The sequence below is a fragment of the Manacus vitellinus genome, unplaced genomic scaffold (assembly GCF_001715985.3).
Source record: "Manacus vitellinus isolate BGI_N305 unplaced genomic scaffold, ASM171598v3 scaffold_50_pilon, whole genome shotgun sequence".
In the NCBI taxonomy this organism is placed as follows: domain Eukaryota; kingdom Metazoa; phylum Chordata; class Aves; order Passeriformes; family Pipridae; genus Manacus; species Manacus vitellinus.
In genome coordinates this window covers 2,061,945-2,206,123 of record NW_021940612.1, presented here as the reverse complement: position 1 = coordinate 2,206,123, position 144,179 = coordinate 2,061,945, and the positions used below count along the sequence as shown (strand labels likewise).

The 144,179-nt window shown below is 39.4% G+C and overlaps 1 protein-coding gene across 1 annotated transcript; it reads left to right on the top strand.

Moving 5' to 3' along the window:
* The first annotated feature begins 40,290 nt into the window (after positions 1 to 40,290).
* Positions 40,291 to 139,554, top strand: PIP5K1B (phosphatidylinositol-4-phosphate 5-kinase type 1 beta). The gene is made up of 16 exons (XM_018081011.2): positions 40,291 to 40,351; positions 68,637 to 68,714; positions 69,315 to 69,383; positions 80,166 to 80,296; positions 95,235 to 95,352; positions 99,537 to 99,689; positions 100,849 to 101,148; positions 116,082 to 116,293; positions 118,297 to 118,380; positions 118,482 to 118,530; positions 119,066 to 119,150; positions 119,657 to 119,722; positions 124,533 to 124,688; positions 125,632 to 125,776; positions 128,858 to 128,975; positions 138,816 to 139,554. The coding sequence occupies exons 3-16, from the start codon at positions 69,315 to 69,317 to the stop codon at positions 138,816 to 138,818; spliced, it is 1,689 nt and encodes a 562-aa protein (XP_017936500.2). The 5' UTR covers positions 40,291 to 40,351; positions 68,637 to 68,714; the 3' UTR covers positions 138,819 to 139,554.
* The last annotated feature ends 4,625 nt before the right edge of the window (positions 139,555 to 144,179 follow it).

The following is a 144,179-nucleotide window of genomic DNA, read 5'->3' as shown; positions in this document are numbered from 1 at the left end:
GTCAGGCAATACTAAATAAACTGGACTTACGTAAGCCACGTGCCATGATGTATAAGCACCCACAAGTGCTGAGGGAACTGGCAGATGTCATTGTAATGCCACTCCCAGTAATCTCTGGTCATGGCAACTAGAAGTGCCTGATGACTGCAAACTGAAATAGCTGGGACTGTTCAGCCTGGAGAAAAGAAAGCTGAAGGGGAATCTCATCAGTATATATAAACACCTGAAGGAAGGGTACAAAGAAGATAGAGTCAGGCTCTTTTCAGTGATGGTCAGTGACAGGCCAAGAGGTAATGACACAGATGAAACACAGAAGAGTCCCTCTGAATGTCAGAAAACACTTTTACACTATGAGTGGGACTAAGAACTGGCACAGATTGCTCAGGGAGAGTATGAAGCCTCCATCCTTGGAGATATTCAAAAGCCATCTGAACATGACCCAGAGCAACAGTCCCTAGGTGGCCCTGCTAGGGCAACCATGTTGGATCAGATGATCTCAAGAGATCCCTTCCAGTATCAACCAGTATATCTTTTCTGTGATTCTCTGATTCTGTGAAATGCAGTGCATAGGTTTGTATCTCCTCCTGCCCTAATTAAGTGGTTTTGCATACAAACCAAAATAGGACTCATTGTTCTCATAAGGCTGTGCTTCCCATCCAGCCTAGAAAGGTAGAAAAGACTTTTCTCAGGTTTTAATGATACTTCTGCTTCTCAGCTAAAACTAGAAAGTACAGTGAGTGATCTGATGGATAACAGAAAGTCAAAATTAAAACATAAAGAGAAACATTAGAACATCAATGCAGATCTAAATAATGCTAGGCTGGAAATTCATATGGATTTGTGCCTTAACCAAAGGAGCCCTTAATTCCTAGTCCTGAATTGCCATGAAGACACAGTGCTTCCCTGAGGAAAGTGATGAAGCAGGTGGCATCATGTGTAGATTTTTGAAGGTGCTATAAGGACTTCTGTGGTTTGCACTCTACGAAGTAAAATACATTTGTATATTACCAGGGGATTTGTAATTGAAAACTGCACACGGGAATAAACTATTAAATAAGAAACACTGTTGAACTAATGAGGGCTAATGACAGTATAATATCACATATTAGTTTCAAAGCAATTATAAACTTAAAGAACAGTCTGAACATTTTACAGGAGAAAGCCTGGCTACTTTACCACATGATCCTTATGAGTTCCTTCCAGCTCAGAATATTCTGTAATTCCTGTCTGCTGAGCTATTGTGTTTGTACAATATTAGCACTTAATGCTCTTACTAGCACAAATGCATTCATTAGCACAATGACAAATGCAATATGTTTAAAATAGTGCCAAACAAGGGAGAATTTAATCGACAAGCAGTAAATAGGATGACCACCTTTGCATTCACAGATTTGTTTAGGAAAAGGCAGCTAATTTCCTTACTCTATACCTACAGCTTTCATGAAGCAAAATTTATTTGGAACATATTACCAAATCTATTTCCTTATTTTCCCTTGGTTTACTTGTTCAGTAAAAATTCTTCCCTAGATATCACAGAAATCATTAACATCTTCTCTGGCTACATTAATATTCTAGTGTGAAGTGATGTCAATTATATTCCATTTTTATTTGGTCTGTGTGATTGGCTCTGAGAAAAGGACTGAGTAGGAAATGTAGAAAAACTTTATTTTCACCTTGGTGTACAATGTTTTACTCTTTGTTAACCACTCAGCACTGGTTGCTGTTTCTATAAAACTCATAGCAGCATTAATGTTATTTTAACATCTTGGATTTTGAAAAAAATGGCTGAGCTCTTCAGTCATATCTTCTTAAAATAGTTCACATTTGTGATGAACAACTGGCCCTTTGAAAAAGACAATGAAAAATCCTCCACAAACTAAACAGAATCATTCCACTTCTCCCATGTTTTCTCTGTGTCCTGCCCTCCCCAGATTTAAACTGCGTATAAAATACAGAAGCAGTATCACATTGAGGAGGGAATTGTTTTCCAGGGAACCCTTCTTTCCATAGGTAGTAAGCATACCTACAAAAGTAACATATTAGCAAAATGCTATATTTTAAACTATAAAGTACAGAGTTATCTTTTGTGACATTTTAGTAGATACTAGTGATATGTAGTGCTTGCTTCACACTACTGATATTTTAAATGCAACACCTAAGGAAAAAGAATAATAGAAATATTTATGACACTTCCTAAACCATGCATGCTGCTTTTTGCTTCAAGATCTCAAGCTGTGATGAAGCAGAAGGGCAATGCAGGCAGCAGATGGATTACTTCCTGAAATTGCCACAATGCCCAAAGAAAGAAGGGCATGGGCCATTCTTCCTAAACTACGCATGCCACGGGGACAGCCATCCTGCAGCCCTCATGAACAGGCAGACAGGCTACTGCTCCAGCTCATCTTCAGTGCTCCTTGGATACTTCTGCTCATCCAGCCCAGCTAAATGCTGCAATGGCTATGAACCTCCCACACTCCTTTTAACTTTCTGTGAGAAGTTATTTTCTCGTGTTGACTAACAAAAGATTCACTGTTTGTCTGACTAGAAGGACAAAAGGGGGAAGTAACAATCTTCTCTGATCCACTAGTGGTTAGAAGCATCCTGAAACTCAATCAGCCGTTGTTAGGAAAGGAGATCTACAGCAAGTTCAAACAAAGCTTCAGTTTTGTTTGCTCTAAAGCTAGTGAAACAGTTTGTTTTTCCCATCAATTTCAGAATTTGAGTGAATCTAGAAGAATGCTAAATAAACTGGCAGTGTAAGATCCAGAGCTATTGCTGAAGCTTAATCATATTCACATGTGAATTCACTGGAACCTGACGACTTACCATGACACATCTGCTTGTTTATTTTATTCATCTTTTTCCATATTCACAGCTTTGTAAAAGGTTTATAAAAGTTGTTCATTTCCTACTTTGCCTCTGTTCATAAAAATATTGTATATGCCAATTAAAAAGAAACTGTAAAAAAAGCTTATGCCAGTTTCCTTTCCTTCCTTGAGATGGTCTTGAAAATGTATCTGTTCTGGGACATACTCCATTTGTGAGCAGATGCCTCCCCGGCTTGTGCTTTATTTGCTTGTGTGCCTTAAACTGGAGTTCTTTTGGCAGCAGGTCTGCTAAGCACTTAGTATGCTGCCTTTGTTGGAGACGGCTGTGTTTACACTAATAGCACTACTAGTTCTGTATTGTTCTGTGTCAGAGAGAAGAAAGAAACATGCTGTTAAACTGTCAAACAGCTTGCTGAACCGTGCTTCGTGTAATATGACTTTGCAGCAATGATTCTCCTGAAACTACAAGTAGTGATGACAGCAGTCATGACACCAGTGATGATAATGAAAGTATCTGAGGTTATTTTTTTTTCTGTAACAGAAAGCAGTAGGAACTAATTCAGCAGTTTCTTACAGAGCAGTTTCTGTTTCAGTTATCTGCACAGTTTACTTAGGCAGGGTAATGGTGTAACTGCACTGCTTTGCTCAACACATGAGGCAGCTTAGTGATTAGAAAATAGGGACAAAAGTCACAAGGGACTAAGTCTTGTGCTTGTCAGAGTGAAAAAAAAACCAACATGGATTTTCAAGGAGAAGCATAAAGCCTGTGGAATGCAATCCAAAATTCTGAAACAAATTGATTAATAATAGACATTCAGCTGTTTCTTCTCAGACATCCCCTGCTTTTTCTATATGAGATTTATTATTATCAATGTGACAGGGGAAAATGTCAATACTTTTACTTTGATTGTGTTGGATTTTTTTTTACATCATTAGCACTTGTTACCATAATCTGTGTGATACTGCCATAGGTTGCTTATAGCTTTGATCATGGGATCATCTAATGAAACATTATACCTTATTTGACTGTTTCCTGTGACTGTGTTTCCTTTTCTGTAGGAAAATGAAAAGTCAACCTGAGATGGCAAAAGTGTCTTAACAGAGATAATATACAATATTTATTAAAATAAGTAATTAAATACAATATTTTAAACAGTAGAATGATTCTGTATCAAAGTGTGAAGCGGACTCGTGTGGGATATAGCCAAAGCATATCTTCTGTGCATGGCAATGGGTAAAGAACGTAGCTAGCTGTTTACAAGACAGATCAGAATCATTACTGCAGTGATCTAATCAAATCTCCCATTAGATATGCAAAACAATTTTACTCTGTGATAACTACATTAAATCCTTAATTACAGAATCAAAGTAGACAATCCAATGCAGTCACAAAACACCTTGCAGCAACAAGACCAATGTCTCTCGACATCAGCTAAGGAAGCTGTAATAGTCACTTACTCTTGCATAAGCTTAATAAGAATAGTATTGGATTTCCAACAAGTTATTTAACTTTTGGGTGATGACTACCTGCTTCAGACAAGAGAACATTTCCTTTGCAAGGGAAAAGGTTACTTGTACATCATGTTCTTGGAATGGGTTGTAAACTGAAGGGGCTGTAACTCCTTTACACATTGCAGATCAATTGGATTACCTTTTGATAAATCCTAACATGTTTTATATGTTTTCATCATGACACTGAGGCTCTTGGTGACCACACAGTTGCTGATAGTACAGTGGTACTCCACACTTTGCTACAACTCTACACATATCCTTCTGTATTAGTCAAGGCTTTCCTGTGAAAGTTAAAAGCTTATGCTCCTTGTGCTACTTGCAGACAAACTTTTTCTTCTTATCTTTTTAAACATGAAAGCCTCTTGTCTTCAGAGCAGTAACATTTTGGACTCAGGTCACATTGATCTGCCTCTGTTAAACTTTGCCTGAGTGTTGCCCACTAGAACTGGGGTTTGGGCTGCTGAGCAGCTTCTTTTGCAGCCTCTAGCCCAGGTTACTACTTGTGTTTCAAGTAGGTAGGTGCTTTTTTTAGAAATACTGGGTACATGTAATCACAGCTTCACATGCTTCCCCACCAGCCTTCTTTATCGCAGCAGGAACAATCCTTTGAGCACACACAAGTGAGACATCCTAATTTCTTCCTCATCTAATTTCTCCTGTGCACTTCTCTACTGTCACTCTGTACAGTGCCACATAAGACAGAAGTGCTGTGAGGATTTTGCATAGGCTGTGAATCCCAGGAGAACATCTGTTCTGCTTGTGGATCTCCAGTGCACACCACACATAATTTCCTGTACAGTTTATTCCTATAATTTATTGAACAAACCTCATTCTTACACATTCAGGAGCCCATGGGCAAAAAAAAGGAAAATCTCATTTCAGACACCCAAGCACTGCAAAATGAAATGAGTTACTGCTCTGAAAATTTCTGCCCTTCTCTCTCATAAACAGCTGCACAACCAACACGACTAGAAGATTCACTCCCAGTAACATGAGTCGTTTCCATGAGCTAAGGGGAGAGCTGCTCACAAGAGCAATGTCAAGGTAACTGGAAGTCTGACACCTCTTACAAAGACAGGAGGTGGGAGAGAAAGGGAGGCAACCATGATGGGATGCTGCAGAGGACCAGGAGCACCAGCAGCTCCTGGGAACATCTGTGCAGGGCCATGACACTTGCAGCCATGCATCTAATGGTCTCACTGTCCACTAATGACTCTGCATTAGACAAAACTAAAGAATCACTGTCTTCATAACCCAGCTGTTGTCTGGGGACTATGGTAATAATTGTGCTGTGTTTTGACCTTAAACCAGATTTTTAAGGAGTGCATTTAGAAATTCAGAAGTTCACATCTTACCACACAGAATTTAGCTCGATGGGCTCTTAAGAAGTCCCCCTGTGTTCAGGTAATCAGACTACATGGGTATTGTTATCATTTACTTTGGCTGAACGGCAGGTGTCCACAGAGCCTGCGCAGATCCCCTGCCCCGCCCCCGCAAAAAGGGGAGACGAAAGAAAAAAAAATGTGAAACACCTGGGCTTGCCAAGGAAGAAAGTTTATATTTACACAGAGAAAAAAAAAAAGAAGAGAATAATAATGCTACAAACACACAGGCAAAGGAAACTAACAGTAAAAAATTCTACCTCTTTCATGGAATGGCGTCTCAGATAGACGTAGCTGCCTACAGGGCCATACCAGAAGAAAGAAGCTGAGCTAATTCTCCCTTCCCTCTTATAGTCAGACTGATGTAATACAGTATGGAATATCCTGTTCCTCCTGGAAAGAGGAAATGTTATTTTACTACACAAACCCATTACAGTATTATTTCAGAAACGATCCCTCCAAATATATTAATATTTAAAAATTATTCAAAACTATGTCACTCTACCACTCTACACTTTACTGTCATAGCCTGTGGTGGTAAGTTGTACCTGAAGACTGGGATAATAGTATTTTAGCTGCTTTTCCAGAAGACATTACGTTATGCTTATACTGAGAGTAGAGGTGGATTTTTCCTCTGCTCATTTCCCAGATACACTTACTTTCTGTCTTAGGAAAATGATGTTCTCCTGTCTGCCTGAGCTTTGCTCTGCCGGTAAAGCTGCTACTCTCCTTTGTGACATTCAGTACTCAACTTATTAACATTTGACAATTGTGAGATTTACTGGAAAATGTGTTAAACAAGACATTTCAGGAACACTATGTACTCTATGCCAGTTAAACTTGCTGAACATTTGGGAAATGTAATAATACATTGGATACTTTGAATTTTTCATCTCAGACTGGGAGAGGAAAGAAATATGAACTCTGAATATCTCAAACCCTTTATTTTGGTAAACATTTTCTGTTTTCCCAAAACAGGTAGGTTTCTCTAGGTGTTCCTATGCACTTATGCAAAGAAGGGTTTAAAGGCCACCTCAGTTGAATATGTATTCTTCATAGTCTTCTTACATGGAGCTTATGACCCCACAAGAAGGAATGGAGAAGAAAAGAAGACACAAGTAACATGCCAGGGTTTTTTCCCTGGATATGAAAATACCCTGATTTATAAGGTGTATCATTAAAATCATGATAATTTTAGCTTCTTTTCACTGCTTTCACATGCTTCTCTGAATTATGAACCTGGGATTATGTGTTTATCTCAATGTGTAGCTGTGAAATACCATTATAATTAAAAGGAAATAAGTTTGAGATTAGTTCATTTTGTTTATACTGGTAAGCAGAAGGAAAAAAATGTTTTTGAGGTTCTGTCCTCTGATGTGACACACAACCTCCCTTTACTTTACTGGGAGTGCCATGAGTTTATCAAACCATAAAATCTGACCTTTGCCTTTCTGAAGAATCAATCTTGAAATCTCTTGTTATGCCTTATATACATGTTCTCCCCTGGAGAGTCTGTATGATACTGTAAAATGACAGTGTTTTACACATTTGCAAACAGGACTTAGGGCTGCACATGCAAATCACTATGAACACCTGCCTCCTGGTAACAACCCATTGTGTTTCCAGAAAAAAAAAGAAAAAAAAGATATGATACTATGGAGAAACATTTCCCACTTCCTTCAAACAGTTTAGCAAAAAAATAGTTTTTTAAACTTAGTTTGAACTTTTTTCATGTTTTAAAGAGAAAGCATCTCTTTGGGGTGGGACTCTGGGAGATCTCCCTTGCTTTCAAAAGTAGTTCAAATGAAAATATCTCTGTACTAGGTAGGACATAGCATCAGTAGTATTAGGATTCTGGCTAATTGCATAATCATACAGCTCTTACGTGCAGACAAGTCTTATATTGAGTCAAAGTACATGTTTACATGTACAAGATGAGTGGGTTCAAGACTTTAATCAGATAACTGGCAGCAATCAATCCAGCCTCTCTAGTTCCTTTTCAATTTTCTTAGTTCATTTGCATGTCTAGCTACTGTTTGTCCTACGTGCAGTCTAGGCACTCAGAAATAAAGGGGTTTTTCATTTGTCAAATTGTTAATTTGAATTTGATAATAGCTGCCAAGTGAGAGAGGTATAAAAAATTAGGCTTAAATCATCCCAGCTTCTCTGCAGCTGGGGAGTTGTGGGATAATTAGTTGCATTATGCTATGGATAGTAAGGACAAAAATACACTGCTTCAACTTTTATTTTTCCCTATCAAGACACCTACACTTCTTTCCCTTTCTGTCTCCCAATCTTTTCTTCTACTTCCCTTTTCACTTTTCCTACTGCTATTTTATCTCTTACTTGCCAAACCTTCCCTCTCAATTTCCCTTTCCTTTATAACACAGTTATGTCTAATATTTATGGCCAGTACTATAAAATGTGGGTTAATAACGCAACAGTATAAAACTGACACAAGACAGATGGCTACTTTAATTCTATTTTAAATAACTACTGGTGAAAAATGTCTTCAATTTTCTATAAAATAAAGCAGCAATAAAAGCAAAAAAATGTGTACAGAGTTTAAAAAATGCTAAAGGAGTTGCTTGTCAAAGATTTATCATATGTTGAGTGAGTTTTAAAGATGGTCCAAGGGCCAAATTTCACATATGACTAGTAGATAGGTGATGGGAGCATGCAACACAGAATCAGACTTCTTATGGAATAGAGGGATGGCCTGAGCTCACTTCTTCAGGTACTTTGAAGGGTTAGAAGACTTAAATGTCTGAAGTTAGACACTCAGTGAAGAGAGGATATAACCAATCTTTCTTCCAAAAAGATTATTTAGACAATTTATGCAGACAAGAACTTGGCAAAAATAAACTTGTTAGGAAGAAGACTGTTGAGAAGATTTGACTAAGAGGTTTTTTTGGTGGTTGTAATACTGTGTTTGACTTCACTGCAGCAGTGTTTTGTTCTTTACAATTTCCTTAAAAAAAGGATGGTGCATTTAGCCTGAACAGAGGCTGACATTCTGCAAGAACAGCTGTTGTAGCTAGTAAGTTCTTAACATGTTTCCTGCCTGCCATGTGTGCTTTATCACTTCTGCACTGATAAAGCAAGGATGGGGATGCTGCTGCTTCTGATCAGAAGTTCTGAACTGTTCTTCTGAAAGAACAGTTCCAAGCATTATTCTGCTCCTTCAGTTGTGCGACCTAAGACTTAATAGCTATTCTTTAATTAAAAAGAATTTTATCCAGGCTAAGGAGTATAGCACTGCTTGCATATAATCTCAATGCTAAATCCATATGCTTCATGTTTGTGTATATGGTTTTTCCTTAAACCTAAATTTAAAAAGACCATCTCCTCAACATACACAAATCCTTCCTCAGGTGAAATCCTCTTGACCTCTTCCCTCTTAACTCCAGATCAGAAATCTTGGGAATGAGGTCATGAGTTTAGCAATGGGATTTAATTTCTTTCTAGCTCAGTAGTTCAAAACCATTCCTAAATAAATAATAGCTTTTGATTAGTATGTGAATGGATGTTAATTGTGCCTATTCTGTTTCTTCCTATAATGATGCTGTATGACAAACTCCTAGTCCTCTGTTCAGTTCAAATGTTCAATTCAATACTCACAATAATTAAATTCTCCAGAATCATACCACTGTGGCAGAGGCATATGCAGTACTCTGACTATTTAATATATCATTTTTGCCTGAATAAATAAAAAATTCTACTTCTGACTGTGTAAAGCCAGTAGGTACGTTCAGTTCTAAACATCAAATAAAAACTATTTTAATTCAGCATTTTTTTCTGAAATTGTATCAAATGGAAACTTACCAAGTTATTCAATTGCAATCTTGTAAATTTAGCTGTCAGGTTTATTTGATGACTAATGTATCTCGCAGAAGAGGATTGTGGGATGGAAGAAAATGCACATATAGATTGTAGTAATCTGTGCCCTTTTTTCTGTATTCAAGACTTTCAGCTGTGACAAACTTTAACGAGGATATATGTTGGATTTTGCATTTAAGTCTCTGGTTTACCTTAAAGACAAAAAAAACCCAAACCCTCGGGCAAGATGCTCAACTACTAACAAAAAAAACCCCCAACTATATCAAAATTGCTGTAGCTTATGTTTGCTACATTTATTTTTATTTTTTTGGTATTTTCACAGAACTCCGTTTTCTCTTGGATTTGATCCTACCAAAATAATTGAGGATTTTGCTATCAATTTTAACAGCAGGAGAATCAAATCGTTAGTGGCCTGAAAAAGTCCACTGAGAGAATAATAAACTTTTCAATCCCCTCAAATGTTTAGGTTTTTTTAAGAATAAGTTATGTCTGTCTTGTCTTGCAATAAATGTTGTTGCACATAAGATTACTCCAGTCCTATTCCCTTAGATATTTGGTGTCTTCTGGAAGACACTGATTTTGTTGAGCCAGACTCTCAAAGAATTCGTCAGCATGCCAAATGAGAACTGTCACTAAAAACATTCCACCAACCAAATACCAAATTGCTGACTCAAAATGCGTCAGATTTCACTGTGGGTATGAGAAAAATGATGTTTTTATTTAACATGGTGATGCGATTCAAACACAGTTAAGAAGGGGGTTTTACAAATTATTATAGTAACACGCTGCTGGCTCATGGACAACATGTTGGCCACCAATAACTAATAACCAATAACAAGGTCAAAGAAACAATACAAAGCACTTAAGATGTTGATACTTCATCTATTGCTTTTGAAACACAAAATGCTCATAAAGGAAAAAGTTTACGCCAGTGTTCTGACCATGTGTATTTCTTTTAACCTTTTAACCAGTTGAGTGTTTACAGTAAGATTTCATTGACTTCTTGTGCTAAAGTGCTATCATTAAACTTAATAACACTAAGGAATGACTATATTTTATCAAATAAACTTCATAAACATGTTTGGCTGTTTGGTTTTTTGTTGGGATTTTTTTTGGGGGGAGGGTGATGCTAACAGATTTAGTATTTACTACCTAGATTCACAGTGGGGGAAACTGCATGGTAACAAATATGGTTTAGATAACTTATTTTTGACCTTTTCACTTGTCATGGGAATGAATATCAACTTATTGATTGCCAGACACGAAACCATCATAGCAAAGGGGGCATTGTTATCTCAAGAAACATAGATTAAAATGATAGTTTGGAATAGTGTGAAAACACTTTTTAAGAAATTGATACTCTGAAATACACTGCAGTAAATTTGTAGATGAAAAACAAGACTAAATTTCTGTTCTGTAGACCTTTGGCACTATAGAACTGAAGGTAAAATATATCATCCCTTCTCTGAAAGAAAACAAAAAACCACAAACAAACAAACAAACAAACAAAACCCCCAAAAACCAACCGGGCTTAGTATTTAAATGGTTAGTAACTTAAAGAGAAGTTAATTTGTAATTTCAGTCTATGGGAGCACTGACCTGAAAGAAGTAAACCAACTTACAGCTTCAGGAAAAAAACCCCCAAACCAAAACAAAACTCCATGTCCTGTTTTTTGTTGCCTGGCAAGCATCTTTCAACTAACACACTGATAATCATTTACAGATTTCACCCGGGACAGCTGGATATACAATTTATTGATTAGAACCCCACAATAGGAAAATACCTATTGTTAATTGTGTTAACTGCTCTGTCTAATGTTTTTCATTATGTCAAGGTTAAGCCATTCAAAATTTCTCCACAATTCTGGGGACATGATCAACAATGCCAAAGAACCTAATATAATATGAAATCCATCCCAAAAGCTTAAATGATCAGTTTGGATTCATTGTCTTGTTTGCATGAACACCAAATCAGAGGAAGATGATGACCTGTAACCCAAACACAAACAGATCTTTTTATACATATACATATATATTTATGTATTTGTATATATATATATATATATATAAAAAACCCTACAGATTTAGCAACCCAGTGTATGAAAAACTTAACAGTGTTGAGCTTTATGTCAGGATGTTTCACTGCAGGGTCTCTTTGCCTCTGGCAAAAACAGGCATGCTGTTTCATTGAAACTTGACTTTACAGCCGTCCAGGCAAGGAAGTTCCCTATTTGCATGAATTCAGATTTAACACAGTGCCTGGTATTTAGTCGCAGGATTTTTAAGACAAATTTTAGGTTTTAAGGTCTTAAGTGGAAGCCGGCAAACCCTTTTTAATAGTAAAAGTAATAAGCATTTGGGCTTCTGATTATTAATATCACTTTGAGTGAGCAAGTGAAATACTTACAGGAAGGGTTTCCAAGCACAACATTCAAAGAAGGGAGTCAGCATAAAAAATCCTTCTGTTTTGTTGTTGATCACTGTTCCACCCAGATATCCAACATGGTTTATGTAGACAAATAAACTTACATACATTTAACCTAACAGAGAATTGCATATTTCATAAAAGAAAACTGGAACTGGGTGTTGTGGAGTCTCCCTCACTGAAGGCATTCAAGAATCGTCTGGATTCAGTCCTGTGCCACGTGCTCTAGGATGACCCTGCTTGAACAGGGAGGTTGGACCAGACGACCTGCTGTGGTCCCTTTCAACCTGTCCCATTTTCTAACTCTGTGAAAAGGCAAGAGTTGCAAGAATCCACAACACTTTGAGAGACTGTATTTCTACAAATCAAAATAAAACCCGAAACATCTGTTAACTGTTTAGCGTTAAAAATAGCATGCAAGGGAATACTTTGGAGAATTCAGGAATCAGCTGAAAAAAATAATGAACGCTACTGATAGAAGAAAGAATTAAAATGTAAATAATTATAAAAACTGAAATATTGATGATCAATATGAAAAAAACTCCAGAGATGCAAGTTTTTTGAGGTTCAAGGTACATCTTTTGAAGTATATCTACTGATTATTAGTTCTTCAGTACTCTGTATGTGGTAATGGAAGGTGGGTTTGTTTTAAAGACTTGACTTCTGTTTGCAACAACTACAAAGATTAATCCATTTTCTATTTCTGGTTGCAATGAAGAATATACAGGCATATACAACTGTGCTGGTTTAAAAGTTAACCAGCAGGGGAAAATGAACTCAACTCAAAAGAGAGATTATAAGTCAGAATAACAATTTAATAAAATAATACAATAAGTACGATTATACAGACAAGCAATTTGGCTTTAACCCACAAAACCCAAATGTATAACCCAGCACCCTGGGGCATGAACAAAGTAGTGTTCCTTGGGCCCCCCCTTGAGTCCAAAGTAAAGGGAGAGGGGAAAAAAAACCTGCTGGTGGGAGAGCTGTTGCAGTCTGGTCAAAAGTGGTGATTGCAGTCCCATTGAGGGTGCTGAGCTGCAGTCTTCCTCTGGATCCCACGAGTGAGTTGGTAAGGTTCTGAAACTCCAAGTTTATATATTCTCAGAGCAGGGAATTCCATAAAAGGGTATGAGGACAGGAACATCTACAGGCCTCTACTGCTAACAATTTCTGGGAAATGACATGGAAGGCTATAGAATACAGTTTTGGGTTACACCCACCATGATGAACTGATCTCAGCTGTCCTAACTAGGACATTATCCACCCCTTATTCTATACCATCCATGTCATACCCAAATTAACCCCCTTTAAAAACTATATCCCTTTAAAACTATATACATCTATCTATCTATCTATCTATCTATATATATATATATACAATGAAACATTACAGACCATTCTCACTCAAAATTAGGTCCCCTTGTGGTACACAACGTGTCTCCCCATCTTTTTGCATTACCCACCAGGTGAAACCCGGCCCTTGGGCAAAAACAATCCCTCGGATGGGTTTGCCTTTGCTTGAGGTGGGACTAATCCAAACAGTCTTCCCTAACATACCTCTCATAAGCACTACCGGGACTTTATCTCCATCTACAGTATGCAAAGGTTCTGATTGGGCAGGGCCAGCTCGATTGATGGAACCTCGGGTGTTGACCAACCAGGTGGCCTTTGCTAAATGCAGCTCCCAGTGTTTGAGAGTCTCCCCACACAGTGCCTTCAGGGTGGTTTTCAGCAGTCCGTTGCACCGCTCAACTTTTCCAGCAGCTGGTGCATGGTAGGGGATATGATACACCCACTCAATGCCGTGCTCTTTGGCCCAGGTGTCTACGAGGCCATTCTTGAAATGGGTCCCATTATCAGACTCAATTCTCTCCGGGGTGCCGTGTCGCCACAGGACTTGTTTTTCAAGGCCCAGGATGGTATTCCGGGCAGTGGCATGAGGCACAGGGTATGTCTCCAGCCATCCAGTACTTCCTTCTACCATGGTCAGTACGTAGTGCTTGCCTTGGCGGGTTTTGAGGAGCTCCCCCAAGCTTTGCCAGGCTTCCCCATACCTATATTTTGACCATTGTCCACCATACCATAGAGGCTTCACCCGCTTGGCCTGCTTGATGGCAGCATGTGTCTCACAGCCCTAGAAGGCCCTGTTCTGACTCTAAACATGGTGTAGACAGTACAGAGCAGACAAAGCAACACTAACAATAACATTATGCTGTCCTTAACATCAAAAGGGAACTCAATATTTTCAAAAACTGTTCTAGCAGGTCTGAAGGGGAAGAAGGAGGTGAGAGGCTGGAAACAACCATTCCCTCCTGTTCCCCCAAAGGGATGGGTGCAACTTTTAATGAGGCCCCAGAGGTAGCAACCCAAACCAGGTGTCCTAGTTAGGACAGCTGAGATCAGTTCATCATGGTGGGTGTAACCCAAAACTGTATTCTATAGCCTTCCATGTCATTTCCCAGAAACTAGACTATTGTTGTCAATAGACTATTCGCACCCTCTGCCCATAGAGCCTGACTCCTCAGGCTATAAACTAGGTGTTAAGAGGCCTGTGAGATAGGAGGATGTTTCTGTCCTCACACCCTTTGTGAAACTCCCCGCCCTGAGGGGAGTACCAAGCATTCCTGCCTGAACTGGAGGATATATAATCTTGGAGTTTTGGAACATTTTGGAACCCACTCGTGGGATCCAGAGGACGGCTGCATCTCATCGCTCTCAATCAGACTTAGACCACCACTGGACTGCGATCACCAGTTCTGGCCAGACTGCAGCAGCTCTCCCACCAGCAGGTTCTTCCCCTCTCCCTTTACTTTGGACTCAAACGGGGCCCAAGGAACACCACTTTGTTCATGCCCCAGGGTGCTGGGTTATACATTTGGGTTTTTGTGGGTGAGACCAATTGTTTGTTTGTATTATTGTACTTACTGTATTATTTTAATAAATTGTTATTCTGACTTATAATCTCTCCTTTGAGTTGAGTTCATTCCCCCTGCTGGTTAACTTTTAAACCAGCACACCAGGACAGACAAACAAGACTGAATACACATTTACAATGAAACTCATTGCTTCTGATGTTATGATGACATAAACATAGTATACTAATAAAGCAATTTGGATCCCTCTCCCTGGTCTTAAAGAGAGCATCAAAACAGGCAAATAGTTCCCCATCTGTGGAAATATGAACAGGTTCAGATACAACATCCACGTGAATGCACCAAAGAACATGGTGATCAGGGAGTTTCTGTATCCAAATAGACAAATGCTTAAAATGAAATTGTGGTTCTGACTTCTCTCTCTGCCCCACACTGGGTGCCAAAAAATGTGCTGGTTTAAAGGTAAACCAGTAGGGGAAAATGAACTCAACTCAAAAGAGAGATTATAAATCAGAATAACAATTTAATAAAATAATACAATAAGTACGATTATACAGACCAACAATTGGTTTTAACCCACAAAACCCAAATGTATAACCCAGCACCCTGGGGCATGAACAGAGTGGTGTTCATTGGGCCCCCTGAGTCCAAAGTAAAGGGAAAGGGGGAAAACCTGTTGGTGAGAGTGCTGTTGCAGTCCAGTCGAGAGTGGTGGTCTGCAGTTTGGTTGAGAGCGGTGATCTGCAGTCTTCCTCTGGATCCCCCGAGTGGTTGAAAAGGTCCCAAGACTCTAAGATTATATATTCTCCAGTTCAGGTAGGAATGCTCAGTACCTCCCTCAGGGCGGGGGGTTCCTCAAAGGGCATGAGGACAAGAGCAACTCCTATCTCAGCAGGCCTCTTAGCACCTAGTTTATAGCCTGAGGAGTCAGGTTCTATGTGCAGATGGTGTAAATGGTTCATTGATAACAGTTTCTGGGAAATGGTATGGAAGGCTATAGAATACACAGTTTTGGGTTACACCCATCCAGTGATGAACTGGTCTCAGCTATCCTAACTAGGACAGTATGGTACAATGTAACTTCATGGCACAAGCTAATTGTAAGGTCCATTGTGCTTTTTAGAAAGTCAGCTTGAAATCTCCTATTATCAGAGCTGAGTTCTTCCTTGGTTTTGCTACACATTGCAAGATAGATACATCTACCCTTGAAACACAATGGTAGAGGTCATACATAGGGGTGAGAAAGATGATGATGGGAGGAAGATTACGTGGGCAGGGGTCGCTCGCCCCTTGCCCCACAAGTAGGGCGTGCACAGACTGTTGCCATTAGATAATGAACAGGCGGTGTTTGGCTGCCATTCACCTTACACTGCGTACTGGCTCTACGTGGTGTTATGTGAAGCTGATAAAAACGGGGTGTCGGGACTGCTGAGCTGGGCGATGCTCATCCTGCCACCCAGACTGTGCTGCTCCGCGGGGACGCCCGCTAAGCACGGGTACCAACCAGCTGCTGCAGATCCTGACATCCCTGGCCTGTCTGTGTGGGTAAGCACAGTTTATTGATAGGAGGCAACCGAGAAAACAAATTTTTTTTTTTAATATACTTTTAGTGTTCCTTTAATTCCCCTTTTATTAATGAATATTGTTACATAAATAAGTTGTTCACAGTATTTCCCTTTAATTTCCCTTTTTACTAACCAATATCGTGTTAATAGTTATCCATAATATTGTGTTAAGATCCCTTTTTTGGTATACCTTTAACGCCCTCTTCACTAGTTAATACTGTATTAAATGCTGTTCGTAGTACTTGCTTTAACGCAACCCAATAAGGTAGTTATTTTGTATCCTTTTTTAGTTTTTGATTCTCTTTGCTAAGATGATTATTAGTATTATTATTCTCACTGTAATAAAAGATATTTTGTGTGTTTGAATATTTCTGGCACTTGTCTTTATTCCAGACATGTATCCAAACGAACTGTTATAACACCTCAAACATACATACAGGTGAAAGAAACAGGTTTTTTGTTCCTTAGAGATCTTCTTAAAATTATTTGTCTCTTAGTGTCTTTGTTGCTGTTTTCTCCTGATGGTATAATTTCATCAACAATCAAGAGATCCAGGAATTGTTGAGGAAGAAGAGAACTGCTCACCAAGCACACCTTGCTCAGCCAGCTTGTCATGTAAGAAAAGCAGCCTTTTGTCTTGCATGTAGCAAGCTCCAACAGAAACTTCGTGATATCCAGAACAAGTAGTGGATCAATCTAGCAGAAAAAATTCAATTTTACCCAGATATGGGTGATTACAGACGATTCTATGAGGCCTTGAAATCAGTATACGGACCCACCAGGTCCAAAGCCCTCTACTCAGCACTGATGGGCAAATGCTTCTAACAGACAAAACCTCCATTCTGAATCGATGGTCTGAACACTTTCAGACTCTTTTCAGTACTAGCCATGTAGTCCAAGACTCAGCAATTCAATACGTTACACAACAACTGGTGAAAAATTAATTGGATATTGCCCCTACTATGGGAGAAACTCTTAAGGCCATAAAACTGGCAAGGCAGCTGGGGTTGATGGAATTCCACCTGAAGTCTGGAAGCATGTAGGCCAAGCATTCCATGCTAAATTTCACAAGTTCATGGTGCGCTGTTGGGAACTAGGTGAACTACCATCAGACCTCCGTGACGCAGTCATCATCACTTTGTATAAGAAGAAGGGAGATAAATCAGACTGCTCAAATTACCGTGGTACTACTCTCCTCTCCATTGCTGGAAAATCCTGACAAGAATACTTTTGAACAGACTAATACCCACTATAGCAGAAGGAATTCTACCTGAAAGCCACTGTGGTTTCAGAGCCAACAGGAGTACCACAGACATGGTATTTGTTCTCAGACAACTGCAAGAGAAGTGTAGGGAACAGAACAAAGGACTCTATGTAAGCTTTGTTGATCTCACCAAAGCTTTCGATACTGTGAGTAGAAAAGGTCTGTAGCAGATTTTGGAATATTTAGGATTTCCCCCCAAATTCCTTAAAATGATCATCTCACTCCATGAGGATCAGTGCAGCCAAGTCAAATATGGTGATGCACTTTCGGAGCCCTCTATAATAACCAATGGTGTGAAACAAGGTTGCGTTCTTGCTCCAACTCTATTCACAGTCTTTTTCAGCATGATGCTCCAAAGAGCCTCAATGAAGAAAATGGTATCTACCTCTGATATCGTACCAATAGAAGCCTATTCAACCTGAAGGCCCATACTAAGACCTTAAACCATCTTGTCCGGGAGCTGCTTTATGCTGACGCTGCCGCCCTTGTTGCCCACACAGAAGCAGCTCTGCAGCGTTTAACATCCTGCTTTGCAGACGCTGCTGAGCTTTTTGGGCTGGAAGTCACCTTTAAGAAGACAGAAGTTTCCTATCAACCTGCACCTCAGGAAGTCTTCCATCATCCCCATATCACCATTGGCCAATCAGAGTTTAAATCAGTCCAGCAGTTTAATTATCTGGGAAGCATCATCTCCTTGGACAGTAAGATTGATGAAGAGATAGACAACAGGTTAGCAAACGCACATAGAGCTTTCAGAAAACTCCATAAAAGAGTTTGGCGAAATAAACACTTGAAGAAAAGTACAAGGATCAGTGTTTACAGAGCCATTGTGCTGTCTACTCTTTTGTATGGGTCTGGATCATAGGTCATTTACCGCCACCTCCTATGACTCTTAGAACCCTTCCATCAGCACTGCCTCTTAACAATCCTAAACATCCACTGGTCAGATTATGTGACCAACACGTCTGTTCTAGAACAAGCAGCAGTCACAAGTATTGAGGCCATGTTACTGAGAACACAGCTGTGTTGGGCAGGGCACATCTCAAGGATGAAGGACCACCGCCTCCCTAAGATCTTGCTTTATGGTGAACTTGCCACTGGTTGCCGCAAGAGAGAAGCCCTGAAGAGAAGATACAAGGACTGCCTGAAACAACATCTCAGCCTTGGCCATATTGATCAACACCATTGGTCTACTCTGGCCTCCGACCAGGAGGTCTGGAGACACACTATCTACAATGCTGCTTCTTCTTTTGAGAAAGCACACAGGATCACTCTCGAGGAGAAAAGACAACGTAGAAAGAACCGTGTCTTGTCGATACCACCTAAGGAGTCTTTCTGCTGTGCCTTTTGCAACCAGACATGTCTATCTCTTATGGACCTCTTTAGGCACCAGCACGCTTGTAGCAAATATGGGTAGAGTCCTTCCCAAATCTTAGTTTGCAAAGCCTAGCCATGATGATGATGATAATTTCATCAAATTAATACAGCTTTGAAGTTTGGAAAGCAAGAGCACTAGCAAGAATTCAAGCCTAGCATATTTTTTCTTCCCCAGTTCTGGAATAAATGGAGCATATACTGGTTCCTTAATAGCCAGGTGTTTTTAGGTGAAGGCCATCCAGCTTTTACATGCAGCTTTTACAAATCAAATTTTTCTGGCCTCTTCAAATTCATCTTCAATTTTAGGCCCCAAACCGATGAATTGCAATGATGAATGTAATAAATACACACAAAAAGGAAAAAAAGCACCTATCAGTAAGATAAGAGGGCATGGTCTTAAGCTCTGCCAGGGGAGGTTTAGGTTAGATACTAGGAAGAAATTCTTTACAGAGAGGATAATCAGGCATTGGAACGGGCTACCCATGGAAGTGGTGTATTCTCCATCCCTGGAGGGTTTTAAGATAAGACTGGATGTGGCACTTAGTGCCATGGTCTAGTAATCACAGCAGTAGTGGAAAAAGAGTTGGACTTGATGATCTCAGAGGTCCTTCCAACCTGGTTGATTCTACTATTCTATGATTCTAAGATTTGAACCTTTCTCCACATTTCAATGTAATCAACATCAGCTACTTGTTTTTTCTCTAAAAGTTGTTCATAAATAGCATTTCAATACTAAGATACAGTGATAACACAGAGAAATTCAGCAGAAATTATATTGTTATGTACAGCAATACATATTATGAGTCAGAAATTTTATTGTTATGTACAATGAAATTAGTGGGTTAAAGAGAAAAATTTATTCTAGTATAATCCTATATAGCAGTGTTTCCAGGAGATATCCCAATCAGAAGCATGATAAATGCTTCCAAATTATGTCATATGTGCAACTCAGGAATGTACAGTCAAAATTTTATCTGTAGTTCTTTGATGACCTCTTTATAGAGACACCTCTCCTTCAACAGTGTCTCATTACCTTTGACAGTGTTCTGTTCAGACCAAGATCTGAATGCACAGAGATCGCTTAGTCATAGAACACCTGCAAAAACTTTTGAAACGTCATAATAATTGTGCTGATTATCTGTTATTAAAGGTTTCTCTGATTCTCTGTTATTAAAGGTTTTCCAGATATACATGTATACTGGATGAAGCAAAAAGAAGATTCAGACATCATCATCATCATGGCTAGGCTTCGCAAACTAAGATTTGGGAAGGCTCTATCCACGTTTGTTACAAGCACGCTGGTGGCTTATGAGACCAATGCGAGACAGACGTATCTGATTGCAAAAGGCACAGCAGAAAGACTCCTTAGGTGGTATATTCAGCAAGACACGGTTCTTTCTGCGTTGTCTTTTCTCCTCGAGAGTGATCCTGCGTGTGTTCTCAAAGGAAACGGCAGCGTTATAGATGCTGTGTCTCCAGGCCTCCCGATTTGAGGCCAGAGTAGACCAGTTATGGTGATCAATATGGCCAAGGCTGAGATGTTTGTTTCAGGCAGTCCTTGTATCTTTTCTTCGGGGCTCCTCTCTTGTGGTAGCCAGTGGCAAGTTCACCATGAAGCAGGATCTTAGGGAGGCGGTGGTCCTTCATCCTTGAGATGTGCCCTGCCCAGCGCAGCTGTGTTCTCAGTCATGGCTTCAATGCTTGTGGCTGCTGCTTGTTCTAGAACAGACGTGTTGGTCACATAATCTGACCAGTGGATGTTTAGGATTGTTAAGAGGCAGTGCTGATGGAAGGGTTCTAAGAGTCATAGGAGGTGGCGGTAAATGACCTATGATCCAGACCCATACAAAAGAGTAGACAGCACAATGGCTCTGTAAACACTGATCCTTGTACTTTTCTTCAAGTGTTTATTTCGCCAAACTCTTTTATGGAGTTTTCTGAAAGCTCTATGTGCGTTTGCTAACCTGTTGTCTATCTCTTCATCAATCTTACTGTCCAAGGAGATGATGCTTCCCAGATAATTAAACTGCTGGACTGATTTAAACTCTGATTGGCCAATGGTGATATGGGGATGATGGAAGACTTCCTGAGGTGCAGGTTGATAGGAAACTTCTGTCTTCTTAAAGGTGACTTCCAGCCCAAAGAGCTCAGCAGCATCTGCAAAGCAGGATGTTAAACGCTGCAGAGCTGCTTCTGTGTGGGCAACAAGGGCGGCGGCGTCAGCATAAAGCAGCTCCCGGACAAGATGGTTTAAGGTCTTGGTGTGGGCCTTCAGTCACCTTAGGTTGAAAAGGCTTCCATCAGTACGATATTGAATGTAGATACCGTCCTGATCATCGAGGTCTGCCATGGCCCTTTGGAGCATCATGCTGAAAAAGACTGTAAAAAGAGTTGGAGCAAGAACACAACCTTGTTTCCCACCATTGGTTATTAGAAAGGGTTCAGAAAGTGCATTGCCATATCTGACTTGGCCGTGCTGATCCTCATGAAGTGAGATGATCATTTTAAGGAATTTAGGGGGACAACCTAAACGTTCCAAAATCTGCCATAGACCTTTTCTGCTCACAGTATTGAAAGTCTTGGTGAGGTCTACAAAGGTTACATAGAGTCCTTTGTTCTGTTCCCTACACTTCTCTTGCAGTTGTCTGAGAACAATACCATGTCTGTGGTATTCCTGTTGGCTCTGAAACTGCACTGACTTTCAGGTAGAATTCCTTCTGCAATAACTGGTATTAGTCTGTTCAAGAGTATTCTTGCCAGGATTTTGCCAGCAATTTGAGCAATAAGATTTAATTCCTTTCTTCTTATACAAGGTGATAGCGACTGTATCTCGAAGGTCAGGTGGTAGTTCGCCTAGTTCCCAACAACGCACCACAAACTCGTGTAATTTGTCATGGAGTGCAAGGCTCCCATGTTTCCAGACTTCGGGTGGAATTCCATCAACCCCAGCTGCCTTGCCGATTTTCACCTGCTGAATGGCCTTGAGGGTTTCTCCTAAAGGAGGGGCAGTAGCCAATTCGTACTTCATCGGTTGTTGTGTGATGGACTGAATTGCTGAATCTTGAACTACATGGTTGGTACTGAAAAGGGTCTGAAAGTGTTCAGATCATCGATTCAGAATGGAGGTTTTGTCTGTTAGAAGCATTTGCCCATCAGTGCTGAGTAGAGGGCTTTGGACCTGGTATGCTGGCCCATATGCTGTTTTCAGGTTTCTTTAGAGGACTGCAGGATGCTGTTTTTCATATGGTGCCAGATTGTTTCAGGAGAGGTATCTGTAGAATCTGTGGAATGGTTTTCGAGCCTGGTTTGAAGGTTTACCTGGAATCTGTCTCTCACTGTGGCTGATTGGAGATTGTTAACTTGGAGTCTCCTCCTTGGGATACAGCCCCTTTTAGGTTTGAATTTAAGGTTGAAGCTGAGTTTACAACGCACAAGCCAATGATCTGTTTGGCATTCTGCACTGGGCATCCCGTGGGTATGGTGGACATCGCGGACGTCTCTCCGTCACACCAAGACATAATCGATGAGGTGCCAATGCTTAGATCTGGGGTGCATCCAGGTTGTCTTCAGACTATTTTTCTGCTGAAAGGTAGTATTGGTGATGGTGAGCTGTTGCTCCGCACAGAATTCTAGCAGAAGGCGACCATTATCGTTGCAGTTTCCAACACCATGCTTGCCTAATATTCCTTTCCAGGTTTCAAAATTCTTACCTACTCTGGTGTTGAAATCACCAAGGATAATGATCTTATCATCTGCAGGCACTTTCTGGGTAAGGTGGTGCAGGTCAGAGTAGAATTTATCTTTTTCAGCGGGGTCAGCTTGGAGAGTTGGGGTATATATACTAAAGAGGATAACATGTTGCTTGTTGTGTAGTGGAAGGCGTAGGGAGATAATGCGGTCACAGTGACCTGTCGGCAGATTTTCGAGTTTTGGAACAATAGAGGTTTTGATCATGAAGCCAACTCCTGAGAGATGTTTTTTGGTTCTTGGTTTACCTGACCAAAAGAGTGTGTAACTGGCACCATGTGTGTAACCGGCACTGTCTCTCCTCGTGGAGATGGACTTCACTGAGAGCAGCTACGTTGATGTTGAGACGTGCCAGTTCATGGGCAATTAGGGCAGAACGACGTTCAGGATGACTGCTATCCGCAGAATTGAGCATGGTTCTGATGTTCCAACATGCTAGAGTTAGTTTAGGTACACCTTTGGAGGCAGGTACATGCCTTTGTCTTTTGATCTTTGTGCGACCGCATTGGAAGAAGATGCCCGTTGGCCTGCAATTAACCAACTGGGTGAAGGTGGAGATGAGCTTTGTTTAGGCCACCTTTTCTAGGCCCCTCTCCGAGTGGAGCAAGCAGTGCTGTCCTTGAAAAGGCTGTTTGGTCATTCAGGGTGCTGCCCCAAGAGACTGTCATCTCCGGTCAGTCTCAAATGACCGATATCCTGAACCGCCTGCATGCAGGGTTGGGTCTGCAGCTTCCAGTGCACCTTTCACCTGCCATTTTGACCCTCGCCCATCGCTACAGGGCTTTCTGCACGTGGGTAAAGCCTTCAAGCCTGTGCAATGGATTTTTTAGGTGAGATGCAGAATGCGTGGAACTGAACCCACCCTTTAATCCTAAGGTTCATCTACCAGGGCTGAGCGAGCTTGGACGGTGGCAGTGAGGTCCTCAGGACGTAGGTTTGATTAGAGTGACCTTCTCTTAGATGGATGGCCTTACAGGGCTAAGCGAGTTCCATCTGCCCGGGTTTAGGATTAGAGTTGTCCTTCTCCTAGGATGACTGCCAGAAGGCTAACAAGCTCATCCTGCCCAAGGATGTATTGTATCTGACCCTGCCGTTTTGACCTGTCAGGCATGGGCGACCCTACTGAAGGCATGTACCATCACCAGCATAGCTCGCAACCACATAGGGGTACACAGGCTACATTCCTACTATTAAAACGATTAGGGTAAGTCTTACACTTCCTAGTTTTCTGTCAGCTGTCTATATTCAATCCCAGGGAAACACCCAGGATCAACCCTTTGTCCTGACCACCCTTTCAGGATGTAACGAATATAACCAGAACATACGGAACCTGGTCAGTAGCTGCAGGTGAGCCAAAAACAAACGAACAAAACCGTTCCAGCCCCTGTACCCACCTAGGGCTCGAGTACCCTCTCCAGGCCCCCGTCCGGCCGAGACTCCCAACCCCCAGAGAAAACCATTATCACCCTGACCTTATCCTCCCCCCACCGTGTTACCTCGTATCTTCCCACGCACCGCGTACCTGCCCACCCTCCAGTCCGAGGACCCCATGGCCCACCCAGTACCCTTCCCCCCCCACCCCCCCAAACCAGACGGGCAAACCTCTGTGTTTGCTCTGAGGCTTCCACTCTCCATTCTCATGAGGGCACAAAGCCACGCTGGCGAAGCTCCCTCTCTCCTTTCCCCCACTGGGGAGGAGGATAGGGGGGGCCCTGTGTGGGCCCAACGGGGGAGGGTCCCAGGGGTGGGCCACGGGCTTCCAGCGGGGGGAGAGGGGGGGAATCCTGTGTGGACCAGATTCAGACACTCCAAAAGAAATTCTCCTGAATATGCTCGATTTTGAGGGCAGAACAGGAGAAGGAATTCTGAATGTCTTACAAGATTTTTTCCTGTCCCTCTGTTCTTGTTTGTTCTGTCATACTTATTATTTTGTTCTTCCTTTTGTGATTGGGAACAGTTAAAAAAACATTTTTTTAGCATTTCCCACAAATTTAGAAGCAGTAGCTTGTCAACTAAAGAACATTTGCTTGATTACTCTCAAGCCTAATGGGGCATCTCATGTAGTGTTAAAGAGTCACAATCTGCTTAATTATCACCATTTAGAGTTAGTGCTCAAAGACTTTTCTTTTGGAGTGTAACACTGTACACCCTTCTCTGGGCTAATTCCCTCCAATGTATTTGCATAGCACCGTGCTGTGCTGTACAGCACATAGGAGGCAGCCTTAGCACAGGAATAGAATGTACCAGCATTTGCTTTCGCAAATGATGATGCGATAACTATAATAGAAAGAGAAACACACTACAACTCTCTTTCTATGCAGTTATAAAGCAATGTATCTGGGGAAAAAAAAAAGTGAGATCCGTCTCTACCTCCATCCAGCAGAGAAGATGTCTCCAGTTTAGCTAGGGAATAAAGTCATGTTTTCCAATTACCCTTTGAGCCTGCACAGTGGATTTTTTAGGTGAGACACAGTGTGTGCTGAACTGAGCCCACCCTTTAATCCTGAGGTTCACCTGCCGGGGCCGAGCAAGCTTGGACAGTGGCAGTGAGGTCCTCAGGACGTAGGTTTGTTTAGAGTGACCTTCTCTTAGATGGATGGCTGACGAGCTCCATCTGCCCGGGGGAGTTTTTTCCCTGACTGGGAGTCGAACCTGGGTCGCAGCAGTGAGCGCAACCTAACCACTAGACCACCAGGGGCCCCCAAATAGCACCAACATCCATTGAAAATGCACTGCGTCTCATAGTTAACTTCTCCAAAGTGAATCCTGAATATATTTTTCTCTAAAGATGAGATACTCTTCAAATGGAAAAACATAAGACAATGCTGAAAGACTAAAACCAAATGATTCATTATCAGAGGGCGCAGAATCCCAAGCATGGGGGAGGACATGTCTCGACATGGAAGATGTTGAAGTGGCATTAGATGTCTCTGAAAGACAGTCTTGGTCTGCCAGACAGTAAACTGAGAGGTTTACAATTGGTTGTCAGAAAACCTGAAGCAGGCACTCAGACCAGAGCATACTTTGATTCAGTGTCCCAACGTGAAAACATAGCTTTGAGAACAACAAACCCACAAAGGGAAGCCAAAGTCTGCAGGGTGCAGGCTACAGGCTTATATCTGCTTTTTTTTTGTTTTGGTTTGTTGGGGTTTTTTTGGTTTTTTTTTTTTTTGTTGTTGTTTTGTTTTGTTTTTTGTGGGGTTTTTGTTTGTGTGTGTGTGTGTTTATTGTTTTTCATATTATTTAAAGATGTAAACATCTATTCTAGTCTGCATTCAAATGGAATTTTTGTTTTCCAGATTGCTTCAGATATGAAGCAGAATTCTTATACTCCAAATAACATAATTTATTGTAAATAATGAGTGTTTCATTAGTGAACATGTAAAGTCTTTATAAATGCAATCCTAGTTTAAATCTGATGGTTTTTTAAAAGCATGAGTTCAAGTCATCTTTTTATCTAAAATGACAAATCTACAGTCATTACATTGTTATTTTAAAGAGCATGAAACTAGAAGATGACTCAACAAAAATGTTCAGACAACATTTACTTCAACATTTTACTAATTTCTTCCCCTCCTCTCCACCAGTTTGCATCTATATTCTCTAGGCAATAAAATTAACAGGAAAAGAAAGACTGTTACAGACTTTTCTCCATGACTGTTATTTCCCAGGGATTCCTAGGCATTAGATCACTTCAGGTGCATGTCCTAAACTGGGAAACAGAGTTAGGGTCATCTAGTGTTTGTCAGCTAGGAGAGCTCAACACTGGTCAGTTTCCAAGAGAAAATGTGGCAAAACTTAATTAGCTGTCCGAACCTTGCATGGTTTATGTTTGGCAGTGCTAGCATTTTAACTCAACCAGATACTTCTCTCTCTTTCACTTTTAGAAACATTTTACAACCTCTTTTGTCTTATAGGCAGTTTCCCCTGTGGTCCTGGCTTAGATTATGTAATTATTTTTAAAGAAACAGGAAATATTGGCAACACTCAGACTGGAAGTACTGTCTACATGTTAATAGCACCATCTAGGCATGCTCCGCAGCCTCACAGTTACAAGAACAATCAAAAAAATCCAGCTTATTGCAGAACCGTTCACTAAGTAGGACAAATGCAGCGATGTAGGTGGTTGGATGAGGATGCAGTGGTGGATGAGGAATCCAGAAAGACTGAATCTGTTTGTAATCTTAGCTGGACTGAAGAAAATGATTAATGGAAGAAGCAGTTTCCCATATTTCACTGGTTTCAGAAAAGTGCACCTGATCTGTTCAGAATAGTAATGTCAACGGCACAAAAATGGCAGTTCTGTTCAAAGGAAGGGATCAGGATGATTGAGTTGTCACCTTTAGACAAAGTTTATCTGAATGACCATGGCCAATGTGAGTAGCTGTATAAAGAGCTCTTTGATTTCTACAGCAAAGCTGAGTGCTTTGTTGTGCTACTTTGCTTGTGGAGTAGAGAACAAATGAAAGAAGAAGCCAGGGGAGGAGGTTCTTAGATATCAGTTTTTAGATAGCAAAAACTCATGATCTTCTGAAAGGAGTCATCAGAAATCCAGGTAATCCCTACTGAATAAAATACGTTTTATTAAAAGCACTCTGGACCCTTTTATAAGGCCTTCTTTTCTGCCCTTGTTCTCAGCAAATAAAATGCAGGCTTAGTGTTGACATGTTGATATGACATAGCTCATATCTTCTTCATAGTATGTAAGAAAATAAAACGTTTATGTTCTTAAATTACTAGACAGAAAGGAGAAGTTGCCCGTGAATATTCAGACAAATATAGGATGCCAGTGAATTTTAATCCCCTGTAAAGTGCATCCTTAATGAACATGCTTAATACTATGTTAATATATACCCTTTTTATTATTTTCATAAGCTGATCAAATCACCAGAACTGGAAAACAGTCTGGTTTTGCTTCTTAATGTAATCTTGCATGCTCTTTAAAGACATGGTGGGAGAGGAACATGGTGAAGAAAATTGCTTATTTTAATTAAGAGAAGAAACAGAACTCTCTGTATTTCTATACATTTCTAGGGGGAAAAATATCTCTCCCAAGTAACATGTCACAGAATTGTCTGCCTTGAAACAGTATGTTAAGTTTTACCTCCTGCATAAGTCATGTTCTAAAGGGAGCTTTTTGATTCAGAAGACTTTATTACCCATTGCTACTCACAAGACTCTGATTTACCCCCTTTACTTCATTTGCAGATTTCTAGAAATCCTTTTTTTTTAATATTGAGGAAAGTAAATCTTCTTATATGTAACTTTCCAACTTTCCTTCAAAAATTGGTCCATGTTTACAAGATATGTAAAACCAAAGGAAAGTAAAAATGAAATTACTAATGTGGGCCTAATATACTCACTGTGCATGTTCTGGACTCTATATGCTGAACTCCCACAGTTAGTAGGTCAGGTCAATACTGGTTCATGGATTTCAAGACAAAAAAAATTACTTTGGTCATCTGATCTCACTCCTCTGGTAGTGACACCTGGAACTCCCATAAGTATCCAGCAGTGACTGAGCACTCTGTACTGCTATCCTTGTGCAAATGCTTTGACAAAGTTAAGATGCAATAAAAATGTTAAGTGTTCTGCATTGGCAATATGATCCAGCTGCAATGACTTATGATTTCAGCAAAATTCATCCCAGATCTGTGCACCACTGGCTCTCCCGCTAGCATAAACTTGTTCTGGCTCAGGTATGGCACACAATTGCAGTTCTCTCCACATCACCAAGAACATAAGTTTTTCAGGTAGAAAGGTAAAAAATCATGAGCATAAATCTACTTCACATAAATTGTCCCAAAGAGCCTCAACCAGAAAAGCATGTTTATACCAGACCATCACTCTGCCACAGCATTTTTGATTTGGAACTTTGAGTCTTAAAACTGACTTCAGTGTATTGTCAATACATGTCATCAGTCACCCATATATAAAACTAAATAACTGCTCTTTTCTCAGCTTAGATATTTTGTGGAAAAAATACTTTGGCTATGGAATGTCGTATATATCCTCTACATAAACATCATCATCAATCCCATCAAACAGTGATTATACAAATAAAAAAAGTGTGCCCAGTTACCACTTACAGCTCCAGATTTTCTGCAGTTACCTAACTAGTTCATATGGTATAAGCAGCATAAAGTGTTAGCCTGGAATTCAGCATGGAATTTTGGCTGGGGAAGACTTAGTGTTCTTCACAGTAGTTAGTAGGAAGTTGTGTTTTGGATTTGTGCTGGAAACAGTGTTGATAACTCAGAGACGTTTTTGTTACTACTGAGCAGCATTTACACAGCATCAAGGCCTTTACTGGTCTTCCCACCACTCCACCAAGGAGGTGCACAAGAAATTGGGAGGGGACACAGTCGGGACACCTGACACCTGACCCAAGGGATATTCCACACCACAGAATGCATATTCAGCATATAAAGCTGAGGGAAGAAGGAAGGGGTTGGGACATTGAGTGGGATAATGTTTGTCTTCCCGAGTCAATGTTACAGCTGATGAAACCGCTTTTTCCCGGGGTGGCTTAACATTTGCCTGCCCATGAGAAATGGTGAAAGAATTCCTTGTTTGGCTTTACTTGTGTACACAGCTTTTGCATAACCTATTAAACTGTGTTCATTTCAAGTCGTGAGTTTTCTCACTTTTACTCTTCCAGTTCTCTCACCAACCCCACTCTGAGGGGGAGTGAATCAGTGGCTGCATAAGGCTTGGTCGTCAGCTGGGAATAATCCATGTCAAGGGCAATCTACCAAAATGATAACTGCAGAAAATTAGATTGTAACAAGCAATTTACTATCACAACTAGTGGCAGCTCCTATCAGGTTGTTTTTCATATATCTGCAGGCAGCTGGCAGACCCCAGGGCACTGTGAGGACACTGTGGCAGTGGGAGGAGAAAAACCTGGTCACTGAGATTCATAACTTGTCATTTACTGAGAGTTTACTTACATCATATAACAAGCATTGTTACTGAGTGCATGCATGAGTGGAAGAAAACATTCAGGTACTTGTTTAGTTCAGCAGAAAGAAGAAACTCTCTCTTACTTTAGGATGCTTTTTTGCAGGTAGTCCACTCTTGGGACAGGACCTGTTACTGCACATTTCATATAACCAGTGTCACTGCTATCTGCAGTTCTTAAAACTTCTTTTGCAAAAGTTCTTTAAGACAGTTCAGTCTTGCTTGTTGAAGTTAAATGTAATGAGAAGCAGCCCACCTTAAAAATCTGAAAGGAAATTTTGAGAAGACCTGATGGTCTATTCTCAGTCATCTTCCAAATACTCATATAACATGAGCTAGTTAATGCTGGAGATTTTGAATACATTAAACAAATGCCATCCACTCTAAAGATTCAGAGCTGAGCCAGATGGCATATCTGACTGCAGTGTATATGAACCACTGTACTCCTACTGCTGTAAAAAGCAGAAACTGAAGCATCAGTGGATGAGAGCAGAAGCTAGTTTATCAGGAATCTCTCTTGCAACTCTGACTTAGGGAAGCCACTATCTTTTAAGTGATGTGACTACTGCACGTAAGTCCGAGTAAACATATGATGAAGATATTTTGCTCTCATTTTTTATCAATACTGTAGCATATAAAAATACAGACTGAAGTAAGGACCTTGAACAAAATGGAAGAAAAAATGGAAGTAGAACACTGAAAGGCTATGATATTTCTTTTCTTTAATGTGTGCAAGCATACAATAGTTCCTTCTGCACTTGGAATTCAATGTGCATGAGTCAGCCTGTCTGATATCAGTAATCACAGCTATAAATTCAGAGCTATTATGCACCCATGTTGTGTAGCTTGGGAGTAGTCTATTCTACCAGGAATAAGAAGGTCCTGAGCAGCTGCTTAGGGTTCTTAACCATTCTCAAGCAGGGAGCAGGCTGTCACCTGTTCAGCCCTGAGTCACAACGGCATGGGTACAGACCCAGCACTCTGCTCCCTGATAAAAGCCCAGGGCCCTGTAGGACAGACATTCTCTTGAACACAGCAGTGTTCAACCTATAATTTTCTTCTGCAAGAAATCTTTGCACATTTGTTCTCCCAACTTGCTTTCCACAGTCACTCATCTACACTGATTTGTAGCCTTCTTCACGGTCCTCCTCCTCAATTCTTCCCGCTCATTTTTCTCCTGAGGCCTGCAAAACCTAAACATGGAAAATACATAATGTTGGGGGGATTAACAACTTGTAGTTTTTGCCTTCTCAGCACAGATGGGGATGACCAGGTGGATGCTCCTCGTGGTTATTCTCATGTGTCCTGCCCATGACTCGGTCTCCTGGTGGCCAGCCCAAAAGTAGCTCTATATGACTGGCAGTACTTGGAGCTCATGTGCAATCCTGGAGAAATGAAGCGAAAGGCAAGGAAGGTGAACTTCCCAATCCAGGCTGACAGATTCAACCCTGACAGGGGTTGAGAACAGGGGCTAAGACAGGCTGAGAAAGTTGGGGTTGTTCAGCCTGGGGAAGAGAAGTTTGCATGGAGACCTCACAGCAACCTTCCAGTATCTGAAGAGGCCCTACAGGGAAGCCAGGGAGGGACTCTTCATTGGGAACTGTAGTGATAGGACAAGGAGTAATGGGTACAAACTAAGCTAGATATATGGAAGAAATTTTTAACTGTGAGAATGGTGAGGTTGCCCAGAGTGATGGTGGATGCCCCAACTCTGGCAGCGTTCAAAGCCATGCTGGATAAGGCCTTGAGCAACCTTGTCTAATGGGAGGTCTAACGGCAGGGGCAGTTGGGACTAGATGTTCTTTAAGGTCCATTCCAACCCCTCAGCATTCTATGATTTATAAACAGTGGCCTGGCAATGGAGCCAGAGCTCCCTTTGCCAGAACGGGCCAACAGGTGCTCTCACACTTCTGTGCACCACCACAGCCTCGCACCTCAGAGCAGCTCGCAGCCCTCCACGGCGCCTCGCAGCCGTGTCTCCCGCGGACCCGGGACGGCCAGCCCCCAGCCGCTCCCCCGCCCCCGCGCCCCGAACAACCTCCTGCGCCCAGAGCACCAGCACCGCACCCGGCAGGGCCGAGAGCCGGCAAAGGGCGAGGGAAGGCGGCCAGGGCCGCGGACTGGCGGGAAGGGCTCTCGAGCGCCCACGGAGCTGTCCCCGCCGTCTCGCCCATTGACGACGGGCGTAAAGAGTCGCTCGCGGATGAGCCCTCCCTCAGCACCGCCTTCCTTGCCGCCCATCCGCCGGCGCTGGAGGTGATGGAGTGCGCGTTGCCGGGTCCGGGAGGGTCAGGGCGCAGCCGGTTCCCCTCCGTCCTGGGCGGCTCGCCGGCGCCAGAAGCTCGGGGGCGACGCCCCGCAGGACGCGGTGAGGGCTGGGCGCGGCGGTGCGGGCGGCGCGGCGCTCCTGCGTGGGTCCCCCGCCGGGCGCGCGGCGTTGCCCTGGAACTGCGCGAGGCTCTCCGGGTTTGTCTGGCTCGTTTGTAGGCTGTCGTTCGGCCCCGGAAGCGGCTGTGAGAAATGAGGCGGCGCAGGCTTTGAGGCCGACGGGGCCTCGGAGCCGGGCTGGGGCAGGTGCTGAGCCGCGCCGGGAGCGGAGAGTCCCTGTCCCCGCCGGGAGCACCGCCGGCACCCGAGGCCTTAAAGGACTGGCAGAAAACGTGTCTCGTTCCTGTGGTTTTTGTGTGTGTGTTGGTTGTTTTGGGGTCTGTGTGTGTGTATGAGTGTTTCTGTGAAGTTCCACAGACTTTTAAGTCTAGTAATTGTGGGACTGCAGCTTTTTAAGGAAAAAACAGACCCAACAGCCTGTGAGAGAATGGTGAGGAGTAGGTTCCTGCATGCCTGAGGCGCTGGTTCTTTCAGGATTGAACTGTGCTGTGGCTGAACGGGCTTTTCCAGGTGCGCGCAGCCCGTCCCCTTGGAGGTCCGGCTGGGCGCCGCCGCGGAGAGAGAGGGGCTGGACTGAGGCGTCTCTGCCCAAGACGCTGATTTTGCTGAATAGGACCCGGCAGCAGGAAAGTCTTTAAATAGTAAACTTACCTGTTACTACGATAAAGTAGCATCCATTATCCTGCTTAAGTGATCAGAGGTTTTTGGGTTGTCACCCGCGCCCTTTTCTCTTTAATGCTGTCTCTTCAAAGCTGAACTATGGTACGTGCTGTTGCTTAAGGAAAACTTGGTATGGATGTTGTTAGCTCTCCCAAAGGAAATGTAAATATACTTGTTTCATGTTGCTTCTAGAAGGATATTCCATATGGTGAAGAAACAGTGGGTTTGTTTCCTTCCATTTAACAAAATGATGAGAGTTTTGTATTTGTGTAAATATTTTGAGCTAACATTTGGATAATGTAAGGTGGAGGAGGGCTCAGATCAAAATTAAAACCACAGAAACTCTTCTTAAAATGAACCTAACATAAGGGGCACTGGCAGTTTGGGAATTCATGAATGTATACAGTAGAATCCACTGGGCTTTTTTTATATCTCAATGTAAATTTATGGGATGTTTATTATGATGGAGATGCTTTACAACAAAGTTCATTAAATGATCTCAAAATTTTTCCACCTTCAAAGCAGAGAATACATATTCTGATGAATGCCTAATGTGGTCGTTACTCTGACTCTTCCACAACATAAATAGTGCTTAATTGGTCACATCTCTTTCTCCATCCAGATACTTTTTCGTATGCATAATCAACTGGGTCTTTTCCTTATACCTGTCTCAAAACTGATTCAAGAAAACCAAAATTGAACACAATTATTTGCATCTCTTTTGTTTTTAAAGATCAGTTTCTAATAACTTATTTATTGAGGGAAAAATAAAACAGAACTGTAAAAATGTTCCTCTTAATTAATTTTTACTGTATTTCATCTCTTTACTGGATTCTTCCCTTCCCCAAGTTACATAAAACAGGGAATTGAAAATCATATTCTAAATCTAGGAATTGATCCTTGAATCATTAAAAACAGCAGGAGGTTTCTTTCACCGAGTTCATTTGGTGCAGGTTTAAGGCTGTCTTTAGTTATGTGTTTGGGTGTTCTTGATACTGGGAAAATTTAAACGTGGTTTACTGCAATAGTGTTTGTTTGTGGAATTGTGCTGATTTTTCTTAGTGTTGTTTCTTATCTTCTTAGGTAGCTAAGGCATTTCTTTTTTTTACTTCTGACACCAACAGAATAGGCTAGAAACTACAAAAAGTACTTCCTCTGTGGTCACATAATGTACTCCATATACTATTGAAAATATGCTTACTGATTCTTGCAGTCCTGAATGTGCTGTACTTAGTCTGTGTGTTTATGTTCTGTGTAACCAAGGCACTTTAAGTGTCTTGGCATTCTTGCCTCCTTTAGGGTAGGAACTGGCAAAAGCTTTTCCTTAGGCACCTGTCTGTAAGACGCTGCCTCCCCTTCTCCCCCCAGTTCACGTTTTGTTTTAAGGGTGGATAAACTCTGGCACAGCTTCAGCACCCTCCATGATACGTGCTGTGCTAGCAATTACTGAGAGCCTGCCTTTGTCTTACACAATAGTTGAACAAGGTATACTTGTTGGTGTTCCAGTGGTATTACTTTGCTTACTTGTTCACCTTCTGTGAGAAGGTAACCTGCTTAGTGGGTTAGGTAAAGGCTGTTGATATAGCCTAACTGGACTTTAGTAGATAGCCTTAGACACTGTCTCCCACATCATTCTCCTGAGAAACTGGCAGCCCATTGCTTAGACAGGTGCACTCTTTGCTGGTTAAAAAAACTGGCTGGATAGCTGGGCCCAGAGAGTGGTGGTAAATGGATTTACATCCAGCTGGTGGCTGGTCACAAGTGGTGTTTCCCAGGCCTCAGTATTGGTTCTATTTAATATTTTTATTGATGATCTGCATGAGGAGATCAAGTGTACCCTCAGTAAGTACACAGACAACACCAAGTTGGGCAGGAGTGCTGATCTGCTGGAGGGTAGGAAGGCCCTGCACAGGGATCTGGACAGGCCTAGATAGATGGGCCAGGGCCAGTGGCATGAGATTCAACAAGGCCAAGTGCTGGGTCCTGCTCTTAGGTCACAACAACCCCAGGCAGCAATCCAGGCTTGGGGGAGAGTGGCTGGGAAGCTGCCTGGTGGGAAAGGACCTGGGGGTGCTGGTGGGCAGCAGCTGAATATGAGCCAACAGAGTGCCCAGGTGGCCAAGCAGGCCAGTGGCACCCTGACTTATATCAACAATAGTTTGGTCAGCAGGGCCCAGGGAAGTGATTCTCCTGCTGTACTTGGCACTGGTGAGGCCTAACCTCGAATCCTGTGTTCAGTTTTGGGCCCATCACTCACTGCAGGACAGATATGGAGGTGCTGGAGTGAGTCCAGAGAAAGGGCAGTGAAGCTTGTGAAGGGTCTGGAACACAAATCCTATGAGGAGCAACTGAGGGAGCTGGGATTGTTTTGTCTGGAGAAAAGAAGGCTCAGGGGAGACTTTATCACTCTCTACAATTACTTGAAAGGAGGTTGTAGCTAGGTGGGGCTTGTTCTCCTCTCCCAAGTAACAAGTGATAGGGCAAGAGGAAATGGCCTTAAGCTGCACCAAGAGAGTTTAGATAAGATATCAGGAAAAAATAGTGGTGGTCAGACTTTGGAACAGGGTGCCCAGAGAAGTGGCTGAGTCACCATCCCTGGAGGTATTCAAAAGACATGTAGATGTGGTACTTAGGGACATGGTTTAGTAGTGGACCTGGCATGGTTAGCTTAACAGCTGGACTCAGTGATCTTAAGTGTCTTTTTCAACCTAAAATATTCTGTGATTCTACTGCTGGTAATTATGTGGTGCCGTATTTGAAATTTATATACTGTGGAAGCTAAAAAGCAAACTTCGCTGATCAAGCAAAATAAAATGTGCATTTAAAAGCATAAAAATTAGCAGCTTGGTATATGTTTTATTATTTAAAACTCCATGCTGCTTAATAGAAAACTCTACAGAAGTTAAAAGCAATGGAATGCTTTTCTAAATGAAGTCTTTGCTGACAGTACTAAGCAGGGATTGGGAACATGCTGTTCATGTCTCCTCTGTCATCCAGTGTTAGGTACAGCTTGGACCATTCCTTCTCTAAGTGTAATTTATGTTTGAATCCATTTTGTACTGTACCTACTTGTTATGGGCTGTTGTAACCCACTGCTGAAGGTTCTTGTTAATAATAGGCCGATTGTTTGAGTCATTAACCCTTAACATTTCAGTCTCTCACATGGGCCCTCACCACTGATATTTTAAATTTAGTTTTCTCTAAATAGATCAAGTGTCTGATTTGTCATTGCAGATTCCTGCTGTGCTTATGTGGTTATGTGTCTTGTCTTATTCTTCACATTGGTACAGTGCAAAAAGAGGTTTTTCTCCTTGTATGTGAGCAAGAAACTTCAAGTCCTCCTTCAATGAGCTAGACATTTCACTTTTTATCTTCCACTCTCCACTTGTGAACTAGAAAACTATCAGCCTGTTGTGAGGTACTGTATTTACCATTTTGTTGTTACTTTCTCCTTGCTGTAAAACTAGCTGTTTTATTTGTGATCAGTGAAATAGAGAAAGTTGTAGGTGTTGCAAGTGCCTTGTATATTTTCACTATTGTCTAGATGTGCTTGTGTTTTGTATTTTGAAATATAAGATTTATAGAAACTAAAAGTAAGAGTAAGCTAGCAGCAGTTTCTTCAATGTGTCACAGCTATGATCTGCATCATAGTCAAAAAGCAAGTTACTTGCAAAATTTTGTGTGGTGTTGTGTATGTGCACAGTCATAGGATGCTTTTGTCTAATAATGCAGGTACTGTGCGATGGCCATTTTATTAACTGTGCTCATTTTTATTGCTAGCTCCTTTAGCTCAAGATTCAGGTATTTTGTGTCTGCATGCCACCTGGCCGGCCCCCTGCGTTTGGTGCCCTTTGGTTTTCATGAGATCCTTGTTATTGCAGTATTTGAAATTCTAGAGATAATGATATACTTTTAAAAATGTCTCTTTGAGGCCAGGGAATGCACATATTGCACACTGTGGAACTGAGGCACAGAGGCTGAAAGATTCATCCAGTGCCGTGTAAGAAGCATGTGTCTGCAGGTGATCACCCAGTGATTTTTATCCTCTCCTAATGGAGAGAAGTTCACTGTGCATCATAGAACTCATCCTATGAAAAAAAGTGTCAGGCTTCTGGAATTGGGTTCCACTTGGCTCCTTTTATTTCTGTACAAACTTAGGAATTGGCAGTTTTCTGGCAAGGGAAAATATAAACTGAAAGGTCTGTCTTGATGTCCTTTGTCTAGAGCTTCTAGTTTATGGTCACAGTTACATTAAGCATAATGGACACAAATATAAAGATGCTTCAATTGCACAAATACTTAAAAAATCTGCACAATTCAATAGTACAAATATTGCTGTTATTTGCAGCAGTTTACAGTTATTAAGTCTTGTTCACAACTCCAGAAACATAGCTGTGCCATCTGAACTGAAGGAAACTTCTGACATTTAAGTTTACAGCTTGATGAGCAGTGCAGTTTAGTGGGATGTTCCCTTCAGCACCAAAGCTGACTTAAAAATACTACAGCTGTTATGGCAGTTTGCCGCTCTTTTGGCTGTGGTTGCACAACTGTTGGTAAGCTTTGTGATAATATCGAATCACTAAACTGATGTGGATTAAAAATAACTTTGCAAGAACAAAAGAAATTAGTGATGTTCAACTGGCTCTTTAACTGGTGCAATTTGAAGGTTCAACCCGCATTTGTGGGGTTGTGCTGTGGGGGGTGTAAATAGCAGTGGAGAGGCATAAGAGAAGTAGAATTAATGGAGTGAGACCTTGAGTGCTCTTGAGAAGGTAACGTGAGATTGCTGTTGGTGTTCCTGTAATCTCTTCAGGAGAGAGAAACTTGTTGCTTGATTGCAAGAGCTGTTGCCTTCACCATGTTCCAAGTCTGAATCTCGCTTTCTGTGCCTGTTTGGGCTTTTCCCCTCCTTGTTGCTGCTAGTTGTAGAAAAAGTAGCTACTTTGCTACTCTGTAGCAAAGCCCAAGGTGAGACGGGTGCCTGCCAAGTTGTGAATGGGCTGGATTCTTCTTGGACTGTTTTGTACCCTGAACTTCCCATCCCTCACTATCTGGGAAAGTTATTTGCTTTTTTCTCCTGCTGAGTGTATTTTTGAAAGAAGTTCTTGGCCTGAGTACCAGTGTGAGTCAGCTAAATGCCAGAGGATGCATCCATGCAGGTAAATGATAGCTTAACTACAAGGGAGCTTGTAGTGGGTTGGCTCTTGGATTTTTTAGGCCTTCCTTAGCAATGGAGTCAGAAATCTAAGGAAGTATTCCATATCATCTCTTTCTGTAACAGAACATATAAAAAGGCACAGATAAGAGAGTTCGCTCTCTTCTCTCTTCCAGTGGCTGAAGGTGACAGGTCTCTCCATAGACGGGCTTTGCTTGTATAGGCCAGGGCCTGCCTGCTCAGACCTGCCGTTATCTCCGGTCCCTCCAGGAGGCGTGGGGAAGTTGGCTGCTGCCTCGAGCAGTTCTGCTGTCCCGTTCAGGGAAGTATTTAATCCATTTTTTTGTGCTTATCCACAAACTCTCTATTAACGGGCGTATTTGGAGGATATTTGTTTTTAGTTTTTATCCCTGTTTCCCCACCCCTTTTCCCTTTTTCCCCCTCGGGAGCTCCCTATTGTATGTACAATATATATATTCAAATAATATATATAATTGTAAATATATATTTTTTATATAATCCAGTTGATTTCGGTTTCTCTCAGTTTGTATAATTTTTTTTTCCTTTCCTCTCTTTGCCCAAAGGGGGAGGGAAGGCAGGGGCTTTCACTGAGCATTTGAAGACTTGGCAGGAAGCCAGCTCAAACTTGCTCAGAGCTACAGGCCAGTTAGTCTCACCTCTGTGCCTAGCAAGATCATGGCGTAGATCCTCCTGGAAACTATGCTCAGGCATGTGGAAAATAAGGAGGTGATTGGTTCCAGCCAACTTGGCTTCACTAGGGTAAATTGTGCCTGAAAATTTGATGGCATTCTACAATGGTGTAATGGAATGAGTGGTTAAAAGAAGAGCAACTGACACTCAAAACATTTAACACTGTCCCATATGACATCCTTGTTTCTAAACTGAAGAGACATGGATTTGGTGGATAAAGTTCACACTCAAGAGTTACAGTCAAAGGCTCAGTGTGCAAATGGAGGCCAGTGATGAGTGGCGTCCTCGGGTATTGGTATTGGGACTGGCACTGCTTAGCATCTTTGCAACATGGATGGTGGGATCAACTGCATCCTCAGCAAGTGTGCCAACAACACCAACTGGGTGGTGTGGTCAACATCCTGGAAGGAAGGGATGTCATCTAGTAGGATGCTTAAGAACCTCATGTGAAGCTCATGAAATTCAACAATACCAAGTGCAAGGTCCTGCACCTGGGTTGGGGCAATCCCAAGCACAAATACAGGCTGGGTGGAGAATGGATTGAGAGTAACCCTGAAGAGAAGAACATTGGGGTACTGGTGGATGAGAAGCTGGACATGAGCCACCAGTGTGCACTTGCAGCCCAAGGGCCAACCACATCCTGGGCAGCATCAAAGCAGCATGGCCAGCAGAGTGAGAGAGGGGATTTTGCCCTCTACTCTGTTCTGGTGAGACCCCACCTGGAATGCTATGTCCAGCTCGGGGTGGGGGGGGGGCAACAAGGGCACAGACCTGTTGAGCAAGTCCAAAGGAAGGCCACAAAGATGATGAGAGTGTTGGAGCACCTCTCCTATGAAGACAAGCTGAATGGGGATGTTCAGCCTAGAGAAGAGAAGGCTTCAGGAAGACCTTAGAGCAGTCTGCAGTCTTCTAGTACATAAAGGGAGCCTGTAAGAAAGCTGATGAGGGACTTCTGATAATGACCTGTAGTGATAGGACAAGGGAGAATGGCTTTAAACTGAAAGAGGGTAGATTTACATTAGATATCATGAAAAAATTCTTTATTGTGAAGGTGATGAGAAACCGGAACAAGTTGCGTAGAGAAATTGTGGATGCTCTATCCCTGAAAGTATTCAGGGTGAGGTTGGATGGGGCACCGAGCAATGTGGTCTAGTGGCCAGGGGAGTTGGAACTAGGTGATCCATAAGGTTCCTTCCAACCCAAACAATTCTATGATTTTGTGATTAATTGTAGCAGGAGTGTGCCTGTCACTTTGCAGGTCTCAGCGTAGCTATTGCCAGCAGCAGCAGCTGGGGGAGCAGAGAGATACCAAGGGTGGCAACCTGATGGGAGTCCCAGCCCTCTACTGAGGCTGGTCTGTGCTGGCCTCTGTTCTGTGTTTGCTGCTTTTGCTGACTGCCATGTGCAGAAAGGTTTCCCAGTGTTGGAATGGTACTTCCATTTAATTATGTAAACTCTTGTGAAGTCTCCTGCCGTTAGCCACTAGACCATGAGAGCAAATAAGTCTTTCCTCTTGGATTCATTACAAACTGTTTTTTCTTCTCCAAATGTAAGTTTGATTTTTTTTTTTCAGTTCATGAAGAGGACTAAGTGAACGAGATAGCATGTCTAAGACTGCGTTTTCCTCATTACTGATGGCAATAGTAGAGTCACAGGCTGTGAGTCAAATGGTTTGGTTTTGGGGGTTTTTTGTGTTTTTTTTAAGTTTACGGAAGATTTTTCCTGGTCTCTGAGTGATTTGGAGCACAGTTTATCATCTGCTAGCTTACAGAATTTGGGAAATGTGTTTTCTTTGTTTGCCTTTTTTTCCCTGCAAGCAAACTCAGTTGTTGGTAAAACATTCTAAGCACTCATGACCCAGAGAAACTGGAAGCAGCCAAGTTTTCATTTGGGTAATGTACAAATCCATTGCAGTCATCACTGCTGCCTATCTCCAATTAGAAGATTAATGAAGTTATTTACTTGGGGCCAAGAGAGCAATCTTCACTGTTACATACCTTCTCTAACCCAAGCTGTAAAATTGTAGGACTATTAAAAAGGAGTTTAAAAATTTGTGGGCTTCCTGTTAGAGCTATATTTGAAAATTTTCAAAGGATTATTGAACTACATGGAAAGATTCTGGGATTTCCTGGTTACTTCTAAGATAACTTTCTGCCTTGAAAGTGTCTGCAAATGCTCTCTCCCTTTTGTACCTAATTAAAGTCTTGGTCTTAATGTGTCATGAGTCAAAGCCTTTCGCTGAGAGTAATGCACTGTTTGTATGAGCCATGCCCAAGTTTACAGCGTGGCGGGTAGCAATACATGGAACCAAAACTGTCTCAAGTAAGAAGACTTAACTTTGTTTTCAGTACTGCTGTTTGGTTCTGACAAAGTTTTTTGGATCACTTTGTTACTTAAAGTTACTTCAGTGTCAAATTTGACATCCACAGCTCAGTCGAGAGATGTGCCAGCTCTCTTATTGCCCTTGGTCTTTAGTGTCTGTTTTTCTTGCTCTAAGGTTTTACAAATTTGAGAGGACTTGTGTACTGATTTTTCTGAATGTACAATATTTTATGCATCATTCTAAGAAAACATTACTAAGAAAATAAATAGTCCTATTCAGACTTTTTTCTTGAGTGTGTTTGCTGACCATATTAGGAAAGGTTTCTCTGAGGATGGAGGGGATAAAATTTACCTTCTATGCTGTTAGAGAGATTGCCATGCAGTGTAGTGTTTTGGTGTATGAGTCAAGGTAAAGATTACTACACCTTTACACTTTTCATAGTGCAAACCATAATCAGCAGATCCACACTTGCAGACGCTGATTGGGGTCTTCTCCGTATTTCTTTGTGATATGTCTGTTCAGAGAGCAGAGGGGACGGCTCTGATTTGTGTGATGTGGAGAGTGCCTCTTACTCAGCTGACCCATCTCCAGTGTTTCTGTGGATACAGCAGTGTTTCTGTGGATAAATAAGTAGTCTGGAAAGAAAAAGTCATGTGTGGCTCAACCTTGCACAAAGGAGCACACCCTTAAGACAAAACTGAGTACACAATTTCTGCCAAAACAGGTGTCTTTGCTTGATTTTGAGTGATGTGGAAGTCAGTATGGATAACTGTATAAGATGTATTGCAGTGCATGAAGACAGACACACACAGAAGCCTTTGAGGTACCAGTACTTTAGTCCTTTATATACCCCACTCCACTTAATGGAAAAGAAACTTCACATTCAGAATGGTAGTGGAAGCTCCTGGGAGGAAAGAGAGATGTCCCACCAAGTTAAGTCACTTTGTTCAACATGAAAACAAAGGAAGTATTATGATGATCTTTTTGGCTAGCAAACAGAAAACCTTCTCATGAGATTCCACAGCTTCTGGTTTTGTTTTTAGTACAAACATGATGATGTAACAAGTCATCTCGTTAAATAATGATACTTGTATGTTTAATGTTATCAGATTTTGTTTACACTATAAACCTTTTTCCAGCTATTCATAGATCACTATAGTAGGACTCTAAAGTATTGCAATGGAAAGAACATTATTATGTATTTCTCAGTGGCAATAGAAATCTAAATTGGAACCTTACTTTGCTGGTCTTTCCACTAGAAATGGTCTGAAACTCCTGGGAATGTGGATGAGTGTGCATCACAGTCTTTCATGATCACTTTTTTTGTGGTTGTTAGATTTCTGCTGAAATTTGTGGTGCTGATTGCATACAGAGATGTGGTGCTGCTGGGACTACTTTTGTCTTCTGGCCTGTCAATTTCTTAGCATACACAGAAAGCAGAGATGGCATTGTTAAAGAGGCGGCTTGGCATCTGTTTTCTAGACAGAAAAACACCCATAGAATATTATTACATGGTGTGCAAATAATGGAATCCAAGCATGAGATAATAAAAGTACCTAAAATTAAAACACATTACCTGTGTAATTTTAAGGTGCCTTCTAAAATTCTGCTGTAACTAGATGAAACAATGAATTTAGGAAAAGTTTTAGTGATGATACTGAGAAGGAAGAGTTTCAGACCTCTTCAATAAAATTATCTATCCAATCAGAAGAACATCTTAAATGACAATGTTAATGGCAAATTGCTTTTGTTTCATTTATATAGGAATACCTACTAAAATGTTCATTGTTGAATTAACTTCTTTTTTTAATATATATATTTTTTTAGAGCCAGGACTAAGGAATGAGTAGTTTATAAATATTGAGGTTAAGATGATTTGTGTACTGCTTCTCATCTGAAATGTATTCTTAAGGATGTTTTATTCAAAGTCTTATGCTTAAGTGTTTGAAAAAAGAAATTCCAACAGTAGGAGGAGCATCCTACTTATTAGCCCTCAAAGCTTTAATTAAGTCCTAAAGTATTGTAAACTGTCATCTTTGCTCAGCCCCAAGCTCTCTGTCTGAAATTATGTAGAACATGGGCAACTAATTTTGACCTGTCTGTGGAGAAATATTTTAATTGTCTGCATATGAAACAGCAGATTCAGTGTACTGTTGTGTTCTCATGCAAAATAGGCAGCGTCTATCTAGACTGGAGTTTTTTTATGGCTGTCCCATGCTTTTGTTTAGTGTTTACAAGGTTACCTCTCTTCCTTTATGTTACTATCCTGATAGAGAACATACCAGGTTTTGTTGTGTGTTGGTGTACATTTAGGTGTGACTTTTGTCATGTGCTTTGCATACACTTGTACTGGAGCCTGAAGTGTTAATGCAAACAGACAGATCCTACCTAGGACTGTATTATTTGACTAGCTGTTTGTAGCAGAGTAGGAAAACTGGAGGTTTTGAGCAATGAATTAACACTTTAAGTCATCTACAGCCCCACAGAGGGCAATACAGCCCCTACAGAGCCTGCAATGAGGGCAGTGTTTCCTTCATTTTTGTCTCTTTACCTCAGCAGACCGGGTTGTTATTATTATCATTATGTGAGCAAGGGCTTCCTGTTGTGCTGTAGTTAGCCAAAAGTGAGCACACAAACCTTCAGGAGAAGAAACACGTTTGAAAGTACTCTTTATAGTTACTCGTTCTCAACTTGGGACTGTGTTCTGTTAGCAGCTGAAGTGATCAATTTCCTTCCCCTTTCCAGTAGTAACCCAGTAAGTCATTAAACTATTCCACTGCTGATTACTCTTCTGACTTTTTCCCTTCTCTTTATAAGTTTATTTATAAAGGGAAATCTGTGACGTGCACTTGGCTCTCTCCTAATTTTAAAAGATACTGTGCTTCCTGTGGGAAGGCTGATAGTGTTGTAAGATGAACTTACTGTGCAACACCAAGAAAGGAGATTGTTATCACTGTGTTTCAGCAATGTACATTAACAGCTTTTTCTTATTGTATGAATAATTAGAAATGTTGTTTATAAAGAAAGAGGGCCATGGTCTGCTCTGCCTTTGGGGACTCCAGTTTCTAGATTTAGCAAGGTTTCTTTGGAACCTGGGCTCCATTGTACTAAAGCACAAACAGAGCATGTCTTACATGTTACTGACCTCTGAGTTTATTTTGGTCTTTTCATACTTTTGAAAAGTGTTTGAACCTACCCAGCTTCTGCTTCACGTGCTTTATGTCACAGAAGTTACAGGAACTCTATAGGGTGGAGGATTGACATGTCAAGACGATTATCTGAGAGCAGTACCCTCTTTGCCTTATTTTCTCTAAAGGAAGAGTTGTGTAAGGATTCCTGCAGTAGTTGTGTACTGCACAGCTCTTCTTTGAATCTGTTCAAGAAAGATCACTGTAGTTTAAGTGCATTTTTGATCAAACTGTGAGTTAGTACAGCCCTAAAGTAGTTGTGCATCATAGGAGCATCCTGCCTTATATTTTTGGTTCTTGAATTTATTTATTTACCTATGGTATAAAAATGATAATTTTAACATCTGTTTGACCATATGTGGAGGTCAATTATTAACTAGTAAGCAGCCTTGAAGTTATGCACAATTACTAAGTACACTTACCTTTATCACTCATCTTGACTCCTCCCAGTTTGCGCATAGACATTGGAGAGACTGCCTGTAAGTCAAAATTGCCCTTTGCATCTTACTACTTGATTCAAGTTTCAGGATTCAAGAAACATGATTCATGTTTCCAAATTTACTATGAAGTTACAATCTGTGACAACAGAAAGTCAGTACCCTTTTGTGTGGTCCCACTGCTCATGTTCCTTTTGTTAGTTTGCTGCACAGGCTTCTTTTCATCCACACTCTGTCCCTCTCAGACATGGAGGAGCTGAACTGGTGAGATCTGTCTGGGTATTCTTTGGGCAAACAAGGGAAGTCCCCGCTAGGGGTAGGTATGTGCTCTGATGCAGATTGAAATGGGTCTTCTGCCTGGTCATAGCTTTTCCATACTTGCCCATGTTTCTTTTATGTGGACAAAGACCCCTCTGACCCTGACTAGCAGTTTTCCCAGTGGCAGCCTTGCCAGTGCCCTAAATCAGCCTTGTGCACAGGGGTCTGCTCAGATGTGCCCCATGCACAGCTGGCAGAAGGCAGACATCAGTGCAGTGTGGATGCAGATGAATCATTGTGAGGAGATGGGCATCTGGGGTATGTGTAACATGGTACCATAAAGAACTGATGTACACTCATAATCTCTATCTGGTTTGGGTCTGTGTGTTTAAGTCATAAAATGAATAGTGAAAGTCTCTAAGTCTCAAGATAAAATGTCTTTAAAACTTTTTCCATGTGTGACATTATTGCAGCTCTTACCATAGCTGAATTTTACCTGTTTATGACTGCATCCCTACACCAGGCTGACTTTATGATCAGAAAGGCCTCAGAAGTCAGCGGAAGACATCAGTGTCAAGCTGCTCATAGCTCTTTGCAAAATTCAAGGAAACTGCCTTGGTTGTAGGGGTTCAAAGAAGAGCTGAAATCTAAAATAATCACATTCATTTTATTTTAATCTGAAATTATCTGATCTATTCATATGTTGTTCAAAATATAAAATTTTGGGTTGAATTTATGCAGCTAACAAATATGATCTGAAATTCCCTCAGTCTTGATGTTTGGTATATTTCTGACTTAATGTGCAATATCAGGGTAACATCATTAGCTGTGGAAATTACGAAAGCACACAAGTACACCATCTGTTTGAAATGGTTAAACTGGAGGTTAAAATGCCAGTAACAATTTCCGCTGCCTTCAGCTGAAGCTAGATGTGTAATATCAGACTGTGGTAGGAAGTAATTTATAAGTTGTTTATTTGGGTTTGAATTTTTTTTTTTGGTCACAGCATTACATGAACAGAAGAATTTAGTTTTGCTTTACTATACCTGCAAATGATGGTAAAGTCCATGATGAGAAGTATGGTTCACAAAAGTTGAGTTAAAAATAAAATATGCCTTAGGATATTTTTGTTGGCTGCTGTTGAACAATGTCTTGATTTTTACATAGACCTTCAAAACAGAAGGAGTTTTACGTTGAACTTGAGGTCTAATTACAGGGACATATGTTTCTTTCAGGGGCTTGTTTGTTGAAATGTAAGTATTTTTATCAGTGTTTGTGACACTGTAATATTGTGCTGAAGCATCACAAATTACGTGAAAATTGCTAGGAATGTGGGGGTTTATGAAGTAGTTTGACAGGGTAAGTAATTAGGCATAGTGAAAAATGAGACTTAATTTTTCCATTTGCAATAATCTCTAGGGATCCTAGTGACAAGAGTCTGACTGGAATTTAGTAAGTGCTTGGGTTAAAACTGTGTTTCAGTAGCAACCGCATGAAATACTTGGATGTTTGCTTGCAGTGCTCTTAGTATTTTCTATCTTATGTTTTTATGCAAAGTGCATTTGACACAGTGGGGACTATTACATTTAGAGACAAATCTTAAACTGAAAAAGTTGGAAGCAAACAATTTTTGACTTGGGTGTTTTGGTGATGCTTTGGCTAATAGAAACAACAATCACCTCCCTGCTGAGACAGGAAGATGGAAATCAGAGGTTTTTGTGGGACCTCAGAAGTATTCAGTATAAACATTGATTCTGTGAATTTGTTGCTTCCACATATCAGCTATAAATTATGTTTATAATGGGCTTTGCAAACTCTGAGAAATACTGTGTAGTATGAACCTACAAGGTGAGAATGGTGGTATGTCTGTAATATACTGGAGGGTGGGACTTGCAGGAGCATCCCCAAATTTGGAAGGGTGAGAAATAAAATTCTTCAGTGGTTTTCTTAAAGGTTTTATGAGGTTTGCTGGATACTGTGTCTTCACAGTTAAAATGAAATGTAAATTTGCAAACACGATTTTTATAAAGCATACTTGGTGCAACTTTTCCTTTTATTGAAGAATTGAAGCTATCCATTACGTGGAAATGAGTAGTTCAGCAAGCTGCAGCTGATTCTTGTAGCCTCAGTTCTGGTTGCATAGATTTGTTGTGAAGGCACTGGAGGTAAAAGCATTTCATAAAGTGCAGCATATAAGGCCTGGGCTAAACAAGTTTTTGCTTATTAAAAACTTACACTTAGATTGTCAAGTTCAATTTAATCCTCTGCAACAAGCTGTCCCTTAAAACCTAGGATATGAGGAGTAAATCAGGGCTTACCCCGTAAGATCTGCTGAGTCACTGCAGTTTCTTCTGGCACAAGTGAGGATTGCAAAAGTTCAGCTCTTTATATGAGAGACTCTTAAGGACTAAAGAAGCAAGCTGCAGGAGATGTACCTTTAAGGGCTAACTGACAAAAAGAAGAAGTATAGTGTAGAGAGTACTGGGAAGGCTAATGTCCTGTGATGAGACCTCTGTCTATATTGTGTTTCCTGCGGTTTGTTACTGGAGCAGAGCGGAGCACTCTGCCTGTTATGTGTCTATATGCAGGGTAAGGAAATGCAGGCTGTGAGACTGCTTGTGCTTTAGGGTTTCTAAGAAACTCCAGCAGCGTGCAGAGTTGATTTTGACTTGTAAAACATCTGTGTCATCGAATGGACCTTTATGGACAGCAAGAGTTCAGGAACAATGCGCAGACGATCAATATGATCAGATGATGTCCAATTTATTATTTAAATGAGTTAACTTTTATACAGTTAGCTTTTCCTGGATACGTGATCACAACAAGGTGATTGGATAGCTCAGTCTGTGCATGTGTCTCATGCCTTCAGTTCATTGGTTCTAATGCTCTGTCCACGTGTCCTGACATCATTCATATCACCCAAAGTCCCTCCTATCAATTTGCCTTTAGGGACTTTCCCGAGGCTTTCCAGGTGTCCCTTTATCTCCAATTTCCCACAACTTTCAACTATAGACACACAGTTTTCTCATAACTTACAACTATAAACATACAGTATTCACACAGCTAACAACTATAAACACAGAGTTTCACACAGTTTGTCAGTATAAACACACAGAGTTTTCACAGAACTTGCAACCTCCAAAGTTACGTCAAGTGAGGCCTAGTGCTCCTTAGAGCTAGAAATATGGGTTGGTTGTTCATAATGTGTCCATTTTCCTGCAAATACTCCACAGACCTTGACCATGTATTTCATCCATATGCTCTGTTAGGTGACTTTTTTATTTGTGCCTATAAAGTATTAGAATATATTCTCTTCTGCCACACACATTCTCTCATGTAAGTGAGAATGGGACCTGGCATTCACTGAATAATTAGCAAAACCAGCAGTGATGTTGGGAAGTTATAAGGTCATTTGTGATCCTTCCATCTGTTCATTTACATTATCTTCAAGAGAATAGGGCTCTCTGCAGCAAAAGCAAATATTTCAGTGAACTAAGTGCTCAGACAGTGAACTATCATTTCACATGTGTGTAGTGGGTATTAAAGATACAGGGAGAAAGATAATACCATTTTTTCCAGTTTAACTTTGTTGTGCTGATAGCAGATAGCAAAGGCGGGTGACAACAGCAGCAAAAGCCAACTTGCAAGGAATATTATTCTGAGGTATGCTGGGAATTGTATGTGTGAGATAAAATAATCTCAACTATATTGTGTTCTGCTGAGTTAGCATGAAAAATCATTACGTAGCCTTCTTTAAAAACCTGTGTGCAAGCACAAACTGTATCCCTATGTATCTGGGTTTCACTGGGAAGAGAAATTCTCATTCCCACTCAGCCAGAATTGGATTGATTTAGATGTGGTACATGAAACATGATCGGCACTGCAGCCCCTGTGCCTCCTATTGACAACAAATTTTTTCTTTCTGTGTAGCAATACAGCCTTAGAATGCCAGTAATTGACAGCAATTTTTGCTAATTAAGTACTTAAAGAAATGCCACAAAAAGTAGTTTGTCTATTTAGTTGCTATGATTAAGATACAGAGACTTGAAAGGCAGGAGTCACTCAGGTCTAACAGTGATCTATTGTGTTACAGTGCCCCACAATAAAATTGTAATTTATTTTGAATACAGTCTAAAACTAAGTTAAAATCAATTCCTTTTAATGAAAATTCACAGGCTTCCAACATCATCTATGTATTAGAGAGACTGCCGGTCACTCACTGGTTCGTATTTCATATTATGCAGTGATTTTAAAAAATACAGTAGTATATTTGTTTTGATATTCTTTTGTATTTCAGATATTGTAAGAACATATCTTCTCATATGTAAGCATATATCTTCATGATGTTATTATATAGTTTCTATCACTTTTTATACTACTTTTCATTTAAAATGTATCTTTTTTAGTATAAGAGTTATATGGGAACAAATTACTTTTCCATTTCAGAATTCTGATGTTATGTTCTGCTGAGGATTTTTTCCAGTTTGTAACTGCATGTTAGTGATAAATTGTTTATATTTTTATAAACTTTATCTGTGTGTGTGTGTATATGTACATTGTACATATGTGTAATATCAGTCTAGTGAAAGGTGTCCCTACCTGTGACAGGTGGGTAGGACCTTTAAGGTCCCTTCCAATCCAAACCATCTTTGTAATACAACAAAATGGTGTAATATGTAATATATCATGTATATATCACAGTATGTATAATATGCATGTATATAAATTGTATGTGCATGTATAAAAGGATTCTTCAGCTTATTTCTGAAGGACCTTTCTGAACTCAGGTAGGATTTACATTTTATGCATTTCCTTTCATCCCAATATGTCTGCCTACGGTTTAAATATCTGCTTTTTTGGAGATGAAAAGCACATGCCATTTTCCTATGTTTTCAAAACTCTGCTCTAAGTAGCAGTATTTTTAAATTCAAGGTTGTTTCTAGTAAAACTGAAGTGATGACAGCAAGTTTGTGAGTATTACAGTATAGTTTTTTCTGTCTTAAATTACATTACAGAGGGGAAAATAGCTCCTAAGGAGGTAATTTCAAGCCACATTTTCTTTGAAAATATGTGAATGATTAAGGAGACTCTTTCCCCTCTGGTCTTATTTTGACCCTGTAAGACCTTGAACATATCTTGTATGATTCTGTAGTTTTGAATGTATAAACTTCATAGGTTGTTTAGTCTACAAGTGTCTGTACTTCAACTGCATGAGTGATTCCACCTCTTGCTACTTGTCCCACTGCTAGAAGGAAATCTAGAAGATGCTTTGTAAAATGCATAGGGCCTCCTTGAAGTAACTCAAGAGAGCTTCCTGTAAGCAAGTTAGAATTCCTAATGTACTTTTTCTGCAACTCAGATGCTGAAATTGAAAAATACTCTCTCCAGTCACACTGCTGAGGCATTCACAGAGCTTTGCTATGCAGGCATGAAACCAATAAACATTCTGTTTTCAGGTGTTCTTAGCTATCATGCAAGGTGGGCAAAGCTGTACCCCAGGTTCTTGCAAACACTGATGTTTAAACCTGAACAATGAAATCTGGAAAAATAAAGTTTCTTGTCCTTCATGGTGTTTCAAGAAGCATATTCAACTCCTGAAATAATTGTAATAAGTGCAGTTAGAGCTTCATATAGGATTATAAGAAAATGACCTGCTTTTTCAGTTTTTAAAATATGTCTCCTCTGTGCTTATTGCTGGCCTCTTGTAAAAAGTGATATGGATTAGTCTTGTCTGGAGCTACAGCATATTGCAGATGCAGCCTCCAGGACCTTCTAGTATTTCAGCTGTTGAAAATCATTATTTCTTAACTCCAGGAGTTTGTTTTGAGTCTATGCTAAACACAGCTTCAGAAACTACCATCTCAACAAAAAATAGTTTTAAACAGGTTTCATGTGAGATAGCTCCAGTTTTCTTTCTCAGGGTGTTTTCTTAAATACAGTTCATCAGAGATGAAGTGCCTGTTGTAGAGTTGTGCACTGTTGGTAATTTGTGCATGTCATTTGACAATAAAAGGTTTTAGCAGTAGAAAATCTTAGAGAGACAGTATCCAGTTAAGGATGGTGGATGTAAAGAGCTTCCATTTTCTAATCTGTTGAAGGACTATGCATTTTTTTTCTCTGGCTCTTCTGCACTGTAGTAGGATGTATCAGTCACTTGCCTGCACTTTATTTAGCAAGGTGATTTTCTGGAGTGATGAACTTACCTCTCCTACCTCTTGTGTTTATCTTTGTGTTTTCCTTAGTCTCATGAAATTTGCATAATATACTTCTTTGGGATGACATGATCTCTGTAGCCTGGGTCCTGTGTTTGATGTGAAATATGTTGGGCTTTCATTATTTATGCCTTAAACTGGGAAGAAGAGGGGTATTATATCTATGAGAGTAAATGCTAATTTTATTTATGTATATATAAATATAGAGTAAAAGCAGCTTTTCCAAATAATAATGAGGGCTGAGTTTTGTCAGACTAGAAGACACTGGATTTATACTACTTTATTGTGTTCTTAATAAGTAATGAAATAAAATTAAGATGTGTATTTACAAAATGATATGCTATTGTTTCTTTAGGATTAGTTTTGCTGCTTTTATTCTATGAAGATACTTTGGCAGCTATTGCAGCAGAGTTTTGTCCAGTCTGTGACTTAAGTATTTCCAGGGTTTTTTTTTAAACTGGAGCAGGTTCTGCAAGCAGACAAGCATCAAAGTAATTTTGTTAAGGTCATAGTAATGCAGAAATTAAGGAAAACACATTTCTTCAGAAGCAACATTGCTTCTCTTATTTTTGAACCACTTCTCATGACACTGAAACATATTCCTAATTATTTTATAAATGTCCAGAAACACACCTCAAGGGAGTGGATGTGGACCATTTGTCATTCACTTAGTCAGTCTTGGCTTTATCATTGCAGTTTTGAAAATATTACAGGCCCATGGCAATAATGGTACCTGGTGCCAAATGCTAGGAGGAAACTATATTGAGAGAAGTGTGCAGTGACAAAGTTAGACTGCAAGAATGTAGTGATGAAGCTTTCTCATACAGGAGCACACATACTGTAGCATACTGTCACAGTAACGTTGATTTAATGTACAATTTGAGATACTAGCTCTTGGACTCATATTTCAAATTTAACAGTGATAAACCACATGTTCTGCAAAAAGCCTACTTGGAATGTATTTAAGAACTGTCTTCTTGTTCAAAAATATTAACAAATTTCCTTGACACATGGTGTTGGTGTAAAGGGGAAATTGTTTGCCTTATTACTAAATATATATTTTCCTGGTAGGGATTATATAACAACAAGCTGCAAAATGGGAAAAACAAATGTGTTTCAAGTTTTCAGAGAGCATTATTATGGTTACAATGGAATTCGGAGATTAGGCTAGAAATTGTCTAGCAGCAGTGTAAATCACTTGAAATCACAAAGATAGTCCAGATGCTGAATAAGAAAGCGCTCTGAAAAATCACTTTTTAACAATTTCATTGAGCTCAAAAAGGAACAAACCTGATGAATGACATATTTGTAGCTAGGAATTATGTCATTGTGTCAAGGATGAGGCACTGTAAGAAAAATTCAGTCTTCTGCAGGGTGTCTGCTCTTCTGTGGAATGAGGAACAGAGGCCTCAGGCACTGCATGTTGAGTTAGGTGCTTCGTGTTTGGACCTTGCAACAGACAGTGTGGGATGGATGACTGTGCAAAGATACAAGTGGTGAGCTCCTTCTGTGCTGTAATAAAACATGGATTAATACTGCTAGTGTAGCATGAATATGAGATAGAGAATACAAAGCTGATCCAGTTATAGAAATACTTTCGTACAAAGTATTTTGGTTTTATACAAATACAAATTTTATCAATGCTGAAGTAGGAGGACAGCAATTTCCCTATCCAGGCTGCTATGATGAACACATCCAGTGGAAGATATCCAGAAAGATAATCAGTGGACTGGCAGACCTCTCCTGTGAAGACAGGCTGATAGAATTGGGGTTGTTCAGCCTGGAGAAGATGCCAGGGAGACCTAGCCTCTTCCAGCACCTAAAAAGGGCCTACAAGAAAGGTGGAGATGGACTTTTAACAAGGACAGGTGGTAACAAGGGCAAAGGGTAATGGCTTTAAACTGGAAAAAGGTAGACTTCGATTAGAAGATGGGAAGAAATTCTTTACTGTGAGGATGGTGAGATACTGGAACATGTTGTCCAGACAACTTGTGGATATTGCATCCCTGGAAGTGTTCAAGACCAGGCTGGAAGGGGCTCTGAGCAAGCTGGTCTAGTGGGAAGGGCCCCTACCTGTGCTGGTGGGGTTGGAACTAATTGATCTTTAATGTCCCTTCCAACCCAACCATTCTATGATTCTATAAACTGCTATATACTAAAAAGCATACATGAATACTATTTGTTGAAATTGTGGCCATGAGATGTAAATCCCAATACTGATAGCCTGTATTTATCTCTCAGGGCCTATAGTTAAACTTATATGTGACTTAAAGGAAAAAGACTATGCATTCTTTGTTCCCTTTAATCTGTGATCTCTTTTGCATGGTATAATGAGAGAGGTGCGTGAGGATGAGGTGTCCATGGTAAAGGCTCTCTATTATAAAAAAAGCATGTTGCAGAGTAACTTCACTTATTTAAACCTCACACCCCTGTGAATCAAATTTTAGCCTCTGGTAACAGAGGTAGGAAAGAAACTGAAACATGTACCTTTGTCCATTTTGCAAGAACACTGTAACACAGAACTTTTGCAAAGTAGGTGTTCGCATCTTGCTCCTTTGGCTGCTTCCCTTAGCTCAAAAGTTCCTTTTATAACCAGCAAATTATTCACACAGTGACAATGCAAATGCAACTTTCTGCTATAGATCATTGTGCATCTAGACTTCCAGTTGTGTTTGTTTTGTATGGAAAAACACCATTTGGAGGGTCACCACAATTGTGATCAGTAACGCAACCTTAGTTGCTTGACAGGGTTTTAAAATATGCTTTACCAGCATCTCCTGCTAAAGATCAACGTATTTGAAATAACCATACAGGAGGATTTTTCCCAATATTGCATGTACTGCAAAAAGTAGAAGCAGTGTTTATTACCTTGCTGAACTTTTGGCATATTTGTTTCCTTTTGTAGAGCTTTCATCTCTTTATTAAGCTATAGTACTAAAGTGTTATCTCCCTCTCCTCTGAAGTGTTATCTCCCTCTCCTCTGATTTCCTGTGAAAGTCTCTCATACTTGGCACCAGAATTCTTTGCCTAATGGCTCTTGTTTTAGCCAAAATTATGCATGCAGTTAATAGTTTAGGTGGATCCGTCTGCAAATATTGCAGTATTTGATGTGTTCCTCACAGAGATGCATTAAACTATGCAGTGGCTAAAACACTTGCACACACGCACACACACATATATATGTATATATATATATGTAAAAGTGGTTGGAATTTTGTGGGGAGTGTGGTTTTCATTTGTTTGTTTTCCTTAATTAAAGAAATGAAAAAAGTTTATTTTCTTTGCTCTCTTCCCTACAACATAACTTTATACTATCAGCTGTTTATTGATTTTTTTTTAATATATTCTTTCCCTTCCTGAGTATCCTTTTGACTATTCAAATTTAATTGCACTGAAGGCCTGTTTTTAGTAGACCAAAGCAGAAAGTCTTTCCTGTGCATGTGTTTCCTATTAACATGTGTTTTCCTTCTACTTTGGCTCCCTTGCTCTTCATCCACTACTGCTTCCCATTCCTCCTTTCCTCACAGTTCCACTGTGCACAGTCTTTTATTGTGTCTCTCCCTCCCCTTCTTGCCTGTTTTTCTCTTCATGTTTCTTTTCTTTCCTATCCCAAATTGCTCATGTGTTCACTTGCACTCTTCCTGTCTGTTTTATGCATAGAAGTCTTTAAAGTGAAAAAATGTTTTTCAGATGGATTTAGTTTTCTTCTTGCAGTAAGGGCATAAACAGTGCAAAGGAAAGGAACAAAGTGAAGAGTAGTCCACAGAGAGTTTCAGTAACCTAATATCTGAGCAAAGAAGGGTACACACTCTCCTGTGCCATGTGAGAGACATCTCATGGAGGTATGAAATGCCCCTAGAGATTCTTCTTCTGTCCACCCACCCTGATATATGTCAGGTCCCAAGAGCTCCCAAGTATTTGTTTGCAAAGTACCTGTGCTACCTTAAACTCGATAGCATGGAAGAAGATCCTTTCAAACTTGAGTTTGGGGCCTGCTGGGCCCATTGATGCAAGAGGTTGTTCAGAGACAGGTGTACCAAAACAGGCAAATTGCTTGGTAGAACAAGTGATTTGATTAGAAAACTTCATTATTACTGCTGTGACTTGGAGAAACTTCTGAGTGAAGCATCTACCGAAAAAACATTGCTTGACTACTGCCTTGTCCCTGTGAGGGGGGAGTGATTTGCCATCTGCTGCAGGGTTAAGTCTGTGTGTCTTTTTTTCTGGTTTGCTAGCCATCACCCTAGCAAGTCCTTCATCCTCTTGCGCAAAAATGTAAGCTCAGACCTGTATCTTCAAACTAGTGCTTTGTACTGAAAACTATTTCCTTTGAAGGGAGATATTGATAGTGTTCAGTTTTTCCAGCTTTTATGCCAGACCAGTGTTAGCCACTGCTTGTTAAACCAGCTTTTTTTAATGTGATGACAACACCTTCAGTCTGGCCTTGTGAGGCTTCTTAGTATCTGATCTTCCTCTCTGACACTCTCCCATGTACATACACTAACTTGCAGACAGACACAAAAACACACCAGCCAGAGCATCTCAGTAAAGGTTTGTAGCTTATCTCCCATTGTCTTAAATGGCTTGTTCACACTACCATCACCACTTTTGTAACTACCTGATGCACCTGTTCCTGCAATGAAGGGACAATCTGTCTGTCCTGGGGTTATCCTTGCTGCTAGAATGATAATGAAGGGTAAGCAGGCAGGATAGTCTTGCTGGTTCTTACTTGCTGTTTTCTTGCTCTTTATTTGGTGGTCCTTGGTTTCTTGCTCTTTATTTGGTGGTCCTTGGTAATTAGTACTGGGCTACCATTCAGTGCTCTTATAATTGTGTCATATTGCAAGTAAAACTGAAGACCAGTCTCTTTACTTCTATAAAGTAAAAGCATAGGTATCTAGACTAAAATAATAATGAATATCCCTTTTCTCTTATCTAGCTAATCATCAGGCTGCTTATTCCATTATTCTCCAAAATGGAAAGGTTTGGGGACTACAGTCTGCTAACAGTGACTATTGAAAGGCAATTTTTTATAAATACATCTAAAAATATGTGTTGTTCAGCATACTGATGTTTGTCACCTTGGACAAAAATTCCCAACCCAGTAGCCAGTAAAATCACAGGCTGAAAAAGGTATTTAATTTATTTAATCAGATGTTCCAGCTGATTAATCCCAAGTAAGGCTTATCAGAAAATGGACCATTGCATTGTATAGTTTAAATCATAAGAACACTCTGTTCCTGGGGGAACACACTGACAAAATTGCGAGGGGTTTTTTCCACTTCACTTTATGGAACCTTTATAATATTCATAGCCATCTTGATGGAATTTCAGTCTTTTTCTTGTTAATGATTCTTGAAACAGTATACATTGAGCAAAAATGTGATTACTGGTGTGTGTGGTTTTTTACTTCTAAACAGTGAAAGCTGAATTTTTACCTTTTGAAAACCCTGGTGTGGGCTATTAACTGACTTACAGATAATAATGTATGCCTTTTCTAACCTAATCATAATGATACTTTTAACCCAGTTATAATGATGCATTGAGAGATGTAGATAGTGTTTCAGAGAGCTTTTGTGTGAAGGAAGGAGATGGGTGTTCAAGCCTCTCAAGAATTCAGAGACCTCTTTCATTTGCAGGAAGACTCACACCAGTCTCCCTTGGAAGAGCTCACAGGTTGGTGTCGGGCTTTGTATGGTTCTGCTACTAAGAGGTCACTCGCTGCTTACTCTTGTTGCTGGTGGTGAACTGTTTTCTTTTCAAGTCCCATTTGCGTGATGTTCATGGACTTCTTGTGTTGGAAAAGCTAATTTATATGCAGATGTATTCTTTACTTATAGTGATTGCTTAATTTTTAATTAATTAAAATATTAATATAATAATAATAAAATATTAATATTATTTACAGCTAGACTATTTAAAAAAAACCCCAGCTAGTAGTTTGCAAAGAATTTCCTGGGGAGGAAGACTGTGGTGGTGCTTATATATTGTTTCTGAACTTACTTTTTTTTAATACAAAAATGTTCATAGTGATGCAACTATATGTGGAGTATAAACCACATCTGAAAAATAATAGACTGTTTCAGAATTGGCAAAAACATTTAGTAATGACTTCATTTTGCTTTCTTGCTGCCAAAAATGTTCAGGAACAGGTTTTTCAGTTTGGTTTGGTGAATGAAATACTGTTGAAAAACAATTTGCTTATGTCATTTGGCTGTAAATAACTACTTAAAAAGGTTTTTATGAAAACATTTGTGTTGCCATTTAAAAATTATATGACTAAGTGTCCATACCTTAAAACAGCTGTACATGCTTCTTAACAAGATATATCTCATGTTTCTTAATGTCAGTAGGGTAGGTATGTATGTTGATATGTTTTGGTTTATAAAGTACAGAGCAAATATGTTGATAATTCAGATGAGTGCCAAAGCATACTGTTGGGAGAATAAGTAGTCAGTTGCTCATTCTGCTCTGTCCATCGAAGACTGCCTTGGAGAACAGAAGTATATGATTACTTATAAGGGCAGTAGTAACCTTTACATTTAAGCAGACGTATTCCAGTCAGAGAATGGAATAACTTCTTTAAAATACTGGCAGTTCTTTTCGTGCACATATTGGTGCAGTTCTGCTCTAGTGGCTGTAAAATGTCTGTCCTGGTTTGGTGGCAACTAGATAGGAGCTGTGACAAATAGCAGTATTTCCTTACATGCTGAGCAGTTCTTTCCTTAACTGGCTTCAGAATTATATTTTATTACATTAATCTGTTTTTTTGAGTTACTCTTGTCTGATGCAGCTTCTGAAATTATTTTTTTCTCCCTTGAAGCTTTCTCGATAGTTTAAAAAGAAACACATTAGAAAGCTCCTTTATACCAAGAAGACTCCAGTTTTTTTTCCTTTATCGGGCATGTAATAAAATGGGATAATGGTTTCCTTTTCTATAGCTTTGCAAGTGATTTGGGAAAGGCGTCTGAGGAACTTTTACTCTATAGGAAACTGAGAGCTCTTAATGTAATCAAAGGAATTTTGGCGATGTAGGATTTGTTCTGCGCTGAGGCTGGTCCAAGACAGTTTTTAAAAATTCTTTTCAAGAACAAAGTGAACTTTCAGTTAAATGCTTACTAAAATTAAGTTGGAGAGGTCCAAGTAAAACTTCTACTAATTGCAGATTTAACCTTCCTAGAGGAAAACAGTAGTGGGGTTTTTTAATTCCTAGTAATAGATTTTATTATTCAGTAGAGTAACTTAGAGTGTCTCTCATCTGAATTTACATGTACTATTGAATTTGGTGCTTACATCAGTCTTCTATGCCCATTCTTGAGTGACCTTATTTTTCACACAAGCTAGACACCTGAAAAACAAATTGCTGTTTAAATACACATTTGGAAACCTAACCTTAGCTGTGCCTTACTGTAGCTATTTCCCCCAAGCTAATCTTGACCTCAGTTCTGGTCTGCCCCATCAGGCACTGCTGCTAACACTTCTTTCCATCTCCCTCAGTCTTGCTTCCTGATACTGTCACTAGTGGAATGGTGACTTTGAAGTTACACTAAATTATGTGAATGATTGAAACAACTGAGGCAATCAGTCTCTCCTCCGTCATGGACCAGGGGTCTAATAGGTTGTATCACCTTCCTCATCCCCTTCCCAGTTTCTTCTTGAACTCAGGTCTGAACATATCAAAGCTGTGCTCGCTGTTGTAAGGAGTTCCATTAGGACTAATATTCTTTGTTAGGTTACTTTTTTGTTAGTTTGATTGTATAGGTGAGTTCTTCTGGGGCTGCAGTAGCACTGTGCATAATAAGGATGCCAGCAAATGTGTGCTTGGAAGGCAGGACTATAGCAGCACCAGCCTGGATGAGCTAAAATTGTTGTAGGTACCTTGTCTGAGTGATACATGGTAACACTAAGGAAACCAGGAGTAATCATGACAGAGTATCCAGGTATTTCCCTTCCTTCAAGACACTACCAACTACTTTGTATGTCTAATCTGTCAAAAAATCTCCAATATTACCTGTCACTTCCTCCTAGGTAATCTGTTCCACTCTTCAGCTGTCTTTTTGTGGCTATATGGAATGGCTCTCAAATGGAGACAAAAATGTGATTTTAAAAGATTTGAATTTCTTAGATAATCTAACTGCTGAGCAGCTTAATTTAGCTAGCATTCAGTAAAAGTTGTATGTACAAAAATTATATTTGCAGGACCCAGGGTAAGAAAGCATAGAGAACTTGAAGATCACAATAATCCACTCCAGCACTGAGATCAGTGTTTCCATGACATATCCTTCTGCAAACTTTGTTGTGATTAATTACATGCTAATATGCAAATGGACTGAATAATGCCCAGTAGAGTTTCATTTACGAGTTGCCTGTGTAGAACTGATAAACAAATTATGCCATCTGTTTTAGTGCATGTGAATTATTTTAACTGTAGCTTTTGTGTGTTGTCCACTCAAAATCTCTTTTGGAATGTTCCTTTAAGCAAATAATTTCTATTATCTTTTTTTTTTTATTATGTTGTTCTGTTGTAAACTTATGATCGCATAGCAATTTTGAGTTGGTGAAGAAAAGTATGATGTGGTTGACCTTCTGTTGAGGTGGAAAAATGTGGATGGGTAAAGAGATAAATGTCTCAAAATAGAGCATTACAAGTGTTGTGAAGTTCTTATTGTTACATACATATTTCTTATCAAAGTAACTTGTCCCGTGCTTTTCTACTTTTTATCTTGCATGTTCACTCTATTCTTTTTATACTTAGCTTTCTCCGAGGTCCATCTGACCTATTTTTCTTTTTCCTCTGACTCTTTCTGGAGTTTCAGATTACTAAAATTCCTCTTTTATATATACTCCCCACCCAGCAAGGTGGGACTGTTTTTGTCTCTGTTTGTGTCATTCATTTAGAAATTAGTAACACTTTCACTGACCTTGTTTTTGCCATATACGAGGTGTCATTTCCCATGGAGCTTACCTACTGATTGTATGAGTGATGCAGCTTGCCTTGCTTTCCTTCCAAAAAATCTTGACCACAGTGTTACATGATCCTGTCATTCTATTTTTCATGTACCATTGAAGGCAAATGTGAATGAATTTTCCCACTGCTTGTTCTTTTTGCTCTCCTTATCAACCATTTGTCTTGACATGCTGGAGTATTTTATTGGACACCATGCATTATGTGGTGGTGTTATCTCAAAGTGCAGTGTCTGGTATGTGTTAGTAACATTAGCCCGTTGCCATATCAAAGTTGCCAAAGTAAAAGAGCAGAACTTTGACTCTGGGCTCTGCAGTGACTTCTCCCTGTGCCCTTCACTGTGATACTACCCTAACTTCTATTGCATACACTTGTATATAGCATGCAGACGTGTCCTTCTTTCTTGTGTTTCAGAAACCCTATCTTAACAATTTTATTAATTTTATTGATTCCGGATGGCTTTATAGGAAGATGGCTAGTCTTCTAAAAACTACTGTTGTTGGCACATCAGTATTGTTGTTGTTGAAGTCAGTATTGTGAAAACCTAAGTAGCAATTGGGAAGTCTTCTTTGGCTACATACAAATATCCCTTTCTACTTTTTGTGCGTTCAGACTGTTACAAAATAATGTGAAATTAACGGAGACATTTCACTTTGTAAAAGGAGGGCCTGTTAGCAGTTTCTGCAAAATACACAGTGTGACGTCATTTAAGTCAGAGATCAAATGTTTGTTCTTTCTCATTGCTGATCTGAGGTCAGTGATTTGAATAAGTCCCTTAGTTCTTAATACATCAACACCATCTACTATGCAGTAGAAAGTTTGTTCTGCTTTTACAGGTGGTGTTTGGAAAGACGTAAGAGATCCTTAGGGAAGAGCAGAAGGCACAACAGCTGACAGTAGAAGTTAAATAGGCTAATAGGCAGCAGAAGGGTGAGACAGATTTAAGACTCTCTGAATGAAGCTCTGATCTGTAAAGTCATGGAGGAGAAAAAAAGCAACTCATCTATTCTGAGAGGGTTTTCACATTATCTATGAGATGCAGAATTAAAAAACCACAGAAGTTACAAATGCAAAGAAATGTGGGGTTTTTTTGAAGGAGTATAGTATGCTGTGTTTTCAAGGACTTCTACACTTTGATTCCTTCAATAAACTTGCAGTTTCATTTCCCTCCCTGTAAGTAAGTTTTCATCTGAAAAAATCATGGCAGATTATTTTTGAAACAAAAAATGTGATTTGTTACAGAAAATAAAATACATAGCTATAGTTTGTGCTGTTGTTGTGGCTGTCTGTATGACCCTGGATATTACAGTTGTAGTGTGTTTACCTTGAAGAACAGGGTAATGCACGAAGAGTACCATTTTAAATGGAAGAGGAAGGAACTCTTGTAGGTTGTCGAATCTCCTGGGTTATCAGACTATATTCTGAGTATTTGTAAACTTTGATGGAGGTGATACTTGCTGAAGTTCTACATTGCTTCTCCTGTTATTACTGTTTTAAAAGAAATCCAAATACTGTGCCATGTTTCTGAAAATAAGGGGGGCACTGTAGAAATCAAACAGTATCAGAATCTTAGCATTGTACCCAGATTAGTTGCTGAGAGACTAAGAGGTCTGGTAGGGCACTGAAACTAATGTGTGTTATCAAACTAGGTAAATAAAGGTGGTGTGAACAGCTAGAAGAACAGTGCCAATGGCAGTTGTGTGATGGTTTTTGCTTGCTGCTTTCTCTATAGCCTTCATGCTGTCCTGATGGTATCATGAAGACCATGAGAAGGAGGACAAGATTTTTTTTTTCCCTTTTACTTTAGTGGTGAATTTCATCACTTTGCATACTACTTTTGATTTTCACCTTCCTCTTATTTTTGGGGCAAAATAAAAGAAGAAATCAGATTGATAGACTAATCGGGACTTGAAACTGAACGATATGATCAGGGTTGTCATTGAATTTTTTTTTTTTTTTTTGTTTGGCATTACGATTTCTGGTCTGCTTTTTTTAGCTGTTCACTCTGAAATTGTTCATCCTAGCATTAATTAACAAGACCAGCCTTTTCCAGTTTTTGCTAGGGCAAAAACAATACTATCACAAATTTCACCCAGATTCAATTTTCAGTTGCTATTAAAACCTCCATAACCAGTTGAGTCTAGGGAGAACTTGACAAGGTAACAGACTTAAAAATTTGGGGGTTTTCTTCCCTTTTTTTCCTCCCTATCCTTTACAATTCATACAATACATATTTTTTTTCTTCTTGATAGGCAGAAAGCGTAGATTATTTTTTTTAATTATTCTTTTATAGTGGCATAAATTAATGGTATCTACAATGCAGTAAAACATTTGCTCTACTTTTACAGTGGTGCCTGGAAAGGCATAAGAGATCCTTCAGTGCTGCTTGGAAGAATCACAGCAGTTGACAGTAGAGGTTTAATAGGCTGACAGGCATTATAGGAACCAGGTGGACTAAATACTCTCAGATTGAAGCTCTAAATTTAAAAACTCGTGGAGGAAAAAAAGGGTTTTTCAGATTTGAAGCTTTTTCTGAATTTTTAATGATTGTTGATTGCATTGCAGTAAGTAAAACTTACTTCATTCTCAGGATATATTTGTTTTAAAATATATATTAACTCTTATTCCTTAGATGTTTCAGGTATGGGGGCACAAAGTTAGATCTTAGGTGGCTACATGACTTTTGGTACAAAGTGAATCCATTGCACAAACTAGTGTTTGGAATATTATTTTCAAAAAATAGAAGGAGAAAAAAAGAAGAAAAATAGATAGCTGAACTCTCTCTATATATTTTCTTATAACTAAGTGGCCACAATTTTTATTTGAGGGCTCTGTAACTACCTGAACACTCATGTACAACGAATGTTCTCTGACATTAAAAGACACAAGGTTTTTGGAGAGGGGGTTAACGTGTGATGACTGTTGAGAAAGCTGTAGGATCTCTGACGTGTTGCCCCTTTTTCTCACTCTGTGCACTGCACTAAATTATGTTTCCTTTCACTTGTTTACTTCCGCTTATTGGCATTCCGCTTAGCAACGCTTACAGGTTTTTAAACACCATTCTGCATTGTCTGGTAACCTCAGAAAGAAGGCAATTAAATAATAAAAATTATAGTCAGCATTGTTTTAAAGCACGAAGAGAAGCTCTGTAAAGAAGCCAAAATGTAACAAAACCAATATATGGCGCACTATTCATATGATGTTAACAATTGCTCTGCCTCCTCTGAAAATAGTGCTGATAGTGTGCTGATGTTTTTAACTGGATTTCCTATGGAAACAATGTGTATGTAGGCAATTTGTATGTGTGTTAGAGGATGCTTTGTGTGTCCCAAGCCCCTTCATTTGCAAATAATCTGATAAATAATCCTACTGTTCGAATTCTACTGGAGAGAGAAGGGGAAAAACTATTGTCAATTCTGGCTGACCTATATTTGTCAACTAAATTTGACAGTGGTCTAGAGTACCAGCAAGTTTCATGGAAAAACAGACATGACAAGATGATATCTAGTTTGGAAATTCGGTGCTGATGTGCATATCATATTAGTTGGCAAAGAATCCAGACAGGAGGAAGACTTTATAGATGCATCATCTGTAAGAGAAATTTGTTTGGTGCCTAAGAAGTTATGAGCTCTAGTCATTATAATTTCAGAGAAGTAAGAGAGTACCATTTGATCTTAGACCTGCTTTCAGGTAGCTCCAAGAATACCATGAATGGTTTTAGAGTACTTGAGATGGAGGGAAACACAAGAGAACAAGTACAAAAAGAGTAGCTTTTCATTAATGACTATATATTTGTGGATTTCTTCCACTGTAGAGCAGTTTTGGTTGAGAAGTTTTGCCCCTTCTGGCAAAACTTTGTGTAACAGTTTCACACAGGAGCTGAAATTGAACAATGTGTGACTGTCTTCTATCAAGTGTTTTGGTAGAAGAATGTTGCCACATGGATCTACAAGTCCTTTTAGTGAATTGAGGAACTGACTTTAAAAACTACTCTTACAACTTCAGCAAGGAGAAGTATGCTTGGACAAATCTCACCAGTTAAAGTGAATTTTGCAGTAAAGAAAATGGTTTTCATAGTTATATTAGAAGATACTGCTTTAAAATAGTAATAGCAGAAGACAAGGGCTACCAAGGAATTTAACCTGCCATTTCTTTTTAACGGAATACACTATAAATACTGTTTATAGAACCAGAAATTCCTGTCAACGTCCTTACATGTTGTGCTAACAAACTGCTATCAAGAGCGCAGTTTTGTTTTGTAAACTTCCAGTTACTTAGGACAGATAAAATTAGTCTGATCATCTTATTTTGTCTGATGCTGACTTAGTATCATTGGTATGAATTTAATATAAGATTCTGTGTACTTTTCTGAGAAGTCATCTGCCGCATTCTAGGAGTTCTGTGTCTTCCCAGAGGAAGAGAACTGTTTAAGGATTAGAAAGTGAGCAAATAAACAGGTATCTGTAATGTACGGAAATATGAGAACCATTAATTCCAAAATTGTGTATTTCATCCCAATGCATTCACTTAAACAACAACAACAACAACAAAAAACCAAACCCCCCAAAAATTCCAGTTGTGTATTTCAGACTCTCAGAGATGAAAAACCTGTACCATTAAAGTGTCATTTCATTTTGTTTTGTTTTGGTTTTTTACTCCTCATATTTAAAATTATAGATTAAACTTTGACTATCAACCTGGACAAGACAGCACGTGTAGTGAAAAGCTACATGGCTTTTATTTGGAATGTGATTCCTAAAGAAACCTGTTTTATTAGTGCTTCTAACGAAGGATTTATCTAAGAAAATTATCTAAATATGTTAAGAAATGCATTCTTCAAACAAATATTGTTTTCTTGATAATTGAAAGAAGGCAGAACTGATTTTGGGTTGGATGAACTAATGCACGAGGCCTGTAGGAACCTAGGAATAGCATTTTTCGTTGGCTTTCACTGAAGTTGTTGGAAATTTTAAAGTTAACTTGAAATTGAGCTGAGAGGCCATTCAGGTATTAGTACCAGTACCTGTATCTGGGCCTAAGCAATTAAGGTTATATAAAAACAGATAGTTACTTATAATCTGCCAAAATGAATGCCTTAAGCTGTTAGTAAAAGATTAATTTCAGCTGTATAAGGAAAATGCAATTAAAAACTCAAAGCTGGGTAGGAAGCTTGCATTTGCTGTCAGCCATCTCAGTTCTCAAAACTCTGGCTGCGTGGTAGGTAGGGTGGTGCTGACATAGTGGGCTTTTGGATGATCAGAGAAATGAAACAGGTATCCCTGTAGCTCTAAGGGAAAATGTGTAGGGCACTTTTCCTTGAGTGTCATGGAAATTGCAGTTTGTGTTAGTTAAGAAGCATATGATTCAATGATTCCAATGTGGGAAACTAAACTGTGAAACACAGGGTTGGGTTTTTTTTTTGTGTGAACTCTACATTAAGTACATGTGATTCTTTCAAGTCTGCATTTAGGACTAGGAGTTGTTCAGAGCACAGGGTTGGAACCAAAGGTTGTAAACTTGTGTCTCAGCAACTGAATATGTCATAAAAGCTTTTGCTGCACAGAAGAATCACAGCCAATGTGTTGACTCTTTAAAAATAGTCTTTAAATTTCTTCTCTGCTCAGGAAAGCAGCACCCCATCACGTCTGATGGTAACTTTGAAGAGAAGACAAATGCAGTCACTTTGACATTCTCCCTTCCTTCTCCTTCTCCCAGCTCTGTATGCTGACCACAACACCATATAGTCTGGGATATCCCTTGGATCAGTTGGGATCAGCTGTTCTGGCTGTGTTCTCTCCCGACTCCATGTGCACCCCCAGCCCACTGGCTGGTGGAGTGTAGTGAGGAGCAGAAAAGGCCTTGACTCTGTGTAAGTGCTGCTCAGGAGTAGCATACTAGCTTACTGTGATGAAAATTAACTCTATCCCAGCCAAAGCTAGCACACTACAGTATTTTTGAGATGAAATGTTTTCTTCCTCTACTTGTCCCTGCCCTGCGTCCTCCTTTACTGTGCACCTGTCCTTTGTCAGATGCAGAGATTTAATGCTTTACTTACTGTAGTTTCCTGCTATTGTAACAAGTAAGAAAATAGTTGTAGCTTAGCCTAAAAGTGGGTCCAAGACTGTAACTCATGACCTGTCTTTGAACTGTTAAACCTCATCAGAATTGAGACAGTAGCTCTTGCTCTGCACATTGTAAAGCATAAGACAAAGCACCATGTACGATTTCAATCAATTTAGAGCAGGGAGAAAATACACAAAGTAATACTTGTTTTGCAAAAGTTGTTAGCATGGAACAGGAGATGGTTGTTACAGCAAAGATTCTAAAAGATTTTAACACAACCACAGTTGTTAGAGCTGTGTGTTCTGTTTCTCAAAAGGTTAGGAATCAAAATGATTCTATCCTAGATGTCTCTAGGAAATAACCTGGCACATATAGGGAAAATTTACCTTCTTTAGGGTGTATGAGTTTTTGTACTTGGTAGTTACAGAACATGGCCTCTCATTGGCAGTATATTTTCACATGAAAGAAGTGTTCTTAAATAATTTGTCTGTCTATTCAGGGAAAAAATCAGGCTTTTCTTCCATGTTTGGCACAAGTGCTTTCTTCAGCTAACTTATGGAAAGAAAGTAAGTTAGCTGTTGCATTCATATTTGCATCCCATGTTGCATTTATATTTAGCTTTTCTGATTATGTGTGAGGATATTTTAGGAAATTTGGGGTATAGTTGAACATCATATTATATCAATAGTCTTGGAGGGTATGTGGAGAACAACAGGTTGGGGTGGTTGTGTTTTTACTCAGGGATCAGTTGATTAAACAGTCTTCTATTAGTGATTAAAATGACATTTCTTTTCCTACAAAAGCTGTTTTAACCAGTTCTTGATGCCTGTGTTCAGGTATTGATAGAGTTACAAGCATGGATTAGTATTAAATGTGTGGATCATCATCATGGCTAGGCTTTGCAAACGAAGATTTGGGAAGGCTCTATCCACGTTTGTTACAAGCACGCTGGTGGCTTATGAGGCCAATATGAGATAGACATATCCGATTGCAAAAGGCACAGCAGAAAGACTCCTTAGGTGGTATATTCTGCAAGACACGGTTCTTTCTGCGTTGCCTTTTCTCCTCAAGAGTGATCCTGTGTGCGTTCTCAAAGGTGACAGCAGCGTTATAGATGGTGTGTCTCCAGGCCTCCCGATTGGAGGCTAGAGTAGACCAGTTATGGTGATCAATATGGCCAAGGCTGAGATGTTTCAGTCCTTGTATCTTTTCTTCGGGGCTCCTCTCATGCGGCAGCCAGTGGCAAGTTCACCATAGAGCAAGATCTTAGGGAGGCGATGGTCCTTCATCCTTGAGATGTGCCCTGCCCATCGCAGCTGTGTTCTCAGTAACATGGCCTCTATACTTGTGACTGGTGCTTGTTCTAGAACAGAATGTGTGGATATAGGTAAGCTAAATAAACTACACACGATTTTAAAAGCTGTCAAAACTGAGTTGTTGCCTTTAAGCTGTAGTTCAATGTGTAGTATATTGCTAATGCACATCCAAATAAAGGAATTATTAAGACACATTACTTGCGTGAAGGCTACAATGAAGAATGCAATAACATTCAGTAGGAAAATACTGGTATGTAATGTTAGAAGAGGGATTTTCTCTGGGGAGGCATTGTTTTCTTCTCAGAAAATCCAGGTTTCTATTTGTTGTCCCCTTTTTTTTTTTGCTCAGGTGCTTCTCTGAAGAGAAGGAAAATACTGACTGAAGCCTTTTTAAAAGGTTTCTTGCTGGTGTTAAGTACACTCTTCAGATTACTGACAACTAAATTAAGTGAATGATGCCTGAGAATACTTTTTTAAAATCAATTTTTAGTTATGTACAAGATGCTATTGTGCTGATTAAAGACAAATGAGATTTTTTTTTTCTTCTGCTGTATTTGAAGAATAGCTTTACTGATGTGACTTAAAATGGATATGGGATGAGCGGGAGGGTTGATTCCAAAGAGGTATCAGGTAGCATCTGATACATAATATTTTCTCATATGTTTAGTCAAACCATTTAGACAATGAAATAGATCACCTCAACAAGACTACTCACAGAAATCATGCTGATAGTCACTACTATTATAGAAAACTTTCAAAATTACTTTGTTTGTTGCCTAGAGCTTTGTTTGTGCAGTCCTCCAAATCATCATTGCTATTGCTTATAAGTGATTGGAGATTATAAGGTTATAAGAGTGCATGTAATTACACAACACTCCAGAGTATGTATATCTACTGCTCTTCATAAATGTTTTATTGTAGAGTCGCTTGTGCCATGGTAATGGAATATCTGGGGCAAATGGAAATTAGACTGCACTTATTTCCTCCTGTGTAATACTGCTAGTTTCTAAGTATATTAAATGACCTGTTAGTAATCAAATTATTTGACATGATTCTTGAAAAGCCACACTTGTAGATGAATACTTGCTTGGGCCAAAGAATTGTAGAAAAAGGAAATCTAAAGCTATTCTGTGAGGTGAAATTTTTGATGGCATAGCGATGACAGAATTTTCTTTTAATAGGTTCTGGAAAACATCAGCATCACCAATGGCTTGATCTTCACTCTCAGCTCCAGATGACTTGTACTGTTGTTCATAAGAGTAAGTCTAATTCCATTGAGAAAGTGTTGGTAAAATCTAGAATGATTTTAAAGCACGTCATTATAGCTTTTTTTTTATTTACTTCAGCAGACACATTCAGAGTGTCTGACCAAAGTTATCTCTAACTTAGTGGTTTATTCTTGATCCAGCATTGCTTTACAGCTGTGATAAGATGCAATGTAAAATATCTTCTCACTACTCTGAGGAGGTACAGCATGTCAATGCTGCCAAAGGCCTTGGACCTCTGAGACATGCCACTGAATATCTGGCTCACAAGCTTCATAATTTTGCCCATCACTGGACCTGTCAGGAACATCTCATGCAGTATGCAGAGGAGCGAGATTTCACTGCAGACTTGCATACTGGTGTGGGGAAAAGAGAGTTGTGTAGAATCGGTCATGTGCTGGACATATTCCTGGCACAGCACTATCCTTTTAGTCTGCCTGAAAAATATTTCTAGGAATATCCTAGATGTGTCACTGATCTTGGTGACTTGCTGTCCTCTGAGAAGTTTGAATAGATAATAAATTGTCTGATTTTTCTGAACACTTACTTTTCTAAAGCAAATACCTTCTTTATAACTTAAGCTTCTGTTAATAGATGTTGTCTGTTACTGAAAATGGAGATGTTACTGCTGGAAAACCAAATGAAGAGAAAACATATAAAAAGGTAAATAAAACTTACAACAAACTTTTTTTGGTATGTTTTTCCCTTCATGTTGCTAATTCAGATCTGCTGTAAGTGAAATATATTTCAGAACTAAGTAAAAACAAGAACCAATAACATATGTTCCATGGATTTTTTTGTAAGTACTTTATTCATTCTGTGAAACCAATCATAGGATGTTTCTGCCCACTGCAGAACTGACTATTTAAAGCGTGTTCAGTACAGCTTTAAAGTATATACTCTTGCTAGATTTATGGAAATTCTTTGTTCTTAGCAACAGATATACCTCTGGGCATAAATACTGTTTTGAGAAATTTAGTACAGCAAGTTCCCAAATGCTTTGAATGTTTATACAATGTGTCTGGACTATAAACCTTATCACCTCTTCAGTGCTTTGTCAAACAGACAAACATTTGTTTGCTATGTGTTTAAAAAAAAAGGAATGTTGTTTAAGAGAGGATGTATTTAGTGTAGGAGCATGCATCAATAGTAGCAGAACAGATCTGTTTAGATATTGTAACAGTAGGTGATACTGATTTGGGGTTTGGTTTTATGACACTGGTTGTCTTGACCAGCATTATTTTGGTCCACTAGCAATATTGGTAACTAAGTGGAGCTATAAATACACCTTTTCATATATAGATAGATAGATAGATAGATAGATAGATATGTATTTACATAACCAAGTTGTTAGCTGCCAAATTCGATTTTTTTTCTTGGCAGATCACCTCAAAGAAATGATGACTGTTTTTTTTCTTAATTTCTGTAATCTAGCACAGAGATTCAAATACTTCTACAGTACATCTAACGTTAAAAGTTTTTCATTTCTGGGTGTCACTTACAGCACCCAGAAGATTACTAAGCTGCTGTTTCTTTTCCCACCCCTTTTGCTGGCAGTTACATTTTCAGTATCTGGGTGTCTTTAACATTCCAGATAATTTTCTCAGAAATAAAAAGAAATAATGTTTGAGAAATTTGGGGTTTTTCCCCCTTTTTAGGCACAGGTTATATTCAATCTCCCAACCTATGACTTTAAAATATTAAACTCTAAATTTTTCTTGACACTTACTATGAGAAAGGAAGAAAAAATCAGTGCCTGAGATGAACACTTACACAGTTTTATTTTGCTAGACAAGACTAGTAGGTAGCCATATGTAGTTTCCATTCCCCCCAGTCATCCTACATACTCTTCTCTGTTCCTTTTTGACTATAAATTAACAAAATTCCAGAGAAAGTTGTGTAAAGGCTTCTCACCATGGCACAAATTATTCTGTGTATTTACTGGAAATACCGAAATACCTCTCTGACAAAACATAGAATTCACAGCCACATCACATTGAAAGGTCACAGTGACTATCATCTCCAAGTTCTGTGCTCTCCCCTGAACCACCAGTTGTCTGTGTCTTATGTCAGTTTATTTCCTTTTTGTATAATTACCCTCAGTTGTTCTGTGTTCAAGCTCCTGTGTTGCATATGCCCCATAGTTAAATATTATCACCAAATATTATACTCATCATACTCCTCCTTTTTGTAATAATGTTAATAAAAAATTAGGAAGTGTTGACCCCACAATTTATCCATGCAGGGCTAACAGGTAGCATGTCTTTGCCTGATGTCTCACTTTTAACAACGTCTCTCTTCTCTTAAGCCAAATTCCTTACAAACCTTGCACTTTCTGTTAGACTTTGAAGACTCCACTTGAGCAGGGAGATTGGACCAAATGACCCCACCAGTGGTGCCTTCCAACCTGAACCATTCTGTGACTCTTTGATCCTCACCTTCTTCAGATATTCCATATAACATTTCCTATTTCTTATGTTCAGAGGAATGAACAGTAGATGTCAGGAAGTGGGTTACAGGTTAAGCCTGGTATGACCTATGTTTATCAGAGGCATTTCATGTCATTTCTCAGTTAGTTCCATATTTTTAGGTAACTTACACAAAGAGATTTTGCTTGGTTAAATGCTTGTTTACAGTTAACACCTGCCTGTCTTTTATTGCCCACATAGCTTTTCTTTGCTCTTTTACACAGGTTTGCATTTACAGTTCTCCAGTTATGTGTTATACTTGTTTGGTTTGGCTGAAAAATACTTGCAGTTCTGTCCTGTGACTTCCAGTGCCACTTCCTCCAGAAATCTGGGCTGGGGGAGAGGTTGTTCCCTCAGCTGGTGCTTTTTCAGCTACTTGGGCAGTTTCTGTTCCAATTTACCACTGCTCTTAATCTCAAGGGCACTTAGTCTAGATACTCATTGAGTTTTGAAGACAGATAATGCTTGCTAATCTATTCACCTTGCTCAGAAACTTCACTTGAACATTTTTTTTACATAATAAGTTATTATTATTACACAATAATAAAGTATTAAAATATTTCTATTTAAAAAATATTATGTAAAAATTACATAATAAATTTTTACCAAAATTTATTTTTACATAATAAATACATTATTTTTTTTACATAATAAATTACATAATAATTTACATAAAAATAGAAGGTTATACTGTTCAGCTGAGAAAAACAGTGGACTGTAGCTTGGTTTTTGTCCTGTAGTTCTTTAGCATATGTGCCTTGGGAGCGTTCCAAGGATGCACTTGTCTGTGCATCCTGGGGGAAAAAAGGAATCTTGTTTATAAGAGAAAAGTTTATTTCTGACCTCCAGTAGTAGTCAGCTGACTTGCCAGCTGCATGAATGTAAATACCTTGAAGTTCCAAGAAATTTCTTACATTATTACAACCTTGTGCAAGGCCTTGCATGAGTATTGCTACCCCATCCTTGTGGATTCTGCAAGGTATGATGGGGCCAAAAAAATGGCATGGTTTCTATTGTGAATCATGCTTCTTCATTCTGCTCTTTTTTAGCTTTCAGTTTTTCTGCTACTGCATTCTGATTATAAATGCTCTTCTCTGTTTTAATTGTCAGTTATTATCTAGTCCAAGTCCTTGGGAGAAGAGGGAACACAACCTTCTGTTTGTTGTGTTTATTTTTCTGCTGAAAACCGCTGTTTTCCTATCTTTAAAAATGGTGTTATTTAAGGTGGGGCTGCTGGGCTGTTCAGCTGCAGACGTTTGCTACAAACGTTATAATCTGAAGCTACTCCTGGGTTTTCTCTCTATCAGTAAATTTCAAGAAGTTGCTCTAGTCTACAGTGTGACAAAATATTTCAGTAACTCAGATTAAAGAATTTAGTTAATGGAACAGACACTTCACAGATGTGTATGTTCAATGCAGCTTTTAAGGCAGAGGATTAAAATAGCTTTGAGATAAAAGAAATAAAAATTATGCAAACTGAGGCCAGTTCTTTCAGGGTGGTTTTTTTGGTCGGTTAGCTTGGGTTATTCTTGTGTTTCTTTTGGTTTTGTTTTGGGGTTTGTGTTTGGGGTTTTTTGTTTGTTTGGGTTTGTGGTTTTTTGTTGTGGGTTTTGGTTTTTGGTGTGGTTTTGTTGTTTTTTTTTGTTGTGGCTTTGGATTTTTTTTTCAGGGACAAACAGAGTTAGAGAGAGACTGTTTGTTACATTTCATGCTTAAGGATCCTAAGCAAAGTAGCAAGGGAGCCCTGTAAAAAAAACCAGATTATAGTTTTTCTTAGATATTCATCACAGTCTTGTCACTGGTATCTGGAGTATGCAAAACCCACGTTTTTCATTTCCTTCCTATTATTTTGTTGTGAGAAGCTGCTGAGACATGTGCACCTTTTGCGTTGTGATGTCATCAATCACACAGTAGTCCCTGAATCTTCTCTGTGACAAAACATATTTCAGTAGCATCCTTATGCCTAATACTAGTATGGTAGCAAGAATCAGGCAGACATGTCTGTCAAAGCACATTAAGTGTGTAGAAAAAAATCAGACCAGAAAACAAAGCATATGTATATGTGCACTTGTGAAAAAACTGCTACTGGATTGCCACAATCTCTACATTTAGTCTGAAGGCTGCCACACACATAAAATTAGATTTTTTTTTTCTTGTTATTACATATGTTGTGGCTCTTCTGTTTAGCATATTACAAGCACTACATCACCTGTTCAAAACTGGGTATCATAAGTGAGAGCCACTTTGCCAGGAACAAGGGGAATTTTCCTGGTTAAAGAAAGCCAGCTACCTACTGTTAGAGCTTTCAAACACATGCAAGCAGCATTGCTTCATCATTTTTGCCATTGACTTATGTCCTGCATCTAATGTCTCCACATAGGGTACTTTTTCTTGCAGATGATGAAACTTCACCACTGGAGGTTTTACTACATTGAGACCTGTGTTCTCAGTGGCAGACTTTGTGCATCTGCAAGGATACTGAAATAACGCTCTTTAATGGCTTTGCCCGGAACAATGGCTACTATCAGAGGTCTCAAATTCTTTTCCTCAGAGATAGAACAACCAGAGTAGTTGGATTCATGGTTACGCCTGAAACTTTAGCATAAATGTTTTGAAATGGAGGAAAAATTAATTGAAAGCCATGGAGTAATTTGAATCCAGTTTTGGAAAATGGAGATCAGATTCAGCTTGGGTCAGTAAATCATTCTGATGGCCGTTGAGCTGGAAGAACCACACAAACACACACACGATTGTCATGAAGTCCATCTTCATGACACAGACAAACATGATGTCTAGCTTCGTGAAACACACACACACAATGAGTGGAAGTCCATCTTCATGAAGTGTGACCTGCGGAAGGTGGACAAATATTTGATAGAGGAAAGAACAGTGTGAACTGAAGGAAGATTGAAGGGGTACTGTGGCTGTAGTGACCCATGGTTACAAGTTCTGGAGAAACAGTAAGGTCAGTTTATTTAGTGGAATTTTCTGGAAACTCTGTTTTTATAATGTCCCTGTTTGTGATTTATTATGTGGCAGCTGCAGAGATCATGCTGAGACGGGGTAGTGGCCTCCAGAAGCTTTAGCAGAAACAGCTATAAGAAGTGTTGTTTCAATGGAACTGTAAGCACAGCAGGCACTCAAAGACAAGACAACTCTACTGCAGAAGCAGTGGACTAGGCAATAACCACACATACATCTTGAATATAATTGCAACTTCCTAATGTTCTAAGACATCTCTTTTTAAATGTTGCTTGAAGAAGTCATATTGTTTTTAACATGCATTCTCCTCAGATGGTTTGGCTTAAGAGTTTACAAAATTTATGACAGGTTAGTATCTTTTCAGAAGTCCGGAAAAGATAAACTTTGTTTGCATGGAAGTGATAGCATAGGTGGATTCCTGGTACTCATGGTAACTAGTATATAAATATATATATTTAGTAGAAAATTGACATCTGGAATAACCCATGTAGCTTGAATAATTTTGATCAAGTTTTAATCAAGTGAGACCCTGTGGATTTCTTTTTATCTATCTATCTATCTATCTATCTATCTATCTATCTATCTATCTATCTATCTATCTATCTATCTATCTATCTATTTTTTTTAATTTTATCTATTTCACTGAGAATGCTGCCTGAAGGCAGGCAGCTATTCTATACCAGTCCAATTCACTGTCCCACCAAGGAGCAGACTGGGATGGTGAGGAAGATGAGAGCAGGCTTCTCCACATACAGTAGTAGAGAGAAATGAACTAATGGCAACTACTTTGTGGGAAGCATGGTTGCAAAGCAGTGTTTATTAGTGGTGGCTTCTGTACAGATGTTTGTTTCTCCCCGTCTCTCATACCATACTATGATAGCTAGGTGTTTCTGCCATTTCATTAGCCAGATTTTAAAACCTGTTTGAATGACAGTAGCAAAGAGGGTGAAAGAAAGGAGTCATCATCTTGCCTTCTGCAGTGATAGTGAGGTAGAGTTGCTGAGGGAGAGTTAATTTATTTTCTTCGCTTTGTAGCACTTGCTATAAACCAAATGTCTTCTGAAAAAATCTTTGCCCCAGAAAGTTCATGGGTTTAGCTGCAATAAAATGAATTATGAAAAGGGAAAACACATAAACAAGGACCAAGTTTACATTCATGCAGTCCTAAAGGGAATCCCTAGGATGTCTACTTTTGAAGAAGCCAAGAATGTTAGTTACATTTCATGAGTATGTTGTGGGAAATGCATAAAGACTTAGCAAAGAACAATTGAGAGCTGAAAGAATAGAAAGATAACTTTGTGAATGAGAGTAGAGGGGAACTTCTATTAAATTAAATGAAGCCTTAGTCCTGCTCATCTCCTCTCTGCTCATGGTTTGTTAAATGATTTGTTTTATGTCATTAATAGTCCCATACAAATATGGAGAAAGTATAAGGAAACCTGTCTAAAAAAATAAATGTGTTTTCCATATCTGAAGTCTTTGTGTACTATGTACTTGGTGATTGTATTGACACATTATTGGTTAGTTAGGTTTGCTGGCCATTTACAACTTTCACACTCCAGTGGAAATAATTATTGAGCAATGTATAATATATATACTATATAATATACTATATAATATAATATACATTCTGAAACGATAGTATCTATATTTTTGCCATCCCTAGATTTTTTTTCATTTACTTTAAGGGACAGACTTTTTCAATCCTTTCAGTAGCCTTGTCCCTAACTGGCACAGTTGTTAAATAGCTTCAGATAGTGGATTTTTTTTGTTAGCAGAATGTAAACTGCCTTTACATACAGTATGTGTGTCTGATTAACACATTTCTTTTATGAAAATAAAAAATTTAAGTTTTACAGGACTACGCTGAAAGCAATTATTTGTAGGAAAAGCAGTGTTGAAATCCTACTTAGTACATTTGTGGGATCATGTGCAAACTTAATACATGATATGAAAGGATTTATATTCTCATTTAGTTTGCTATTCCAAGAAAGGATTTCAGCTTAGAGTGATGTAGAGCAAGATGGAAGACCCATCTGCAGATAACAGTAATTCAGGAGAACAGCGCATCTTGTGCTAGAATATATGTCAGTGATGCAAATATTCCATATACCTGTCTGTGTTCTATATTATATTCTATATACTATTATACTATATATATTCTATATTATATACTGTTTCATCCTGTAACCTGTTGTTATGCTTTATGTGTCTGCATATAATGTTTCATTCCTACAGGCTTTTTTAGCAAAGCTGTATGACAAATATAGAGAAAATATATAGTTACTTTTGACAAAAATAGACAAAGATGTGTTTCATCATAACAAGGACAGTTTAAGCTTTTTTATGCAAGGATAAAACTGTGCAGAGCCTTTCTTTTTTCAATCCTCCATAAACTGTGGGACTTGTGGAGCACTTTGTCCCCAGTACATCTCTTCCTGAAATGCAGCTCTTTTACCTTTGCTGATCTGTTCCCATTTAAGATGGAAGAGAAATGTCCTTACCTACTTTGAAATATTAGCATTCTGGGACAGTAGTACAGGGAATGGGCAATTTCTCAGTTTGCATGGCTGCAAGAATTGCAGTTTACAGGATATTTAATTATATAACAGTGATTGACAAACAATTGGTTTGCAATTGGCTTCAGCATGCTGTAACTGCCATCAATTTGTTTTAAAGCAGTTGTTAAAGTATCCTAAATGATTTCATAACATTGCTTTTCTGTTAAACTGACTGCTGTGATTGCTGTAGAAATGGTGGGTGATTATTAATGGCACTCTTGAATAGGAGTGGAAATTAACAAGACAGTAACCTTGGAGGTAGAGTCTGTGTCATACTAGTAGAAGGCCTTACATTCTGCCTTCCAGAGACTATAGGTCTGTAGGTTTTCTTTTAAATTTGAAAAAAAAAATCCTACAGATATTTTTTATGAGCTCGAAAGATGGTCTAGAGTTTTCCTTTTGAAATCATGTTGCCAGCTTACCTGTCTTGGGGTTTTTTTGAAGTTCAGTGGGTTTTGTTAGGGTTTATTTGGAATGGCATGTCCTCTATTGTACTTTACTATATGCCGTTCTTTCAGACATAGTCGCTTGCTATGGCAGTGAACAAGATGGGCATCCAGTTATGAAGCAGAAACTATGTGTATTGGTTTGATCAAAGTTACAAAATTACGGATTTTGTTATGCATTAATCATTCATGAATAGAAGCCTTTCAAAGAAAGAAAAATGTGACTCCTCTTATGATACAAAGCCAAATGGTTTTAGTAGTCAAAGTAACACTTTAAGAATGGGGTGTTGTTTGTTCCCACCAAGTTGCCTTTTCTAAGCTGTTATGCAAGTAAAAGTTCTGCTTGGTGTGCAGTCTTAATTATTTAGGATATACACATCTCTGTCTTTTCTTTTCTAAAAATAAGCAGTCACTCTAATATTTGCTGTTCCAGAAACTGTAACAAGAGTAGCTTTGTGTACTTGAACCATTTCTTATGTAATTCCCATTCCTGAAATTGTTTTGTTCAAGTGCTGAAGTGGTTCTGATCATGAAACTTCTAGTGTTCTTTGTTTCCACTGTTAATGTCTTGCTTGTTTGGAGGGTAGGAGCTAAAATCTAAAACCAGACACCAAATATGTTGTCTTCAGACTGGTGAAAATACATGATGTAAGGGAAGATACTCCCTTCCTCATAGCCGCCTTTCCCTTCCCAATGATTTTCTTTATTCACTCCTTCGGTCTTTTCTTAATAATTCCTTTCTTGACCAGTTTCTGATTTTGACTCAGTTCTGCCTTTTTTTTTTTTAATTTGTCCATCAGGGTTCTCTATTCAGCATGAGAAAGTTTCAGAGATGGTCTCAGTTTACACATATATAGTATCACAACTTGGTGCTGACCTTTTGAACCTTTCTCTGTCCTGCAAACCCTGGCTGTTGAATTTAGTCATTCCACTTTATGCAGGTAGATTTTTATTGAGGGATTTCTCTTTCCTCATCACTTTCATTTTTCTCTGCATTCCACCCAGTCAATGCACCTCTTGCATTGACTGTTAGGCAGAATGTAATAAATATATCTAGAATCAGCGTTTAAGCCATAAGCTTTCTTTGTAATGCCTTGGCATGCATGTACAATCACCTGGAATTTGTGACTGTGTCTTTCCAGGACATAATGCATGCTACTTCTAACTCCTGAAGGAATTTGAATGTCCAATTAGATTGAAAATGTCTTAAGAGGAACACAAAGAATGGCTATAGGCTGTTTTGTAAAGACAGGCAGGAAAGTAGAGGAGGAGGAGTTGAGCTCTGTGTTAAAGAGAATCATGAACATATAAAAGTTAAATGCAGTGACTATGGAAGCCCTATCAAATGCCTCTGGGTCAAGATCAGAAGGTACATCTCCAACTGGTATCTTAGATTAGGCATCTGCTACTGACCTCCAACCCAAGATGGTAAGGGCAGAGAAGCACCTAAACGGGGTCAAGCAAGTTTTAGATTACAGATCCTGGGTCTTATGGGTGATTTCAGCTACCCAGACATTTGTTGGTGGAACAATACAGCACATTACATCAGCCATCAAGTTCCTGGGATGCAAAGAGGACTGATTCCTCACAAAAACAGTAGATGTGCCAACCAGGAATGAGGAGCTGTTGAACTTGCTACTCACAAAACAAAGAAACCTGCCTTGTAGTATCTCAGTTAGTGATGTCTTTGGCTGCAGTGACCCCTATATTGTGAAGTTTGGGGTCTGCCTGTGCACACTGAAGGTTAGTACAATACAAAGTTTTTAGATTTTGGAAGAGCAAACTTCAGCTTGCTCAGAGCTCAAGGGAGGTAAGCTTCCATTGAGCTAGGGAGTGCTGGGACTTTTTCAAGACCGCTCCCCTGGAAGCAGAAAACCCGTTCATTCTCTATAAAGGGAAGGGAAGTAGGTGGAGAAAGAGACCCCCTTGGCTTAAGTGTGACCTTCTGAGTCTGTTCAAAACCAAAAGAGAAGCATACCAGAGATGAAAAGGGGACAAATACTTGTTGAGAACAAGGGAGTTGCCAGGGAATGCAGAGATGCAGTTAGAAAAGCAAAGACTCAGCTCAAATTGAAATTGGCAAGAGATGTCAGGAACCACAAGAAAGGGTTCTTTGGGTACATAAACAACAAATAACATAAACAACAATAAAAAACAGAAGGAAAATATTGACCTGCTGTTAAATAGACGAGTTGAATTAGTCACCAACAATGCTGAAAAGGCAGAGGTTCTCAACACTTCCTTCATCTCTGTTATCACCAGCACTGTTGGGCCTGGGAACAAAAATCCAGGTTGATGCAAACTCAGATCCAGTGTCAATGAGGGAAAAGTTGGTGTGTGAGCTATTACAGAGCTGGGTCTGTTCAGCCTCGAGGGCTGAGGGGAATACTTCCTACCATGTTCCAGTATTTACAGGGTGGCTACAAAGAAGATGGAGACTATTCTTACAAGGAGTAACATAGAAAATGTGAGAGATAATGGGTTAAAGTTATTCCTGGGGACATTCCAGTTGAACACAAGAGGAAATATTTCACAGTGAGAACAGTCAGCCAATAGAATTATCTCTCCAGAAGTGATGAATTGCCCAGCATGAGCATTTTTGAGATTTGGCTTGACAGGGTGCTGGGCCATCTTGTCTAGACTGCTTTTGCCAAGAAAGGTTGAACCAGATGATTCTTGAGGTCCCTTCCAACCTGGTATTCCATGATTCTATGCTGAGTTAGAACCCAATGTGGAAATTAATGAGGCAATTTGAAAAGTTTCAGTTTGTACAACCAGAAAATTGATTTTTGTAGATTTTACTACAGTATAGTGATTCTTTTAAATCTTTTAATTGAAAATCAGTCATCTCACTGAGCTCTAGGAGGTAAAGATGACATGATGTTGTTATTATGAAAATGTTTAAAGAGTTTAACATATCATATTACTGATAAAGAACAGAAATCTGTTTTTATCAAACTCATGCTTGAATTCTTGTTTTCTGCACAGACTGCATCCTCAGCTATTAAAGGTGCTATCCAGCTGGGAATAGGATACACGGTAGGAAACCTTACATCAAAACCAGACAGAGATGTTCTTATGCAAGACTTCTATGTAGTGGAAAGTGTCTTCCTACCAAGGTAAGAGCAAGCCTTTTCAATTTATTTTCAATAGAATTTCATAATTAAATTCTTAACTGGATATTTGAATGAGGATTGTTTTCCAGTTCTAACAAAATTATGTTAGAGAAAGTTTAATGTATAGAACTTCTGTTTTTCATGTTGTCATTAAAAATGAAGGTAGGAAGAAAATTGAAAAGGTCACACTTCAACTGAAGGTTTGAGACTTATCACTTATGGAGAGGGAGAGTAATTGTGACATTTTCAATTAAAGGAGCTGTTAATTACAATATGAAGTGATATGTGAATCCAATATTCACATTTGTCTAGTTTCAGTTTAGTTTCTAAAAATTGAGACTAGTACTTGACATTTTGTTGAGGGGGTTTCAAAATTTATGAAAATCAAGTCCTGTATTTTAAGTATAATATAATAGTTTATACTACACTATAAAATTCTCTTCAGGACTTTAGTCTGTGACAACGCTTACCTCTTACAAGCTGATTACAGGTTGCGCACCTTTACTGCTTTGCCATCTCAGCTTGTTTCACTGTCAAGGTGATGGTATGGAAATTGTAGCAGTAGAATCATGCCAATGAGAGAAATCAAAGTCATACTGAGTTTTGGAGTTCAGAAGCTGAAGTACAGTGCCACGTAACTTTGCAAATTACATATGCTGGGAAATGACAAAGAAGATTTTGGAAAAATGTATTTAATGTATTTCAAAACCAAGATGACTTGCTCTGTTCAGTGTGGTCTGGTTTCTTAGAAGTGCTGAGTACCTTCCTTTCAGTAAGGACATGCTACATATGCAATCTTCTCTGAATTTGGCAAAAATTTTTATGAGTTTTTAAAGTCTTGTTCAGGTGCGGTTTGAATGCTACTTCATAAGCTGTTTCTAATAATTTATGATCCTTAATAATTACTGGTGTCACTAAAGAAAGTTAAATTAACAACATACAGAATAATTGCAGGCACTTTAAATTTTGATCTTTCCCCAAATTTGATTTCATTTGACTCCTGTTTTTCTTTGAACTGAGATATCCTTCAAGAAAAGAAAATTTATTTTTTATGTGAAATTAAGCTTCTACATTACATACTTTAGTTCCTAGTAGTTGAGTAGTTAACATCTTGTTCTGCTGTTAACAATAAGGTTTGTGGACAGTTTTGTAGCCTTTCTCTTGTAGATTAGGTAAATATAGAGAAGTTAACCATATGCATGTATTTTCATACACTGTAAGCACAAGATTTTGTTTAAAATAATCCAAATTACTGGTGAGAAATTTGCATATCATGTAACAAGGTTTTTATTGGTGAGAAAATGTCTGCCTGTGACACTGATGGAGGCTTTTGTAGTTTGCTGTGATTATTACCTTTGTTCATGGAAATTAAATGAAACCTATATACGAAAACTGTTTTATTACATAGCACAGTTTGAGAAAAAAATCTATTCTCTATCTTTTTAAACACAGTTATAAAGGAACAAGTAAAATAAAATGGTTTGTATGCCATAGCATTGCAGATGTCTTCTTTCCTATGAGACTTACATGTTTGTACATACAGAAATGAGATTTCCCTGTTTTGTGTTGGTTTTAAGGCAGAACTGGGAGACATACCTTCTGGCTTAAAATGAAAACCATGACAGAGGGAGTAAGATGATTGCACTAATGTAAAATAGATTAGAAAAGCTTCAGGAATATCCTTCTGGAGAGTTTCCTATAAATAAATAAATCGTATGAGGAAAACTAGACAAACTAAAGTAATGGTGAGAGCAGCATAGTTTTGGCTTTTTAGTTTGGGTTGAATTTTTTTTTTTTTTGCATAGCTATGTGCTAAGCAGTAGTATATAACATAGTGAGTCATCTTGACTGTGACAAAGAGCCTCTCTATAAAGAGCACTTGTTGACAACATTCTCTGTGAAATATATGACTATCCATAGCAATCTCTTCAAATCATGACATTTGATTTCTTGTGCTGATGCACAGAAATGTCAAATTTCAAATTGTTGTTATGTCTCATTGTAACATGCTCTTTTATTTATCTAAAATACTTCCAACCAAAAGTAGTATTACTGTGCATAAATTGTAATAATTTAGGTGTGGCAATGGATTTGCCATATGCAGGATGGAAAAAGTCCTGTCAGAGATGGACTGGTGAGGAAAACAGCTCTACCCTTATGGAAACAGAAGTTTTTACTGTAGTTTAAACATGTTTCAACATGTTTGTGTATTTTCTGCAGTGTCACTGTCTCCCTCTTCCAGACACCCCCTGTGAAGCTATTGTCTCCCACACAAGGTGTCCTGGGAAGGTGTCCTGAGGTGTCTCTCATTGGTCCTTTGCTAACCCCTTCCTATTGGCTGTTGACCCTTTACCTGATGTTTTTTTCTGTGTGACCCTGAACTTGTGATTGGCCCCCTTTGACCCTCCTGAAAGCCTTATAAACCCCAACCCCACAATAAACTTCCTCTTTCGTCCGACCCTCCCAGGTGGTCTGTGTGTGCTCCTTGCGGGGTCGCCGGGCCACGTGCTGGGGTGGGGGGAAGGACATTCACCTCACAGGTAATGGGGCCAGCATCCTAAGGCCTGGAGGTCTCCCCAAATCCCACTAATCTGCCGGATTTAGGATTGCACATAATAATACAGGATTCTTTCTTGCTGGTTGAGAGTATTGGGATGTTGAGTGTTTCATAATGGCATTACATGGATTTGTCATGAGTCATATCCATACCTAGCTTCATTAGCCTAGGTAAAAAGCTAAGATTGCATGTTCTTTACAATTAGGGCTGCACTCCCAAAGTGCATCTCAGGTGCTCTTAATTTTTTCCTAGCACAGGACCTACATGTGATGGCCATATTGTTAAAAGCCATTACTTTTAATGACTTTTGGTTTTGTCCTCTTTGGATTGGTATGGGTTGAAAGTAATTAGTTGAAATTAGTTACGCTAGCAGGCCAAAGGGGTTAACCTTTACCTGGAAGCATGCCCGAGCAAGCTGAGGCTGGGTAAACTTTTCACAGAGGTTTGCAGCTTAAGGAGAACCTAACAGTGCAGCACGTGTGGTGCTGAAAACAGGTGGTTACCAAGCAAGGAACAATATTTTTCCACTTGCTTTGGGTACAAATAATTCATCTGCAACTCCAAGCAGGCTATTAGCTGAACTTCCCCTTTATTGTGGGAAATTCACAGTAACTCCTCTCCATCCTCCTCCCGTGTTTTCCCTGCCTCTTTTGTGTCTGGCACTGAGGTGAGAAAACAGCTGTTTTACAGAGTCATAGGTACACCTGCTTCTTTGACAGCAACAGGAGCACTGTTATGGTGGCAGTGATAAAACAGACCTAAGCTAGTAAAAATGCAATGAAACAGCAGCCTGTGCACCAGCAAGCAAAACAGTGTTATCTCTACCCTTTTATTGTTAGGGGAAAATAGTCAGCAATGTTTATGAATGTTATCAGTTGCAGAAGATAGTGTCTGCATACCTCTCAGACCCCAAAATAACCCTCAGCACCACCCATACCTCTGCTTCAGTAGCCAGAGCAAAACACTTCCACTGGTGTTCAGAATTCATGAAGGAGGGAGAAAAATGTGAGGGAAAAAAGTAGTCGAGTCAGATTTGAATGTAACTGTTCTGCATATTGTGGAAGCTACTGATGTAAATCAGAAGTAACTCCATGGATTGAAAGTTGTTCCTGGTCCACAGTTGCTGTGTAACTGTGCTATATTGGTCAGAGTTTAGCCCAGATTCATTAAGGTCAATGGAGGTGACTTTGAGTGAAGTAGAGATGTCTCTGTACAGTGAGTGGGTTTGAATTGCAAAGGTGCTTGCTTGCATTTGCATACTGTAGTGGTGCGTAGAGTGGAAAAGCCCTTGCCGCTTTGTGCTTTACATTGTGGCATTCCTTTCACCCCCTTCTCTTCGAGCTCCCAGGAATTTATGTAACATATTGCTTTTGCAAACTGAGGTATTACTGGTATTACTGCTATAATGGAGTTCATTGATAACCACTGTCCAGATAGGATTGAAATGGTACTATGCAAATGTGCTCCTAGGACCGAGAAACAAAACCCTGCACTCACCTGGTTGATTCTGAAGATAGCATCTGAAGTCTCTGTCCTGCTCCCTGAATAAGGCAAAACCGTAGGAGAAACCACTCCAAGTAACCTGTTTTCTGGCTTTTCAACTCTGCTTCGGAAATCCAGCAATGGAGGTGCTTACATGGTGTTGGGACTGCTGCAGCAGTGACTGGAGTATTCAGTGGGAAGGTTGTGCATTCTCTATGGGCTGTCTATGCTCTGTCCTGTGACTCAGCTGTGTGGAACACATTTGTGCCTCTGACTTCTTGGCTCGAGCCTGTTCCTGGTGGCACATTTTGCCTCCAACTCAGTTATTTCTGCAATGTGGCTTCAGCAATATATTTCAGCTGTTTGACTCAGCTGTGGCACTGGCTCCTGATAACATGGCCATAGTTAGAAAGGCCCATTGTTCATCTAAAAGCCTAGCTCAGGCCATGGGACTGTGCAGCTGCCTGTAAGGTGGCAGTGTAGACAGCTTGTTAAGCTCTTCCAGCAGAATCACAGAATATGCTGAATTGCAAGTGACCCACAAGGATCATCGAGTCCAACTCCTGGCCCTGCACAGGACCACTCCTGAGAGTCACACCATGTGCCTGAGAGTATCATCCAAACACTTCTTGAACTCTGGCAGGCTTGGTGCTGTGACTACTTTCCTGGGGAGCATGTTCCAGTGCCCAACCATCCTCTGGATGAAGAACCTTTTTGTAATGTCCAGTGTAAACCTCTCCTGACACAACTGCAGGCCATTACCTCAGGTCCTGTCACTGGTCACCACACAGAAGAGATCAGTGCCTGCCCCTCCTCTTCCCCTCATGAGGAAGATGTGACTGCAATGAGGTCTCCCCTCAGTCTCCTCTTCTCCAGGCTGAACACACCAAGTGACCTCAGCTGCTCCTCATACAGCTTCCTCTCAAAGCCCTTCACCATCTTCATCGCCCTCCTTTGGGCACTCTCTAATACCTTAATATCTTTCCTATACTGTGGTGCCCCAAACTGCACACAATATTCCAGGTGATGCCACCCCAGTGCAGAGCAGAGCCGAACAATCCCCTCCCTCGACTGGCTGACGATGCTTTGCCTGATGCCCCCTGGGACACAGTTGGCCCTCCTGGCTGCCAGGGCACTGCTGACTCATATTCAACTTGCCATCAACCAGGACCTCCAGGTCTCTTTCTATGGCACTGTTTTCCAGCATCTCGTTCCCCAGTCTGTATGAGCATCCAGGCTTGCCCCATCCAAGGTGCAGAATTCAGCACTTTCCCTTGTTGAACTTCATATGGGTGGCGATTGCCCACTCCTCTAATTTGTCAAGGTCTCTCTTCAGGGTCTCCCTGCCTTCAAGGGAGTCAACAGCTCCTCCCAGTTTCCTTTTGTCTGCAAACTTGCTTAGTATCCCTTCCAGTCCTGCATCCAAGCCATTTATGAAGATTGTTGAAGAGCACAGGGCCTAAGATGGAGCCCTGTGGAACCTCACTAGTGACAGGTCACCAGTCTGATGTCACCCTCTGTTACCCTCTGTGCTCGACCCATGAGCCAATTGCTCACCCACTACATGATGTGTTCATCCAGCTGCGTGCTAGACAGTTTGTCCAGCAGGATCCTGTCAGAGACGGTATTGAAAGCTTTACTGAAATCCAAACAGATTCCATCAACTGGCTTCCCTTGATCAGCTAGGTGAGTTACCTTGTCATAAAAGGAAATCAGGTTGGATAGGCACCATATTCCTGTCATGAGGCCGTATACTGACTGTGACCAATGGCTGTGTTGTCTTTGAAGTGTTTTTCAATACTTCCCAGAATAATCTTCTCCCTAACTTTACCAGGCACTGAAGTGAGCCTGAAAGGCCCCTAGCTTCTCTGGTCCTCCTTCTTGCCCTTCTTGGAAATCATTCACCAGCTTCCAGTCAGCTGGTCCGTTTTCTGTGGTGATGCTTGACAAACCAAACAGAAGCTGCTCCTTTATGTCAGCTAATTTTGGCTAGTTAGTTGTGTGCGACTTCAGAAATGCAGAGCATTTGGAGCAAGGCAATATGTTTCAGTCTGCATTTTTTCTTTCCTTAGATGGACACTGCTTCTTTTCTTAGATGGAGATGTTTATAAGCACATCTGTGAGTTTGACCTTTTTGCAGTAAGTTGTTAATCAGTCTTGTGTGGTTTCCCTTGCTAATATGCTATCTTTTCAGGGTCTAGACCCTGCATATTTAGAACAGTTGCTATGGTTTCTAATTGAACAAGTAAGTGTGCTAGATGCTGTTGACCTGTATGCTCCCTACAGCTACAGTCTTTATACTGGTTCATTTACAAATTCCTTTCTTGTCATGCTAATCACAGAGTGATGCTCTTTAGTGTCGAAAGCTTAATATTGTATTATGATAGCATTTGAATGACAGCCCAAATAAATAGTCAAAAATACTAGGAAAGTAAAACCTTTGACATATTTGACCACTAGTCTGGTTTTGACCCTACATCTAAAACCAAAGTATATGGCTTTCTAGTATGTTTTTGAACACTGACTGAGAAAAATAAGGAAAACTCACACTTATCCTTGGAAATATCTTTGTACCAAACCTGTATTGTAGGTTAACTGATGGGCTAAGTAGTGTCTTTATAGTATAGAATGCTCTGCATGCTCACTATGATTAGTATTCAAATGTTCACACTAACCAGTAGTTGTTGTGTAACTTACACCATGATATATGTTTCCAGTTGGGCAAAGACAGATAGGAAATTGGCCTGAATATTTTGATAAAATGCTGCTGCTCTTCTTTGGTAATTTGGTTTCAGAGATGCACAGAATGACCCAAGTTCTGACATGCTTTTCATGGTTTGTGAGTCAAGTGATAGCACAGAGAAGAGGATGTAATTTCTGTTTGCAAAACAAATATTAGAAATGGGGTTACCATGGCAACAAAAGCAGAAACATTCTTGTTATGGGCAAGTCTAATACAATTGGACTCAGCTACTTGAGTTACTGTGAAATTATTGATAAACCTCTCATAACCCTGATAGTTGTGTGGTTATGTAGACATACTTAAACTACCTTTAAAGTACTCTAAAATCCTACATTTTACAGGCATTTCCAGTTGGTTGTGAAAGAGTCATATCTTCAACATTATAAGTAAATGCTTCTGTATTCAACTTTTATGTGATTGGCTTGACTTGTTTTGTAGGTATCTACTATTCACAGCTCTGTTTCAAAGCTGCCTTGCAGGGAACTGCTTAGGATAGCATATGGTAACTGTAAGTATAGGAAAACATACAGTGAGAAACAAGGACTGTATCACTGGACTTTATCCCACAGTATGAAGAAAACCCACACACACCTATTTGTATAGGTAGCTGTAATACCTACTTCCAGCCTGTGGGAAAAGATTGCTTTCCTGAAATTATGTATAGGAAATGAATACACCAAAGCACTACCTGACCTGTCAGTATGTATGTATTTGATACAGTTGCAGAATTGAAACACATTTTGAATTATAAAAGAGCAGCTGCTTCCAGGAACAGTGAAACTGAGATTAGATACTCTTAGTTTTTAATGTTAGGAGCATTTAATTTTAGACATTTTATTTTGATTTTAAGACCTAAAAAAAGGTTTACTTTCACTGAAAGAACTGAACTGTTCCTCTTCTTCACTCTTTTTGCAATACACACAGGAAAGGTATACATGGGCTGACAAGTACAGCATGACTAGTTCTTTTGTTAACAGCTCTATCAGAGCCTATTAACATTGCTCTGTGATGAAGGTTTGCTATCAAGACATGCAGATGGCTTTCTCTGCCCCTCAGATAGGTGGGATATCTCCTGAGTACATCCTACCAGGGTGAGGCCACAACAAAGAAAAGCTGCCAAGAAATGTATCTGAGTGTCTCGTTTAGCAAACTTTTACAAACAATAGGTTAACCATTTAAAATGTAATTAGTTTTAGTCCCTTTTTAGTTTGATATTACACCACCTATGCTTTAAATCCACTCTCAACATTTACGAAGAGACAGGTTAAGATGATACACATACTGTCATTTCTAGGTGTGCTTGATTTAAAAAACAAATAAATTACAAATTAAGTATTAAAGCAAACTTGCATTTTAAGCTTAATCTCTCTTTATTAGTCTACCTACCCATCTTTTTCTTTTGTGTGGTCTTACAGCTAAGATTATTAAAATACATCATAAGTTACAGTTGCTTCCTAATCTTTCCAAAGCCTGTATGGTTTGTAAAAGCTCATACAGAGACTTGAATTTCTCAAGATTGCGAGAATTAGAACTCATGTTACGTGTCTTTATTTTTCCTTTTCTTTGTTTTTCTGGTAGACCTGAGAGGAAGTTTATACCTCCTTTTTCTTTTTTTTTATAGAGTACATTTCTGTTGTGTCCAAAGCACCATTTTGCAGATTTAATTTTTTATCAACAGATCATGAGTATTTTTCTTGTTCAACTTCAAAGACTTAATCATCCCCAAAAAACCCTAGACTGAGTAAAAATTGTTATACATAGGGCTTTGCACATATACTTTAATACTACCAAAGTGAAACTGTAAAATGCACCAAGAAAATGTGGGTAGAAACCATGTAATACATTCTTTCAAGAGCTAATAGAGTTGGATGTGAATAATTTCTAAATAGGGTAGGGATGTACTTCCATCAAGTGTTCTGTACAGTGGAATCTGTCCTTTTCAGGTAAGAGCAAGGTCGTACTCAATTCATGCTTGCCATATGAACTTCAAATGCATAAGGAATTTAAAGGTTTTCTCTTACTGTAGGAAATTACTGGAAGTGAGGGTGTTTTTTCTGTTAAAGTAGCGGCAAGACAACATTAAAAACTTTTTTTCCAGAGGACTAACCAAGAAATCTTACATTTGTGTCAAGCTTACTTCTTACATTACAGAAGAACTTACTGTTAGGATCATGCACACTATTCTATTAGGCAATGATGCTGAAACAAATTAATATGTTTAATAGAAACAGGGGTATGATAAAGTACTCTGCAGACCTTAAATAAAAAGTATTTGAAGATGATTTTACAAAGAATAAGGAAACTTGTCTACACAGTGAAATTGACTATCATGTCTGTAATAAAGTAGGCTTATGTGCCCTAAATAAATTGAATTGCCGTCTATATGAAGGTGTTGCAAAATAATTGCTCTGTTTTGCAATAAATCTTCACTTACTATGCCTTACTGTCCACCTGCAGACCCAGCATTGTTCATTTTACTCTATATGCAATGGAGTAAATCTGCAATTAAATTAAATCTGCAATTATGAAATGAATTGGACCCTTGCCATTATCACAGCAAACCTCCTATCTTCATTTCAACTTCATTGAATTCAGACTTGGTGAAGTTCCAGTGACAGTATGTTCTGGTATAGTAAGGACATGTAATCTTACTTGCTGACATGCTTTCACAGGAGAAGCTTTTGGGTTATGGCTGCAGGAAACAGATTTATAAAGTATTTACTACTGAAAGGTAGGACCTTTTAATTTAGTTTAGGGGATTAGGATTCCCTAAAAATTATGTGATGCTTCAGTAGAGAACACTCTGTTCTGTTCTTGTCTGCATCTTACAACAATTAAATATGTTTACAAGTATGTTCCCAGGGTCCCAGTGTAGTTGAGGATCCCCTGTGGCATACACATATTGCACAAAAATTCAGTGAATTGCAACCATTTATATAAAACTTAATGTCAGACAAGTCTGGCAGTGTCCTGAGCAGCTGAAAGACCTTATAAGAAAAAGCATTAGTCAATCTTAACTGTAAAGAAAAGTTACAATCTTTAGTCTAGTACCCTACTGATTTCCATTTTTTTGTCTCTATAATGGAACAATAAAACACATGTAGATTTGATTTTAATACCGTGGAGTTGTAATAGAGTACACTGTAAAGTGATCAGAGGAAATCATGAGGCCTAGGCAGCCTTCACTAGCTGTTAACTGTATGGTTTAACACTCCAAAAAGCGGCAGTATTGTAATGTCCTTGAATGTATCATTGATCATCCACAACTATCTTTTTATATGTGAATTCCAGGCGGAAATCTGGGGGTTTTTTCCCCTCCTTTTGTCTCCTGTTCAAGAGTTTAAAGTCTATACATTTCTAGAGCCTGAAAAAGCTTGTTCATCTGCTGTCACTTTACAGCAGTTGGGTTTTGTGGGGTTGTAGCAGTATGTGTGCAAGGGCAGCTAGGTGGGTTGGGTAGGCTCCTGCCATCAAATTCTTATTAATGAAGGGTGACAAGTTCATATGACAAGTATTAATTGTACAGGATGAAAGCTCTTAAATTCCTTCATGATATTTAATTTAGTCTTTTTTCAGGAATGTTTCTTAGAGTTTATCACTTTTCATATCTGTGTGAATTTGTAGCTTTTTTTTCTTTCTGTTTAGTATACTTTGGATATTCTTATTGCCAAGTGCAAAGGTACATACTGCATTTCTGAATAATTTAATTAGAGTAAATGAGTAAAGAAGTGCTGGAAAAGCTGATTTCAGCTACTGTGTCAAGTCTTGGATTTTGTACTTATCTGTTTATCAAATCACTTGGAGACTGACCAAACTTTGTTTTAAAGGTGTTGTTATTTGTGTTGAAGTCATGGTGTAGGACTTTTCTGCTTAAAAACCTTCTCTTAGTTTCCATCATAAATTAATCCACAGGCAGGTTTGGGTGTTTTTTTCTCTAGCAGCATTTTGCTTCATTTTCTTTATCTTAAATGTAGTATTCATCTCAAGACTGCAGCCTAAAAATACAGTAAGGTGGTAAATATAAGACAAGGAAAAGAGTTAAGGAGAATGGGTGACAAACAGGAGGAGCTGGAAGCCATCGTGCAGCAGGAAAGCTGTGATGTAGTCACCATCATGGAAATGTGGTGGGATGACTCACATGTCTAGAGTGTTGCAATGGATGGCTTCAAGCTCTTCAGAAGGGACAGGTGAGGAAGGAGAGGGAGTGGGATGGCACTGTACGTTAGGGAGTGCTTTGACTGTGTAGAGCTCAAGGATAGTGATGATAAGGTTGAATGCCTGTGGGTAAGAAACAGGGGGAAGGCTAACAGGGCAGACATCCTGGTGGGAGTCCATTATAGACCACCCAACCAGGATGAAGGGGTGGATGAATTATTCTATAAGTGACTGGCTGATGTTTCATGATCATCAACTCTTATTCCCGTGGGAGACTTTAACCTGCTGCATGTCTGCTGGCAACTCAACAGAGCAGAGGCTGTCTAGGAGGTTCCTGGAGTGTGTGGAAGATAACACAGCTGGTGAGCGAGCCTGCCAGGGGTGGTGCCCCACCAGACCTTCTGTTTACAAACAGAGAAGGGCCGGTGAGAGATGTGGTGTTTGGAACCATTTTGGGCAGAGCGAAATGTGAAATGATAGTTTTCAATACTCCGTAAAGTAAAAAAGGAGGTCAACAAAACATTAACCTTGGGCTTCTGGAGAGCAGACTTTGGCCTGTTCAGGATGCTGGTTCAGAAAGCCCCTTTGGAGGCAACCCTTAAAAACAAAGGGACCCAGGAAGGCTGAACATTTTTTAAGAAAGAAGGTGCAGGAGCAGGCTGTCCCTATGTGCTGAAAGACGAGCTGGTGGGCAAGAAGACTGGCCTGGCTGAGCAGAAAGCTTTCACAAGAACTCAGGATAAAAAAAGAGGATGTAGGATCTTTGGAATAAGAGACAGGCAACTCAGGATGTGTTTAAGGATGTTGTTAGGTAATGCAGAAAGAAAACTAGACAGGCAAAAGCTTAATCTGTCCACTTCTGCAAATGATAATAAAAAATGTTTTTATAAATACATCAATAGCAAAAGGAGGGGCAAGGGAAACCTCCATTCTTTATTGGATGTGGCAGCAGGGAATATAGTCATCAAAGACGAGAAAAATGCTGAGATACTTAATGCATTCTTTACCTCAGTCTTCAACAGACAGACTGTCCTAGTTAGGACAGCTGAGACCAGTTCATCATGGTATGGGTGTAACCCAAAACTGTGTATTCTATAGCCTTCCATGCCATTTCCCAGAAAATTGTTAGCAGTAGAGGCCTGTAGATGTTCCTGTCCTCATACCCTTTTATGGAATTCCCTGCTCTGAGGGAAGCACTGAGCATTCCTACCTGAACTGGAGAATATATAAACTTGGAGTTTTGGAACCTTTTTACCACTCGTGGGATCCAGAGGAGGACAGCAGCTCACTGCTCTCGGCCACACTGAGACCACCACCCTCGACTGGACTGCAATCACCATTTTGACCGGACTGCAACAGCTCTCCCACCAGCAGGTTTTTCTGCTCTCCCTTTACTTTGGACTCAGGGGGTGCCCGGGGAACACCGTTTTGTTCATGTCCCAGGGTGCTGGGTTGTACATTTGGGTTTTTGTGGATTGAAACCGGTTGTTTGTCTGTACAATCATACTTGTGTTGTTTTGTTAAATTGTTATTCTGACTTGTGGTCTCTCTTTTGAGTTGAATTCATTTCCCCTGCTGGTTCACCTTTAAACCAGCACACAGACCTATTATCCTCAGGGCAACCAGCCCCCTGAGGTGGTAGACAGGGACAGGGAGCAGAACAGACCCTCTGCAAACCATGAGAAAGTAATTAGTGACCTGCTGAGCCACTTAGATGCTCACAAGTCTATGGGACTGGATGGGATAGAAGGGTACTGAGGTACTGAGGGAGCTGGTGGAAGAGCTCAGCAAGTCATTCTCCATCGTCTGTCTTCAGTCCTGGCTAACCAGGGATGTCCCAGATTACTGGAGGTTGGCCTATGTAACACCCACCCACAAGAAGGACCAGAAGAAGGATCTGGGAAACTACAGGCCTGTCAGCCTGCCCTTGGTGCTCAGCAAGGTTTTGGAATAGATCATCTTGAGTGCCATCACATGGCACATACAGAACAACCAAGGCATCAGACCCAGCCAGCACAGGTTTAGGAAAGGCTGGTCCTGCATGACCAACCTGATCTCCTTTTACCAGGTAACCCGCCTGGTGGATGAGGGGAAGGCTGTGGATGTGGTCTACCTGGACTTCAGCAAAGCCTTTGACACTGTCTCCCATACCATACTCCTGAAAAAGCTGGCAGCCCATGGCTTGGACAGGGGTACTCTCTGCTTGGTTAAGAACTGGATGGATGGATGGGCCCAGAGAGTGGTGGTGAACAAGGGGATCGAGTCTACCATTAACACGTTTGCAGATGACACCACCAATCTACTGGAGGGTAGGAAAGCTCTGTGGAGGGATCTGGACAGGCTGGATCAATGAGCCAAGATCAGTGGCATGAGGTTCAACAAAACTAAGTGCTGAGTCCTACACTTAGGCCACAACAATCCTATGCAGCACTACAGGCTGGGGGCAGACTGGCTGGGAAGTGGCCCAGTGGAAAAGGACCTGGGGGTACTGGTCAACAGCTGCTGAACATGAGCCAGCAGTGTGCCTAGGTGTCCAAGAAGGCCAATGGCATCCTGGTCTGTATCAGGACCGGTGTGGCTAGCAGGACCTGGGAAGTTATTCTTGCCGTGTAGTCAGCTCTGGTGAGGCCACACTTTGAGGGCTGTGTCCAGTTCTGGGCCCCTCTGTTCAGGAAGGACTTTGAGGTTCTGGAGCAGGTCCAGAGAAGAACAACAAGGCTGGTGAAGGGTCTGGAGCACAAGTCCCATTAGAAGTGACTGAGGGAGCTGGGATTGTTTAGTCTGGAGCAAAGGAGAATCAGGAGAGACTTTTGAATTCTCTACAACTCCCTGAAAGGAGGCTGTAGCCACATGGGGGTTGTCCTCTCCTCCCAGACAACTAGTGATAGGAAAAGAGGACAGTCTCAAGCTGTGCCAGGAGAGGTTTTGTTGGACATTAGGAAGAATTTCTTCACAGGTGATCAAATGTTGGAATGGGCTTCCCAGAGAGGTGGTGAAGTTATCATCCCTGGTGATGTTTAAGGAAAGACCAGATGTGGCACTTAGTGCCATGGTCCAGTTAACAAGATGGTGTTTGTTTATAGGTTGGACTCGATGATCTCAGAGGTCTTTTCCAACCTAATTGATTCTCTGTGATTCTGTGTTAGGCTACAATTGTATTATTATTTTTTTGCACTATAAGAAAGAGTCTCTTCCAGGCTGGTCACCCTAGTAATCTTTGCCTATTCTAGTTCAAATCTGTATCTTGCATGTAACTACATACCATCTTGTGTAATTCCCCCAAAGGCTGTGTACTCTGTGTTCCTGTTTAATCAACTGAGAATGTAAAATAGCACACGTGCTGGTTTAGATTGAGGTAGGGTAAAAAACATGACATAAGAGGCAGAAAACCACACTGTGATCAGCAAACCAGAGTTGCTTTCCAATTTGGACTGCGTTAGCAAGAAAAAGTCTGATGCTGAGGATGCTATTTCATACATAAGGCTGAAACAATCACTGTTTGGTAGCACCAAAAAACATATATAATCCTGCTTCCTTCCCACTGCTCTCTCTGCACAGTTCTACCCTCTGTGTTGGTTCTTAGTCTTCATCCTTAGTATCAGTCTGAATCACTTGCAAGGCAATTCAAGTGACCAGGCTGGTGTAAAGCTGTTTCATTGCATTGACTTTCAAACTTTTTGCAAGAGCTTAAAGGTGAGGTGAGGGTGACCCTTCCTGCTATTAGACTGGCTTGCCTAGAGACTTATCAGAAGTTGCAGCTTTAGTTTAAACATGATCTTTATGCAAATGCATACAGATGGTAAAAATAATTTCCTTTAAGGTGAGGAAAAGGAATTTGCTGGTAGTCTGTCTGTTACAGACACTAATGGTAATAGGGAGATTTATCTGCATTTATGACTCCTTTCGCAGAAGGCAAATGGTCGAGTTAGGCAGTTTTACTGCAAAACTATCTGCTAAAAATTGCTCAGTAATTTGGTTCCGTTTATTTTTGTTTTTGTTTTCAGTGAAGGGAGCAATCTTACCCCTGCTCATCATTACCCTGACTTCAGATTTAAGACGTATGCACCTCTTGCCTTCCGCTATTTCAGAGAACTTTTTGGTATCAAGCCTGATGATTATTTGGTAAGAGCTTGCAGTTTTCCTTTGAGTTACAAGTTATTATAAGTATACTAGCTTCACAGTGACAGAAAAGGGTGCTTAAAGTGTGCCTAAATAAGTAGTAAATTTTGTATGTGAAGGGGTTTACAACTAGTGAATATTTTTAGTGATGTAGAAAAATTCTTTGTCTTTGAGACAATTTACATTAAAAACCTACTTTATCAATTGACTAGAATAACTTCCGTATCATTCAGGTAACTTTTTCTAGAGAAGTTACAATCAGCACTTGTGGACTTCTATTAAATCAATTCTAAGAAATTACTCTTATGTTATCTGTGCTACTTATTAACTTCATTACAAAAGTGATGTCTGCATGTGTTCCTGTCTAGCCTTGAGAAATGTGGATGGCAGACTAAAAATTAAGCATTTATAATATCTCCTTTTTTCTCTCTATTTTATAATTTGAAGACTTATTCTTTCACAGTATTCAGCGGTTTACATGAGAAAAAAGGTGATACATTTGCTGCCATTGTAAAAGCAGGCTTTACTTGGTGGAACCACTTTGTACACTGCCTGGAGAAGTATCCACTATTTTACTTCTCCTGTAGTTCTGCTTTTGGAAGGGTAGTGTGAAAGCAAAGAGCTTGTTTTCTAGATGTTTGCCCCATGTTTAATTTGTCTCATAGTGGACGACCCAACAAATGAATCACAATACAAATTAGCACTTTTACATGTCAGAGTTTTATTGTTCATTTTTTTGAATGAGTTTTTAAATCTTTTTGTTCTGTTATTGATAACTGCTTCTGTAAAACCAAATTATTTTGAAAGGGCTTGAATGAATAAAAAAGAAAAATTGAATAAAGTGTGCTGAAACATTACTTAAAATACTACTAAATATATTACTTTTGTTGTGTTCAAGTGCATTATAAAATTTTTGTTTTTTTTTCTTTTATAGACAATAAGCCTAAAAGCAGAACTTAATTGGTTTTGCTTTTATTTAGGTTGAATATAGATGTCCTATTTTAGTTCTTTAGTAGTATGTATGGATTTTGTATTACTAGTCTTCATGACCATAGTTCTATATAAAAACAGATAATTCCTTTGAGTTATAAATGGTAGTAGCAAGGAAATACAGTTGGAGTTTTATAAATCATAGAATCATAGAATGGCTTGGGTTAGGAGGGACGTAAAAAGCACCAAGTTCCAACCCTCATGCTGTGGGCAGGAATACCTTCCACTAGACCAGACTGATCAAAGCCCCTCCAGCCTGGTCTTGAACACTTCCAGGGATGGGACATCCACAACTTCTCTAGGCCACATGTTCCAGTGCTTCACCGCACTCACAGTGAAGAATTTCTTCTTTGTGTCTGCTCTAAAACTACTCCAGGTGGGGTCTCACCACAGCAGAGTAGAGGGGAAGAATCACATCCCTCTACCTGCTGTCACAGTTCTTTTGATGAAGCCCAGGATGCTGTTGGCTTTCTGAGCTGCATGTGTACACTGCCAAGAGAATTACTCTCAATCCATTCTTCTCTCAGCATGTGCTTGTGATCGGGATTTCAACAACCCAACCGCAGGACCTTGCACTTGGCCTCATTGAACTTCATGAGGTTTGCACAGGCCCACTCTCAAGGCTGTCACAGTTCCTCTGGATGGCATCCCTTCCTTCCAGTGTGTGAGCCACACCACTCAGCTTGGTGGTGTTGGCAAACTTGCTGAGGGCGCACTTGTCCATGTGACCAACAAAGATGTTAAACACCACCAGTCCCAAAACCAGTCCTTGAGGAATGCCACTTGTCACTGGACAACAAGCCATTGACCAGAACTCTTTGAGTGCAACCAGTTCCTTACCCACTGAGTGGTCTGTCCATCAAATAAATCTATGCCTCTCCACTTTAGAGACAAGGATGTCGTGTGACAGAAGTGTCATTATGTAATATGTTGTTTATCTATCTCTTTTTATGGACTCAGCAAAAGATGAAGTATGCGGGCTGTGTTGCCACCTGCTAAAAAGACTCTGCTTCCTAGATTAAAGCTGTTATCACCTGCAACTTCTTTTCCATTTAAGGAAGCCTTTGCAGTAGCAGAAGTTAAATATTACAGAAAGACTGCTTGCTGTGAAAAAGCAATTTGTGACACTCAGTTGCACAGCAAAAAACATAAGTGGTATGTGGTAAGTGGTAAGTGATAGTCCAACTGTGGCTGAATGGGCAAAGGAAGTAAAATAAGATGAAGAGAAATTACAGCAAGCGTATGTGAGTTTACACTATTAATTTGAAGTGAAAAAGCCCAAAGATTCACAATTTCACCTTTCCAAGGAAGTTAAGTGGTAATGCACTATAGAAGTCAGACTTGTTAACAAGGGTAAATACATTTGAACAGCTGGTAGAATTAAGTTGTCACTGGAAACTTTGTGGAGCACTGGCATTTTGCATCTAAATGTCTTGATCATGAAGTACTCAGTTGTCAGGGTCTTGGGGATTTTCTTACTTTTCCATTTTGATTTGGCTTTCATAAGTGTCCAGCCAAAATTAGCTGGTCCCTGCATAGCAGCACTTGATGGGTAGATTTCTGTTTTACAGGACTAAGCACAACTGTAGAATGACCTGCACAGACCGTAGGTTAACAACTTGTGCTTATTTATTGAGCTTTAATGTTTTAGGATAATTGGTTTTAAATGCTTACCTCAATGACAATGACTCATGAAGCTTTATATATTTTGGCAAGAAAAATGCAAGGGTTACAATACAACTGCTGGTTTGCTCTAAGGGTTTGTAGTGTTACAGATTGGTATGGCTGTTCTACCAGTAGAAAATTGTAACTATAGGATTAATAAGAAAGGCCTTTTGTATTAATTGGAACTGAGTGGACTGCAGAAGCAGGAACAGGAAACATTTTTATATCATGCAAAAGTTTCTTAAAAATTGCAAGCATGGGAAAAGCATCAGCATTAAGGCAGTGGACTCAATTTGAGTCCATAGGAAGCACGCTTCTCTAGGTCAAGTACTTACAAAAGAGCATATTGATTAGATTTTCTTGTATTACTTCTTTGCTGTCACCAGCCACTGAAGTCAATGGCAAAGCTCCAGGATGGATTTAATGAAAGCTTTTTTTAAAAAACAAAACTTTTTTTCTTGTGGAATTGCTCATCTCATCTCAAGCAATGTCCTAATATGCCAGATATTTGTTATTGAAACAGTTATTCCTTTTGCTTTGAGAAGACCAGAAAATACTGCATTGCTAAGAATAATTCCCTAGTGCTTACACTACTCACAGTTCACTTCCTGTGTAATTTTGTTTCTTGCAAAGACTGAACCCTTAAAATATTGGACCGTACAGTAAATCTCCAACTGTGTAAAATTGATGATATATAACAACAACAACAAACAAGGTGTGTGAATGAAAGTTTTTAGGTTTAATATAAACAGATTTTTCTATGATTTTGGGCTTAATGTCTCATCTCCATTTAGTCTGAATGAAATTTGAATTAATACTTTTTTCCTCCTTATTGTGATTGTAATTTTTAATGTGTCCTGTAGAAGAGAAAGCCTTTCTAAATATCCAAAATAATCCTCCTCCAAACCTCAATTTTTCTTACTTACTGGTATTGAGGCTTTTTCTGTTTCAAGCAGTTTTCAACCAGAAAACTACATTAGTATCTATACCAAGATTATTAGCCTAATGGTTTCAATCCCAGTTTCACAGAATAGGATTTGCTTATTTGTCTACAGTGAGAAACCTCTACTCCAGGTGTGTTTGTCTAACATCTCTTGTACCTGTCTCCTTCATAAATGACTGTGAAGAGCAAAGAGTTGCAGTGCAATGTCTTCTTAAGGTTTCTGACTCAAGAATTTTCTATAGTGGCAGTGTGGGGATCAACTCCCTCCACCTCAACCACGTGCTTCACCCCAAGGGAATGTTCACCTGGTGCAGTGGGACATGAAGAGGAACTGTATGCTCAGCTGCCAGCTGCTCTTCCACGGTTGTGCAGTGTGTCCTGGGCAGAGTGGACTTTTACAACTGGCCTTTGAACGTCAGCCAAATTATGTGAACCAGCTTGCTCTACAGTAGTAGTGTTGCTACAGTTGAAGACCAAAGAATAAGCTTCCTGATTCTCTTGTGCCTATTTGAACCTGCAGTTCTTTGTTTAGACTTGTGTCTGGGTAATGCACGCATTGACAGTGAAAAACAATTTTTGTCTCTTCCAGTACTCAATCTGCAGTGAGCCTTTAATTGAATTATCCAACCCAGGTGCCAGTGGGTCCTTATTTTTTGTAACTAGAGATGACGAGTTCATCATCAAAACAGTTCAACACAAAGAGGCTGAGTTTCTTCAGAAGCTCTTGCCAGGTTATTATATGGTAAGTAATTGAAGACTGTATTTTACTTGTATTTCTTCTGTTTCATGTCACACTTCTTAAGATTCAGTTTCATTTGTCTTGTAAACTTTCACTGGTTTTATCTGTATTTTTTGTAACATTTTTTTATATTTTTATGTGCCTTTCAACTTTGTGCCCCAAACACCCAACAGAAAGAATAGATGTAAATCAATAATATATTTAAGATAAGAATTGCTGTTCTTTTAGCATTCAAGATGAAGATGAATGTCATCATCTGATTTGATACCAAACTTTACTTCTAATAAGCTAGTAACAAATAAAGGTTTCTAGATTTCTAATTCAATTTTTTTCTCCGTTTTGTATTTGTCTACCCTCTGCATTTCACTCAGAGTGGACAAAGAAACTAGACCGGTCAGTTTCACTTTTGTTCCAAACTACTTCTGATTTCCATTTGTCTAAGTTTTACTTGGCTCCCTGCCAAGTCCCAGACCCAACACCAAAATACCTGCAGCACAGTGCTAAGGAAAAAAAAAAAAACCACGAAAAAACCAAACTAGCCAAACTTATATGAAAATAAATGTATTTATGTTATATACAACTATTTACAGTTGAAATACCATGCACAACTCCAAGGAAAAGGGAAACGGAAGGGGGAAGGAAAAGGGAACAAAAACAAAATAAAATATACACGATCAATAACCCTCACACTCCTGCGGAAACAACTCGGTCATTTTGCACTAACCCTCAGTGTGTAAAGCCTCATGGAGACAAGGTTTCTGTTTTTCAAATAATGAGAACTACATTTGACCCAAACTTCTTCCAGCAGGTAGAATGCAAAGGTTGTTCAGATCAGATTAAATAAATTAAGTCTTTGGGATGCTTTTAGGTTTGGCCTAGTCTACACTTTGATAGTATGTGAGAAAGAGAAACCTGGCATCAATCTAGTTACTGCTCTGCTCTTGGCATATATAAGTTCCTGGGAAAATGGCAGTGTTTATGCTAGCTTTCTGAAATAGAGACCCACAAAGCAGATCAACTAGTCTAAGAAACTGTGCTGAATAAAAAGTCATACACAGTTTTCTTGAAGTTTGTTAATGTCCTTTGCTATGAAAAAAACCCTTTCTTAAGCATGGAAGTTTACTGAAAATAGACCTATCTAACAATATCTCTTTTGTTTTAGAATCTGAACCAGAATCCAAGGACTCTTCTACCTAAATTTTATGGGCTGTACTGCGTTCAGTCAGGAGGCATTAATATTAGAATTGTTGTCATGAACAATGTTTTGCCACGAGCCTTGAAAATGCATCTCACATACGACTTGAAAGGCTCCACATACAAACGGAGAGCATCAAGAAAAGAGAGGGAGAAGTCCAACCCTACATTCAAAGACTTGGATTTCTTGCAAGATATACATGAAGGGTTGTATTTTGACTCTGAAATGCACAGTGCACTAATGAAAACACTACAGCGGGACTGTCGAGTGAGTAAAAATTATTGACTATTTAATTTTCTGTGTTTACATCTGCTCTAGATTTACCTTGGCAAAACACAGAACAGAACATGGCTCTGTATGTTGCTTACTCCATTTGTTTTCCATGCTATTCAATGAGGGAAAACTATGGATGTCAGACCACTGTTGAAGCCTGTATTTTAGTTGAGCTTTTGGCATCTGAGATCATAGAACGGAATGTCCCTATACTTCTTGAACACCAACAGGCCAGGGGCCATGAGCACTTCCCGGGGAAACTTGTTCCAGTGTTTGACCACCCTCTCACTACAGAACTTTTTCCTAATACCAATCTGAACTTCCCCAGTGCAGCTTTAAGCTGTTCCCTTGCACTCTATCACCAGGCACCAGAGATCAGCACCACCCTTTCTACCGCTCTCATAAGGAAGTTGTAGACAGTAATGAGTCCCCCCACCTAGTCTTCTCTAAGCTGAGCAAATCTAATATCTTCATCTGCTCCTCACAATTCATGCCCTGTAGTCCTTTTACCATCTTTGTTGCCTCCTTTGGACAGGTATCCTCCTTACACTGTAGAGCCCAAAACTGCACACAGTACTTGAGGTGAGTCTGCGCCAGTGCCGAGTGTAGTGGGACAATCACCTCTTTCAAACCAGTTGGATGCACTGTGCTTAATGCACCCCAGGATACAGTTGGCCATTTTGGCCACCAGAGCACAGTGTTGACTCATTGAATTTATCATCTAGCACAACCCCAAGTTCCAGAGCTGTCCTCCTATTTCTCTGTATGTCCAGGATTGCACTGATCCACCTGTAGAAATAGAGATTAACACAGGAATGAAGTCCAGTAGATATTATGATGATAATGATGATGATGATTTCCACTAATTTGGAGATTTTAATTATTTTTTCCTGAGGCACAATTAGCCCTGTGGTACCATTGTTATGTATGATAGTCTGTATGTAGAGCTGCAAGCTTAGTACCCCTTCAGTAAATTGGCCTCTTTGTAAGTTAAGAAGAGCCAGGAATGAGAAGGCAGGCCTAGTGGCAGCAGTCTTATTTCTGGAGCAAAGTATTTTTTTCCTCAGCTGAAAGCCAGTGCTTAATGTTCGCATAACATTTTCAAGGCAGAAGAGGGATACATACCATTGCTCCTTGAGAGGGCCTTGGTGAATGGAATCAGTTCCTGTTATGCCAGAAAGAATTGTTGTAAAATGGGTTTCTTCTCTATAGCAAAGGTAAGAAAACATAAATTGGGAAAAGGGGGAGTTATCCAGGTTTCTGATTTTCCCAGGGTTCATAGGGTTGTGAAGAATAAAAAGTGGTTTTGTCTGAGGGGAATCTTAAGAGTTTCATAATAAAAAATCAGAATGGGTGGGCTGAACTCAACACAGAAAAGGCATCCCAAATATCAGAGTTTGTTGTTCGCTGCCACCTGTGTTACAAGATGGAAAGCATTGTTTTTGCATATGACTAGAATATTTTGTTTAATTATCACAAAAGTCTGCAATGCCTGGTGATTGGTTTGTAAAGCTGGGTGACCTAATGTTCAGCTACATATTCAGTGTGAGACATTTATCTAACACCACACATTGTTCTTTCTGTAGCTTTTTGTAGTGAGTATTTCCTGAGCTCCTGCCATGTGTGATAATGCAGAATGCATCAGTATGTCACATCTGAGGATATGGATGCCCTTTTGTGCATCCCCCACTTGTCCAAGGTTTCTTACCCAGTCAAAGCCTGGGGGAATCTATTATATAGAAAATAATAAATGGAATCTAAAAGAGAGAACTGGGCTGAAAAATAAAATCAAAAATCAGTCATTTATTTGTTACATAAAAGGGACTCTTACTAGTTCTTTGAAAGTCTGGGTAAATTCTTCCTACATGTTATTTCAGTGCTGAACTAATATAATTTTTTTCAGTGTGTAATCTTAGATTAACAACTCTGAAGTTAGTCTAGAGTTCGTCAAGGCCCAGTTAAATTTTAAAATTATTAAAAGAAAAAAAGGAAATTATAGTAACCAGTATCTATACATAAATACACATACATACATTGAAGTATATGTCTGTATGTATCTGTAGATATACATACACATACTGGAAGTTATAAGTATGTAAAAAAATTAGCTTTTTTTCTATTCAAATAAGTTTTACTCTGTGTTATAAAACAAAAGGAGCAGACACTGCTATTTTTCATATAGCTGAATTTGCTCAACAAATGAAGTTGGATCTGACTACCTACCTTGTACTTCCGCCTTTAGACAGAGTAGAGATATTCCATCCATTTTGTGAAAGGGACTGTCTTGCCACTGGTTTTTACTGCCCACATGGCATTTGGATGGCTGCTCAGTGTGAGTGATAACTGATTAGCTTTTCAAGGCTTAAAAACTTGTCATCTGTTTTTACTCTGTGGTGGGTTGACCTTGCCTGGACATCAGGTGCCTACCAAGCCGCTCTATCACTCCCTTTCCCAGCTGGACAGGGGAGAGAAAAAATAAGATGGAAAACAACTCTGAAGTTGAGATAAGGCAGTATGATAAAGCTAAAGTGAAAGTTTGTGTCCACACAAGCAAAGAGAAAAAAAAATAGGTTTATTCTCTACTTCCCATCACCAAGCAATGTTCAGCCAGTTTCTGGGAAGCAGGGCTTCAACACATGTAGCAGTTGCTCTGGAGGGCAAACACTGTAAATAATAAATGCCTCCCCTTCCTCCTTCTTTCCTTAGCTTTTATATCTGAGCCAATGTCATATGGTATGGAATATTTCTTTGGTTAAATTGGGTCAGCTGGTCTTGTTGTGTCCCATCCCAGGATCTTGCCCACCCCCAGTCCTTGATGGGGGGGAATGCTGGAGAGATAGCACTGATGCTGTGCCAGTGCTGCTCAGCAGGAGCCAAAACGCTGGTGTGTTATCAACAGCTTTCTAGGTACCAGTGCAAAGCACAGCACTGTGAGGGCTCCTGTGGAAAAATTAACTCCATTTCAGCCAGTCTCAATGCAGTCTCCACCCTTTATCCCATATGTTGCATTCCAGATTAAGCTATAAACTGCCCAGAGTGGTTACATTTTTTATTTAAGACTTTTCAAAAGCCTTTTGGTTCATTATAACTTCTAATTAGCATCCACAGAAAAAGTCACACACTCTTCTCTAAGAGAAATTATTTTTAATTTACTGAGAAAAATAAGATATTTTGGCAAAAGGTTTTTAAAGGCGTTAAAATACAACCAAGAAAAAAGCATTTCACTAAAACATTCAGCACAAAGACCCATTCCACAGGAAACACCCACTAAAACAATCCATATAATAGCTTTAGTAAAACACAGTTCATTGGTTTTAAGTTACCCACAAGAGAAGGAAAAGAGTAAAAGAAACCTGATTAAAAGGTAAAGAAAGAGAGAAGGAGAGAAAGGAAAGGAAAAAATGGTTACCAACAGGATTCAATGATTCGCATGGTGCTGGCTGGAGAGGGAGAAGAGAGAGAGAGGAGAAGAAGAGGGAGACTGCATGGAGTCTCATGTATTTATAGAGTTCAGTTTTCCTCCCAGGCAGAATATGCAGTCAGTGCCTTCCAGGCCAGAGTGAGTTGTGCTGTAGCCAGTCACAAGCTGCAAGGGTGTGGTGTGGTTGGGCTACCAGGCAGCTCTGCCTTGACTGACAGTCTGGCTGCAGGGCCTGCAGCTCTACCGTGTGCTCTGCGTGGGCTGCAGGACTTGCCTTCTGACTCTGCCCTATGCCCTCAGCACAGGTCTGATGTGCAGGCCTTGCCATGGACTGGCAAGTCCAGGCCCAGCCCTTCCCCACATGCACACGCACACTCACAGTGAGTTGGTTCTGATCCATATCAATAATTCAGTGAGATTCAGATCCAGAATCTCACACCGTATCATTTGCATCATACTCAGTCCTCACATAAGTTATATATCTTCTAACTTTTCCATTGTGTTTATTTCTCAGTACAGAAATCCCTTCTTACCAACTACAACTTAAACTGTATCCTTAAACCATCTTTATACCCAAAATACAGATTTGTACATTTTCATTAACTACTATCCCCCATCCTATTACATATGGATATTATTTTCACATTTTGTGGGCTTCCTCCACCTCTCCAGATCCATGATTTGAGCTCCATTCCTCCGGATGGGTGTTCAGGACAGGAAACGCAGCACAATCGATTAGTGAGCACCAACTCCAGCCTGGTTTGGGTCATTGTTACCTACTCCTTGCTCCTCAGAAAATTCACTCTGAGTCAGTTTATATCATTCCTGTTACTTTATGTCCTGCAACATACAAATTACTTCACAGATTATTTTCCCCCCAAGGTTAAGTCTCCTTGAGGCACACACCCAGTCACCCAATCCCTCTGCATTATCCACCAAGTACACCCTGGTCCCTGAGCAGAGACAATCCCACAGATGGGTTTGCCTTTTCCCATGGGAGAAGAAACCCGTACCAACCTCCCCAGCCACTTCCCCATTTATAGTACAGGGACCTTATTTCCTCCCACAGTGTGTAGGGGTTTGGTTTGGGCACAACCAGGGCAGTTGGGAGATCAGCTAAATTTGCATCCCAATGCTTCTGTGCCCCATTGCCTAACACTCCTAACATAGTCTTCAACAGTCCATTATACCTCTCAGTCTTCCCAGAGGCTTGTGGGTGATAAGGGATATGATAGATCCACTCAATGCCATGTTTCTTTGCCCAAGAACTTATGAGATTATTCCAAAAGTGAGTCCCATTATCTGATTCATTTCTCTCATGTCACCACAAAATGTGCCTTTCAAGGCCTAAGATAGTGTTTTGAGCAGTGGCCTGGTTTAGAGGATATGTTTCCAGCCAGCCAGTTGTTGCCTCCACCATGGTGAGTACGTAGGTCTTGCCTTGACTTGTTTGTGGTAGTGGTCCAATGTAGTCAATTTGCAAGGCCTCCCCATACTGGAAACTCAGCCACTGCACTCTATTCCAGGAAGATTTTACTCACATGGCTTGCTTGATTGCCACACATATTCCACATTCATGAATAAGCTGTGTGATCGCCTCCATGGTCAGGTCCAACCCTTGATATAAGTCCATCTGTATATTGCATCTTTTCTGTATTGCTTAAATTTGGATTATATTTTCATTGTTTATATTTGCAATCAGAATCAGGAAGCAATGGAGGTTTTTTCCTGCTTCTTTAATATGAAAATCCCTGGCTGATAGCCCCTCTCCTCCTTAAGTTCCATCACTAATTTTGGAGGCCTGACAGAATTCACAAGTGATGACAAAGATGGTGGTAGGGACCTGCTATGATATATGTCTGCTGTCATTGAATCACCTACCCCATCCAGCAATGGGCCCTCATTTTCCTTGGTCAGCCTCTTCCCACTAGCAGTAGAAGCCCTTCTTTGACATCTCTTGTCAGTCTCAACTCTATCTGAGCTTTGACTTCCTTGGCAATAGCTGTCATCCCTACCTGCTGAAGCAATGTTTCTCCATTTTTATCTTGCTTAGTTAAACTGGTCTCCTGATGCATCTGCTCAGCTGACACAAAATATCTTGATAGCTGATACGGAACTCCTCCCCAGGGGAATGGAGTACTGCAGTGGTGGACCACTGCTGGAGTATCAGTCCCTTCAGCACTGGTGGAGAGATGCAAGACCTGCCCAATTAGAGAATGGAGTTGAGTAGGTTGTAATGATCTGTCATGTGCAAGTGCCTCCAGTGGCCACTCCAGATTACCTGTTTTGGGACAGGCGCTCTTTGATAGCATTGTCCAGCTCCTGCCTCCCTGGCTTGTTATGTTCACTCCCAAGGTGACAGGGTCTGAAAGCTCTGCTCGTAGACCATCTTGCAGGTTTTTGCACCTTAACTAAACCAAGGCATGTAACATTACAGTGTTCCCAAAGAACATTGTATAAAATTGTGATTTATTAAAGAATTCAGCAGATTCTCCAATTTTCAAACAAAATTCTGCTCATGAAAGAGACCAAGAATTGAGTGTTATGGCACGTAAGCAAGTACTAAATAAAAATAAAGTCACCAAAGACATTGAAAATGGTTTGAAGTGCATTTGAGGATTTCTTTCAAAGGAGCAGAAAATAAAACTCCACATCAAACCTAGCTGCTGTTGTGTTTTGTTATAAACACCTAACTCTGCAGAAATTGTTCTGGTTCAGAGGAATAATTCTGTGGGACAAAGGATAAGCTGTGGCACTTAAGTGGTGCATTAGATACAAATAACATCAGCATGAATCTGTATGAGAAAGGCTAGAAGTGAATTGACGGTAGCATTCGATATTTCATAGCTGATACAGAATCAGGCATCCATTATTATTTATTTGGTTTTTACTAGTGCTCTTACGCAGTTTAATAAATACAAATTACCTCTGTAGGTAGAAAGCATGTGGAAGACATCTATTCTGCTGGAATTTGCAGTCCAAACACACAAGTAACAGAGTTTGTCTTTTGCTCATTCCATGTTAAAAATGGAGATGGAGTTTTATAGAAGTACATGTCAAAAAATACTGTAGGAAAGCTATACTAGCACATCTCATAAGAATATGGTCTAGTCATTTGATTTTGAAAGCACTCTTTATATCTTCCCTGTAATCCCTTAACATACAGAAGAATTGGTAATTGCTTATTAGAAGAAAAAACAAAGGAAGTCCCTTTTAAAAGACATGATATCATGGTTATTCAGAGATATTATTCTACAAACTGTTTCTCATCTAGTTACCTGAGAAAGCATATTGATATAACTTTATACAAGAGATATGTATTCCAAGTGATTCTGCATTTGTAAGATGTGAGCGTGTGAAGCATACAGAGATATGGCATGTTCTTGAATGTCAGCTAGTCATATGCAGGAATTTGGGATATTCTATTAATACTAACCCTTGTTTTGCTTTTCCAATTTCATCTGTTGCTGAATTCAAGAGAAAAAATAATTGAAAATGGCTAAAAGTACGGGTGCATGTAAACTCAGCTCTAATAACTGGGCAGATGGAAAAAAAAGATTCCAACTATTCTTCCTCATGCTCTTTACTTTGCTGTTAATGTCTACTTTGTAAGATGTTTACCTGTATGCACTCAGATAGCCTCTCTTTGTCAGGCCCTAGTACTTTTCTGTCCTCTTCATAACACTTTTACAGCAATATAAATATCGTAGAAGAAAATAAATTATGCAAATTAAGCAGAATATATTTATTTATCCTGAAATGTGGGATAAAACTCCCCAGCAAAATGGCAAAGTTATTATATTCTAAAAACTGAAGTTAAAATTTATTCCCCACCTATTTAAAAACATGGCGAGAAAGTGGGCCAGAGTATATAAAAGCACTAGTGATTTTCATTTGTTACTTAAAAATAACTTGTTTTCTTAATGAATCATATTTGAGAGCTGTCCTGTAGATTCAAAACTAGTTCTTCTTAGTTAACTTTGTGACCTTAGGGATCCTGTCACATTTAAAACTACGTTAAGAAATGTTTTACGCAAACAGACAAGACAACTCACTGTAAAACTGGGGAATTTTATTTTCCAGTGGTTAATTAGATTTTTGTATCTATAGGAAGGGTATTTTTTGAGCTATCAGCTGAAGTACTAATGACCTATGAGTAGGCAAAGTATGCATGTATCACAGTCTGATAAGACTGGAATGTTTACTAAAGAGGATGAGTTATGAGATAGACCAAAACTTCTCTCTCTCAGCAATTGTAAATTCAAAATTAAGGGGCTTTAATCGAGGAAGTGTGGAAAAAACAGAAGAAATAACAACCCTTTATTAAAAGATATATGTATGTTGGCAAAAACAGTAACAGAACACAAAAAAACTAGACAGTAATCCTAGAAAAACCAAACCAAACCAAAACAAAAGGTCTGAATGAACACTTCTCTGTCCTTCAGCGCATCCTCACCGTGGCCGGCAGGGGGCGCTGTTGGGTCACTGGAGGAGCAGAGCCTGCAGTGCTCGGTGTTGGCCTGCAGGGGGCGCTGTCGGGCTCTGCGGTCACCATGAGGGAAGGGGCTCTGGGGGGGTCTCGGATCGCGGGAGAAGCCGAAAAGAAAAAGAAGACCCTTCCCCCAATGGGAGAAAGGCAGAAGGAAAAGCAGTTTACGCCTGTGGGACTCACTGTTCCCAGACGACAGTGTTCCAAGGCTCTCCCCTTCTCTCCCAGCAAGCACAGACCTCTCCGATGAAAAAAAAACCCAGTAGGTCCCGGCTGGAGTTACGAGGCAGTGGCAGTGCAAGGCCGGTGGTCAGGACTCACCAGGACAAAAGAACCAGAAAGACTGGCTCCCAGGCTTTTCCTCCAGAAATGCCTGGACACAGTCCCTGTCTCCATCCCGGTGAGAGAACTCCACGTGGTCTGACCTGTCCTCTGTCCAGGCACCCAGCTCCCTCAAATCTCCAAAACCTTCCCCCCCTCACTCCAGCATTCAATGGGCCATTAGCATGGAATGCTAAGTATCTGTTACAGAAGCAATGAAAATTAAGCAAACTGTGGTCATTCAGTTTTTAAGAACAAAAAAATAATTTCAAGATGTATTTGTTATTGAGAATTGAATGACTTTTGAGAGTCTGCATTTTAATTTTATTATATTATCAAATTTTTATCAATATTATGGACTTTTCTTAGGAAATCACATTTTAAAAGTGACTAACAAAGAAACCTGGAAAGATAAGGAAATTCAAAGTTGAAGACAAAAAGGGTCATATCTCCTAAGTTTGAGGTCTGAGTATTATTTACATCACTGCTGTTTTAGCCAGTTGCTGCAAAAGCTTTTTGGCATGAATACATATCTGTTTTGTGCTGAAGCAACTGTGACAGATATTGTATGATCAAATTTATTTACTGAATCTTCCAAATCCATTGGTAGTGTTTGTATTGTGTGTGTGTTGTTTTTCTTCTCTTTTTTCTGTCTCGAAGGATCCACACAGATTATTACTTAACCCAAATAATTTCAGTGACCCACTCTGTAGCATGTCCTCACAAGCAGTAGCATTGACACAACTTAACGGAGTATTAAACTGCAGCATATGACAGAAATAAAACATGGCATTGTGTGGCAGGGTGGTGGAGAAGGTATTAATCTTAGATGAAGGGCCTCTGTCAGAAATGCTAGCTTGAGGAAAATGGACATGGCATAATGCTACAGATATCTTGTATCTTTATATATTATCACTTCTGTAGTACCAATTGACATTACAATTTTCTCTTTACTTTTACTTTTAAAATCAGAAAAGGCATGGTTAGTTTTTGGAGTGTTAGTTAATATATTTTGAGAATTCATCCTACAATCCTCAAAAGGATGGCTGATGTAATCGCAAAATCTCTCCCAATGATTTTTGAGCAGTCTTGGGAATCTGAACATGTCCCAGCTGACTAGAAGCTGGTGAACGATTCCCAAGAAGGGCAAGAAGGAGGACCAGAGAAGCTAGGGGCCTTTCAGGCTCACTTCAGTGCCTGGTAAAGTTAGGGAGAAGATTATTCTGGGAAGTATTGAAAAACACTTCAAAGACAACACAGCCATTGGTCACAGTCAGTATACGGCCTCGTGACAGGAATATGGTGCCTATCCAACCTGATTTCCTTTTATGACAAGGTAACTCACCTAGCTGATCAAGGGAAGCCAGTTGATGGAATCTTTCTGGATTTCAGTAAAGCTTTCAATACTGTCTCTGACAGGATCTTGCTGGACAAAATGTCCAGCACGCAGCTGGATGAACACATCATGTGGTGAGTGAGCAATTGGCTCATGGGTCGAGCACAGAGGGTAACAGTGAATGGGGTGACATCAGACTGGTGACCTGTCACTAGTGGGGTTCAACATCTTCAGCTTCTTCATAAATGACTTGGACGCAGGACTGGAAGGAATACTAAGCCAGTTTGCAGACGAAAGAAAACTGGGAGGAGCTGTTGACTCCCTCGAAGGCAAGGAAGGCCTGCAGAGAGACCTCAACAAATTAGAGGAGTGGGCAATCACCAACCAGATGAAGTTCAACAAGGGAAAGTGCCGGATTCTGCACCTTGGATGGGGCAAGCCTTGATGTTTTACAGACTGGAGCATGAGATGCTGGAAAGTAGTGCCATAAAAAGGGACCTGGAGGTCCTGGTTGATGGCAAGTTGAATATGAGTCAGCAGTGCCCTGGCAGCCAGGAGGGCCAGCTGTGTCCTGGGGGGCATCAGGCAAAGCATCGCCAGCCGGTCGAGGGAGGGGATTGTCCTGCTCTGCTCTGCACTGAGGTGGCCTCACCTGGAATATTGTGTGCGGTTTGGGGCACCACAATATAGGAAAGATATTAAGGTATTAGAGAATGTCCAAAGGAGGGCAATGAAGATGGTGAAGGGCCTTGAGGGGAAGCCGGATGAGGAGCAGCTGAGGTCACTTGGTGTGTTCAGCCTGGAGAAGAGGAGACTGAGGGGAGACCTCATTGTGGTGTACAGCCTCCTTTTGAAGGGAGGAGGAGGGGCAGGCACTGATCTCTTCTGTGTGGTGACCAGTGACAGGACTTGAGGTAACAGCCTGCAGTTGTGTCAGGGGAGGTTTAGGTTGGATATTGGAAAATGGTTCTTCAGTGAGAGGGTGGTTGGACACTGGAAAGGCTCCCCATGGAAGAGGTCCCAGCACCAAGCCTGCAAGAGTTCAAGAGTCATTTGGTTAATACTCTCAGGCACATGGGGGATGGTCTTGTGCAGGGCTAGGGGTTGTATTGATGATCCTTGTTGGTCCCTTCCAACTCAGCAAATTTTGTGATGCTGTAATTCTGTTGAAGTGGGAAGTGATTTGGTGGGGAGGTGGTGATTCATTTTCTTGGAATAGATTTTTTCTAAACCAGATCCATTGCTAAGCATTGGCATTTGTGCACTTGTTTCTAAGAAATGCACAAATGTGCATTTGTGAGTCAGTCTCTTATTTTGTGTTGATTTGATATAGCTCCTTATGTTGAAGAGTAATTATTGATTTGTTGTAAAATCAGCTTCTTTCTGTTAATTCCTATGTCCTTTTTCCAAAATGCTTGTAGGAGAAGAAATTCTTCCTTGCATAGTTATCCTTTCACTACTTGCATGTCAGAAACTTGTAAATTTTTGGTTTTAGTTTTTCTTGACCCTTTTATGAAAGTAACCCACTGACTTTTTTGCATGTTGTTTTGAATGGATAACAACGTGAATGCAGATTTCTCTGTCGGATAGTGTGTGGCTTGGGCTGGCTGCATGTAAAATAAAAATGACATTTCATAGCAGAAGTACTTGTTTTGCTCTGTTAGTCACTGGTTGAGATAGTGGAGTGTAGCTGTATCTAAGATGATTCACAGAACGCTTTAACATCTGATTGGCTCTAAGAAAAGAAAATCTGAGGCATAGAGTTATTTTTTCATGTTTTGAAACGGCATACTTTCTGATGCCATTTTGCTGGGGTTTTTATGTAGTATGAAAGCAAAATAGTGCATAAGGCTTAAATCTGTGAGCGACACTTGCCATCTGGAAGTTGTCAGAGCAACTGAAGTCAGCCTTGCCAGCAGTACTTGGTGACTAAGTGACAATGTTGTGTTAACAGAATCTGTGAAGCTAGTTAAATAACACCTATGTAAATACAAATGAGGTGAACAATTTAGTGTCAGGTTGATGAACTGAAGGTTTACTTGTCGTTATCAAATGCAACACTTTCTTGTTAGTACACAGCATGATTAAGACTATATTGCTGAAATCTCATAGTGCCATTTTGCTAGCAAGGTACATTTTAGGGTGGTTACATGAGCACAGATTCAATTTCTCTCATTTTAACTACAAAAGTAGTGTATTTCTGGTAGTTAATGTCAATTTCTAGTGATTTCACATAGATGGCATCAGGTGTTTTACAGGTCTTTCTCCTTTTGCTATGAATACTTTTGCTATGTAATACTGTGATTTGAGTGTTTTTTTCATTAGATTAGGTTATCATTTGGTGCCTTTGTAGCAAAACTTGCTGCGCCTTAAAAGCAGTTCTTTCTAAAGTTGTCAAAGGTATCTCCAAGTAAACCTTGGCGTGGGAAAAAGCTTGTGCTTTTTTTATGTTCTCATAGAATGCTGCATGCCCAGAAATATCTTGATGTGCTGCATTTTGTAACTTGTCCTCAGCAAACCAGATTGGTTTTTACAACTGTGTGTGGAAAACGTTACCTACACATTTAAAAATTTTCACAATTTGGTATTTTAAATATTCATGAAGATACATATGTGAGAACCCTTCAGATATATTCAGCTGGAAATCCCACAGATTAAGTAAAATTCTGTCTTAATACAGGCTGAGAGTTTGACACACTTTTTGTTGAGTGCTGATTCCTCCTTGTTATTCTGGTAAGTATTTCTTACCAGAATTTTCATCAGAAACAGATGGGGAGTGAAAAATGCTTTGATGTGTTCAAAAAGGTGCATTTGCATAAGGAGTGGTTGGTTTGGTTATCAAATTTCTAAGGGGAAGTCATCAGAACTGTACATCAAACCTGTAGGCAGACAGAGGGCCACATCATGTTATAATATCTTAAAGAGACTTTGTTGAACAGGACAGTCCTACCTCTGAGTAGGGCCGTGAACAGACTGTCTGGGGGGCAAGGGCTACAGTTCATATGCTACATGCTATTTGTAAGAATCTGTAGTGCAGTTAATCCATTGGATGTGCAGATGTTTCAGTCTCATGAACTAGAATAACAAAATAGCTACTTGTTCTTATGATGCTTTTTAGTAATCCTATGAGAAAGTAATAAATTGTCAAAGAATAGTCCATTGTATTGTACAAGTATTATGAGTTTAAGTGGCAATGGTGAATTGATGCAGTCAGAAAGATTAATTTTATCACATAAGAGGTCCCTGGGGAAGAAGGAGCAGCACATTACACCACAGCCTTCCATGAAGTTACATCCAGTCCTAGACATAGGTTATCTAATTAGTGCAGTAAAATCATGTCTCTAATGTGATCTAATTCAAAAGGCAGTAAGGAATAGGTTGAAGACAGAGATGTCAGCAGTAGTTTATAACTGTAAAATAAAAATAGCAGTAGTTTTTCCAGGCCTGACTAGGTGCTGTAGTCTGGCTTTGCATAGACAGTATTGCTTACTGTACTACTAAGGTGTTATTTTTCAGCTTACCCACAATCTGCTTTCAGTATTTGATGGCAAACATTCACTAATTCCTTTTTCTTAAGAAATTCTGAGTAAAGGGTAGCAAAAGTAAGCAGTAAAGAAAATTCTAGAACTTTTTGGCACCAAGTGCCTTTGTACCTGTTAGCCATGCTGTTTTTGCAATTTATGATCATAAACAAGGAAGTTACTAGCCACCAACATTCCCACACAATGCACAGTACAATTTTAGGATCTTATTGTATGGTAATTTCGAATGCATATTTTTGTTGTGGCTGAAATCCTGTGTGAGATCTGTCATCAGAAGGTGCTGTGGGAGTACCAAGGGGGTACATTAACAGCCTTTTTCTTGTTCCATTTCAATTAACCTGCCACAGTGCAGAATTACTTTGATCAAGAACAAACATACCACGTCTTCTAAAGTCACCCCTTGTGTTTGGAAATCAGAATGAGGCTGTGCCTTTCTGCACTTGGATTACAGTGTGTTATGTTTTGTTTCTTCACTATTCTGGTTATCTGAGCAATGAGGCTTTTCGCTACAATTAGGGTTAGTGGTGTATAAACCTTATGGTAAGATATACAGATCAACTGATTTAGTATGCATCCATACCAAGTTAATGATTTACTGCCAATTATGTTTTAAACCTGTGGAGGTGCTGAAACTGCCCTTTTTTTTCATAAGAGAAGGAATGTTTCTACTTAACCATCTCAGTGTTTTGTATAAAAATATTTGTACTTGGATAATCTTCATCAAAATTACATACCTGGACTTAGTGATCTGTCATTTCTGCAAAATCACATTTTGTTCTTGTTCATGTAAAAATATGTACTGTTGCCTCTTGATTCTGTACCAAAAAATACATTACCATTATCTTAGGACATTATGTGTCAAAATGTACCATGAATCATTGCTGAGCTGCATGAGGTAAAGGAGAGGTGAGTGGCACAGCAATATCCCTCCTGGTTTTCACTAGTTTTTCTCCCTCCGCTTAGCACTGCTGTTATGTAAGACATTTAACACAGTTCCTGTCTGCAAACAGTTTGGTTATATTACTAGATGTGATCACAGCTTGTTTTAGTTCATGTTTAGGTATTGACTTGAACTGTATTTTGCCTTTCAATGGCAGCATCCCAGACTTCATAACAGTGTAGCTGACTCGAAACTCTTGACAGTACAGGTGTATGAGAAAAGAAAGGGGACTTGCCTACTGATAGAGACAAAAATGGTTGGTAGAGCTAGAAGAGAAGGCTGGTTAATTAAGTCATACTTCAGAAGTAAAACTTGTGTTTGAGTTTAGATAGGCCATATTTAGCCTAATGGAGAAGTGCATGATTTTTGTACTCATATCCCATCAACTGTTAATGAGAGGGTGGGAGCAAATGCTTTTTTGACACTTGAAAGTTCTCAAAGAACACACTCTCTGTTTTAAACAGAAGGTGGTAAAGAGATAGAGAGTAATATAGGCAAAATGCTCAGTAAGGTCTGGAACATGCATTAGAGATTACTTTAAAAAGTCTGTACTTCATAAGTATATGATGGAACTATTAACTGATTATTTGCTATCAACAAAAAGGTGCTGCCTAGAATTATATTCCTTGTCTTCAAAATAATATCAGGTTGCATTTCAGCTATGCATCTTTCTTTTGCACTTATAACAAGAACATTAGCTAAATAGATAACTAGCACTATGACTTGTGTGGGATAGTAAAGGATTTTTAACTATAATTTCACACATTTTCCTAACAAGACAAGCTTGTGCCTTGAAGGTATGATTTTGCTTAGGTTTCCAAAATGCTGCTGTGTAACTCTTCTTTTTTTCAGTATAGCCTTTTCTTCTTTGTCCGTAGGTTCTAGAAAGTTTTAAGATCATGGATTACAGTCTGCTACTGGGAATCCACATACTGAACAGTGACATGAAGGAAAAAGAGGAAGAGGGTTCTCAAAGTGCAGCAGACACAAAACGTCATGGAGGGCAGAAAGTTCTCTATTCCACAGCTATGGAGTCTATACAGGGCCCTGGGAAGTCGGGGGACTCTGTCACCACAGAGACAACAAACACGTAAGTGCCATAACCTGCTCTTAAGGTTACTATTAAAACTATTAACAGGCAAAACATTCATGAGTACACTGCATTTCAGAAATTGAAAGATTGAGCCTTTTTGTTTGTTTTCCAAAAGCTGCATCATCAAGATTTGCCATAGAGCATGAAATTAAAATGTTGATTTATAGATTGATCATCTTTAAATACATGATAGCAGATTTGGTTAGTTCAGAGTGACTTATGTATGCACAAATGCATTCTTTTGTAAAAGAGATGTTATAAGACAGCTATTACAAGAGTCCCTACTATAATCTAATTTTAATTGGAAGCAGCATGGTGAGACATAAGCAAAAATTATTTGTTCACATTGACATGGATATTCCTACAGTGGTCATTTTCATCTTGAAGTAGGATGCTCAATACATAGAACGGTATCTTCAGCCACTGAAGTGCAGTCATATATGATATTTCCTGAGATTAAGAACTGCTGCTTTCATGTTATTTTTCTGTCTAGTAAAAAGTGCAGTAGAAATTTGATTATATAAACAATAGTTATTCTATTTCCCTCATAATATATTAAGTGCTAGTAAGAGCATTATCTTCACCATTCAGCATTGTATATAATCATTCCTTCATTATAATGAGAATTTAATTTTAAATTCAGGATCTACTTTTCTCCTGTGTAGGTAAATACCAACTAATGATATAGAAACGTGCTTAAACCCACAGCAAACGAAAGGGAAAATTATGATATTTAGCATTCGTAGAGAGTTTTCAGATGTTCAGAGCTCTAGAATATAAATTAGACAGAGCTTTATTTTACTCAGTTTTTACAGCTCACTCACATTCACACAGAAGATGGTCAATGCTATGGTGCAATCGTATGGTGGTAGAGGTGTTGTGTTGGCAGTTTTGAGGGGTGTTGGTAAAGTTGATTACATAGGTCATTCCAGAAAGTGTTCATACATGGAAACCCACCCTGCACTCCACATCACTTGAGCTAATATAGATCATATATAATATATACACATATCCTGAGAAGTGTACTGAAAGCCTACTGCAGCAGTAGAGTCCTTCCTGGGCTCTTTGCACTATCTCCTCTCTCATATTGACATAACTACTACTGGGACAAACCTCACTTAGGTGGATGAAATTAAGCCTAGATCTTACAGAAAAGACCCCTAGGTCAGTCTTCTGCTGTGGTTCATTGTAAGGCTATATAAAGAAGAGGATGAGAATGGATACCCAGCAGCAATAACTGCTGCTAGCACTGTGTTTAATTTCTAGTCATAACTTCCAGGAAAAGCTGACAGAGTATCATTTTGTTAACTGTTTAACACTTCTGAATGTCTGACCAGTTGATTGAGCTGGAGTTCATGATAATGGGATTTTACAGTAAGTTAAACTTCACTGATTCTTACAAGGTTTCCTTTATGCCTAGAATAATAAAAAATGTGTTTCCCTCTCCCCTACTGCCCACTCCTACTCCCACCACACCCTGCTACCACCCCACCCCACCCCCCTTCCTATGCCAAAAAAAAGAGAAGGTTTAATAGTTGGTAACCAGGCCTCTCTTGCTGCTTTAGTGGCAGAATGGGGAAAATACTCTCAACTATGTCTTTGATAGCTGCTTTAGTTTTTTGTTTCTCAAACTGCTAAAAATTATTTAGAGGTACTGCATGAGCTGCATCCTCAGTCACTTTTACTTCTGGTTTTGTAGTGGACTCGTGAATGTGAACAAAACTGAAAATTGGATTTCTGGTTCTAAAACAATGGACCCTTTTTTCTAGGTGGTGGAGTAGGAAGACAGGGTCTTAGGATGAACATTCTTATTCTTTAAGGTCATGGCTGAGAAAATACACTGGACCGACTGGAGGCCCATGTAGTTAGGATACTCAGCTTGATGCTGTTGCTTTTTCTGTCACTGATCTGTCTGTAAAGAAATTTTGGAAAAGCACATTAATACATAATTTACATAATTAATATATAATCTAACTAGGGGTTTTTTCTATTTCTCTTAGAATGGGAGGTATTCCTGCAAAAAACCATAAAGGAGAAAAGCTGCTTCTATTTATGGGTATTATTGATATTCTCCAGTCTTATAGGTAAGTTGAATTTTGAGTTTTCATTGAATAAGCTATTCTGAAGTTACTTATAAATGTGAAAATTTTACAAAGCAGTTCTGATTTTGTTTTTACATGCTTAGGTTAATGAAGAAGCTGGAACATTCTTGGAAAGCTCTTGTTTATGATGGGGTAAGTAGATTTCATTATTTTTTAAACTGCTAATATTTTAGCTAATGAAACTTTGATTTATATTAACCAGAAAAAAAGCTAGCTCTGGTATATTTGTAGTCTAACATCACCATGTGGTTTGGGCTGTTTCTGAAATCTTCTCAATACATGTTCTGATTTTATTTGTTGAGCTTTCAAAAAAACAACTAATATTATCAGCTTGTCCTTATACTTACATAAGACCAGCCACTTAGCAGGACATTGATGGATCTGTAACTGAAAAATACACATTGTGTGAAAAAACACATTTCAAATACTTGGAAGATTTTGCAGAATATAGCTGTATAATTCATAACTCATTATTTCATAAATTGAATACCTAAAAAAAGTTCTAGAAAAATCGACCTTTAAAAGGGAAAAATTGTTATGATTCACTAGTTTTGAGTATGCCTGAAATGTACAATACAGTTCACCTGAGATGTCCAGCTTTTTTCTTGACACTTTGCTTGTGGTTTACTTATGGAAAATGTGACTGAGACCTTTTTCAATTTCACAGGACACTGTTTCAGTTCACCGACCAAGTTTTTATGCAGACAGATTTTTAAAGTTTATGAGCACAAGGGTTTTCAAGAAAGTCCAAGGTAAGCAAGTAGTGATTTTACTCCTTTAGATATTTTTATTATTATTACTATATAACTCTCCTGCCTTGGCAATAAAATAAGCCTTTCTTCAACATCATGTAGCATTTTCATAACTCCAGTGAAGAAACTAAATTTGGGATAATCAGTTGGGATTATACTCTAATAGTAAAATTACAGAGAATTATTTGCTATGCATTTTTGTCACATCTGGGGCATCTGAAGGTAAAAGAGGTTCCTATATATTAGCATTGATATAAAGATAAATAAGTTTTATGATCTAATGATATGTCCAATCCTCAATCTGGTATTTGTAGGAATATCTACATCGATTTTAATTTATTTAATTTGCAAAAATAAAGATTTTTTACATGCTACTGTCAGCATGTTTCAAAAATTAAGTATTCTTCCCTTTAATGTGCATTTTTTCTGTGTTTTATGAAGGAAAAAATATCCAAAGTTGGATATTAATAAAATCTCTTGTCTTTATCACTATCAACCATTTCTAGTTTCCCCCTCTGCCGCGGTCCGAAAGGGGGAAGGGGCCGTGGCACAGCACGGGTTCAGGAGACAAGGTAGGGTGCAGGTAGAATGCTTTATTCAAGCGTGCACGGAATTCTTTATCGGCTCCGGCGGGGAAAGGGCCAGAACATGGGGTGGTGCATGAAACAGACAAGAGGGGGAACAAGTCGGGATAGGGACACAGGCAAAAGGGGGAGGAACGTAGGACGAACCGGGGAAGGAAAGGGCGAATGGAGGCTGTCTTCTCTCTGCAGCCTCTCCAGCCAATCAGCAGGGAAGCAGGGAAGTGGATAAGCCTGGGCATGCCCGGGAGATACAAATTCTGGGGAAACATACAATGTGTATATACATAATAACTGTAAAGTCTGTATCATAAAGTCCTTTCAATTGCTGTACATCTTTTTCCACTTCTGAAATTGTTCCCATTCTGATTCCTAGTCCTTCAAACTCCTCCATTTCTCCTTCCTTCATCTTTTAATTAATTCCCAAGGGTAAGATACATATGACTGTTACCTACTTACAGGGTGATGTGTGCTGGATGCCAGGTGACCACCGAGCCACTCTATCACTCCCCCTCCTCAAATGGACAGGGGGGAAAAATTATAACAAAAGGCTCTAGGGTCCAAATAGGGACAGGGGGAAATCACTCACCAATTGCTGTCACAGGTAAAACTGACTCAACTAAGGGAAATTAGTTTTTTACTAATCAACTCTGAGTAGAGTAATAAGAAATAAAACAAAATCTTAAAAATAGCTTCCTCCCCCTCACTTCTTTAGAGAGTTCTCTTCCTCTTCCCCCTAAGTGGCACAAACTTTGTCAATGTTAGTCCTTCGATGGCTGAAGTTCTTCACACACTGCTCCAGCGTGGGTCCACATGGGTTCACAAGTCCCAGCAAACCTTCTCCAGTGTGGGCTCCTTTCTTCTCAGGACCACAGGTCCTGCCAGGAGCCTGCTTCAGCATGGGCTCCTCTCCATGTGATCACAGCCTCCTTCATGCATCCACCTGCTGCAGTATGGGCTGCAGATGGATCTTTGCTCCACAATGAACCTCAATGGGCTGCAGGGGGACAGCTGACTCACCATGGTCTGGCCCATGGGCTGCAGAGGAATCCCTGCTCCAGTGCCTGGAACACCTCCTTCCCCTCCTTCTGCACTGACCCTGATGTCTGCAGAGTTGTTGCTCTCATGTATTCTCACTTCTCTCCTCCAGCTGTACACACACACCCTGTGCATCTTAAATACACTATCCCAGAGATGCTACTACTCTCACTGATGGGCTCAGCTTTGGCCAATGGCAGGTCCCTCTTGGAGCCAGCTGGCATTTGCTGTATCAGATATGGGGGAACCTTCTGGCAGCTTCTCACAGAAGCCAACCCTGCAGCCCCCTGCCTCTACTACAAAACCTTGCCATTCAAAACCAGTACACAGGGGGGAGAGAAAAAAAAAAGCAAAGAGAAACCCGCCATTGTTACAGAGGGACACTTCTACCAAGGGTTGTCCAAAGGCTTAAGTCTAAGTCTATTGATTAAGTCTAACTATTGATTGTCACTTCTCTCAAACAAAATGAATTGATTTCTATAACTTAAAGTAGACCCTGAAATTGTAGATCCTCTTTAGGCTTTGGGAATGGAGGGAAAACTGATCCTATGTAGGTGAGTTCTTGTATGTTGTGTTTTAAACCCAATGGGCATCTGAGCCCCAAACAGACAATCACTCATCCAAGTGGGATGGGGGAGAGATATGGAAGGGTAAAAGTAAGAAAACTCTTAGACTGAGATAAAGATAGTATAATAGGGAGAGCAAAAGCTGTATGTGAAAACAAATTAAATTCAGGAATTCATCCACTCTCATGGGCAGGCAGGTGTTCAGCCATCTCTGGGAAAGCCAGGCTCCATCACGTGTAACAGTGACTTAGGAAGACAAATGCCTTAATTGTGAATGTTTACCCCTTGCTCCTGTTTACCCCATCTTATATTACTCAGCCTGATGCCACATGGTCTGAGATATCCCTGTGGTCAGCTGAGGTCAGCTGTTACAGCTGTGTCCTCTCACAACTTCTTGTGCACATCCATCTCTTCACTGGCAAGGCAGTGCGAGATACAAGCACTGCTCAGCAATAACTAAAACCTTAGAAGGATGGAGCACCTCTTCTGTAAAATCAAGCTAGGTGTTGTTCAGTCCAGAGAAGAGAAGGCTCTGGGGGGACCTTGTAGCAGCATTCCAGTACCTAAAGGAGGCTTACAAGAAGGCTGGAGAGGGACTTTTTACAAGGCCATGTAGTGGCAGGACAAGAGAGAATGGCATTAAGCTGAAGGAGTGTAGATTTAGATTAGATATTAGGAAGAAGTTCTTTACAGTGAGGGTGGTGAGGCACTGGAATATGTTGCCCAGAGAAACTGGGGGTGCTCTATCCCTGGAATTGTTCAAGGCCAGGCTGGATGGGGCTCTGAGTGGTCTAGTGGAAGGTGTCCCTGCCTGTGTCGATGGTGTTGGAACTAGATGATCTTTAAGATCCCTTCCAACATAAGCCATTCTATAACAACTGCGGAGATGAACTCAGGATGTTTGCAGTAGGGAAGGCTATAGGGAAGACGTAATAAATATATTGGCAAGGCAAAAAGGAGGTTTGATGTGGTCCAGGCTGTTCTTTGGGGAAAAGCTTTTCTGATTACATGAGCACTGAGGTTCACCTTACAGTAAGACATACAGATCACCTGTTTTAAATACTGTGCATACATACTAACTTACTGCTTTACTACCAGATTAATTTTTAAACCTGTAGAGGTGATGCTGAAATTGCACCTTCTTTTGTCTTTCTTTCTAATAAGGGCTGTTTGTGCTTACACTCTAGCAAAGAGTGTTTTCTGACTTTTAAGTTTTTTTATGAAGCAGAGTACTTGACAAATAAATATAAACTGATGGGCTAGAACTATCTAGTTTATAAAGGAACTTGTACTTAAAAATGAATCCTGGTTAGCAGATCCATAATCCTGCTCATGGAACAAGATTTGCTTTAGAGTTGAATGTCAGTATGGAATGGACACTTGTCTCAAATACTACAGGAGGAGTATTGAGCATATGGTATTGTATTAAACTGATAGAAGGTGTTTTTCAAATATTTTTACCAGTATTATACTGGTCTCTTAAGTTTTTCATTAGTTATCTGGAGTGAGAAACAAGTCTATGAGGATAGAGGGAGAACAAAACACAAATGCTAGAACTAAATGAGATTTAAGGGAAAAAGAATGACTACAAGAATGACTATCATAAATTAATGATTTAAGGTTTAAATGTTAAATCCTTCAGAAAAGACTTATTAATATGAAAATATGAAAATAAAAGAATCTGATGTGATAAAACAAAATATGAAACAAAATTCAGCTGAAATGAGGAAGAAGCCTCCTGAGCCTCAGTCCTCTTAAAGTAAAAGAATAATTCTGCCAGAGAATTGGTAGGAGCTCTGTTGTCTGAGACAATACTCAAAGGAATTCCTCTGCATTTATAAAAAGTAAGGAGTATCTACGCTTTACTACTTGATCCTTCTGTCTGTTTGACAAAATAAATACCATATATGTTTCCTCAACATCTGAGTCTTTTTTTTCTAGTTCTGTCTAATTCTGACTGCTAGATTTTTTTCAGTACAAGACACAATCTGTTCTGTATTTGAAAGCTACAATGCACAATTAAAGGATATCATGCCTAATTTTCTCTCTTATCTTAATTCATCTGTCTCATTTTTCCAGGCTATTAACCTGTCTTAATATCCCACTCTTATTGATCTACTCTGCATACAGGGCTATTAATCTACCCTTATACAAATTAGTAGTTAGAATGCATGATCATTCTTTTATAAAATAAAGAATTGAGAGTGTTCCTGCCTTCAGGAGCATCATTTCTAAACTTTGAGTCTGACATTTCAGTTTAAACACTTAAGCACTATTCTGAATCTGTGCTTTTTCCTCTAGTGCGCAGAACAACCCTGCATAAATAACAAGAAAAACTTAAAAAGCAGATTCAGCCTTGGGCAGAGACTAGCTCAGCAGCTATCTACTATGCTCTTTTTTAACAATGTCCTGGAACTATGCATCTGATTTTTTCTTCAGTCTTTAGCCAAGAGGCCTTGGTGCTTTTGATTTTAACTTTGTAGTAAAGCACAGTATAAAGTGTCACAGTGCATCTGAAGTAACCTTGCAGCCAGTCCATGGAGGTCAGCAGCCAAGAACTGAAAAACATTAGATGAATTAGCTGGCATACTTCTGGAGAAGAACTACAAATGGTCAGTTCCTCGAGTTTAATTAAAAATGCTATTTTAGGTAGGTGGGCCCTGGTACAGGGCCTAAAGGAGATGGTAATTCCTGAATGCACAGCCCATCAATGTTTTAGAAATGTTTATTGTGCCCAAAGAAGATGTTTGATATGTGTCTGAAGAGGAAATTCTGCAGTTTCATTATATAGCAGCAGTTCACAGCTCAAGGAAATGATGTAACCTTTCAGAATACTCCAAATGTGTTTTCAGTTTTCTTGTCTTCTTTATTTTCTGTATCGTTCTGTCTGTGATTACATGGTCTGATACTTCATAGAAGTTATTTAACTTAGTGATGTCAGTGACTTGACTTTTATTGTCCTATAATGAGAAGTAAGAAACCCCAGAAAAAGACAAAAGTGATGAAGTAACAATGCCTTTTGCTCTAGTTTTAATATAATGTTTGCTAAGTGGGTTTTTATGTGGTCATGTATTCAGAAACTTCATCTGTATTCAGAAACTAGCTTTTATAGATGGCTTACTTTTCTATATGCTGTTAAAAATGTGCAAGGAGATAAGATGACATAACTCAACACCTGTATTCATTTGGTAATGCAGCTTTAAAGTCTTCACCTTCAAAGAAACGGTGCAATTCCATCACAGCTCTAAAGGCAGCATCACAAGAAGTAGTGTGTGCAGTTAGCCAGGAGTGGAAGGATGGAAAGTGTGGCATTCTTGCTGAAGGACAAAGCTGTGCTAGCCTTGATGAAGAAGGTACTATCTCTCAAATCAACAGCCTAAACAATGTGATAACATTCTGATAAATGAGCTCTGGCAGCATGAGAACAATCCCAGAACTTAGAAAAATTCGTTAGATACTTATACCTTGCTGTGGTGGTTTGGGCTAGGCCTTCCTTGGTGACCAGTTTGTAACCAAGGAAGGGTCCAGATTTACCCAGTATTCCCTACGATTTTTACATAAGCTGGGATATAAGAAGAAAGGAGGAGAGGCTTTCGTTCTCTTTCCTTCCGGCGGCTTGGAGGTGCAGGTTCCCTGCTGTTGAGTCTGCCGTGTTGGGGAGCGAGGCCTGGTTGGGCCTTGTCGACCTTGGGAGACAGAGGTTGCCGGCGATCGTTCCGGAGTGACCCTCGGTTGTCCCAGGAGAGTAGTGAGCTATTTCTTTGCTAACTCTTTTAGTGGATAGATCTTGGGCCGCTAATTTGGATATTTATATACATAATATTTTGGTTTTGTTCCTTTTCCCTTCCCCCTTCCCTTTCCCTTATTTTTAATTGTATATAAGTGCAAATATATTTATATATCTCATCTTTGGTTGTCTCTCTCTCGTTTCGGGTTTTCTTTCGTTTTTTTTTCTCCCTCTTCTCCCTGAGGTTTGAGGGGAGGGGGGGAACTCTGGTGGTAAGGTTTGGAGACTTGGCAGGGAGCTAGCTTCAAACCATATCACTTGCTTTGATATTTGACCTTTGAGTTGCGCTGTATTTTGCTGAATGTAGTGGTTAGCAGCTGAAATTAACCCTGTAACACAAAAGGTTGTGAGTATGGGTGCATAAATATTACTATCTCATCAATTCAAACATTAAGAATCTTCAAGAAGCTGGTGAGAGCACTATGGGACTCCATATGCTTGCATCAAGATTCTTGGATTCAAATTGAAATTAAATTTGTTAACGTTGTTCTTTATTTCTGTGTATGCAGTACTAGGTTCACACCACCGTCCAGATCTAGTGCCAAGCACTCTATCTCTGTTTGAAGCAGCTTCCTTGGCAACCACAATTTCTTCTTCTTCCTTGGATGTAGATGAGCATTATCAACGTGATCAACCTATGCTCTATTCTAGCAGGTAAAGGCTTTATATGCGGTAGAGGATTCCCCACTATTTCACTAAATATCTGACAGTGTGTTCAGTGGAAAGGGGCTCTTTAAAAGAAAAGAAACAGAGGAGACAAGCATTTCTCTAGCTCAGTCTTGAACCTCTCCAGTGAAGGAGTGGGGCCACAAGCACGTAGGATTTATCATGTATTTGTTTGTTACTATATATATTGTAATTGGGAGGGTAACAAAATAGAAAGTGTGAACACAGCAAAAGATGTTATATGAATTTTTTGTCATGTTCCAAAACTAAATAGGATATTAAAAACTTGCTTCGGCCTTAATCTGAACCATAAACCAAACTACATTAAGGTCAGTGCAGGAAGTACTTCTTGTGACTTGTCTGCAGCCTAAAACAGGCTGCAGGGAAAGGGAAACTTCTTTCAAGTTGTTCTTTCTGAATGTACAGTGCTGAATGGTCTGCTTTAAGTTCTTCCATAAGAACCATTTTCTGAAGTGAATTTCGATGAAACTTTATCCATGGGTGTGATTAGAGCTTGTCTGATTTTAATCCAGGAAGGATAAAACCAGGAAAGTCTCAAAAAAAGTTGTGCAGATGCTTGTGAGCTAGCTTGAATGTGATTTGAGTTGTGTTTGAATCTGCTTCTGCCCTGACTGTCCAATACCATGCTTAAGCCAGTAAGTCCTGCTGGGAGATTTTCTCTGCATGTGCCTGTATGCTCCCTTGTGCACCTGAGGTGTGCTGTGTTTTGCCATCTTGCCTGCTTGTGGATCTCTTTACTGTGTGTTGTACTGCAGAACAGCCATTTCTTTACCTGTTTTTGTCAAGAAAGGTAGCCACTGTGAACTCAAGTATCTTGAATTTTGTTTGGAATAATTTGGAATCCTGAACTAATCAATGCATAAATTTGATAAAATTACTCATTTGCCAAGATGTAGTTGTTTACTTTAAACTGCATTTTATCCAAAAAGATCAAAAGTGATATTAAAAGCAATCTTGAGGCAGTAGGATTTTACCTCCTATTAAATATTTACCAACTGCATTTTCATAAAAAGTAAAATGACTTGCACCATTACTTGATGAAAGTGATATTTACAGCTTCCACTTTCATTAAGTTGAAATAAATCTCACTGATGTGGCATTTTCCACAGGGCTGATGGTTTGCTGTGGAATTTCAGAATGAGGTGTTGTTTAGGGGTGTAACAAAGATGAAATTTTAATTACAGAACCAAAATGCCTCTACACAAGTTTTAGGAAATAAAACTACTAATGAATAAGCATTAGAAGAAATAGAGCTTGTTCAGTTCAATTTCTCTCAAAAGGTAGCTGTAGGACTTCAACATTCCACGATCTTTTACTAAGTTTTTTCTTTAAAAGAAATAAAGTTGTAGAGTACTGGGGGGTTTTATTTGTTTTAAGTATCAAATAAAACTACAGAGATGCTTTGTATTAACATCAGTCAGGAAAAGAGAACTGCAGAGTTGTCTGAATAAAGAGTTCAGATTTACTGCAAATAAAACATTTCAAATATTCTTTACTCTCCATAAATTAACTGTAGAGAAAAGCTATGAGTAAGTCCATGATATTTTCCTGTATAGATACTCCAAAATAATTCTAAAATAAATAAAGTTTTTAGCAGGTCTACACTTTGATTGTATGTTTGGACTTGTTTACTTTCCAGTTGTGATTCAGTCAATGGAATAGCCTCTAATGTAGTACATGTTGCCAGCTGTGTGATTATTATATGCATCCTTGCCTTACAAAATCAGATTGTAACTGTAGTGCTGGCAGTCCAGGTATGCATACTTTTAATTCACCAGTACAAGAGGACATGTTCTCTAACACAGCAGACCTTGCACCACCACTCACACATGTGTGGCTCTATCCATGTCTTCTGTCAAAACATCTTACCCTATAGCAAACAGATCCGCTGTGGGGGTTTACCAACTAACAGCTTTGCTGGTCTAGATGTGCTCTCTTCAGCTGGGGTTTGGTGGCAGTTCTTTCTCCTCATCAAGTAGTAGTGCATGTCACAATCTCAGTTTGTACAATTCATGAGGATTAGCTTCCCTGTGATAGCTCGTGGCTTTCTTTTAGGAGTTAAGAAAACTGCTAGGCATGATCAGTATTGAACTAATTTCTACAAGATGAGTCTAGGCATTTCCAGTTTTGTACCCAACACTGCTTCCTTTGTCAGTGCAGGAAGGTCCTTCCTTCTGGGCACTAAATAATGTATCCATCTGAAGTTTTTTATTTATGTTTTTATGATTCGCTGGAGGAACTTCAGTTCTCCCATGAGAAAAGCTAGCAGGAAAACAAAAACACCAAAAACCCCATGCTGCGGTGATGTATTAAATTGTAGATATCTGAGGTATTTCTTGCTGGACTTCTGCTTTTGAACATTAGAAAATTGTGTGATGCAGGACTTGTAATTTTTGCCGTTTTTCTCTGATAAACAGAAAGCTTGGAGCAGTCTTTGAAACAAAGCCTGAATTAAAGATTTGTTTACAAATGTGAGCCTGCTTTCAATCTTTAAATATGTAATTGACTATGCACCTGCTCTGTAAACACCACTTCCTTGCAAAGCTGTACCAATTACATTACGCTCTTGTTCTTCTCCCACTTTTCCTCCTGAACTTTTGGCTGCAAGTGTCCTGTGTCTGCATGAAAAAGTCCACTGTTACTGTGCTAATTGCCGAATCTTCTCTATTTTGAATTAAGAAAGGGTGCCAAAATTTATACCATTTGTAATGTGGAAGTAACATAATTTGAAATTAATGAAATTATGTCACATTTATTATGACAGTTTCATTCTTTAAATAAATATAGGAGTTCAGGAACAGCATTACTTTCTGATAAAATTTTAGTTAATGCAAAAATAAAAAATGTGGTTTGTCTATGTTAGTCAAATAGAGCTTCCAGTTATCTAGCCATTGCCAAAACATTTATATTTGTTCATTTACATTCCTTTTTTTCAAGTATTTGAAGATTTTTATGTTTCAGAGAGAAACTTACTTTTAAATTTTCAGCTATGACTGAGCTCTCTGTAACTTTGATTTCTGGTTGATTTAGTCTCCCTTCTCTTTGCAGTAAAGGGTTACCTTCAAGTTCAACATTCACTTTGGAAGACAGTGCCATCTATTTGACTTCAGAACAGAGCACATTGGAAATGGAAAATGATAATGCTTCAGTTTTGGATGTCTACTTAGTAAGTTGTCAAACAGTTTCTCCTGTAATTTCTTTAATTCAGGCTCAGAAAGTGACTAAAATACCTGCTTATCTTCAAGATCTAGAGGTTCATTGAGGTATTTTTCAGATGAAACATATGCTTAAGTACCCCACCAAAGCAAATCCCTACAGAATCTATGTACCTATTAACCATTGTGTTAATAATGAAGTATGCCAAAATGCCTTTTGGTTTTTCTCTAATTGTAGGAGTTTCTTTCCTGTTATTTGTTTTCCATTTGAGGGGGGAAAAAAAAAACCCACACAAAAATCCAAACCAAAACCAATAATATCTTTCCTCTTCATGTTGAATACTCCATGTTGAACTGATTGCATTCTTTATTTTTCTTATCTCTAGTTACCTAATCTTTGTTTTAAGAAATCCAGAATATCTTAGAATCATAAAACAGCGCAGGTTGAAGGGACCTCAAGAGATCATCTGGTTCAACCTTTCCTGGAAAAGGGAGCCTAGATAAGATTATCTAGTACCCCATTGCATTCCATCTTGAAAACCTCCAGCAATGGGGACTCTACCACAGCCCTGCAGATGTTTTTCCAGTGATTAATTATTTGTCCAGAAGAAAATTTTCCTCTGTTGAGATGAAACATGTTTGTATCTGATCTTTTGTCAAGATGAAACATGTTTGTCACATTTTTTTCTCTATAGGCTGTATCACTGATTTTTTTTTCTTCTTTTTAGCCAGCAACACTTGAATATCTATAGTACCCACTTACTACTAATTTAATAGTCGAGCACACTTAGGAAAGTTGTTGTCTGTCCTGCCTCCATTGAAACAAGACAGTAGCAAGTACCAGTGGTCAATTATATGTAGAATTGACTTAGTTAACTGTGAACTCAAATAGCCCATTAGATCAGCCTATGCCTGTAAGACTTGTGTTAATTGGGCTCACTGCTGGTCTAATGTTGACCGAAATGGTCTGTTAAGAGGGACTCAGAAACCCTGAAATGAACAAATGACTAATCACACACAACTTAACCTTGCTAGCGGATTGGCTGACTTAAATGAACTATGCTTTTAACTAAAGAACTTGAGGGTAGGATCCAGAGCTGTGACAGTAACACCTATACACTCATAAGCAACAGCAAGGATGCGCATCTAGGTGTACTAGAATAGTGGGGAATACTTCCCAACACTTTACAAAGGCAAGAACCCTGAGTCCAACCACCTCAAGCACATGCATATCAGTGCATGAAGTCTGGGCAACAAAGAGGAAGAACTGCAGCTCCATGCCCAGTCTGAGTTATAATGTGATAGGAATCACAGGATCTTGGTGGGAAGACTCACATGGTTGGAAGAACACAATGGATGTCTACAAACTCTTTTGCAAAGATGGGGAGAGGAGATGGAGTTGCACTTCATTAAAAAAAAGAGAAATCTGAGTGTAGGAAGGTAAGCTGTGGAGACCACAAAAGGTCTATAAAATGCCTTAAGAGAATATTATGTTAGGTGTATGTTACTAGCCTTCCAACCAGATGACAAGGCCAACAAAACTTTACTTTGTCTCTTCAAGCAAGTATTGAGCCAACAGAACCTGGCCATCACAGGTGACTTTGATTACCCAGAGATTTGCTGGGAGAACAGTACAGCAATGCACAAATTGTCCATGAGGTTCTTGGAATACATGAGGTCTGCATCCTGCTACAGGTGCTGGTCATGCTTAGTAGGAACAGTGTGTTGCTAGGTTTACTACTCACAAAATGAAGACATACTTGACAACATAACTTCAAATCATAAACTTGGATGCAGCAATCACAACATTGTGGAGTTTAAGGTCCTGCTAAGCATAGTGAAGACCAGTAGTAGGATAAAGGCCTTGGATTTTAGACATGCCAGCTTAAGTATACTCAGAGCTCAGATGAGAGGGCTTTAATGGGAAGCATGTGTGAAGAGCAAAGCAACATGTGAGTGCTAGGAGTTTTTAAGAAACAGTCACAGTGCTTGTCAGACTGCACAGGGAATAATGTGTCCAGCTCTGGTCCACACCATTAAAAAAAACATATGGGCAGACTGAAGAGGGTATAAAGGAGTGCCACAAAGAGATCAAAGATGTGGAGAACGTGCCATTTGAGGAAAGACTGAAAGAGTTAGGTCTTACTTACTTGATAATCTCATCCAGGCTCCCTTTTCTGCAAAAGGTTGGACTAGATGGTCTCTTGCAGTCCCTTCAGCCTGGGCTGTTCTGTAGTTCTCTTGGCCCCATTTAAACAGTGAAACCATTTGTTGCTGACAGCTTTTGAATTTAGTTTATAAAACAACAATCTTGTTTATCACTAACACTGCTTAGCACTGTGAAGTAGTTCTTTTTGGGGTTGAAGTCTGTAGTGTGGATGGTGGAATGCTCTGAAATTCCAGTGACAGACATAGGTAATACCTTCTCTAAAGCTGTCTGTATGAGTTTCAGGTGTGATGGTGATCTCTTTAGTTAGTTTTTGGCTTGTAAAACATTCATAACTATTATGTTTGGGAGACTGCAGTAAGTGTATGTGTATTCCACTGACGAATTATCAACAGAAAAATAATTAAAACCCAACTCTGGATGTTATACAAATACCCAGTGTTTATTCACCTTAGCAAAGGTCTGAAAGTATAAATAGGTCTTAAGTGGAGAGAATCATAGATGCTTCTTCTGACCTAGCAACACTTTTCTCTGCATCCTGAAAAAAAACCAAAACCCAAAATTCAATAATCAGGGTAGTGGCACATACTTGAACTGTCTAGGTATGCAACAGCTGACAGCTTCAAGAAAATTGGATACCATGGCTAAGCGCATCTTATGTCTTAAGTGGCAAACTCATCTTGAGCAGTTACTTACCCCTGCCTTCCCTCTCTTGTCCCACACACTGTATGGATGCTATTTAACTGTTTTGAGATTGCTGTGGAAGTGAGCTGTAATTTAATCACATGTACCCTGTATCTATCCTGAGGTGTTTGTGGGGAAAAAAAGGAATAATATACTGTTTTTTCTACTAATCTGTTTCTTCCTAATGCCCCGCAATACCCTTCAGTGGGTCTGGAAACAACAATTAGCCTCTGTTTGGGAAAACCTGATGATACTAAAGTATTATCAGTTATAAAGTGGTGTTTGTTATCAGTTTGATTCAGCAGTGCTGAGCAGAAGGCAGATTTTTTTTTGTAGGAGGATGATTAAATGCATGCTAGAAGAAAAAGATGCATGTTTTTGAGAACTCTAGCCCAGTCATTGCTAATGTATGTCTCAAAAATAAAGCAAATCAATGATGTCTGCATTAGCTGATCTAAACCTCAATAGAAAAGGTTACAAGGTACATTTTGACCTTTTAAAAGCATGAGGAGAAAAATTTAGCTTTTAATGGCATTCCCAGATTTTCCTTTAACTCTGTAATTAATAAGCTTTGTCTGTGTTTTTATTACAAGGCAAACTGTTGTAGTCTTACCCACTATATATTATAATGAAAAATATCTTAACTTGCTTAATTTCAGTCATCACTAATCCTTTGATGTCTTTGCCTCCTGCTTTGAAATGCTAAACTTCTCAGACAAATTTTCATCCTCTAGTAAATTAAGAGCTATGAATTTCTGGTCCCCTGACTGCAAAAGAAAAGAAAAAAAATTGTCATAAAATTACATATTGTTAATTTACTATAAAAAACAGTTTTAAAATGGCATTTTCTGAACGGTGTTATGGGGAAATGCAGACAGTCAAGTAAGGTAGGGTGGAACAGAGGTTGTAAAAGCAAAAGTTTCTCTTACAAGTCAGAGTATTTGGTTTGGGATATTACTGCAGACTCACACTGTGCTGCTGATGTCAAAATTGGGAATTTACCTGGTAACAGCAACAGATTTTGGTCAAGGACACAGGTGAAGAGATATCTTGAGTACACAACTGAATGCTGGTCTAGGCTCAGAATTCCTCAGTTCTGAAAAAAGACCAAGTTCAGCAAACCAGCATTTTGTGCATCTGCCACTCTAAGCAGCACTGTTAGGAACATCCTCAAATCCAAATTTGACTTTGAAATACCACTGGTTTATTTTCTCATAAATTTTTTAACCCAGATAATGACTTCAGAAATCTTGCTTTTATGACTAAAATACGACTAAGCATCATCTGCAATGAGCAGCAGATATAAGCCAATCTAAATTATTTCCAAATATTCTAGTACCGTAGAGTGGGAAACAAATACTGAGTAATCAATACAAATAATTTTAATTATCAATTAAATAGCGCAGAAAGATAGAAGCAGATATATAAAATACTTGGAAATTTTAAATGTTTCTCTTGATGCCTGCTTGGCTGGTGCTAAAAAAAATCTCTGGAGCAGTTAATTAGGGGTGAGATAAGGAAAGGGTTTATTGTGCCAAGGCAAAAGATGTTACAAGTGTGCCCACTGTGCCTGAGATGTTACATTTTATAATACCATCCATCCAATCCCAAATGTGTCCACCCTGTGGCCTTTACTCTGGACTGCCCCGGGTCCACCCCCTGAGAATTGAGTCTGGGGTGTATTTCGGGACCACCTCTTCATCAGTCTCATCATCTTCAGAGCACAAAGTGTACATAGTCACCTAATTTTTGACTGTGTTCTGCGGTTTAGGTGAAGATACAAGCATTCTCCAAACAATCTAGGCCTTGCCTTGGCAAAAGACTAAACATTTGAGAAGTGATCCTTCCCCTGTACTCTGCATTGGTGAGGCCACACCTTGAGTATTGTGTTCAGCTCTGGGCCCCTCAGTTCAGGAAGGATATTGAGGTGCTGGAGCAGGTCCAGAGAAGAGCAACGAGGCTGGTGAAGGGACTTGAGCACAAGTCCTATGAGGAGAGGCTGAGGGAGTTGGAGTTGTTTAGTCTGGAGAAGAGAAGGCTTAGAGGGGACCTCATCACTCTCTACAACTACCTGAAGGGAGGTTATAGCCAGGTGGGAGTTGGTCTCTTCTCCCAGGCAACCAACAATAGGACAAGGGGACATGGGCTCAAGCTCTGCCAGGGGAGGTTTAGGTTAGATGTTAGGAAGAAATTCTTTACAGAGAGGGTAATAAGGCATTGGAAGGGCCTACCCAGAGAGGTGGTGGATTCACCATCCCTGGAGGTTTTTAAAAAGAGATTGGACGTGGCCCTTAGTGCCATGATATAGTAATTGCAGTTGGATCAGGGGTTGGACTTGATGATCTTGGAGGTCTTTTCCAACCCAATCTATTCTATGATTCTATGATTCTATGATTTCTACTGGATTCAGGGGTAGGAGTGATATAGGGATCATAGAATGGGGTAAGAGGGTTAAGGAATGTGTAAACAAGGGTGCTACAGGGAAAAGGACAAGGGAGTGAGGGTTGCTGCTTTTAAAATCTACTTATAAAACTTATAAGGGCTTACAAATATTAGAAAAATAAAAAACCCATTAGGGGCTTAAGGCATCACTCTGCACACCTTTAAAACATTAAAGGCTTCTTGCTTTTATGAGTATGTAATACAATGATAGATCCGATACTTTGAAAGAGAAGGTGCCATCTGAGATAAACAGGTTTCCTGTATATAAGTCAGAAGCAGAGAAGATAACACTCTTCTATTTAGCACTTTGATATAGAAATCCACAAAACAACAGATTAAAGCAGTGTTTCCTTCTTCTTCTGGAAATTAACTTAGTCTCTTGTTTAAATTCCCCTGAAGCTTTATTTGTTGGTGTCGGTTCAGGCACTGTCAGATGATATATAAGCAGGAAAGCATTAAATGTCAGCAAATGCTATTGAACACGACAGTCATAGTATTCTATGGAATTTGATTAGGAAAAAATACAAGAACCTACAAAAGGTTCTTAAGAGTGATCTATGATCAGCAAGAGCAACCAGTTCTGACGACTTTAGTCCACTCTTACTATGGAGTGCCTTAAAAATCATAATTTCACTTAAAAAGTAAGGAATAACTTAAAATCACCCTGTTCCTTCTGTTCTGCAGTGAAGTCTCAAATCCTTTGATTGAGTTTTCTGTCCCTGAAAAAATAACATGTGCAATTATAAACTATCCTACTGTGTTTTCTTAGCCTTCCCATGAAATTATTTGTAAAGGTAGCTGAACATATTATTTTGTCAAACTACAATATCAGTAAAATCAGAGTAGTAAGGCTTAGGCATTTCTTTAATTGATTTACTTCAAATACACTTGATTTCCTTTACACTTCCAGCAGAACAAGGACATGCATGCAAATAGCACAACAACAAACTTTAAAGTTTGTTCAACTGTGATGCTGTTTGTCTTAATCATCTGGTGGTAAATATAGGACTTAATAAATAAATAAATAAATATATGTCCTGCCTATAGGATATCATTAGTGAACGATTTTTAAATGGTTCAATTTAAAGAATACTTCTGTATATTTAAATACAATGCAAGATTCTTGGGTAGTATAGAAATTTTCACATGGAAATAGAGATTGCCAGGAAAGGCTCACAAAATTTGTATATAATTTAGAAGTTACTGCCACTGAAGATAGGGATCGATAAGGGATCAGTAAAATAAAATAAAGGAATAACTAGTGATGAGCAAGCCCAGTGTATTTAGAGTCTGGTTAGTGTATCTATGATTTGCGTCAGATGAATTGTGTAGGTCATACTATTACATTTAAAATTACTTAGGTAGTGCATTGTGTGCAAATGCCAGTTTTATTACAGAATTTGGAAGTATTAAAACATTGCTGCAGATTAATTTTGTATTTTAAAGCTGCTGTAGATGCAAGGTAATCAGGTTTATAAATATTGATCTATAAAATGCCTGTTTAGAAACTGTCAAAATTGTCTGACTCTTCTTACTCTTCAGTACTCCTTTTCTTCTGTACTCACTCCCATATTTTCAATTAAATTCTAGTCATGGTTTAGTTTTCTTCAGGGTGCTGTTGTGGAATAATAAGTGCAGCTGAAATTAAAGCAGTTCCCAGACAGGATACATGTAAAAACAAGCTAAAAGTTGTACATCACACTGTGCAGCACACCTCAAATTTTGCTATGTTGTTCTTTATGGAGACTTCAATTTCTCTGCCTCACCATTTACTCTGAAGATACTGATGGCAAAACACAGTGGACTGAATCTGAATTCTGGGACTATGGGAAAGGAATTAAGGTGTCCTTGCTTACAGACGTTCATATCCCCGAGAGCATACTAATCTTAGAATGTTACATGCCCATAATGGAACCAATCAAGCACTCTCCTCAAAATAGAATCTTGTTTAAGGCTGAAGGGGGTAAACCTACTTGTTTTATGCAGTGAAGTTAACTGCTCTTTTCCTCTGTTATCTATCCTGTTATTTATCCCTGTATTCATCCATGCATGATCCTAAAAAGAAGAGAGGCCTATGTCTCTCATACAACTGAAGCCTGGTGTGATGTGAAAAAAAAAATGGACACTTGAATGTAGTTTGGCAGAGGTGTTCTTGTAGAAGCAACATTATGTAAAAAGGAAAATTTCAGTCACTCTTGCATAAAAATCAGAGATGGGAATTATGTGCTTGGTTAGATTAAAAAGGTACCAATTCAGATTACAAGCAATATGTTGCCTGAGTAAGCCAAGTGCTAAAATGCCAGCACATATTGTCACTGAACTACATGTTCTCATGCCTGGAGCTTTTAAAGCACCTTATGAGGTAATCAATCAGCTCAAAAACATATCCATGGAAAGAGAACTGGAGCACAAAAATGCTCCAATACAAAAAGACTCAATTAGGCTCAAACACTGTAAATCCATTATATACTCAATGTGAGACGTCTGAGACAGTGATTATAGGAATGCATCCTGTAGTGTCATTTGTGCATTATTTATCACTTTAGACCAAAGTGCTATGGCCAAAATCAGTTGTAATAAAAAAATAAAAAATGTTTCTTTTATCTGCAATCAAGGTAACCCCAAAAATTGTGCAGTGGACAATTGCTTAGAGGACCATGTCCTGCCCCTTGAAATAGATGGAGTGTTTTCCATTGTAATATGTACAGTACTGGACTGTACCTGTTCATAAATATGAACATCCGAAAATCCCATCTCATTAAAATGGCATCAGTACCATCAACAGCATTTCTGCAATTGACTCACAGTTAGCAGCTGCTACAAGTTCCTGTTAGATCTCTTTTCTCCAACTCTGTTATGCAAATTTTATTGGAATTTTTTCCATCGTTGGTCACTCTGAAATGCTTTGGAAGGATCAGAGGAAAGGGAGCAAGAACAAGTATAAGCTAGCCATAATTCCGTTGCATAATTAGTGGAATAGCATAAAGCTAACATCGGCAACACTGCTAGTCTCCTTAGTGAAAAGTGTAATAAGTCCGGAGGGTCAGAAGTTGTGCTGAGTGACCATCTGTCAGAAATGGACTTGCAGTCATTCAGATCTGAGCTTTCAGACAGAAAGTAGGTGGTGCTAGTGCAAATTTTGATTAATTTGTCTTGGCTTCATACAACATTATTTTGTTTATCAGTACTAGCATTTTTCAAGTTTTTTTGCCAAACTAATTCCTGAAAAAAAACAAACCAAACAAAAAAAATCCTTTTTAATCTTGCATCATATAGATTTTAGAACATAATTTTTTTTTTAGATTTTATTCACTTGTCCAGCAGTTTTCCTTTGCACATTAAATTGTTTGCATCCTATAAGTACTTTACTCCCTTAGCACATTCAGGTGCTAATACAGCGGTGGATAGACTTTAATTGCCAAACCACGTTACAAAGAGAGAGAGAACAGCCCCTGAGAAATTAGCACTGTGCTCACTAGCATCAATGATTATGAACACCCTAACACTGGTGCAGTAGGAAGTTTAAATGTTGCCACAGAATAATATTGAAATTTCATTTCCTAAAATTCAAGAGCTAGAAGTCCTAACTAAAATATTGATTTAAATCTAGTAGTTACCTTTCTCTAAGATAAGCTTTAGAAATGCCTTTAGATATTTTTAGCTTATAATTAAGGCTAGACTGTTGTTAAACTATTTAAAAGTTAGTTTAGTGCTTGTATTGACAAGTAAAATGTAAAGTTGACCTTCAAAGTCTATTGAATAAATGGAACTTACACCTTTGTTAGGTTTTTTAACAAGGTTTTAGATTAAGGTCACTACAGACTTCTTTGTTTTGATTTTGTTTCTTGCTCCATATTGGATATATTAGCTGAGATGCTTTCAATTTACTGAAATGTTTTGTTCAGCTGTCAGTTTCTCTTCAACACATCTCTGACTCTATAGAGATGCTTAGAAGTGATTAATAATTTGTATTACATAATTACTGGTTCTGTAACAGGTACTGTAGAAAACTCTAACCCATTAACATTATTAAATAATTTTTTTGTGAAATGGAATGATTGCTACAACATTGACTAGAACATTTGTTGTGTCTGAAAGTTTTTGGGCAGGTATGATTTTTCAACTGGGGAAGGGTATCATGCAGAAGCTAACAGGACTTTAATTCATGACTATGAAGACTGACATTTTTCCACTTACACTTTTAAGTAGTAAAGGTCACAGTCAATTCAAGATTAAAAAAAAAGCTCTTGTGAGTTGCTGAGTGCTCTCAGTTTGTACTGTCTTCTCTCATGTCCAGAGTGTTCAGCATTTTGCAGCCGCAAGTAGTTCTAGTTCAGGTAATGTAAGTATACTGCAAGGTCTGCAAATCCATAGGGGTTACCTGTTGTGTGAGAAAAGAGACTTCAATGCTTCTGATTAGGGGTCAAGGTAAGAAAAGAATCACTGCCAAATTGTTCTGCAGCCTCTTTAGGGGAAGAAAGATGTCACCTGTTAATAATTCTGTAAGAAAACAAATAAACACAACTCTTGACTTTATTTATCATTTCTGTATTTCCAGTAAAAAGAATATGCGAAGAGTAAAACTAAGAGAAGTGACTATGGTTAATGAAGAGCACCTTCTGCACTCCTCATTTAAGAAGGAGAAATTTGCTGAGCCTAATAGACAAAGAGTAATAATCAACTGAACTTATTGTAAGAAGTGTCAGGATCTTTGAACCACAGAAAGGATTGATGGACTTGGAAAAAAATGACATGATACATTCCACATTCTGCTGTCATCTGCTGTTGCTGAACTGTGAAGAACTGTGTATTAAGGCTGCTTTCTACTATATTGCCAATCACCTTTTTTGGACTTGGAAGTAATATTTTCTTATCGGGTCTCTAGTGGTTTCATTTGCATGCATTCTGTAACTATGCACAAGCAAAATCTATTATCTGCTTTACCTATTTAAGAATAAGCACAATTATGAATAAAATTAATTTCATTTGTTTTGACCTTTCAGTTCTAATCTCTTAAGTCCACATCAGTGGAATTTGGAACTGATATCACAAGAATTAGGGTAAACCTCTGAACATACTATATGAAAATGAGCCTCTAAATATACTTTTGCTGTTCATAAAAAGGAGAAAAAAATGTTATTTATAACAAGGCCTTATGTTGTGTAAATATGTTGCCTTTGAAATATTTTTGATTTTGGTTTATTTCTTGTAAAAGAGAAATTCTATAATTTATTTAGTAAGTGCTACTGTGAACTATAGTTTTATTGATGAATAAAATATTTTGTTCTAAAGACTAATACAGCTCTCAACTTGCTCTTGTTCTATACTGGACTTATTGTTCTGGCATTTCTCTATCTTCATTAAATGGTTTTGAGAGGCGTCTTGAGATATGACAAACAGGGCATCTGTCTTTATCTATTACCAGTTCTATAATGAAAAGGGAAATCTTGAAATTAGAGCAGGAAAGGCAAAAGGACATACTCAAGAGACATTGCTTTATAAAAGCATTTTGGGTTTTTCAGTATGGGCAATCATTTTAAGATAAATGTAAAAACTGTTCCAGTTCTTTAATTTTCTAAGCAGCAGAGGGAATCCCAAACAGCAGTGACTAACACCAGATTTCATGCTTGGATGCAGTGATGCATTTAAAAATTTACACACGTGTCATTTTGAAAGCTTACCAAAGTTAATGGTAATAACGTTTCTTCTAGGAGTAAGCGTAGCAAACCTGTTGAAAACCCAGAACTTGGCGTTTTAAGTCCTAGAATTATGCTGTGTACCTCTGGAGAATTTTTCATTTAAGTATTTGGTGTAGTGAGGGGGGGTTGTTTTGGTTTGGGGGAGGGTTGTTTCTGTTTGTTTTACTTTGATGTAATCCTATAATCTGACAAGTAAGAAGGTATTATTCCCTAACTATGCACAGAATAGAGAAGTCAAAAGGTTGGTTTTTTTCTTTCTAACTGTGTACTCTGTGGCTTAACGTAGAGCCTCTGCTTCATGATTACCACTTTTCCAGACTTTAAAATTATACCGCTTAATCTCAGCAAGATATTTTTTCTGCAGTATTCCTGTGAGAAATACAAGACTAATCTGCATGCCCTGTGAGCAAAAACATTTTGTGCATCTGTGTCAAGTGTCTGCTCCTTCATGCACAGTGTACAGAATATTTAGAATGTGTCTCTGTGGATAGCAGATACTTTGATTTGTCCAGTTTTGGGAAAAACATTAAATTTATTAGTTTAAGAATCAGATTAACCTTCATGAACAACACACGTCACTTTTTTCCCAATTACCTAGCAGACTGTAGTGTCTGAATCATTGTCCTTAGGAAGACACTAGAGGACATACAACTGCAACAATTCTGTCCAAAACCTGTCTATATAATGATCGAGAGACTGAGACATCCTTTGTATACAGTCTCTTTAACATGGTAATTTATAAATTCAGACAGTCATTTAACACTTGTAAAAAGAAATCCTGTGTAGACTATGGAGCCTGCTGGGAAAACCCTCTCCAAAGCATATGCACTTAAAACTCTTGTGTGTATGTGTGACTACACAGTTCCACTGAGAGGGAATGGAGATTACAGCTAAGCAACGTTAAGCTAAGTTAATGATCAACAATTTAGAATCCAATTTTTTCTCTAGCACTGAAATTATACAAAGTTTCAAACATCAAAGAGCACAGGAGCTTGTAGGGATGTGCAAGTTTCATGTTTAAGTATTTTCATTCTCTTCATCTTCCATTGGTGTTTTGCATTGGTAGCATTTGATGAAAAAGACTTTCAAACTTGCCTATAAAGCTGATGAAGCAGGATATGTCAAGTAAAGTAAAATATATACAGAAGGTATAATCAACTCCCTGGGGTATTAAAGTAACACATTGGTCTATTTCTCCAGGTCTAAACAGATGGAATTCACCACAGGGAGAAGAGAAGAATTAGGTCACAGACATGGGCTATCTGTGGGCAGCGGTATCTGACTACTCTGGCCCTGCAAGCTGCCCAGAATGAAAAAGCACAGGTTGATGCCTGCTTAGAGAAAGGTAGGGAATAATTCCAAATTTGTATATCTGATCCTGTGACTTAATCATATGGCATTGAGAGGTCAAGTTTTGCCTTTGGTGGTAGCATATAATAATTGTCCTCAATTAAAAACAAAACAAACCAACCAACCAAACCAACCAACCATGCAAACAAACAGAAAAACACCCTAACTTCATGTCCTTGTACTATATTTCAATGGTTTGAAAAAAAACTATCCCCCCCAAAAAACTATCTTGTTGACTCAGCTAATACCTCAGGCAGTTTAATTTCATATAACTCAATGGTATTTTCCCAAACTAGACAGTGATAAAAGAGTAATCGGCACTCTACCTGTTCTTCATAGAAGCCATTTTTTTATCCGTTTCCAGTGGTGCATGCATTTACTTGAAATATGAACAATATCAGCTCTTCCCAGATGGAATGTGTAGGACCTGACTCTGCAGCACTTTTGTATCTGGGACTACTTCACAGGTATTTTACACTAGCCTAAAAAGATATTGATACCAGTACTGTGGTATGAACAACATTAACCCAGGGGACAGGGATCAAGATGAAAAACATTAAGAAATCATTGTTAAAATTGCTAAGCCCTAACTTGACCCTTTTTAAGTTTTGTGACTGATGCTTGCTTGGAAGTAGTATCCTGTGAAGTTCATTAACTTGAACTTTACGTATGAATTAATTGTTGTCAAATTTTTTAAATATTTGGTAAATAAAATTGCTAATACCAGAGAAAATATTTAATTCTCACTAATTCATTGATTTAGCATTAACTTAGAAACAGAAAATAAACATTTCATATTGAGACGTGTATGACCTTGGATGACTAGAGAAAAATCAAGGTGGAACTACTTAGATAATATTAGAAAATGCCTGAGACTCTTTATATAGAAATGGCAAGGTATATAAATAAGCACCATCTTTAAATAGATTAAATGCTACATAAAAGATTCCTCCATTCTTCCAGCTGCTTTCCCCTCCCCTTACCAAGATATAAAAAAATCAATCATTTGCTTTACTAACGTATTCTGTTGTCTGATACAAGTCATTTGTCCCTACAGGCCTTATCTTAGTATCTAAATCATTACAGATGCAGAAACATAAGTAGTTTCTCCCAGTAGGGATAAGAATGGGTTGGTCTTCAAGGAACTAGAGAATATCTTGTATCTGCTTGATGTATTAAATCTTCCGTCACAAAATACATCAAGAACACAAACTTCTGCAAGGTCTGAGGGAAGATACTGGTAACAAACACACAGGACTCTGTAGAAAAGAGACATGAGGCTGGCTAAGCTAGATAACAGTTTGGTACAGAGAACTTCTAGGTACAACAGACTTCATAATCTCAGCTGAAATTTGCACAAGTGACTTGACTTGGTTGAGCTTTTGCCCCTTGTGTGGTATAAAATAATTCTGGCTTATAGAAAAAATCTTATAAAGTTATAAATCTTGGTGAGAAACTCAACAACTTATTCCCTAATGCATAGCAAGATCATAGAATAGTTTGGGTTGGAAGGGACCTTTGAAGGCCATCTAGTCCAACCCCCTTGCCATGAGCAGAGATATCTTCAACTAGATCAGGTGGCTCAGAGCCCCCAGCTGCTTACTTTAATTAAGAGTTTTATAAATATAACAGTGCATCACAGAGTAACCAGTGGTAAGCTTCTCAATACTTGTATGCTTTATGTATTTATGATCTTACTTGCAATGGCTGCATCTTTCCGTTCTGTCCTGTGGAAGGCGCTGAAGTGAAATTTGTCTGTGTTCCCGCAGAATCTGTGTGGGTTTTTAAAGAAACCCTTGCATACGAATTATTTCTTACCTCTCATCTTGATAAACCTATTTTATTTTTTCAGTTTAAGGAACAATAAGAGATGTCCGGCTGATTCGCTCTACACCTTCACATACCATTAATAGTATGGTATCACCAGCATTTAAGTAACTCAGTGGAAAATGTCATGTGTGATAAATTATGTGATTTATTTTCCCTTAATTGGCTGTAGTGGGTTTCTGTGGTTAGGTTTTGCTAGCGAGGGGGCTCCTGGGGTGGCTTCTGCTAGAAGCTGCGAGAAGCTTCCCCTGTCTGGTGGAGCCAATGCCAGATGGCTCCAGGACAAATTTCCTGCCGCTGGCCAAGGCTGAGCCAATCAGGAGTTATAGTAATGCCTCTGTGATAACATACTGAAGAACAGAAAGGTATTGCGCAGAAGGAATTCCAGACAGGGAAGAGCGGAGTGAGAACATGGGAATAACAAGGTGGACATCAAGGTCAGAGCAGAAGGAGGGCAGGAGGTGCTCCAGGCGCCAGAGCTGAGGCCCCTGCAGCCCGTGGTGCAGACCATGGTGGAGCAGCTGTGCCCCTGCAGCCCATGGAGGACCATTGGGGTGCAGAGACCCACCTACAGCCCATGGAGAAGCCCATGCTAGAGCAGGTGGATGCATGAAGAAGGCTGTGACCCCGTGGGAGGCCCAAGATGGAGCAGGAGCCTGCCAGGGACGTGCAACCTCTGGAGAAAGGAGCCCACACTGGAGCAGGCTTTTCCCAGGTAGAACTTGTGGCCCCTGTGGGAGACCCACACTGGTACAGCTCATTTGTGAAGGACTGCACCCCATGGAGGAGTGACCCATGGGACAGCAGTTTTGTGAAGAACCTTTGCCTGTGGGATGAACTCATGCCAGAGAGGTCCATGAAGAACTATCTCCCATGAGAGGAACCCCAAGGGAGCAGGGGAAGGACTCCTCTCCCTGATCAGCGGCAGAAACAGAAACTGACGGGAACCCCCATTCCCTGTTCCCTTGCACCACTAGGGGGGAGGAGGGAGAACATGGAAGGAAGGAGGGGTGGGCGAAGGTGTTTTTAAGAATATTTTACTTCTC

What these genes read in the sequence shown, in the direction of transcription:
- PIP5K1B (XM_018081011.2), top strand. Translation starts at nt 69,315, where the DNA reads ATGTTGTCTGTTACTGAAAATGGAGATGTTACTGCTGGAAAACCAAAT. An exon ending in CACTACAGCGGGACTGTCGA is followed by an intron (nt 101,149 to 116,081) that starts GTGAGTAAAAAT and finishes CTTTGTCCGTAG; the next exon opens with GTTCTAGAAAGTTTTAAGAT. An exon ending in ACCACAGAGACAACAAACAC is followed by an intron (nt 116,294 to 118,296) that starts GTAAGTGCCATA and finishes TATTTCTCTTAG; the next exon opens with AATGGGAGGTATTCCTGCAA.